This window comes from Bubalus kerabau, chromosome 9, assembly GCF_029407905.1.
Source record: "Bubalus kerabau isolate K-KA32 ecotype Philippines breed swamp buffalo chromosome 9, PCC_UOA_SB_1v2, whole genome shotgun sequence".
In the NCBI taxonomy this organism is placed as follows: Eukaryota; Metazoa; Chordata; class Mammalia; order Artiodactyla; family Bovidae; genus Bubalus; species Bubalus kerabau.
Window position 1 is genome coordinate 36,140,292 of NC_073632.1, and position 144,179 is coordinate 36,284,470.

Below are 144,179 nucleotides of genomic sequence, written 5' to 3' on the forward strand. Positions count from 1 at the left end.
TATGTAGTGTCCTTCTTTGTCTCCTTTCACAGCCTTTGTTTTAAAGTCTATTTTATCTGGTATGAGTATTGCTACTCCTGCTTTATTTTGGTTTTTATTTGTGTGGAATATCTTTTTCCAGCCCTTCACTTTCAGTCTGTATGTGTCCCCTGTTTTGAGGTGGGTCTCTTGTAGACACATATATAGGAGTCTTGTTTTTGTATCCATTCAGCCAGTCTTTGTCTTAAGGTTGGGGCATTCAACCCATTTACGTTTAAGGTAATTATTGATAAGTATGATCCCATTGCCATTTGCTTTATTGTTTTGGGTTTGAGTTTATACACCCTTGTTGTGTTTCCTGTCTAGAGATGATCCTTTAGCATTTGTTGGAGAGCTGGTTTGGTGGTGCTGAGTTCTTTCAGCTTTTGCTTGTTTGTAAGGAGTCCCTTGGACTGCAAGGAGATCCAACCAGTCCATTCTAAAGGAGATCAGCCCTGGGTGTACTTTGGAAGTAATTATGCTAAAGCTGAAACTCTAGAACTTTGGCCACCTTATGCGAAGAGTTGACTCACTAGAAAAGATTCTGATGCTGAAAGGGATTTGGGGCAGGAGGAAAAGGGGATGACAGAGGATGAGATGGCTGGATGGCATCACCAACTCGATGGATGTGAGTTTGAGTGAACTCCGGGAGTTGGTGATGGACAGGGAGGCCTGGCGTGCTGTGATTCATGGGGTCATAAAGAGTTGGACGCGACTGAGCAACTGAACTGAACTGAAAGCTTTTGATTTCTCCTTAATATTTGAGTGAGATCCTTGCTGGGTACAGTAATCTGGGCTGTAGGTTATTTTCTTTCATCATTTTAAGTATGTCCTGCCATTCCCTCCTGGCCTGAAGAGTTTCTATTGAAAGATTAGCTGTTATCCTTATGGGAATCCCCTTGTGTGTTATTTGTTGTTTTTCCCTTGCTGCTTTTAATATTTGTTCTTTGTGTTTGACGTTTGTTAATTTGATTAATATGTGTCTTGGGGTGTTTCACCTTGGGTTTATCCTGTTTGGGACTCTCTGGGTTTCTTGGACTTGGGTGATTATTTCCTTCCCCATTTTAGGGAAGTTTTCAACTATTATCTTCTCAAGTATTTTCTAATGATCTTTCTTTTTGTCTTCTTCTTCTGGGACTCCTATGATTCGAATGTTGGGGAGTTTAACATGGTCCTGGAGGTCTCTGGGATTGTCCTCATTTCTTTTAATTTGTTTTTCTTTTTTCCTCTCTGATTCATTTATTTCTACTATTCTATCTTCTACTTCACTAATCCTGTCTTCTGCCTCTGTTATTCTTCTATTTGTTCCCTCCAGGGTGTTTTTATCTTATTTATTGCATTATTCATTATATACTGACTCTTTTTTATTTCTTCTAGGTCCTCGTTAAACCTTTCTTGCATCTGCTCGATCCTTGTCTCCAGGCTATTTATCTGTGATTCCATTTTGATTTCAAGATTTCGGATCATTTTCACTATCATTATTCGGAATTCTTTATTGGGTAGATTCCCCATCTCTTCCTCTTTTGTTTGGTTTGGTGGGCATTTATTTTGTTCCTTTACCTGCTGAGTATTCCTCTATCTCTTCATCCTGTTTATATTGCTGTGTTTGGGGTGGCCTTTCTGTATTCTGGCAGTTTGTGGAGTTCTCTTTGTTGTGGAGTTTCCTCACTGTGGGTGGGGTTGTACCAGTGGCTTGTCAAGGTTTCCTGGTTAGGGAAGCTTGTGTCGGTGTTCTGGTGGGTGGAGCTGGATTTCTTCTCTCTGGAGTGCAATGAAGTGTCCAGTAATGAGTTATGAGATGTCAGTGGGTTTGGAGTGACTTTGGGCAGCCTGTATATTGAAGCTCAGAGCTGTGTTCCTGTGTTGCTGGAGAATTTGCATGGTATGTCTTGCTCTGGAACTTGTTGGCCCTTGGGTGGTGCTTGGTTTCAGTGTAGATATGGAGGCATATGATGAGCTCCTGTTGATTAATATTCCCTGGAGTCAGGAGTTCTCTGGTGTTCTCAGGATTTGGACTTAAGCCTCCTGATTCTGGTTTTCAGTCTTATTTTTACAGTAGCCTCAAGACTTCTCCATCTATACAGCACTGTTGATAAAACATATAGGTTAAAGATGAAAAGTTTCTCCACAGTAAAGGACACCCAGAGAGGTTCACAGAGTTACATGGAGAAGAGAAGAGGGAGGAGGGAGTTAGAGATGACCCGAATGAAATGAGGTGGAATCAAAAGAAGAGAGAGCAAGCTAGCCAGTAATCACTTCCTTATGTGCACTCCACAGTCTGGACTGGACTCCTCAGAGATGTTCACGGAGTTATACAGAGAAGAGAAGAGGGAGGAAGGAGACAGAGGTGGCCAGGAGGATAAAGGAGGGTGGGGGGGGGGCGGTGGGGGAATCAAAAGCAAAGAGACAGATCCAGCCAGTAATCAGTTCCCTAAGTGTTCTCCACCATCTGGAACACACACAGAGATTCACGGGGTTGGGTACAGAAGAGAAGAGGGAGGGAGGAGATAGAGGTGACCTGGTGGACAAAAAGGAGAGTCCAAAGGGGGAGAGAGCAGTTAAGCCAGTAATCTCGCTCCCAAGTAAAAATGGGTACTGAAGATTGGGTTCTTAAAGGTACAAAATTGATAATACCAAAAAGCAAAGATTAAAAATCTAGAGAAGAGGTTGGATTTTCAAAAGTACAATGTTAAAAAACAGAAAAAAAGAAAAAAGTTGCAAAAATTATTAAATATATATATATATATATATATATATATATATATATGAAGTTTGCTTTAAAAAATAGGGTCTCTCTCTTTTTTTTTGCAAAGTAATAGTAGGTTATAAAAATGAAAAAGGAGTAATATAGGACTTAAAATTTTTTTTAATTTAAAAAAGATGATAGTTAAAATAGTAAAATTGTATCTAGGACTTTCTCTGGTGTTGTGGGCAGTGTCGGGTCAGTTCATCATCAGCTAGTTCCTTGGTCCGGGTTATATTTCTCAAGATCTATAGGCCCCTTCCTATGTAGTCGGTACTAACTACAGGGTTTTAATCTATTGCACTTGTCACTTCCAAGATGGTTCCCTCTTGTTTTAGCTTCTTCTGTTTGCTGGTCTCTTCAGTGTCTGATTTCCGCCCTGACACAAGGGGGCGGTGGTGGACACTTTTTTAGGCTCACTTGTTCAGTCGCACTGTGGGAAGGGAGGAACGCTGCAAACAAGTAACACTCGCGTGTCTCAGCCACACTGGGACTGCCCCCACTCACGGCACGTGTGCCCTCCCTGCCCACACTGCTCAGGCTCTAGGTTGCTCTGCAGGAACCATCCGAGGCTGGCCCTGGGGTGCATGCACCTCCCAGGTCTAAGCCGCTCAGGTTCAGGCACTCATGTAGTCCTCAGAGGTGCAGACTCGGTTGGGCCTCCGTTTTGTGCCCTTCCCAGGTCCGAGCAGCTCAGGTAATGAGGTGTTTGGCGAGCACGGCCACTGCAACTTACAGCCTCCCCTGTTCCTGCTGCTCGATTTTCTGGGTGTACAACTGGCGCGCCTTCTCAGGTGGATGTTGATTGTCCAGAACCCCAAGAAGTCTTAGTTAGCAAAGAAGCCTGCTTGCAGTTTGGTAGATAATGCCTCTCTGGGGCTGCAACTGCCCCCTTCTGGCTCTGTCTGCCTGTCACTGGAGGGGGATGGTCTGCAGCCAGCTATCTGTTCAGTCCCTTGTTCTGTGAGCGGACCTGACGGTGTCTTAGGTTAGGGCTTTTCGCGTGGTAGCTATCCCACAGTCTGGTTTGCTAGCCCAAGTTAGTTCCCTCAGATTGCCCTCGGGGCATTCAGGCCCAGTCCTTACTTTAAGCAATGCAGCCCACGCCTCCCTGCCCAGCCCCCGCTTGCTAGTGGCGGGTGCAGGCATCTGCACTGCTTCTCCGCTGGGGGAGTTACCGTTGGGCTCATAATCTGTGGGTTTTAATTATTTATTTATTTTTCCTCCCAGTTATGTTGCCCTCTGAGGTTCCAAGGCTCGCCACAGACTCAGCAGTGAGAGTGTTTCCTGGTGTTTGGAAACCTCTCTTTTTAAGACTCCCTTCCCGGGATGGAGCTCCGTCCCTACCTCTTTTGTCTCTCTTTTTGTCTTTTATATTTTTTCCTACCTCCTTTCGAAGACAATGGGCTGCTCTTCTGGTTGCCTGATGTCCTCTGCTGGCATTCAGAAGTTGTTTTGTGGAATTTAGTCAGCGTTTAAATGTTCTTTTGATGAAGTTGTGGGGGAGAAAGTGGTCTCCTCGACCTATTCCTCCACCATCTTAGGACTGCCTCTATATATACTTCTTAAAAACTAAATTACACTCATTATTCCAAAGCTTTTATTTTGCCATAGTTAAAAGTTCTTAAAATGGCAATCCTTATACTATTAATATGTAGATATTGTAACAATTTCTCTTTTTACAAAACAAAAAGAAATGCTATATGTTAACAAAAAATTTAAACCATGCTAAACTGAGAAGAAAATACGGGAAATTCTCAGATGATAAATACGAGACATGTGCGTGAACCTGAAGAAAGATTTCTAGGTCTGATGATGGTCACTAATCAGGAATTTTTTGCCATTCCTGTTTCATTTGAAGTTTTGGTTTAGATAATTACTGAGAGTACAGGAGATAAAGCAAGGGAAACATAAGGGGGCTGGAACATTTGAAATATACAACAATAAGAGAAGTCAGGACTACCAAAGACTAAGGTTAGATGCTTGATGGGAGGCAATATTTGATCTCCACCATTCACTGCATATAAACAGTAATTCCACAGAGGTCAAGGATGAAATGTGAGAGGCAACAATGTAAAATACTTTGGAACAAACAGGGAGACATTTTTTCTGAGAAAAAATCATAGCTTAAAAATGTTTTAATATTAGAAAGACTTAAAATTAATAGTTCAGAACCCAAGTAAGAATTCATATTTTTAAAAAAAGAATATCCACAAAATTTAACACAAAGAAAGAAGCAAATGAAAAATAATATAGTAGAGTTAGTGAAATAGGAAGCAAAAATACAATACAGTTTCAACTAAGCTATATAAAGAAGGCATATGGCAATACAAGCAAAAAAATGTATTATTAATATGAGGAATAGGAAGCAGAGGTGAACACAAATGCAGCCTATGTATTCAAAAAACAGAGATAAGTATAAAATGTAGGTAAATAAATTTGAAGAGTTTATTGAAAATGATCAAATTTCTAGAAAAAGAAATACAGAGACAGGCATGCCTCAGAGATATTGTGGGTTGAGTTCCAGACCACTGCAGTAAAGTGAACATCGCAATATAGCCAGTCACACAATTTTTCTGCCTTCTCAGTGCATATAAAAGTTTTGCTTACATTATACCCGTCTATGATGTATGCAACAACATTATGTCTGAAGAACAATGTACATAACCTTAATTAAAATATACTCTATTGTTAAAAAATGCTTACCGTCATCTGAGCCTTCAGTGAGTCATGGTGGTACCATCAAAGATCACTAATCACAGATCACCATAACACATATAATGATCATGAAAACGTTTGAAATAGTGCAAGAATTTCCAAAATGAGACACAGAGATACAAAGTAAGAAAATGCTGTTGGAAAAATGCAGCCAATTGACTTGCTTGAGGCAGGGTTGACTCAAACCTTCAGTTCAGAAAAGAAAACCACAATATCTACAAAGCATAATAAAGCAAACCACAATAAAACGAGATATGCCTGTACAATAGCCTAAATAACTCAACCAGAAAATGAAAATTGCAATAGTCCTTAAATCATTGAGGATATGCTATTAAGAATATAAATATTTACATAAGGAAAATATCAGCCCCAGATAATTTTAACTGTATTTGCCATTCAAAGAAGAGAAAATTTGATCTTGCTCTTGGCAAAAGCTATATTTTTCAAAGAACTACTCATAAGTGATAAAAACTACAGAGAAAATAAAATTAATAATCAACATAATTTGGGATAGCAATCTAAGTGAAATCAGATGACATCATACAGAGATGTGAAGGAAGAGTTAAAACTATTGGTACTGGTCTTAAGCCAAAGTGTAGATATATGGGTACTCCTGTTATTCTGTATATATACTACAAACTTTTAAACTATTAGCAATGTCAAAATGGCTTAAGACAATAACAATTTCTTGCTTTTATTTGATTTTTCAATAAACAATACATGGACAAAGTTCAATTTAAAAAATATAGAAATGTGAAAAGTGCAAATTTCCTTCCCACCCTTGCTGCTGCTACTGCTGCTGCTAAGTCGCTTCAGTCGTGTCCGACTCTGTGCGACCCCATAGATGGCAGCCCACCAGGGTCCCCCATCCCTGGGATTCTCCAGGCAAGAACACTGGAGTGGGTTGCCATTTCCCCCTCCAATGCATGAAAGTGAAAAGTGAAAGTGAAGTCGCTCAGTCGTGTCCGACTCTTAGCGACTCCGTGGACTACAGCCTACCAGGCCCCTCCATCCATGGGATTTTCCAGGCAAGAGTACTGGAGTGGGGTGCCATTGCTTTCTCTGCCCACCCTTGCTGGATCTACCCAATTTCCAACTCCCCCAACAGACAACCAATGCTATTAATTTTTTTATATTCTTCTGCATTTTCTTAATATACAAGCAAATATGTACATTTATTTTATTCCCTTCCCCACTTTTTTTACATTTTTTACATTAAGTAAACACATTCTGTACAGTAGAAGACTGTAATAAACACAGTCGGTACAGGAGAAGACTCTTGAGAATCCCTTGGACTGCAAGATCAAACCCGCAAATCCTAAAGGAGATCAGTCCTGATTATTCATTGGAAGGACTGATGCTGAAGCTGAAACTCCAATACTTTGGCCACCTGATGGGAAGAACTGACTCATTGGAAAAGACCCTGATGCTGGGAAAGATTGGACGTGGGAGAAGGGGATGACAGAGAATGAGATGGTTGGATGGCATCACCGACTCAGTGGACGTGAGTTTGAGTAAACTCCAGGAGCTGGTAATGAACAGGGAAGCCTGGCATGCTGCAGTCCATGGGGTCACAAAGAGTCAGATGCGACTGAGCAACTGAACTGAACTGTACCATATTCTGTACCTTGCTATTTTTCTGAACAATGTATCTTTCTATTTTAGTACAGAAAGTGTTTCCTCAATTTTTTAGGTTTGTATGGTATTCTGGTTTAAGCATTTTGTATTAGATCTGTAGAGTATAGATATAGCACATTTTTTTTCTGTAGATATAGCATGTAGTTTTAGACATTATTTTCTTCCATATTTTGTTCTTGAGAACAATTATCCTATGAACATCCTTGGAAATATATTTAAATATATCCTATGAAATACTTCTCTTGTGCAAGTATGTTTGAAGGATTAAATTCTCAAAAGTGCATTGGCTGAGTCTACATACCTTTCCTTTTGTAGTTTTTAAAGATACTGCCAAATGGTCATCCATCCTAAAAACAATGTGAGGAAGAACTTATTTCTCCATCACCTCCTTGAGAGAGGGTGTGCTATCAGACTGTTCCACTGAATGTTTCTTTCTCTCATTTTGAGCATTGGTACAGGATCTTTTTATATTTTTAGAGATACTATATTTTCTTTTCTGTGAACCATAAGTTTAAATCATATTTCTATTAGGTTTTTCTTTTTCTCATCAATTTCTAGAAACATTTTAATGTATTCGAGAACTTAGCTCTATGTCTGTGATGTGAGCTGAAAAAATTTCCCAATTGTCATTTAGCTTTTGACTTTCAAATGACTTGCATTTGAAATTTATCATAATCTGTGGTATGATGTATGAAGCATGCTGTTTTTCATCACAGTTTTGTTTCCCAAAAAGAAACCATATTTAAATTAAATTACTCTCAACTTAGATTACAATTGCATTATGAGTACTATGGTTTTTTAAGTGCATTATTTTAAGATAGTTTACTCTGTGTAACATTTATGTTACTATTCCCAGTATGGGTCTAATACCATATTTTCACACATTATTTTAAAAAACAAAAGGGAGGGATATATGTATATATTAATATATGGCTTATCCACTTTGCTGCATAATACAAACAAATACAACATTGTAAAGCATCTAAACTCCAATTTAAATTAATTTAAAAAATAAAAGAATGCAGCTTAAAAGTCAACTAAAATGATAATGACCAAGTAACTCCAAAGCCACCATTTTCCAAACTCAACAATAGCAATGCTGAGATAATCTCAGGTAAATTCTGAAACAGAATCTTCTTACTCCCTTTTAGTGAACTGAATTAAATATTTTTGTATACTTAGATTAACCAATTTATTAAGAGCCATAGTTCTCTCCAACTTTCTCTTAAGATTTGAGGAAATCCAATTCATTAAAGATTTTTGTTGTTTAGTCACTAAGTTGTATCTGACTCTTCGGCAGTCCATAAAATTCCTATAGCAAATCCCATGACAAAAGTACATAATAAGGTAACACATTAGGGGAAATGCGTGTGGGAAGCTCTCTCCCAAACAGTCGCACAACTCTCCCACACAGCACAAAGTTGATTGGCAGCCACCATGACAGGAAAAGTCACCAGATTCCTGATCCTTGACTTGCCTTCAATCATTGACAAATGTAGAGAAGATAGTCAAGAGTTAAGCTGAGTAATTGTGGTGAGGTGCTCCCCACGCCATTTTCTTCTTGAAATAAAGAAACACATGCTTCTAAACACAAGGTAGCTGGCTTCGTAGAGTGACTAATGCTATTTTAGTCATAGGCCTGATAAACTTTCATCTTCCTGCAGGACTGGGATTATGCCATATATGCTGATTGCTAAAATCCTTTCAAGGTCTTCCCTTGTGGCTCAGCTGGTAAAAAACTCACCTGCAATGCGGAAGACCTGGGTTCGATCCCTGGGTTCAATTCCTGGGTTGGGAAGAACCCCTGGAGAAGGGAAAGGCCACCCACTCCAGTATTCTGGCCTGGAGAATTCCATGGACTTTACAGTTCATGGGGTCGCAAAGCGTCAGACACAACTGAGTGACTTTCAATGAAGATGGTTTCAAAGACTGGGAATAGTGGATATGTACAGTCTGAATACCAGACCATCTGACCTGCCTCTTGAGAAATCTGTATGCAGGTCAGGAAGCAACAGTTAGAACTGGACATGGAACAACAGACTGGTTCCAAATAGGAAAAGGAGTACGTCAAGACTGTATATTGTCACCCTGCTTATTTAACTTCTATGCAGAGTACATCATGAGAAATGCTGGACTGGAAGAAACACAAGCTGGAATCAAGATTGCCGGGAGAAATATCAATAAATTCAGATATGCAAATGACACCACCCTTATGGCAGAAAGTGAAGAGGAACTAAAAAGCCTCTTGATGAAAGTGAAAGAGAAGAGTGAAAAAGTTGGCTTAAAGCTCAACATTCAGAAAACAAAGATCATGGCATCTGGTCCCATCACTTTATGGGAAATAGATGAGGAAACAGTGGAAACAGTGTTAGACTTTATTTTTTTGGGCTCCAAAATCACTGCAGATGGTGACTGCAGCCATGAAATTAAAAGACGCTTACTCCTTGGAAGAAAAGTTATGACCAACCTAGATAGCATATTGAAAAGCAGAGACGTTACTTTGCCAACAAAGGTCCGTCTAGTCAAGGCTATGGTTTTTCCTGTGGTCATGTATGGATGTGAGAGTTGGACTGTGAAGAAGGCTGAGCACCGAAGGATTGATGCTTTTGAACTGTGCTGTTGGAGAAGACTCTTGAGAGTCCCTTGGACTGCAAGGAGATCCAACCAGTCCATTCTAAAGGAGATCAGGCCTGGGATTTCTTTGGAAGGAATGATGCTAAAGCTGAAACTCCAGTACTTTGACCACCTCATGCAAAGAGTTGACTCATTGGAAAAGACTCTGATGCTGGGAGGGATTGGGGGCAGGAGGAGAAGGGGATGACAGAGGATGAGATGGCTGGATGGCATCACTGACTCGATGGACATGAGTCTGAGTGAACTCCGGGAGTTGGTGATGGACAGGGAGGCCTGGCGTGCCGTGATTCATGGGGTCGCAAAGAGTTGGACACGACTGAGTGACTGAACTGAACTGAACTGAACCGAACAGTCTGTTTCTAATTTTAATATCTCTGAGTATTGTGCTTTTTGCATTTGTAGATGGTTACCCAATATAATACTGGTTGAGAATTCCAAGCACATTAAATGGTATGGAAAAAATGAAACGGGACCATACACAGGCAGAACATAGTTTAATAGAAAAGGGTGGGGAGAACAAGAAAGCAGCAACATTGCTTAAAATCAACAACATTATCTCCAAATTGGTTGAATCTTCATTCTAGTACCAGCATTTCACTTAACTAGTTGTGTGACTTTTAGCAAGACAAACCTTATATAATACTATAAATAATAGTATATTTATAGAAATGCTAATAAAATGAGCAATCTGGATTACTTAATTTCTAAAGGATCTTCCAGTAGTAATATCTATTATTCTCAAAGAAAGCAAAAAGGGAGCCAGTTTTGGGTCATGGTGAGGAGGGCCATGCCTGAGGGATGCGTAATAAGAAAGCTCTTTTTCTTTTTTTTTTTTTTTGCTTTTTTTCCTTGGGTGTTAACAATTCTTTGTCAGTTTTCATTAATCAAATATATTGAATAATTATCAAATATTCTCATCATTGTTCCAAGTTTAAAATTATTTATGCCTACCAATTCTTATATTTTTTTAAAGTCTTGAATTATATCAATAATTTGCTTTATTATTTGTGAGAAAAAATTGTTAAGCCATGTTTATAACATCCATTAAATAGCAAAAGAGCAACTGTGGCAAAATAGGTTTAAAATTCTTTCTACAAGAAAAATGGCTTTCAAATGCCTTTTTGTATGAAATTGTATAAAAGTCACTGTTTTTTTTCTAGAGATTGGCTAAAATCTTTAGTATAGTCAATGAGAGAAATAAATTTACAAAGACTTCAGAAACATATCAGTTCACAATTATAGGCAATAGCAGGATGTTTTATTATAACCATAATAGATTATCTGGGTTTTTCCCATGAATTTAAAGAATCAATTGTTGACCATCTGAAATATCCCTTTATGAAAGTATATGAAAGATGACTCAGTTTTTATTTTAATTAATTAACCTGGCATTCCATCCTGCCCTAATGTAGATACTTTTATTTAGTGATTTGTTTTTCTAAGATGGAAGTCATTTGCTGTTTTTTTTTTTTTTTTATGTTTCATAAGAGAAACTTGTATTTGCTCTCAGCTCCTCCTAGATGAATTATAATCAATATTCATGGTATCCTGTACTCTGTCCAAACTTTCAGACTTTCCCATGACAAGATTCTCTATTTTACAATATGACCCATTTATAAAAAAACAAAACTCACTAAGTTTCACATACCAAGAGGAAGTAATCCTTTTCATGCTACCTAAATTAACACCTCTGGATGGACAATCAGAGCTCCCTTTAACTGTGGTACATAGAAGAAACACACCCAAACCCATCCAGGAAAACTATCGATCTGTGGTTCTCCCTGTGGATAAGGGAAAGTAACCTATTAAATGGAAAAATTAAATTACTCAGTCTATCAGGACTTATTTATCTTTGGTTCTTTAGTCTTCTTTTCTGATGAAAATTCATGCTTATGTTTCACTCATAATAAATTAAAGCAGTATGGAATTTCCCTTAAAAGTGACAAAACTGAGGAGGAGCCGGCACCGCTGAATGATCCTGAAAGGCAGGATGCAAGATGCATTTTCTGTGAGCATGTGCAACCCTGGCAACCACCGCCAGTGCTGAGCAGAAAAGAAGAAACTGAAGAATCCTGATCGCCATCCCCAAACAGCATGGATATAGAAAAATTATATTATATTTTTCCATGAAAAGTAAGGGCCGAGATTAACAAAAGGATATATAATGAGATCTAGCTCATGTTTTTGGTACAAGTATTGTCCTACTTCACAGCTGAGGAAACAAGAGTGCCAGAAAGTGTTAGTTGCTCGGTCGTGTCTGATTTTTTGTGACCCCATAGACTGTAGCCTCCCAGGCTCCTTTGTCCATGGGATTCTCTAGGCAAGAATACTGGAGTGGGTAACCATTCCCTTCTGCAGGGGATCTTCCCGACCCAAAGATCAAACCCGAGTCTCCCATACCCCAGCAGATTCTTTACCATCTGAGCCTCCAGGGAAGCCCAGAGTGTCAGAGATGACACAAATTAAACTAATAAGTCTTCACTGTACTCACACTACTAACTAACAGTATATAATTTTGCTTATCTGCTTTTTGTGTGTCTTCTCCCCTAGAATGAGATCTTTCAGAAGGACACAGGCTTGGTTTTGTTTACTCCTGTACCTCTGGAGCCTAGGACAGTACCTGGGACAGAATAAGTGCTCAATAAATGCTTGTTAACATTAAAAATGAAATAAACTGAAATCATCATCCAGTCCATTCCACTGCTTCAGGGAAGGACTTTATAACTAACACTGGCTTGGAGATATTTTGTCATTCCAGAAGTCACTAAGTTCTTTCTAGTGACTTGTTGTTTATAACAATCTCATAAAATGTATTTGATTGAGTCAACAATAAATTCAAAATGACATTATAATATGCCCACACATTTAAAGTCTTTTTACAAGTATTTTATACTTTCAAATACTAACACCAGCTTCATGTCTCCATGTTTCAATGACAAATGTATTCATAGCTATTTGATATGATATGTCTTCTAAATTTACAGAAATTTAGTTTATGATGAAAAGATTGAAAGGATATATACGCACATTCACATTTCAGAACCTGAAATTTCATTTAGCGACATTTTATTTAACAGAAGTCCATTTGTCCTCAGAAATCAACAAAGGCATGAAACAATCTAGACAGTAAACGAAATAATCTAGACATTAAATGAAACACTGATACTATGGGCTTAAGAATATAATAAAAAGTGACCTACTTTGTAAAATTTCTACGTGCATTAAACAGTGAATGTAATTAATACATTTATCAAAGAACATATTGTTAGGATTAAATCATAAAAATAATTCATGAAAAAATAAAATTGAGTAGAAGACAACACAACATATAGTATCTTTCATACTCTATGTGTACTGAGCTTGAACTCTTTATTTCTGAAGTGGTACTAAACACATTCTTGAAGACTGACAAAAAAGGAGGCCACAGAGGCAAATGGCTTCCACTGCACAGACTGTCAAGGATATAAACACAAGAAAATCCTGCCTTGTTTCTGAGCAGGAGCCATTTAGTGTCTTTTCTATAGAAGATTTTCCAAACTATCCATTAACCCTGAATGCCATATTTTTAAGTAATTGACAAGAAAAATGATCAACACTGAGTATCAGTGCACACAATATCCACCAAAAAGTCACTAAAGACTGGTTGTCTTCTGAAAACACTTTCAAATATCTATACTTTTCAACTTCTGGTTCCTTCTTCAATACCACTTACCAACCTTTTATCTTCAGTGCCTTCTTAACAGAAGTCCTGGTAGAAAACTATTAACCTGTTGGATTGAACTACTGTAATGTAGGAAAAGTTGTAGAGGAAGAAAAGGAATAGCATCGATTTAGTAAGAATAAAAAGATAAACTGCAAAGGATAAAAATCAAAACTTGTCATACCAAGAACCAATATCTAATATATCTGTTTACTAAAACTATGAGGAAATCTGTCAAAATAGTAAAAAAAAAAAGGGGGGGGGGAGATTGTTAAGGACCAAAAATGTGATTGTAAAATTCAGAAAACAGTATCTGCAAGTGAAATACAGAGGTGAAGGGAGAAAGTTGGAAATGCAGTTAGAATGTATAAGCTTGATCAATTCTTGTCATGTGGTGTCAGGATAGTGAAAAATATGAAAAGATACCAAATATAAAACCCAGTTGAGATGAGACTTCTGTTAAGAGGGTTCATAGATGAAGTGGTTGCAATATACAGATTTCTAGATAAGAAGAAGATTTAGAAACATAAAAGAACTTCCTCATTTATCTTATAATTGTTTCAGAGGAAGGATGATCATAATCTATTTCCTTCCTTCTTCTCTTTTCCTTTCCAGTAAAAGTATATATGCATATTCTCTTAATCTTTCTTTCATATTGAACATTCTTCAATTTTTAAAGATTGGAATTAACTAGAACAATCAACTAAGAACAATTTGCTATTGAGTTCAAAATGACTTTTCATCTGAGGTATCTTGTAGTCTCTCTAGGTGTAAATATAAGCCATGAATATTTAGACACAATATTTAATGATCTTGGCTTCCCTGGTGGGTCAGACGGTAAAAGCGTCTGCCTGCAATGTGGGAGACCTGGGTTCGATTCCTGGATTGGGAAGATCCCCTGGAGAAGGAAATGGCAATCCACTCCAGCACTCTTGCCTGGAAAATCCCATGGACAGAGGAGCCTGGTAGGCTATAGTCCATGGGGCTGCAAAAGTCGAACACGACTGAGTGACTTCACTTTCACTTTAGATAAAGCTTCCAAAGATGAAGCTCATACACTGATGTAAAACTTAGGCCCTGGGGTGGTAACCAGATTCGGGAGAAAAGGGAATGTAATTCTTGGTTGATGATTCCACCACCATCAGAGAGGTGAAATTCTCACTTTGATGATGAATTTTTAAAAAAATTCTTATCAATGAAAAAAAGAGCCCTTCTCAAATGTATACTACCAGCTAATATATAACATGCTGAAACAACAAATTAAGATATTCATGCAATCTTCTTGGATTTGCTACTAAATTCCAGGCACTATTCAAGGCACTGGTAATGCAATGGTAAACAAGACAGACAAAAATCCCTGCCTGTGTGGAGTTCATATGCTATTAGAGGAAAATGTAAAGTGACCAAAAATAAATAATCTTTATGGTGTATTAGGAGGTGATAAAAGCTATGGAGAAGAAATAGAGCAGAAAAAAAATGTGAAGAATCAAAGGGTCATGTAGTTTTAAAAAAGGGAAATCCAGAAAGTTCTAAGAAGGTGACATTTGAGCAAAGATCTTAAGAAGATGAGGGAAAAAGTTATGGGGATATCTGGTGGAAAGAGGCAGGAGCAACAGAGAGTGAAAGTTTTGAGGTGGAGGAATGCTTGACAAGTTCCTAGAATTGCAAGGATGACAGAAGATAATAAAGAGTAGATGAAAGCTTAAGAGATGACCTAAGAAAAATCAAGGTCATGGTGAAAGACTACAGTGTCTAGAACTTCAGAAGCAAGAAATTACTTAACAATTATGTTGGCATTGTGCAGGTAATGATGCCAGCCCAATCAGAAAATATGTTCTTCTGCTATATTGGTGCTTACAAACTTTCTATCACTCCTCAAACATCAACGTAAGAACCGTGGTTTTTACTCTTGCAGAGGGTTTTCAGAAGAATGAAATCACCTGAGCTCATCCTTGTTGATATGTTAGAAATTTACTCTAGAGGGCAAGAGCAGAAGCAAGGACATGAGTTTTCAGATTATTATTCCACGTGGAAAGTGAGGTCTTGGAGCAAGGTACTGATGATGAAGTTTAGCGAAGTAGACAGAGTGTGGAAACTATGAGCTAGCAGATTGGATGTGGTTCTGAGATTTAAAAAAAGAGAGAGAGAAAGGATGACTATAAAATTTTAAGCCCTAGAAACTGGAAGGTTAGGACTGACTTAATGAGATGGGAAGGTTATAAAGAGGAAGCAGGTTCGGGATAAAGAAATGTAGTTTCGTCAGTGTTAAATGCGGTATGTCCATTAAACATCCAAATGAAATGTTTAGATATATGGATTCAACAGAAAGGATATTACCAGTCTTCTCCATGAATCCCAGATACAAAGAACATTTAATAATTTTCTAGCAATAAAGTCTTATTATATGTATTTAAAAATTTTTAGGACTTATCAATCAGCATGCAAATATTTCAGTCCTATGCAACTGAGTGAATTGTGTTTTTATGTGTATAACGCAGCATTTTTTCCCCTAAAAGATTACAAAGCATATACAGTTTCCAGAGGATACTTTTATGTTTCCAGTTAGAAAAATGGGAAAAAGAGCATCTGTGTGTGCTAAGTCAACTGAGTCGTGTCCTATGGACTATAGCCCACCAGGCTCCTCTGTCCATTGAATTCTCCTGGCAAGAATACTGAAGTGGGCTGCCATTTCCGCCTCCAGGAGGTCTTTCCTACCCAGGGATTGAACCCATGTCTCCTGCAGCTCCTACACTGCAGGTAGATTCTTTAAGGCTGAGCCCCCGGGGAAGCTAAAGGGGAACAAGAGTATATCTTACCTTCAGAGAAAAGTGATTACTCAGAGATAAGGATTTTGGTGCTGCTACACATCACCGCCCTGCCCATCATGCCCCCATGGCCTCTTATCTTGATATTTAATTCTTGATATCAGAAACTTTTGACATTTTGAAATCATCTTCTGTATTTAGAATTAATGATACGGTTTAATGCACTTTTAGGCAACAAGAAGTACGGCTGTATCTCTGGTTTTTTGAGTATTCTCTGGTTGCCTGGGTTTATTCCCACTCAGAATGCTCCAGTAGCTGCTAGAAAACTTGGGCTTCTCCTGACAGAGCTGGGGAAAGAGGCAACTCTAAGAGACATGATAACCTCAAAAGCTATGCACAGGAAAATCATCTGCATCTGAGCTAAAGTCGTACATCAAATATAAAGGGTTCCAGATGTCTCTTTCCCTCATTAGATGATTTTTCATCCACAGATAGGATAAATGAGGAAACTCACAGAAGATACAACTGTGTATTTATTGAGGAGGCATTTTTTTCTGGTTAAACTGAAAATTTCAATTTACTCAATATTTTGAACCAGAATTATTTTATAGGATTTATTTAAATCAATGTTTTTATAATTAGCTTCTTGTTTAATCCAATAACTTTGCATGAAAATGCTATTTTACTTATTGATCATTCCCACTGCTCCATGAGACTTAAAAGTTAACTTTCTTCTTTCAAGCTCTCCTTTGAAGTCTTGTCTAGAAGTTACAACATACTGAAAATGTAATTTTGATGAAATTGTGTTTTTCCCTTTAACCCCAAACATACAAGTATCAGAAAATTTCAGGTGTCTTAACCAAAATGGCTAACTACAATTTCCCTCAAAATGAAATTATTATTGTCCATTTTTAGATGTCATTTTAGAAATCTCCATTTCACAGATGCAACAGATCCACACTACAAAATTCAACATTTACCATATGAAAAATAAAGGCTTTTTTAAAAGCAGAAATGTATATTTATTCAAAATTATATCATTTATAATATTGTATTATAATAAACAACTCCCTCAAAAGGTCAAAGGTAGTTGAACCAAATAGTAAAGAGTATGCTTAGTAGTATTCTTATTTAATCCGGACAGTTTTGAAAACAAAAACTACTTAGGTTGGAAAGTTTCATTTATCTTTTACAGAAATATGAAAACTGAAAAACTGAATTAGAAACAAGACAAAGCTTTGAACCTCTGTTATATGTAAACCAATTATAATCCATTGCAATTTTTTAATATGGTTTAGGATTTGTTCACTCTTAATTGTTTTGTTAATGTTTATTTTGATTCTCATCTAGGTCCCTCTCATTCACCACAAAAACTAATTTTGACAGAATAAATGCATCAGTATAATTAAGGACAAAAATATATGCATGAAACTTGAAACTAAGTCAAATACTGACCAAACACCATTTAAACGTAACAATGTCCACTATTTATTATAAAAGTGCATTTATTGTATTTAATACCTATACTTGTTTGGTTTCTAAATATATCTTTTTATTTCAACAGTACCATTTGCACTCCTTTAAAAAAATAGTACAACTTGAGTGTTTCAGTCCAGTGAATTACTATTTTATATTTTTTTCCTATGGTACAGGGGAATAAATTTCTACACAGCACAGAATAGATTCCACAGTATTATGTCCATGTGTGGGGCTAACCTATAGATATTTACAAAATAAAAACTTCAATTCATGAAAAAATTTATATTCTTTAAGTTGAGATATAATAATGTTTCAAAGCCAAGCTTTCTTTTATATTGATTATTTTCTCCCTTTCAAATACTAATAGTGCTGGATATGTGTGTGTGTGCTGGGTCATGTCTGACTCTTTGCAACCTCATGGACTATACCCCACCAGGCTCTTCTGTCTGTAGAATTTTGTATTCTGTCTGTAAGAATACTGGTAACACTGCTAACTAGTTCTAATAACATATTAGAAAGCAGTTTTCTCAACTAAAACAAAAATTATTTTTAAAAAATCCTTTTCATTGCTAAAGATAATTACACATGCTACCCACCTAGCCAATCCTCTATATTAATATTTTAGATAATCTGCTGATTCTTACATGATCTAATAGCCTCATAAATTTAAAATGTATCACTGTTTCTTAGACCATATATCTATAATATCTATATAGCACATATAAAATGGAACATTTGCCTATTAGCTGATTGACACAAAAAATATAAATACCAAATCTGAACGTTCACACATCCTACCAGAGCTCTGCTCCATTTATTTTGTGTGTTGAAAATCATTCTGAAATAGCCTCATAACTGAAGGCAATGTTTCAAGTAATCATCAATAAATACCAAATAAGAAGCCAAAGAGATATTATTAACCAACCAAACCAGCCAGACACGTAAATAAAACAACAGAGGACCATACACCCTTTCAGCAGGTTTTCTTGATAGAACTTCTGTAAAGGTATGTCCATATGCTTTTGGGTTATTTGTAGAAGAAAAGGAAGTCTGTTCCTAAAGACACACTGCCATGGCTCAAAGTTTCTTTTCGTGACAAGTCGTAAACGTATTTCTTGATGTCTAAAACAACTCTGCATTTTCTGGATGCCTTAGAGGGCCTCTGTTTCCTCAGGAATATTACAGAAACTTCAAATGTTTAATTTAACAATGTGACCTAGTTAATATTAAAGAGAACCCAGCTGCTTGGCTTTCCTGCTTATGATTGTAAAGAAAACAGGGATTTTACATGGAAACACTTGAGGAATGTCCCTGCTCATACCTACGTAAACCATTATTGAAATAAAAGTAATCATGCATGCCCATTTGAAAAACTTGCTTGCAAAAGTCAATTTAATACTGTATTATTGTTTGTCAATAATGTTTTCAAGTTACTATACTGAACTTACACAATAAAGACAATACTATACAAGAAAGCTCAAAGCAAGACCTCAAATATCCTTCTTCAAATGATATCTGTATTTCACCCTTATAATAGAGATGCATGTGTTTACTTTTTGGGAGAGAGAACAAATAGAATCCATATTCTAGTATCACTGCTTTATTCCATTTTAAAAGAGGCACTTCATATTTCTTAGAGGATATTTTTATGATAATCTCTTCCTTTAAAAATATCAGTCAAAAATGTGTGCAAATACCACTGAAAACATAAGGAAGCTACTTATTTTTAACCAGCTTTGGAAGCAGCTGCCCCTGAAAAATTGGAGAAAAGAAATAATACCAGATGTAGAAGGTAGGGAAGGCTGAGTGAAGGGAGTAAATGAATTACTGGCCTATTCCAAATCAAATGTGATGATTCTTTGATGTCTACAAAGTTTAAGTAACAAGATAACTGGAAAGGAAAAGCACAGCTGTCAAAATAGAGGCAAATCATTAGGGCAACAGTGTCGTGTGTGTGTCTGTGTATGAGTGGGGATGTACTATCTCAAGTAAATCGGAATATAAGGGTGCTTCTTTATTAAATTATGCAACAGTAGACATAACCACATACCACAGGAAATCATGAGGAAAAAGAAAACTCCCAAATGGTGTCAGCTAGCTGGTGCTGAGGGGAAAATTCATCAAGTTGATCATATGTTCTATAAGCGGCTTTAAAAGATTACTCAAAGTTTTTTTTCAGGCTGAAGATATCATAGGCAGACTGAACTAGATACAGCAATTTCAAACACAACATTGTTGTCATTTGTTCAGGCATTTAAAAATAGTTTACACAACCCAGACAACTCTCAGTTGCTCATCTGAAGGAGAGCAGTTGAGCAGCAATGCCAATGCAGGTTCCAAATGTTGGGTAGTGAGAAAGCGTGAATGATACTTATAAATGGGTAGGTATACATATAAATTATGCCTTCCGAGTTATTTTTACATACAACACTAGCATATGACAGGGGAAAAAAGCCCGCTATGCTGGTTGACATCCGAAGCTGGTAGAATTCTGAATTTGGCAATAAATGGTGCATATCAAAGAAACTCATGAAAATGAAAAGTTGACTGGCCTTCCGAACTTAGTTGTTTCATTTTATTCCAATATATCATACTGTCTAACACTTGCTTGTATAGTATATAGAGCCCAAGGCCAAAAAATGTACAATGCCAAGCAGGAAAAAAACATAAGAACACCTTTGGTCAGGGTTCTTAGAAAGATTAGAGTTGCTGTGGCTTTTTTTTCCAGTGCATTCCGATCTCTATAACATTTATGGGTAGAGCAGAAGACCTAACAGTCATTATTCTTCTGCACTTGATTGGAGGTTGGCATTTTAAAGATATCTTTCATTCATAATATCTATGTGTATTTATGTATTTTTACAAATACTAGACAGTTCATTGGTGACACAGCAGAATAATGTACTGATATTAATTTTAAGATTCTGGGCTGCAGAATTATAACTGGACTTTTTAAAGCTTTTGGCTAAAACATATATAAAGGCTGCTACATGCCTTTATTTCTGTTGGTTTCCATAAGTTCCTTGAGATATTTTTCTTTCAAGACAATATTTTAATGGTAAAGTCTCAGTCTCAAAAATTACCACTCTGAAAAGGTGGTAAGAATCTTGCTTTTTCACACTAGAATTTGAAATTTAAAGTTAAATTTTTTTAAATGTGCTATCCTTGCAAAATTTTTGTGAAAAGAAAACTTTAACATAAGGATTCCAAATCTAGATTTAAACTATAACATAGACTCTCAGATGCCCTCAGAAGCTTTCATTATGTCTCCTAGATGCAATATGTTCTTAAAATCTTTTCTGAGAAGAAAATGTGTACTTCCAGGATCATTAGGATAATTAACCTGAATTTGAGAAAAACAGTATTATTCTCTGTCACCTGATACTGCCTATGCTATGTTGAGACCTGTTGTGTTTTTTTTTTTTAATAAAAAATATATTTCACTGAAATGGCACAGATACAAGATTGCATTACAAATTAAATTGAATTCCCTTAAATAAATTCACAGGAAGTCTGTTTCACAATACCTCATTTTCATTAACTTTAGTGGAAGTGGTTTTCCAGAGTTAACATCTCAGACAATAATCTATAACATCTCTAAGACCATTGAATATGCATGATTTATTTTATAAGCCTGTCACATCACAGATTTACCAAAGCTCAGTAAAAATATATGTGTGTGTGTGTGAATATATATATATTTTCAACCAGTCACAAGAATTAGAAATTAGCCCCTTATCAGTACTTGGCAACTTTTCTGCTCAAAATTAGCTGTCAAACACTACTCAAGTATTGGTTCTTTCTCTTGGTCAAAGAGTTTTTCAGGATAAAGTTCTTAAAGTACATCAGACAGGCATATAATGAGATCTTGAGTAAAGGACGCACTGTGAAGACATCCATTTATAAAGAATCCACTCTCTTTCAGAATTCCACATCTTATTTTGGGGAACATATTTTTTCACAAGACTCCAGGAACTAAACAACATAGAAAGTTCAAGTGTTGAGTTTACCAGGTTATTTGCCATTTCTTGCCTCCCAAGTTCAAGGCCAGTGATAGTCACTAGGGTACATTTTCTGTGAACTGAAAATCCCTAGACAGGAAGTACATTTATCATAATAATTTCCAAGAATCACTTAACTCCCTGTGCCCATTAAAGTACATTTGAGTATGACAGAGTTTCAGAGAAAACAATGAAACAATCACTATGATAGCTGAAATATGGCTTCATAGGAAACAGGGCTACATTTAATTAGCTTCGATGGTTTATGTGTCTTTTCTGTTCTTGTTACAGTTCATATCACTGGCATGGACTCAAAAGCCAATCTTCCAATTTAAGTTACTACTAAAATTTACAAACTTGACGTGAAGATTACATTGTATTTACAAAGAACTTGGCACTTACAGAATAAATTATTGACTTTTCTTTAAATCTAGACCAGGGCACCCATGGTTCAGGCAAATCGGAAAGCCTGATGCCTTATTATATATTATGCTACATTAACATGAATAAATAAGTTTCCAGCTGGTAATTCATCCACAGCGCTGGCCCTGGTGCTGAAAACATGTACCTTCCGTTTCTAATCCATGGAGAGGGTAGAGAAGCTATCAGTCCAGAGAGAGCAAAGGTTGCATGTTTTCCTCCTCATTTTTATCCATGCGTTTTAGCACTGTAGGATCCACAACTGATTGGGATCTGGAAATAATAAAGCCAATGTCAGCGTGTTACTGCCAAACAATCACATTCTCTTCTGTCTTTTCTCCTTTATTACTTCTCTCTTGGATGTGGATTAACTTCTACATCAAGGGATTTATGAACTGAGAATCCGCACATTGAGAGAGACGCACACTTATGGTGATTGTTTCAGAAGAAGCAACCCCCTTTGGCCTCTAAATACAATAGTGCACAACAGAGGATTCTAAATACACAATAACAGGCTTAAGTTCTCATCTTTACAGTCAAGAAGAGCCTTTTCTTTGAGACTGAGAACTTCTAGTACAGGACTGACATATTCCAAGAGGACATCACTAAAAAGGGGAAATTATTACGGTGAATTTACCATTATAAGAAATGAAGTAGAAATAATAGGAGCCTTGATTTCTGACTTAAAGGGCTCTATGAAAAAACTTCAACAGGAATGTGAATTTTAACCATCATTTTTTTTAATGTATAATGAGCACATTAGGAGAAAATATTTCAATATGAGTTTTGTTAAATTTTCCACTAGAACATCTGAATAAAATCAATCTTATTCTTGGAAATCTATGAAATGGTTTAAAACTTTAAAACTTTAGAAACCTCTCTTGTTTAGGCAGCAGTACTTTACTATTAGAGAAACAAATAATGTGAAAACCCTTACATATGCTTTTGATAGCAGGTGGGAATTACATCTCAATTCATCACCAGGAAACACGAAACTGAGAAGGAGGAAAGTCAATGAAACGTGCCACTGTGGTGGCAGGAAGCTGCCATCTTAATGGCTACGGCATTAAAGAAGCAGCCGTCCTTTTAAATTTCTCCTCCTTAATGAATTTTTCCCCTGCTGCTGCATTCCAGCCATTTGGCTATTGCTGACACAATATGCGTCTTAGTAGACCTCATTAACTTTCAAAAAGGAAGACTATAAGTGAAAATACAACCACACATGCTAATGAAAATGAACAGCAATGGAAGGAATTATCAAAGCAAAAATAATTACAAGATTAACTGATAAATTGACTCTTTCATTGAAGTAAACTTAAATTCATTTCTAAAGAGAGAATGAAGAGGAAGGTGAGAACAGTTATATCAGGAGGTTTATTTTCTAAGTCATTTTTACTGTTTTATCTCAATAATAGGTATTAGATGCATAAATCAGAATGGAGACTAACCACAGTTGAATATGGTGTGTGTGTGTGTGTGTGTGTGTGTGTGTGTCTGTGCAGGAGAGAGAGAAAGAAAGAGGGAAAGGAGCAATGATAATTTATCTTAGAACACAGTACATGAATAAAATATACTTTAACACAATTGACAATTGCACAAAACACTTAATAATTAGACCTGTAACATTCTTTTTCTTAGACTCAAATAAAATAATTGGTTCCCCAAGATGAATCCATGCTAAAATATGCAGAGGTTCACTTAATGTCCTGCACTAGAGGGTTAACCTGACTACTAGCACCCACTGGACTCTAAGTTCCATAAGCAGGGACTTTATCAGTGTCTCTCCTTGTGACAGACACGATGTGTGTCCCAGAGTCTGTTCACAGTAGGATTTCAATGTCTTAATTCTTATCCAATAAATACTTTCCCAACTGAAAGAAGCTGGATGTCAAGCATTCAAACTGGAGAGTGATGAAGATAAAGCAATTCACCCCGTGAAGAAAAGAAGTCTTTACAGAAAAGTTATTTTAAAATTTTATGAAGTATACAAATGTTGAGGTACATCCTAATAATATTAAGTACACGCTAAAGCTCTTCAGACAGCATAGAGTCTACACATTTAGCATTTGCCACAATGTTCTATTAAAACACACATTGTACACACACACACACACACACACACGTCTTATATATTGTTACTTTCCTCAACTACTTTCGTGGTTCAGATGATAAAGCATCTGCCTGCAATGCGGGAGACCTGGGTTCAATCCCTGGGTCAGGAGGATCCCCTGGAGAAGGCAATGGCAACCCACTCCAGTACTCTTGCCTGGAAAACCCTGTGGACGGAGGAGCCTGATAGGCTACATTCCATGGGGTCGCAAAGAGTCAGACACTACTGAGTGACTTCACTTTCTTTCTTTCTTTCTTTCTTTCATGGCAATTTTAATAAAATATTTTAAATTGTAGTGCACTATTCAACCTGGGATTAAGTTTCTAGTTTGTTTTTATCATGAGCTACAGATGTTAAACTTGTCCGATTATAAACGCTGCTGGCTCCATATGCAGAGAAATTCCTCAATAAAGTAAGACAGAAAGAAACAATTTCTGATTAAGACTTTTTTGGTATTTAATTGTCCCAAGTATACTGTTGTTTTAGTCTAGACTTTCTTTTTGCCCTCTTGTACAAAACAACAGGGTTATTTGTGCATGATTGGTATTGAATTGGTCTTTTTCAACTACAATAGAGGAAGCTATCTGTCATTAACTCAGTACATCTTAGTCTCCAGGCTCTGCTGTCTTTCAATGAATAACTTTTTCCCATGAAAACCTGTAGTTTAACTTTAATTATCCAGGTATCATTTATTCATTTATTTTGCATGTACAATATTGTGCTATACCTTAGTGTTTGAAAGACTAGATTTTGGACAGAAATGGATTCCAATTCCACGTCCTGTGATTTACTAGTTCCGTGACCAACTGGAGGCTATTTGAATGTCCTAAGATTTTGTTCCCTTACTTGTGAAATGGGGAAAATAACATCTACATCATACAGATGTACTAAAGATGAAGTGCAATCAATAATGCATGCATAATCCCCAGCATTAATTCTGGCAAATAGCATATGGTAGCAGTTAAAGAAATGACTTACAGAATTCTGCTGCCTGTGTTCCAATATTAGCATTGTAGCTTTGTAGCTATGGAACATGTAGAAGTTACTTACCTTCTCTGTATCCGGGTTTCCTCATCAATAAGATGGATACAGTATCACCTTATTAGTTGTTTAGAAAAACAAAGGAGTTGATATATACAAAACATTAGATAGGATTTGACAGGTAGTAGAAATGGTATGGACCTAACAGAAGCAGAAGATATTAAGAAGAGATGGCAAGAATACACAGAAGAACTGTACAAAAAAGATCTTTACAATGCAGATAATCATGATGGTGTGATCACTGACCTAGAGCCAGACATCCTGGAATGTGAAGTCAAGTGGGCCTTAGAAAGCATCACTATGAACAAAGCTAGTGGAGGTGATGGAATTCCAGTTGAGCTATTCCAAATCCTGAAGGATGATGCTGTGAAAGTGCTGCACTCAATATGCCAGCAAATTTGGAAAACTCAGCAGTGGCCACAGGACTGGAAAAGGTCAGTTTTCATTCCAATCCCAAAGAAAGGCAATGCCAAAGAATGCTCAAACTACCGCACAATTGCACTCATCTCACACGGTAGTAAAGTAATGCTCAAAATTCTCCAAGCCAGGCTTCAGCAATATGTGAACCGTGAACTTCCTGATGTTCAAGCTGGTTTTAGAAAAAGCAGAGGAATCAGAGATCAAATTGCCAACATCCGCTGGATCATGGAAAAAGCAAGAGAGTTCCAGAAAAACATCTATTTCTGCTTTATTGACTATGCCAAAGCCTTTGACTGTGTGGATCACAATAAACTGGAAAATTCTGAAAGACATGGGAATACCAGACCACCTGATCTGCCTCTTGAGAAATTTGTATGCAGGTCAGGAAGCAACAGTTAGAACTGGACATGGAACAACAGACTGGTTCCAAATAGGGAAATGAGTATGTCAAGGCTGTATATTGTCACCCTGCTTATTTAACTTATATGCAGAGTACATCATGAGAAACGCTGGACTGGAAGAAGCACAAGCTGGAATCAAGATTGGTGGGAGAAATCTCAATAACCTCAGATATGCTGATGATACCACCCTTATGGCAGAAAGTGAAGAGGAACTCAAAAGCCTCTTGATGAAAGTGAAAGAGGAGAGTGAAAAAGTTGGCTTAAAGCTCAACATTCAAAAAACGAAGATCATGGCATCTGGTCCCATCACTTCGTGGGAAATAGATGGGGAAACAGTGGAAACAGTGTCAGACTTTATTTTTTTGGGCTCCAAAATCACTGCAGATGGTGACTGCAGCCATGAAATTAAAAGACGCTTACTCCTTGGAAGGAAAGTTATGACCAACCTAGATAACATATTGAGAAGCAGAGACATTACTTTGCCAACAAAGGTCCATCTAGTCAAGGCTATGGTTTTTCCTGTGGTCATGTATGGATGTGAGAGTTGGACTGTGAAGAAGGCTGAGCGCCGAAGAATTGATGCTTTTGAACTGTGGTGTTGGAGAAGACTCTTGAGAGTCCCTTGGACTGCAAGCAGATCCAACCAGTCCATTCTGAAGATCAGCCCTGGGATTTCTTTGGAAGGAATGATGCTAAAGCTGAAACTCCAGTACTTTGGCCACCTCATGCGAAGAGTTGATTCATTGGAAAAGACCCTGATGCTGGGAGCGATTGGGGGCAGGAGGAGAAGGGGACGACAGAGGATGAGATGGCTGGATGGCATCACTGACTTGATGGACGTGAGTCTGAGTGAACTCTGGGAGTTGGTGATGGACAGGGAGGCCTGGCGTGCTGCGATTCGTGGGGTCGCAGACTTGGACACGACTGAGCGACTGATCTGATCTGATCTGATCTGAACAATGATGCTGAATATTATTTAATAAAGTGGAAGCACATATTACCCATAATCTAATGAGCTTTGTATTTTTTCACTTGATTATGCTATCTCTCCACAAATTTTCACAGAACATAACCTTCTTCCTATCATGCTCAGCCACACAGTCGTGTCCAACTCTTTGAGGCCCCATGGACTGTAGCCCACCAGGCTGCTCTGTCCATGGAATTTTACAGGTGAGAATACTGCAGTGGGTTGCCTCTTCTTCCTATACAAGAAGCTGAATTCACCCAAAGGAATAGTTATCTACAACTCATTTGTGATGGAATGATTTTTCCCCCTCTCAATCTAAAAATGATATAAAACTGGAAAAGAAAATGAAAGAAAGGTGGAATCTAGAAACGATTTTCTCCCATCCTTGATGGGGAACTACAATTCCCTGCCAGAGAGAAGATAAAAATCATGTGAAACCACTCTCTTGATCTCATTCTTCAAGAGTTTTCAAATAGAACCATATAACCTTCACAGGATGCAAAACCTATACCAAAGGTTGTCTGAAATTCCAATCAGCCCAAGTTAGAAGCAAGAAACTCGGGGTTGGGGAAGTCATCATGCTATGAGCCAAGTCTGCAGGGGACAAAATGGCCTAATTAATTGGAAAAGAGAAGCAGGATCCAAAAAGACTTCAAAAGGTGGATCGCCGGAACCAAATCTAACAAGATGATGTCAATCAATTAAAATAATGTGCTTAGAAGAAAGAGCTAAATATAGAAATAGAGAGTTATGAGGATAAAGGTCTAGAAGTAAGGAGACTAGTTTTAAGGGGCTCAATATGAGTCAGCAATGTACCTCGGCGGCCTGAACGACAGACAGCAACAGTGACAACAGTAAACAGAGAAAGCCAATGAGGTCTACGCTGCAGAGCCAGGATTCTGGAACCTCAGCGGAAGCAGTGATAGCATCAGCTGTCACCTCTACCTTTGTAAACACTGCACTTAAAAGGGGCCACTGACAGACAGCAGAGAACTCCTTCATTTGACTGGTACTTCGTGAGCATCCTTTGTGCACCACACTCTACTCCAGGCACTGAAGATTCAGACGAGAACAGGATAGACAAAGCCACTGAAGTCTCCCTGAAGCTTACGTGGCAGGAGGAAAGGGATAAATAATTAAAGCAAATCAATCATTTCACAGGCTAATAATGAGCTATAAAGCAAATAAAGGAGATGATTGATTGGAAGTGGCTAGAAGGCAGAGTAGAGCTTATTAAGACCTGGTGGCTAACCAAAAGACCTTCTGGAGGAGGTGACCTTTGATTGGGGCCAGCCATTGGAAGATAGAGGAAAAGGGCATTCCAACCAGAGGCTGAAGGAGAATAAAGAAAACTTCTGTGTGTGAAACGTGGAGAGAAAAGGGAGATAAACTTAGAGGAAAGAAGTAGGCAGAGTCAGATTATGCCGCATATTGTAAGTCACAATATGAAATTGATTGTATGCCTTGTATAATTACCAGTCATTAAAAATTCAAAGCAGAGAAGTGAAACAACCTGATTTACACTTTAAAAACATTATTTTGATTGACACATGGATAATAAATGTAGAAGGATAAGGGTAGAGGCAAAGACAGCAGGTAAGAAATTCTGGAGGAAGTGCAGGTGATGAGGATACAGCTAAGGATGCAGAGGATACGAGAGAAGTGTGCTCAGAGGAAGGGACCGCCCTAGTTAACAAGTCACAGAAGGAGGGGCTGAAGGAAATAAGCATCACTAGCTGGCAAGGGAAAAAACTGAGGACACCGATGAGAGCTGTCTCTGAATCCTCCTGTAGCTCAGCTCTAGAGGGAGAGCACTCTGTGTCACGCTGTCACAGAAGAGCAGAAAAGAGTTATATCCACAACCTGAAAGACTCTGTACCTCATAGACTGGAATCCTGTTCCATTACATATAGACTATGTGACTTTGGGGATACAAATATCTGTGTAATAGGGTTGCTATGAAACGTAAATAAATTTTACCCCCAAAAAAAGTACCTGGTAAGGGCTTAACTCAGGGCTTCCCTGGTGGCTCAGCTGATAAAGAATCTTCCTGCAATGCAGGAGACCCTGGTTCAATTTCTGGGTCAGGAAGCTCCCCTGGAGAAGGGACAGGCTACCCACTCCAGTATTCTTGGGCTTCCCTGGTGGCTCATATAGTAAAGAATCCACCTGCAATGCAGGAGACCTGGGTTTGATCCCTGGACTGGGAAGATTCCCCTGGAGGAGGGCATGCCAACCCACTCAAGTGTTCTTGCCTGGAGAATTCCTATGGACAGAGAAGCCTGGAGGGCTACAGTTCAGGGGGTTGCAAAGAGTAGGACACGACTGAGCAACTAAGCACAGTACACAAGGGCCTAACTCACGAGAAGTTGGTAATAAATGATAGAGTGTAATAATTATCATTATTAGGATTTTTATTTTTATCAGAAGGAACCTATTCTTAGGCAATGGCTTTTAACCATTTTTCTTAGAAAACTTTGAGAATGTGATGAAATATGCCTTCTCTCCAGAAAAAAAATGCACTATACACACAAACACACACACGTATATGTGTGTGTATATGTTAGCACTCAGTTGTGTCTGGCTATTTGTGAGCCATGGACTGTAGCCTACCAGGCTCCTCTGTCCATGGAATTCTCCAGGCAAGAATACTGGAGTGGGTTGCCATTCCCTTCTCCAGGTGTCTGGCACTGTAGACAGAATCTCTACCCTCTTAGCCACCAGGGAAATATATATATATATATATATAGAGAGAGAGAGTCTATATATATATTATACACACCCATATATATACACCCACACATATACCCACACAGTTTTGAACACAACTTTTAGCACTTAACAGACTCCTTTGAGAGCCCATCAATGAACCCTTTTAGCAGAGCATAAAACTCAAATTAGGAAGACTTGTTTTAAAGGGAAATGAGTTGAGAAGCCCAAACTTCATTTAAACATAATCTTGTCGATTAATGGAGAAATTAAAGCTGGAGATGTCACTAACCTTCCCATTTTGTCCAAGTTGTTGTGGAGCAATCTGGGATGGAAAGGCATCACACACACACACCACACACACACACACCACACACACACGACACACCACACACACACACCACACACACACATACCACACCACACACACACACACACACACACACACACACTAGCATCAGCAACAGCAACAAATAAAAGAGGTCAGTCTAAAATAACAGGGTTGTCACTGCATGAGTCAGTGGTAACTGAAAGACCACAAGATTGTCATCAGAGAAGGATGTAAGACAGTGTTGGGAATGACATGTAAGATGCTCTTGGGTCCTCCCTGAACTAGGTGAAGAAAATTGTAGGAGCTGTGGTTCCTAAGTTTCCAGGATGGGAAATCAACCAAGAAATAACATTTGTTGCCATTACCCAAATGAAGCCTGGGCTGGTACAGCCTGGGGTAGCATGAGAATTAGAAGTCTTCCGGTTTGCTACAGAATGCGAACACAGAGTCAGTTCTGCATTTGCATGTGTCTAGCAACTCCCCTGCCCTCAATCACCAGTAGACTATGGCAAGACATATGTTTTATACACACTGAATCCAAAACATTTAGGAAAGCTTCTATTACAGAGCATGTGTTGAATAAATACACATTGATTGAGAGAAAACAGGCCTAATAACACCATAAGAGTCAAAGCAGAAAATTAGATATTCTCAGGAATGAATTCTATAAAGATTAAAGCCATAGGGAAACAGAAGGTTTTGCTCCAGGAATGGCTAGATAGAAACGTTTAAAGAGAAACCTGGCTGCTGCTGCTGCGTCGCTTCAGTCGTGTCCGACTCTGTGCGACCCCATAGACAGCAGCCCACTAGGCTCCTCTGTCCCTGGGATTCTCCAGGCAAGAGCACTGGAGTGGGTTGCCATTGCCTTCTCCAAGAAACATGGCACAGATACTGAAAAAGGAACAGAAGCTTTGAATGATAATGTTTGAAGTGTGTGTGTATGCATGTGCTTGCTGTGGATCCCTTTCTTCAAATGAAATCTTACACAGAAGTCCAAAAAATTGGTTAGACCATCAGTCTCACGACAGTGGAGAGGGGCACTGTCCTCACGCCACCCCACTTGCCCTGAGGCATTCAACAAGAACCTTAAAACACAGTTTGAAAAGCCACTGGATTGGGTGACTTCTAAGGGGCCAGCTAGACTCTGTGAATCTGGAGCAGAACTCTGAGTTGAGGTTACCTTGAATGACTCTATCTTTGACTCAAAACTCCTAGACATCCAAACACAGGAGCATGAAAGGCTTCAACATCCCACCAAGTATCTGCTTTAGAAAAATACAAAATCTGGAGTTGTATCAAGCGTCCCCAGCCTGGCCCAGCCCACTTCCCAGGTACCCCCAGCTTACCTCTTCATGGACTTGGGGGACAGCTCCTTCTCTACCTCCTTGGCAGGCATGCTGTAGGAGTCCACACTGTATTCACTGTCCTCATCATACTCATGGTCCAGCAGTGTTCTTGCCCAGGTTCCCATGTCATAAGGGGGAAGCATTCCTCCAAACTCAGAGGGCAGAATCTCAGGATGAATTAGTTGGTGTAGGCTGTTCAGGTTGTTACCATGCAAAAATATCTACAGACAAGAAGAGGGTGGGGAAAACCCACAGAGGAGAATGAATGCCATGTGGATGCCAGGGATTGGGGTAGGGTAGGAGGAGGGATTGAGGGTAGAAAGAGCCAGATCAAGAGTTTTCCATGTCTGTTAGCATATTTAAGCCTCTCTTCTACTCTGTGAAACAGGCAGGCTGGTACCATAATCTTAATATTTCATATAAAAATCCTGAGGCCCAGGACTTTAAGTAGCTTCTAGAAGGTCAGATCGTTTTTAAAGAATTGGAACTGAAAATTTAGCGTCCTGCTTCATAGCTGGGAACATGAGCAGAATCTAATGTGCCTACTTCGATCTGCACATTATCCTGGTGTTAGTTGTGCAAAGCTGATGATGTGCATAATGAACGCTATTAAAACAGACTTTTCTCACGAGGGACTCATCAACTGCTGAGCCCATTCAAGTTACTGAACCCCAAAGCTGTCACCAGCATGGCTTTGTCGTTATCATCAATAAAAATAAGAATACTGTAACCACTAAATTACGGCTTTATAATGCAAAGTATGTGATGTAAATAAAAGTAGATTAGCATCATCACAATGAAAGGTTGACCAAAGAGTCACATCCCAAAGGAGTTATGTCCTGCAACGTTGCCAGCATCTTCTCTGCTACAGATTTCCATGCTTATCATTCAAATCGTAAATGGAATGAGTTGAAACTGTAAAGCTGTGTGTATATGTTAATCATTGTTATTACTGTCTACACAGAGCTTTTTGTTAAATTGGAGGATCACTTCAGCTACATAGTCAAGATTTGTTTCTCCCTAAACAGCTACCTCTTTTCTCTTTTATATTAATCTCAAAACTGCAGATCAGTCTTCTCTAATAAAGTACTACTGTCATATTATATAGATTTATATGTTTATTTAAAGATTATAGCTTATAAGTGGCTTAGAAATAATCTCATATTTTAGGTTCAAGATGAAAGAGCTAAGACATTCATCTTGCTTTCCATACTTTTAGAATCCACTTAAGTAAATATTTTGGAAATCAGAGAAAGACTGTGTGTGCATGTGCTTAGTTTCTCAGTCACGTCCAGCTCTGCGACCGCATGGGTGGTAGCCCGCCAGGCTCCTCTGTCCATGGAGATTCTCCAGGTAAGAATACTGGAGTGGGTTGCCATGCCCCCCTCCAGGGGATCTTCCCAACCCAGGGATTAAACCGAGGTCTCCCACACCGCAGGCAGATTCTTTACCATCTGAGCCACCAGGGAAGCCCAAAGAAAGCCAAAGAAAGACTAGTCTATATCAAATAAAATGAGAAGACTGGGAGTCACCAATCAACAAGTAATACTAATAAATTATGGAAGAATATAAAAGCACGTGAGAGCAGGTACTGGCCAAAATGATCACAGCAAGTGGCTGGTGGAATACATAATACTACAGAGGTGGAAGATACCTTCTGACCCAAGTTAAATCAGGTTATTTGCAAATTCTCCACCTTCCCACTCCTTTTACAGAGCACAACAGCCTAGGAAAATATACCCACCCCTATAATTTTCCTGGGAAGATGAAATTCTAGTGCCTGAAATCCCTACTTTATTAGGTATACAACCTTTCTTTCATCAGACATGTTGCTTCACATCAGAAACCTTCTCTTTCAAGTCATGCAAGAGTTATGGTGATAAATCCATAGACAAGTAAATGTAATTCACACTACTTCTTCTCTTTTTGCCAACACCCTGTTACCTCCTCCCTCAACATCGCTCTCAGCTTTGGCCTTGTTTCCTCTTTCCCAGAAAAAAAACAGGACAACCAGATGAGATCCACCCACTAGCATCTGTGTCCATATGCTTTGCCTTTGCTCCCAGCACAATGGAAGAATACAGTTTACAAAGGCCAACCCCTCCACCTGTGCACTAGAATTCATCCTCTCTTCCACTCAGTTATATTTCCCAAGCAATTATCTCTTGTCTCTCTCACATCATCAGATTTCCTCTTTGTTCTGTATGTTTTCCATCAAAGAACATACATACTAACTCTACTCTTGCCTACCCCCCATACAGATGCATTAAACCTATCTTGACCCTACTTCTATTTCCAGTTATTATCCTATTTTCTCCTTCTTCTTACTGCAAAACTCAACAAAGGAATTATCTGTATTCATTGCCCAAGTACATTTGTCCCATTTTTCCTGAATCCAATCCAAATAGGTTTGCCTCCCACCACTACACGGAAATAGCTCTTGTCAAGATCCTTCTCACTGCTAAATTCAGTGTCCAATAATTCTCTATCCTTATTTTTCTTAAACTCTTAGCAGCACTGGGTAGAGTAGATGATTCTCCTCAATGAAAACACTTTCTCCCAGGATCTCTTGGTTTCCTACTATCTGATAGATGCCTTCTTCAGTCCCTTTTGCTGGTTATTCCACTTCTGCAATATCTTAACATCAGAGAGCTTCAGGCTTCAGTTCTTGGATTTATTATCTTCTCTAACTGCACTCAGGTAATTTGGAAATAAACCCCAAATATTCATTGGAAGGACTGATGCTTAACCTGAAGCTCCAATACTTTGGCCACCTGATTCAAAGAGCCAACTCATTGGAAAAGACCCTGACGCTGGGAAAGATTGAAGGCAGGAGGAGAAGACGATGACAGAGGATGAGATGGTTGGATGGCATCACTGACTCAATGGACATCAGTTTGAGCAAACTCTGGGAAACTGAAGGACAGGGAAGGCTCATGTGCTGCCGTTCATGGGGTCGCAAGAGTCGGACACAACTTTGTGACTGAACAAATACAACGTTTAAGTATCGTCCATACACTGAAACCTGGTGGCTCAGACGGTTAAGCGACTGTCTACAATGTGGGAGACCCGGGTTTGATCCCTGGGTCAGGAAGTTCCCTGGAGAAGGAAATGGCAATCCACTCCAGTACTATTGCCTGGAAAATTCCATGGAGGGAGGAGCCTGGTAGGCTACAGTCTATGGGGTCACAAAGAGTCGGACACAACTGAGCGATCTTCACCATATACACTGAAAATGTGTATCCTGAATCCAGACCTCTCTTTTGAACTCCATATTACTATTTTTACTCTCTGTGTCACACCTCCACTTAAATGATCAATGGGCACCTGAGACATGTCATATCCAAAATGGAACTTATAACTTTCTCCCCTAAATCAGATTCTCCCTATTTTCAAGGTTAGCTAATGGTACAAATATGCTTCTAGTTACTCAGGCCAAAACCTTTGACTCATCTTTTACTTCTCTAATAATCTAAGTTGTCAGTAAATTCTTTTGGTACTACCTCCAAAATCTATCCTGAATTCAAACATTTGAACAACTCCGCTGCTACAACCCTAACTCAACTCCTATCATCCTTTCCACTGTGTTACTGAACTAGCCTCCTAACTGCTCTCCCCACTTCCACTCTTGCCACCAGGACGCTACTCTCAACACAGCAGCCAGAGGACCGTGTCAAAACTTGAATCAGTCAGATCATATTAGTCTGCTCACAATCCCCCACTGGCTTCTCCTTTCTCCTTGCTCCAATCCTTTAAGATCCTCTATGAACACCTTCAGTGAACACATCTCCTGCGACTCATCTGCTGGAGCGTCCACGCACACATTTGTCTCATCATTTATTGAGGTTTTACTACATTCTTCCTCTTACATATTTTTCTTCTTCCATTTTACTCAAGAAGTCTGGTTCTTAGGGGCTCTTTTGCCTCAGATTGCCTTACAATTATACTTAGGCTGAATTTTTAAATTAAAAATTAAAAAAATAATTTTTTTCCTAAACTGTGCCATTAAAGAGATTATGGTAGAAGACCATAATTATAGGAAGAGGAGGGTAAAATATTTTTAAGAATTAGCAAGGAGTAGATGAGAAAGTCCGTGATACTGAGGAAGAAGTAGAAGCTTGTGACAACTAGTAGGAAAATCCGTTTCCTGTCAGCTCCTGGGGTGTGGCAGGACCACATCCATGGACCAGCTAAAAAGTTCACTGGGATAGTGGATTGAAACCTAATCATTGGACTCTAACATCAACAAAGATGCTTGGGTTCAAAAAGAGACCTTCATTCAAGGAACTAATACCAGCTTGAACAGTGAAGATGTCAAAAGTGGCCATGATGGATTGTAAGTTAGGCTGTACATGAAATATTCCAGACATTGGTGAAATTTTGAGAAGGGATCTCTGTAACACTTAAGGTTGACATTCCCATCAACCCAGCATGTTGGAAACTCAAAGTCTGCTTTAATTTAAGAAAATGAAGAACTAAATGGCCATTTGTGAAAGATGATTCACAACTTTTCTTTAGGTTTTCTTTTACCAGCTTTTCAGAACATAGATATATAGCATTTGCATTATAAGGTGCTTGAGTAATACTGTAAGGCTGAATCACTTGGGATTCCAGGAAGGAAATATAGCAGTAGCATTGTATTGTGTATTGATTATAAGCAGAAGTTATATAAGCAGAAGTTAAGGGTGTTTTAATTTATAATTATTTTCTCATACAAAAATTCCCAAATCGTGTAGTTGTAATTAAAATGGTAAAATTCAAATACCTCCCTTCCATCTAGAATAGTGCCAGCACTGTCTTTTTTAAGGCATTGTCAAAATCATCAAATTCCACCAAATAACTCCCAAACCTAGAGCTTTCCTCGTTTTATAGATTTGACACTCTTCAGTCTTTTCAACAGAGCAGAATCATGTCAAAATAATGTCACAACAAGTCACCCCTGAACTCAGTCTTTCAAATGCTACTCATTTCACTCCAACTGAAAGCCCAGATCTGATGGCAGTGTGCAAGGCCCTCCAAGAGCTGGCACACCATGTTCCCACCCATCCAAGGCACTACTATCCTCTCCAATAGCTCATTTGGCTCCAACTTTTCTGACCTCTTTGCATGTGTGCTAACTCACTTCAGTTGTGTCCAACTCTTTGGACTCTATGGACTGTAGCCCACCAGGGTCCTCTGTCCATGGGATTCTCCAGGCAAGAATACTGGAGTGGGTTGCCATGCCCTCCTACAGGGGATCTTCCTGACCCAGGGATTGAACTTGTGTCTCTTATGTCTCCTGCATTGGTAGGTGGGTTCTTTACCACTAGTGCCATCTGGGAAGGCCTCCTTGCTATTTGTCAAATATTCCAGGCTTGTTTCTACCCAAGAACCACTACCTTTGCTATTCCCTGTACCTGGAACAGTCTTCCCAGTAAATCCGTATTTTCAGTTCTACTATCTCCTAGCTGAGATTTAGAGCAAATGGTTTCACCTTCCATGCCTCATTTTCCCATCTATAAAAGGAGAAAAATAATAATGCTTACCCTAAAGCCTTGTTGGAAAGACTAAATGAGTTAACATATTGAAAGTACTTAGAACAGCATGTGGTGTAGAATGAATGCTACATTAGCGTTCACAGGTATAATTTGTACTAAAAACCCCAGCAGGTACTTTCGATCACCTGACCATCCCTTCACAAAAGATTGCTTGAAAGTGTTATTTCTGAGGCATGTCAATCCATTGTTTTGAACTATAAATTGTAAATTAACTTGATTTACAAATATTCATTGGAAGGACTGATGCTGAAGCTGAAACTCCAATACTCTGGCTACCCGATACAAAGAGCTGATTCATTGGAAAAGACTCTCTTGCTGGGAAAGATTGAGAGCAGGAGGAGAAGGGGGCAACAGAAGATGAGATGGTTGGATGGCATCATTGACTCAATGGACATGAGTCTGAGCAAACTCCGGGAGATACTGAAGGACAGGGAAGCCTGGCGTGCTGCAGTCCATGGGGTCGCAAAGAGTCAGATGTGACTTAGGACTGAACAACAACAAATTAACTTGAATCTTGGTGATAGACATAATTCCCAATATAAATGATCATTGTCTACAGAATTCTTCCTCCTAAATTACTAAAACATATTCAACAAATTCATAAGCAGAAAACTCTCTGTTCACAAATGTTTGAAACCAACACACACCTAACAATGACTTCACTTTCACACTTACAGTAAGGCTTTTATGGCACTAAAGTACCTGAAGGGCCTTCTCATTCACTGAGAAACATGGAAAATTATCCTCTGTATGGATTTAGAAGTAACTATATTTTTCTGTGGAACTAATCATTTGAAAATTGGTCACAGCACAGTGGTAAAAATATCTCTAAATGCGAAGCTATTTGGATTCAAATGTTAACTCTACAACTTTACAGCTGTGTAAATGAGTAAGCAAGTTATTTATCCATCCTAAAACTTACTTTCCTCAGCTTTGAAATAGAAAATGATGCTACTAATCATACTTTTCAGAGATGTTTGCAGGATAAGATGAAATAATGTATATTAAATGCACTTTAAAACCATTATAATGATTAATGTGTTTGGCATTGTAGTATGGGGGTTCCCCAGGTGGCACACTGGTAAAGAACCCACCTGCCAATGCAGGAGACACAAGAGATGCAGGTTCCATCCCTGGGTCAGGGAGATCCCCTGGAGGAGGAAATGGAAACTTGCTTCATATTCTTGTCCAAAAAAATTCCATGGACAGAGGAGCCTGGTGGGCTACAGTCCATTGGGTCATAAAGAGTTGGACACAACTGAGTGACTGAGCACATGCACTGTGTTAAATGAGTTATATAAATTTTTGTATTCTCAGAAAAATGATTATTTTGGAACATATTTTGAATGTCCTAGTTGTTGGATAAAACTAAATCTTGGAATTCAAGTAACCTGTAATTTAAAGAAATATTAAAATTTCTACATATAAACATTCTGTCTGTAATGTATGATTGCTCATGACAATCACTACAAAATTATATTAAATATTACAAAATTCACCATATATAATGCAATACATATTGTGAAATTACTAACACCCATTTATCAACATATAAAAAACTTCTGTCTAAACGTTACTTGAAATTAAGTATACCAATAACAATACAGTAACATGGCATAATTGTTTTTTTTTTAACTTTTAAACTGAGGCTTTAATATATGATGAATGTGTTAAAATGTTCTCCCCATTTGTGGAAAAGCAAGAGAGTTAGTTTTTAAATATTTCTTTCACAGATACACTGTTCAGAATTAACCACAAGGTTTTAAATTTTGTAAAATATCTTTTATGTTAAATAGTTACATTCAGTATAGAAGCACACTTTTGCTGTAGCAAACGTTATACACACAGTATGCATGATAACTTATTGAATGGGGAGGGAAAGGAAACAAAAAAAAAAATAAAGAAGCAAGCAAATACCCTTTTCCGAGTCTTCTCCTTCAGGAAAGGCCGGATCACGGTGTACAGGGCATGGATGTACCATGGTTGGTTAACAAAATGAATTCCTCCAAATCTTGCTGGGAAACTATCCTAGAGTAACATGGAGGGGGAAAAAATCAAAACATGCTTTAAAACATTGAGAAGGTTAAGGGAAGGCGTTATGGTGAACAACTTTGTTATTTCACACACTTAAATGAGATTATCTGCATAGCAAAGGAGAAAAAGAAAAAAGAACCTTACTGCAATTAACACTGTAAATTTCATATGGAAACTGAAGGAATATGTAATAAAACACATCTTTCTCAAGAACCGGTTGTTGATAGGAATTTCAATGTTTTTAAGAGTGCCACATTTCAAGCTTGCAAATTCCTGATAGTCATTATAAACCAAGAAATATAAATAAAAGACCCGAGAAATTTGTTGCACAATGAATCTATGTTAGATACATATGTATATTAAACTATATTTAAATTAAAATGTTTTATAAATTTTCAATGTAGACATCTATAATGTAAGGACTGTCACATATCAAACACATTTTATTCTATTATCAACTTTTCTATGAACACTCTCCTTATTCCAGCTACCAAAAAAAGGAAATGTGCTTAAGCAAAATAAAAACCTGGAAGTGTAGTGTAAGAAAATTTGCACACACATTTTGTCAAGGTAAATGAAACTCACATGCTCTGTTCTCATCCCACAGGAGGAAAATGGGGCTATCATAAAGCCAGCTTCTCTTTCAGTAAGAACTCTCCTGTGTAAGATTTGCATCTGAAGTGATGCAGAGGTGTTTTCTTCCCATCTGTGACTAAACAAGTGCATCTCAAGTCCACCCCCAAATCTGAATAGAATCCTTAAATTAAACAGATTATGACATTTGACAGTTTTAAGATTCTGCATAAATGCACCTGATGGTTCAAAATTCCATGCTGAGCTGACTACAAAAGTCTCCTTTTAAAAATCCATCCACTAGAAGTCTCTCTTGAGTGGCATTATAATAATTAACATATTTCTGGATACTACATAGAGCATAAATAGGAACAAAAGAACAGAAACTGAAATAATTGTAAATCTATTTTCTTAATTTAAATTTTCTCTTGAATAAGATTCAGAAGATTTGAAAACACTGTTTTGTTTTTAGGGAACACATGAGCATTAAGGGCTTGGTTGGCTCAGACAGTAAAGAATTCGCCTGCAATGCAGGAGACTTGGGTTCGATCCCCAGGTGGGAAAGATCCCCTGGAGAAGAGAATGGCTAGTGACTCCAGTATTCTTGCCTGGAGAATTCCAAGGACAGAAGTGCCTAGCAGGCTACAGTCCATGGGGTTGCAAAGAGTCAGGAATGACTGAATGACTAACGCTTTCATTTTGTGAGCATTAGAAATTAATTAATGATTTTGTACAGTGGCTTTTGAGTCAACAAACATTGTTTTAGCAAAGAAATTTCTATCTCTGAGAATAATATGCTATGAAAACACCATGGTACTTCCAATAATAAATTGGTAAAATGTGTCTTATTCTATGTCAGTGTCTTACTTCTTTTATAAATTTGTGGTTTTCATTCATCAAAAGATTATTACAAAACAGAAATGAATCAGGTAAAAAAGAAGACATAGTTGCTTTTAAATCATGACATTTTTATACATAAAAAGAAGATAAATAATGTATATACAGAAAAAAGAATACTAAAATGTGCCCTCCATTCAGCTTAAGAAATAGAATATGCTGATAACCTTGAAGTTCACTGTATTTTCATATTCTTTCACTTACCCACATTTTAAAATTTAATATTTTATTTCAAACATAAGCATTTCTTTTGCTTATATTTTATATTATAAATATTATTAATATATAATTATTTTATATTTTGCATATTTTATTTATTTTTATATTTTATTATTTTGCTATGTGTGTTAGTTGTTCAGTCATGTCCGAATCTTTGAGAGACCATGAATTGTAGCTCACCAAGCTCACCTCTCAGGCAAGAATACTACATATACAAATATACCAGGCTTCCCCTGGTGACACAGCAGTAAAAACCTGCCTGCAATGCAGGAGCCGCAGGAGATGAGAGTTAGATCCCTGGGTTGGGAAGATTCCCTGGAAGAGAGCATGGTAACCCACTCTAGTATTCTTACTTAGAGAATCCCATGGACAGAGGAGCCTGGAGGGCTACTGTCCACAGGGTCACAAAGAGTCAGATTCAATTGAAGTGACTTAGCAGGCACCACGTAAACCTTAGACAAACGTCATAGTGAATGTCATCACATAATGGTGTCACTGAGGTTTGTTGGATCTGAAATATAAACATTTTGTGCACAGCTTCAGTTCACTGTCGCTATCGTACAGCACACCATTGCATGGTGGTTGTTCAGTCACTCAGTCGTGTCCACCTCTTTGTGACCCCATGGACTGCAGCACTCCAGGCTTTCCTGGCCTTCTCTATCTCCCAGAACTTGATCAAACTCATGTCCATCAAGTTAGTGACACTATATAACCATCTCATCCTCTGCAGCCTCCTTCCAGTCTTGACCTCGGTCTTTCTGAGCATCAAGGTCTTTTCCAATGAGTCGGATCTTCGCATCAGGTGGCCAAAGTATTGGCGCTTCAGCTTCAGTATCAGCATCAGTCCTTCCAGTGAGTATTCAAGGTTGATTTCCTTTAAGATTGACTGGTTTGATCTCCTTGCTGTCCAAGAGACTCTCAGGAGTCTTCTCCAGCACCAGGGTTTGAAAACATCAATTCTTCAGCACTCAGCCTTCTTTATGGTCCAGCTCTCACGTTCATACATGACTACTGGAAAAACCATAGCTTTGACTAGATGGACCTTTGTTGGCAAAGTGATGTCTCTGCTTTTTATTATGCTGTGTAGGTTGGTCATAGCTTTTCTTCCAAGGAGCAAGTGTCTTTTAATTTTGTGGCTATAGTCACCATCTGCAGTGATTTTGGAGCCCAAGAAAATAAAATCAGACACTGTTTCCACTTTTTCCCCATCTATTTGCCATGAAGTGATAGGACTGGATGCCATGATCTTAGTTTTTTGAATGTTGAGTTTTAAGCCAGCTTTTTCACTCTCCTCTTTCACCTTCATCAAGAAGCTCTTTAGTTCCTCTTCAGTTAGAAGAGGTGAGATTAAATTGTACCAATTTATACTCTTCCTTCCACCAGTAATGCAGGAAAGTTCTGGCTATTCCTCATACACTTGGTATTGTCAATCTTCCTGATGCCAATCTAACGGGTATAAAATAGGTTCTCTTGACACTTTAATTTGCTAGTTGCTTGGTCTTTGCTCTTTGTAATTCCATCATTAATAACTTGTTTGATAGTATAACCATTTTACTCAGAGGTATTCTGCTTCCGAGTCCGCGAGGGCTTGTCTCTGCTGACCTTGTTCATGATATCTTGTTTACAATGAGTTTATATTTGGCTACTATTAATCATTGGGAATCCTTAAAGGGCTATCTTGAGGATGCTTCTCTCCAGGCAAGATCTATATCATCTCCTACCAGGTTCTATCAACCTAGTTTGGCTATAATTTAATTTCTCATCTCACAGTTTCTCTGCCTGTAGAAGGTATGTATGTGCAAATGTCAGATACATGAGACAATTATTACTTCAGAGTATCAGGGAAGACTATTATCATCATTATTAATACTAATATTATTATTACTACTATTATTTTTATACCTGAATATGGAAGAGGCGGACTTCCCTGGTGGCTCGGCAATGAGGTGTCTGCAACGCAGGAGAAGCAGGAGATGGGGGTTCGATCCCTGGGTTGGGAAGATCCCCTGGAGAAGAGCACGGCAACCCACTCCAGTATTCTTGCCAGAAAAGTCCCATGGACCGAGAAGCCTGGCAAGCTGTTGTACATGGGGTTGCAAAGAATCGGACACGACTGAAGCAACTGAGCAAGCAGGCATGGGAGAGGCAGACAGGTTTCCTTAAAGGCTTCCTGGCCAGCTGGGATTTTCCCAGCACAACCTTCCCCTAAGGATGTAGCACTTGGAGGAATGCAGGTTCTCATCAGTCACCAACTTGCCCTCAGTGTGTGTAAGGCTCATGCCTGCTCCTGCCAACCCCACAGCCCCAGCAACCATTACTCTCCAAAATCCTAGATTCTTGTGTGTGTGTGTGCACTCAGTTGCATCCAACTCTGCGGCCCCATGGACTGCAGCCCACCAGGTTCCTCTGCCCATGGAATTTTCTAGGCAAGGGTACTGGAGTGGGTTGCCATGCGCTCTTCCAGGAGATCTTTCCAACCCAGGGACTGAACCCTCATCTCTTGTCTCCTGCATTGGCAGGTGGATTCTTTACCACTAGCGCCACCTAGGTTCTTACAGTCAACATTTACCTGCAGAACCATTCAAACTTCACTTAAATTCCTTTTTTCTTTCAAGTAGACTCTGTGTGCTAGTCTCTGTTGGGACTTGTCTTATGTTCATGAGAGTTCAGTAGATCATCTAGACATATTTTCATTGTGATTTTTTCCAAAACTTTGGTGTTTCATGGCAGGGCGTTCTTGAAGAATTTTTAACCTACAGCACTGCCTAAAGCAGGACTACTTGGTACGCTTTTAAAATATACTCCTGAGTGACCCTTTTGATCTCTAGAACAAAACTGAATGAACAACAGTTATCGATTTATTTAACCAAAAGTCTTAGCTCAGAGATTTTTCAACTTTGAGAATCATTTGAAGGTCATGCTTCTTCTATTGTGAAAAAGGAATATGCACACGTAAGCACATAACTTACAAATGATGCCATTAGACACATCTTTAAATACAGAATAACTTGGTCACAGTTAAGATGGTGTAAAAGAGAAAGAAAAGCACCGACTTTGAAATCAAGTAGACTCAGGTTAAAATTCTAACTTAATACCACCTGTGTCCTCTCAGGCATCCAGGTCCACAACAAGGACATAACACTTGAGTCCTTCCTTTCCTCACTGTGACACCACTCATTTCCTCTCTTTTTCTCTCCTGCTTGTGGTGTTACCATTATTCATATGATACATCTTTTGTAGTTGCCCTGCAGTCCTCGGACATTCTGCTCTGCCTTTTTTCCTTTGTTCTCTTTGCATTTCGGTTTTTGAGGTTTCTATTGATATAACCTCAAGCTCAGAGATTCTTCCTTAGCTGTGTCCAGTCTACTAAAAAGTCTATCAAAGGCCTTCCTCATCTTTGTCACAGTGTTTGATCTCTAGCATTTCTTTCTTGGTTCTTTTTTAGACTTTCCACCTCTTGACTTACACTGTCCAGTTTATCTATTAAACGGCTTTCCAAAACCTGCTTTCCAGTTTATCTAATAAAGCCCTTGGCATATTCCTCATAGTTGTTTAAATTCCCAGTTTAATAATTCCAGCACCCCTGCCATGTATCATTCTGATGATTACTCTGTCTCTTCAAATTGTGCTTTCTACCTTTTTTTAGCTATGCATTATAATGTTTTCATGATAGCCAGGCATGACCTACTACGTATAAAGAACTATTGTAAAAAGCCTTCAGTAGTATAATGGTAAGATGTGGGGCAGGGTGAAGCATTCTATAGTGCAGTGGACTAGCTCTCATGCTTTTAATGATCCTGTCTCTGGACTGTGCACTCCCAAGGGTTTGTTTTTTGTTTTATAATTTTTTTCTCCCCTCTTAGGTAGAACAACATGGCTAAAGTACCCAGAGTTGGGTATTTCTCTTCTCCCATGTGGAAGACTAAAATTGGGAATTTTCTTTCCTTAGGTCAGCTGTGGTAGTTTAGTTGCTAAGTCGTGTCCGACTCTTGTGACCCCATGGACAGTAGCCTGCCAGGCTCCTCTGTCCATGGGATTCTCCAAGCAAGAATACTAGAGTGAGTTGTCATTTCCTTCTCCACATAGGTCAGTTATTTTCTAATAATATATTCTAATAACCCAGCCACTTGGGTTCTGGTTACCTGCACCTACCAGGAGATACTAAAATTGTCTCTTAATTTACAAACTGTGAGCTCTTTAAGTGCAGAGGTCGTGTGTTCTCCTGAGAGCAAGCCTTGATGACTAGGGCACAGTGCTCCAGCATATTTAAAAATGGTTCCTTTTCCCCACCCCCAAAGCAAACACAAGGGGATTTTTCTCAAATACTTACTGAGAGAACTTGGGTCAAGATTCCGGAGGTAAATCTCACCAAAGTGTGGATGCCCCCTATACCTGCACCCTCACTGGAGTTTTTCACTCTCAGAATTTTGTACAATGAGCCTCCAGCAATTTGTCAATTATAATTCAGGCTGTCCATCTCCAGCATTGGTTCCCATGTTGGTTTCTGATCAAGAGTTTCTGCCCCACTAAGCCAAGACTGCCTGTATTCACCTGTTTCTCCAGTCTTGGAGTGGATTGCCTTGTATTTTTGTATCATCTTTAAAAATCTAAGAATAGTTGTTAACTTTTCAATCTGTTCCATTTTTTCCTTGTTAGGACAGAGTAGCAACTTCCAAGCTTTTTATATGTGAAACTGAAAACCAGAAATCTGATTCCTTCACTTCTTACCACACCCCAAGTCCTGCAATATTTATACCCAATGCTGTGCAGCTTCATATTTTTATATTCACCTTCCATATGATGCCAATGTGATCCCAGGAAAATCTGAAACCACTATCCCCACTTCTCTGCTTAGTACTATGTCACTTCCCTCCATCCCCTTCACATCTGTTCATATTCATGTGCTGTTTTATTATTTGTTGATTCTATTCCTTTTTTCCCCCTTTTTAAAATAATCTGCTCATACTGAACCCTTAAGAATCAGCTCAGGCAACATCTTCTGCAGGAAGCTTTTTTCCTCCCTTTTCCTCACTTCTCATCCCACTGAAAGAAAGTAAAGTGAAAGTGAAGTCGCTAAGTCATGTCGACTCTGCGATCCCATGGACTGTAGCCTTCCAGGCTCCTCCATCCATGGGATTCTTCAGGCAAGAATACTGGAGTGGGTTGCCATTTCCTTCTCCAGGGAATATTCCTGACCCAGGGATTGAACCCAGGTCTCCTGCTTTGCAGGCAGACTCTTTATCATCTGAGCCACTGGTTGCCTCATTCCACTGCTGCTGCTGCTGCTGCTAAGTCGCTTCAGTCGTGTCCGGCCCTGTGCGACCCCATAAACAGCAGCCCACCAGGCTCCCCCATCGCTGGGATTCTCCAGGCAAGAACACTGGAGTGGGTTGCCATTTCCTTCTCCACTCTCCCATAAAAGCCTACCTCTACCATCACAGTGCTGGAGTCCATCACTGCACCTACCATGAGATACTAAAATTGTCTCTTAATTTATCTGCTTTCATTACTAAACTGTGAGCTCTTTGAGTGCCGAAACCTCTGCACTCAAAGTGTTCCATATGATCTGTTGGTGCTGGGCCTGGCATCCATTTCCACCCACTTCATGCCCACCTAAGAGAGCAGGGCATGGAAGGCTAAACCACAGGAATCTTACCACTAGGGTTCTTAACAGGAGAGATCTATATGAGATCTACTTGAGTAAGATTTAAAGGACTAAAAGGAGGCAGCAGTCACCTTCCTGTGCAATGACAGCTGCTAAGCAAGCACCAGGCTTCCCCAAGGGCTCAGGGGTAATCTGTCTGCCAGTGCAGGAGGTGCAGGTTTGATCCCTGGGTCGGAAGATCCCCTGGAGAAGGAAATGGCAACCTCCTTCAGTGTTCTTGCCTGGGAAATTCTATGGATGGAGGAGCCTAAAGTACATGGAGCCACAAAAGTGTTGGACATGACATAGTGACTAAATAACAACAAAAGCAAGCTCTAGAGGAGCAATCGTTTGCAACAGTATCTGGACGCGATCTTCCACTTTGTAGCTGTCACTTTGGCAGGTAAAAGTCTGCTGGGACATCAGTCAGGAGGAAGGTACAGACATTTGTTTATTGACCTCTGAATCTCATCTGCAGGGTTGTGACCTCAAAACAAGAGAGTAGTCACAGTCCTCCCTAATTCTCATTCTTCCTGCTCTTCCAATGAGGTTTTAGGCACTCACTCTCTGCATTTAAATCCATTTGAACTATCCAGAGATTTTTGTTTTGTGCACTGAATGTTGATCCAGACTGTGTTTGATTCACCGTTATACTCCTAGTGTTTTGAAAATGTGTGTATATATGTGTATGTCCCAGAGCAAAGCTAGATGAATATTTATTAAATGAAATAGATCTTGATATTTATTATTTCAGTTCAGTTCAGTTGCTCAGTCATGTCCTACTCTTTGCGACCCCATGAACCACAGCACGTCAGGCCTCCCTGTCCATCACCAACTCCCGGAGTCCACCCAAACCCATGTCCATCGAGTCGGTGATGCCATCCAACCATCTCATCCTTTGTCATCCCCTTCTCCTCCTGCCTTCAATCCTTTCCAGCATCAGGGTCGTTTCAAATGACTCAGCTCTTCACATCAGGTGGCCAAAGTATTGGAGTTTTAGCTTCAACATCAGTCCTTCCAATGAATACCCAGGACTGATCTCCTTTAGAATGGACTGGTTGGATCTCCTTGCAGTCCAAGGGGCTCTCAAGAGTCTTCTCCAACACCACAGTTCAAAAGCATCAATTCTTTGGTGCTCAGCTTTCTTTATAGTCCAACTCTCACATCCATATATGACCACTGGAAAAACCATAGGCTTGACTAGATGGACCTTTGTTGGCAAAGGAATGTCTCTGCTTTTTAATATGCTGTCTAGGTAAGCCATATTCTCTGAGCTACAATTTCTTGATCTGCAAAATGGGAACAACATTTAATAGGATTGCTATGGCTAACCATTGGTGTTACTCATTCAGCACACCTCCTTGGTACTAAGCTACCAAGTTAACAATGAACTCTCCATTTACACAAGTGGAAATGACCATGGAGGAAATTTTACAATATGGCTTACCGGGCAGTTGCTTGGCCTTAAATAACAAAACAGAGTGCATGCATGGGTGCTAAGTTGCTTCAGTTGTGTCCTACTCTTTGCGACCCTATGGACTGTAGCACACCAGGCTCCTCTGTCCATGGGTTTCTCCAGACAAGAATACTGGAGGGGGTTGTCATTCCCTCCTCCAACACTACAGAGTACAAGACAGTAATAAAAATATCAAGAAAATACGATATGCTAATCATTGGCTCTTCTGGGCACATTGCTGTTCACTGGAGACAATGAAACAAGAAATGCTTTGCAATTAATGAGAGAAGGGCCAAAAAGGGCTGAAGAAAGTTAATAGAATTTCTATCCTCCAAAAGCTTTTGCCAATTCACCTGCTTCCATTCATTTTCCCTTGAGCAGAACATTTGGGCTTAATGCACAAACTATCTTGAATAAATTCTTCAGTTAAATGCAAATGTGACCCACTAAAGCTCTAGTGCAATTCAGCATCTCTCCAAGCCTCTGTAGACCATTCAGTTCAGTTCAGTCACTCAGTCATGTCCAACTCTTTGTGACCCCATGAATTGCAGCACACCAGGCTTCCCTGTCCATCACCAACTCCTGGAGCTTGCTCAAACTCATATCCATTGAGTCAGTGAAGCCATCCAATCATCTCATCCTTTGTCAACCATCAGATCAGTCGCTCAGTCGTGTCCAACTCTTTGCGACCCCATGAATCGCAGCACCCCAGGCCTCCCTGTCCATCACCAACTCCCAGAGTTCACTCAGACTCACGTCCATCAAGTCAGTGATGCCATCCAGCCATCTCATCCTCTGTCATCCCCTTCTCCTCCTGCACCCAATCCCTCCCAGCATCAGAGTCTTTTCCAATGAGTCAACTCTTCACATGAGGTGGCCAAAGTACTGGAGTTTCAGCTTTAGCATCATTCCTTCCAAAGAAATCCCAGGGCTGATCTCCTTTAGAATGGACTGGTTGGATCTCCTTGCAGTCCCAGGGACTCTCAAGAGTCTTCTCCAATACCACAGTTCAAAAGCATCAATTCTTCAGCGCTCAGCTTTCTTCACAATCCAACTCTCACATCCATACATGACCACTGGAAAAACCATAGCCTTGACTAGACGAACCTTTGTTGGCAAAGTAATGTCTCTGCTTTTGAATATGCTGTCTAGGTTGGTCATAACTTTCCTTCCAAGGACTAAGCGTCTTTTAATCTCATGGCTGCAGTCACCATCTGCAGTGATTTTCGAGCCCCAAAAAATAAAGTATGACACTGTTTCCACTGTTTCCCCATTTATTTCCCATGAAGTGATGGGACCAGATGCCATGATCTTTGTTTTCTGAATGTTGAGCTTTAAGCCAACTTTTTTACTCTCCACTTTCACTTTCATCAAGAGGCTTTTTGTCAACCATAAACTTAAATAAATATCATTCTTTGGGAGAAGATGGATTTGGAAGTACTTCTATCCTGTAGTATGTGAGTTTCTTTAAGAGGTGACTGCCTTGACAAACAATTGCAAAACAAGCTCAGTTAAAGCAAAGCCTTGACCATCTCCTCATTGGCACAGAAAAACTATAGACACTACAGACTTTGGCACCATTGGCACTATAATGGAGGAGTTAACATATTTATGGGGCCACCCAGGTGGCTCAGTGGTAAAGAATCTGCCTGCCAAGCAGGAGACAGGGGTTTGATCCCTAGGAGGGAAGATCCCCTGGAGAAGGAAAGAGCAACCCACTTCAGTATTCTTGCCTGGGGAATCTCATGGACAGAGGAGCCTGGCAGTTCACGTGGTTGCAAAAGAGTCAGACATGACTTAATGACTAAACAACAACACAATGACAAACATATTTGTATCTATCAAATATACATAACTGATTATTCACACATTTCTAGCAAAAAAATATGTTTGCTCCAAATATGTAGCCATTCAAGAAAAAAGCTGGAGAATCTATTAGCATATTACTTTAATTTTTTAACCAATCTTGATGAAATATAAAAATTGTGTAATAAGATTACTACTACTATGAATAAACTGTCAGATTTAAGAGCATAAATCAATATAATTTCTAGTGTAAAGTCTGACATCATAAATGTGAGGAAAATGAACTTTCTATTATTAAATCCACAACTTTGGTCTTGTTTCACAAGTAAGACTAGTTAGAATTCCTAAACCACACTGTCCAGGATTCCTAAACTTTTCAACTGTGTTAAGAATTGTCCTCCATGTGAATACAGGCAAAAATTCAACTTGTACTTCACCCATTCAGAATTAAATCTATTCAGCTTTTTAAAATGTTTTTCTTTTTGTCTTTTCTTGCACTTTTCTATAGCACTTATGTGCGATACATACATACATAGCTACTGTATGTGCTATGGCAAAATGCATTTAGTGATAACACACTAGCACCTAGAAATTAGATCTTTAATTCCATAACTCTATCCCTAAAGTTACATTAGAATAAAAAATAATATACTATTCTTTTATGATGCTTTTAGTATAAATATAAAACACGCTTGTTGCAGAAATTTTTAACACAAAATAAGTACAATTTTTAAAAAGTCACTCATAAGTTTACCAACCAGAGACAAAAGCAATACTCTAAGCATCTTAGGATATGCTTCCATTTTTTTTTTCAGTTAAATTTTATATAGATGGCATGAAACTCTATCTAATAGTCAGGAATTATGATAATAGGTTTTTTTTTAATAATGGCATGTATGTATTCAACATATGTAACATCACTCCCTCTAAAAGTATGAGCAGATATAGAAAGTAGAAGGCGATTATTATAGCAACTGATACTACTGGTTCCTTAGGTGGGCTTCCCAGGTGGCTCAGTGGTAAAGAATCTGTCTGCCAATGCAAGAGACATAAGAGACACGAGTTCGATTCCTGGGTCGGGAAGATCCTGAGAAGGAAATGGCAACCCACTCCAGTGCACTTGCCTGGAAAATCCCATGGACAGAGGAGCTCGGTGGGCTTCAGTTCATGGGATCGCAGAGTTGGACATGACTGAGGACCAAGCACACATGCTCATTCCTCAGGTAGGATCATGTGGAATGAAAATATCTCCTGCCACATCAACAAACAAGAAATGTCACAGCCATCAGCGATTTCTGGCCTCCAAATGTGAGTGAGGGCTCCCCAAACCGTGATCCAGCAGATGCTGCCACCCCCCACAGTAACTGCTGAGGAGCTGGGGAATGCAGGAAGCAACACGAACAAGGAAAGAGGATGGGCCCCAGACAGCTGAGGTTCATATGAAAGGACTGAATTCAGTGAGCCCAGAGGCTTGCATCTTCCCGTACAAAGAATGTTAAATTCCTTAACTTGACACCTGATCTTTGATGTTCAGATTGCCTGTTCCCTTTGTTGCAAACTTGTATATAGCCTGACTTCCCTTCCTTCCTTCTTAGAGCAGTTTTCTCAGAGCTACACATTCCCACCAAAAAAAAAAAAATAACTCTATTTCAGGTTGTGACTATATTTTTTAGTCAACAGTCAACATTATTTTCCTTCAGATACGTCAAACTTCTGAAGATTGTTCTGCCATGCTAACCATACCATGTCTTCCTAAGTATGTATATTGAGGATATCCTTTCTAGATGGTAAAATAGTGTCTTACTACCTCATATCCATCTTCTAGAATGTTGTATTAGCTATCTGACTACATGTCATAACCATCTTCAAGAAGGTTAGATTCCTGAATGAAATGTTTGTTCTAGTTCCAAAGCCTAGCTCCCATTCCCTAACACTAGCACCTGGAGCAGTGTCTGGAACCGAAAATTAGTTTTGATCCTGTATGTTCAGTGTCATCAATAGTGGACAGACAGATCCAGGTAAGTCATTCAATTGCATCCACAAGGGAAACAAGAATTTTTACCAAAACATTCGAACTAGTGCCTTCTGCCAAACTGTGAGAAGACACACAGGAAAGTATTTAATTATCATCTAATTGGGATGTCTTTTTCTGTGCCTGTCTCATAACTGGTAATAAGCCATATGTAAATAAATGCAAATAGCATATTGAAAATGAAGGACTTTGACCCTGGTACAGAGATAAGAGTTTACATTGAAATTGCACATGTGCAGGAGGCTGCTTCATCTCCATCCTCTTAACTTCTAAAGTTTAACTTTCGTTAAAACCTCAAGTGACCCAGGTAGGCATACAATAAAAGAATTTGGTTGGAGGCAAAGAATTGTTAAGAAACAAAATTTTACCCCCAAAAAAGCAATTGCTCTGATATGTAGGGAAACAATAATGATTAACACTTTCTAGAATCAGTTTATATAACATTTAGAGTTTGTCATCAGAGAAAAAGGGGAGGAAAAAAGTGAATGGTTGAAAAAATTAGTAAATCCTGTTACAGGAAACAAGTCAGCCTTCAAAGATAGATCACACTGCATTTCGAAATAAGCACTTAGCAAAGCTTTTTATTTGATGAGCAATCTCTGAAACAAAATGCATGTAAATTACAGATTTAAATTTTTATGATTCCTCAGAAAACAGTGTCTTAATTTTAATAAGTATTTTAAGAAACATGGATTAACCATGATGGATCATTTAAAAGAGTGATGAATAGGGTACGTTAATTTCCCATTAATATGTGGCATTCTTTTAGAGTTAAAAATTTTTGAGATATGAAATAATTTGAAATGACTTTGCCCTTCTAAAGGTTAAACTCTTTAATCCAAATATGTGTTAAAATAGAACTTTCTATATTTAAAAAATATAAAATTAAATTTTATATAAGTACAATGTTAAATTTTTTAACTTGTAAATTGATGTTCTTAGATTTTCATTTGCATACTTCATAGTATCTGTTTTAAGACCTCTGGCACAGGTCAGCTATTGTTTAAAGTGTCTATCATGAACACAAGTGTGTCAACATGTATTTCTCTTAAGGGTGACCAATAGGATGTGCTGTACCCAAGGGCAAATGCATATCATTTCTGACATTTCTGTTTAAAAAAATTCCACTTTCCTTCATCCTATATGCATCAATATTTGGCTAAAGAAGACTTTATGACACTATAACTCCTAATAAATCTATCTTTTGCCTTGTCATTCTCCTTTTATAAAATTCAGTTCCCATTATAGAGATGTACTAGCTTTGTTCTTTTTCAGTTTTGTCTGAGGGTGTTTTCTTTTTTTAAGTTAATTAGAAATGATATCCAAGTGCAATGATGTTGCCTGATATTCTCCTTTCTGGGAAACATAAAAGAAAGCTTAGAGGGATCACTGGAGGGCTGTATCTTCTCAATGCAAATAACTAGGAAAATGGCCACAGGATTCTTAGGGATTAAATTATCATGTCCTTTAAACTATGAGTGGACATGTGCTGTAGGGAGAGCAGGTCTCACACCAACATTTTGAAGGCAGAGGTATCTGACTGCATTACTCTGGTGGTTGTTTGCACTGAGAGAGTCTTCCAACTTGCACTCCAAAGGACTAGAAGGAACATCTCTGGGTCACCCTGAAGCCAGTGGTGGCCACGGGCTGCTCCAGCTCACGAAGCTATAGACCTAGAGAAAGGGAAGGAGCGATCCTTTCCTCACCCAAGATGATACATGATTATCACCTGTTCACATGAATATGAGACTTTTGTGATGTTCTTATCATTGTTGTAATCTTAATACTGATCACCACTTCCCAATTTTTAATTTTGTTTTAAGAATCTTAAATACACTTTAGTTGGCTTTCTTAAATCTATGAAGAACTTTAGAGAACTTTATCTCTTCTCTCATCAGTAAATCACTGCTTGTAAATCATGGTTATACACTAATTCCACAGGAAAAAACACAAGTGTTATTCCATTTTTTTCCTATCCTTGTTATGCTTCAAGCACATGTATTAAAGTAATCCATAATACTCTTGACTTCCCGGTTCCAGGGATAAATCCACTTACCTATTAGGTAAATGTGTCTCCATCAGCAAAAGTATCTTTGTCCCTTCCTCCCCAGCCACACAATCAGAATTATTAATATTAAAAAGACCAGAGGGATTATTATGGAGAGAACACCCATGAGAGTATCTTATAACTTTGTGATCAGGGTCTCTGACATTTGTGGGCGAGAACTAATTTTTCTCAAAATCTCAGGTATATTCTAATTCCAGGCAAATCATTATTTTATTATTGTTTTCTTGTGCCTACAATTGATCACCTGATGCTACTGCACTCTGTGATGACTTAGGGGGTGGGCTGGGAGAGGGGAGGGAGGCTCAAGAGAGAGGCCATGTATAATTATGAGTGATTCTCGTTGTTGTACAGCAGAAACCAAGGCAACATTGTAAAGCAATTACCTTCCAATATAAAAGATAATAAATACAAAAGAAAGAAAAAATGACAAAAAAATAAAAATAAAACTTTGCTTCAAATACATCCCTTCCCACCCTGTGAAGAACTCTGGAAGACAATGTTGGTCTATTAGTGTGGCTAAATCACTGCCCCTAGATAAAACTCTGAAACTACACTGATGACGTAGTACCATCAACGTTGCATATGTCTGAGCCTTGAGCACAGTAAAATATAGGTAACATAAAGTGGGCTATTATATAAAATATTCCTCCTCGAAAGAGCTCTATCTAGCTAAAAATATTTCTTAACGTAAAACCAACACTGAAAATGAATTTGTAACACGTTTAGTCATCACATAACTGAATGAGCAAGAAGATCTCTTTTTCGTGAGCAGTTGGTATTCTCCCCAGCTACTTCTGCTGTCAGAGAAGATCTGTGAAACAAATCACAGTCACAGAGCCTTAACACAAAGACACACAGCTTATTTGAATTAGTCGCTGCTGGTGTGTGCCTGGTACATGCAGGGGGATGGGGGCAAGAGAACCTGGAGGACAGGACACAAAGCCATTCTCACACCTCTTCACCATTCATGAAGCACCAATTTCAATCAGATGTAACAGCAGGAGGGAGCCCAAGGTAAAAACTACCGCCGCGGAAAATGCTAGGTTTGTCTATTAAAACAACGCAAAGCAAAGGTAAGAAACAATCAAGCCATTTCTAATTAAAAGAGAAAATATGGCAATTTTCTGTGACCTGTGTCATGAGTCTTGTGGCTTCAACCTATATGCTAGCTGTAGCAAGACAGCTTTACTTTTCCCCCTAGCCAGAAGACCATTCGGAGAAGGCAATGGCACCCCACTCCAGTGCTCTTGCCTGGAAAAATCCCATGGATGGAGGAGCCTTGTGGGCTGTAGTCCATAGGGTCACTAAGAGTCGGACACGACTGAGCGACTTCACTTTCACTTTTCACTTTCATTCATTGGAGAAGGAAATGGCAACCCACTCCAGTGTTCTTGCCTGGAGAATCCCAGGGATGGGGGAGCCTGGTGGGCTGCCGTCTATGGGGTCGCTCAGAGTCGGACACGACTGAAGCGACTTAGCAGCAGCATCAGCAGCAGACCAATAACGAATCAGGTCTCCCACTTGACTTTTAAACTACTTTAGTAACACACATTCAGAAGTGCTGACGTTCTTATATTCATAATTGCCAAAGGGGAATGAAGCAGCAAAACTTCAGCCAGAGGAACTGAGAAGAGCAAATTATAAAAAGAATTAGGCAGAAGTCCTTAAGTGAATATTTCAGGTCACTCCTGCCGACTCCGGCAGGTGAAACGCGCCAAGATTGTCTGTGATGGTGAAATTCAACGCTGTAAGGGTTTGGCAAGACAGGACCTGTCATAGTCTGCCAAGGAAACAGAAACTGGTGAAACATTCTCCCCCCGTATCTCAAAGCATGTAATTTATTTCTCCTAATACCACTTCTGGAAATAAATTCCAAGAAATTATCATTAATTGGAGCAAAAATTTTTGTACAAGAATGTTTTGTACATATTTTGTAATGAGGAAAACACTGGAATCAATTTAAATTTATTTAACAAAAGAGTGAATAAATGAATGATGTATTTGTAATATATAATACTAAAGAGCCATTGAAAAGGTATTTTCAAAGAATTCTTAATGACAGAAAACAATCAAAATATAATATTAGGTAATAAATCAGGAAAAATTTTAATTTAACAAAGAATATAAAAGACTTGGAAATATACATCAAATATTGGCCTGGTTAACCCTGTGTGATAGAATAGATGACTTTTATTTTATTCTTTGTATATTTTATATCTTTCAAATGTTCTGAAATGACCATATACCACACACATACATGCGTGCACACACACACACACACACACACACACACTTAGAGAAATACTATTAAAAAATCAACACAAAGACAATATAGAACTAAGCATTGATTAATTCTAACAAATATTTACTGAAAACTGCTCAAGCCTAGGAAACATCAGGGGAATACGAATGAAGCACAGTCCTTATTTTGAAGAAATATATATTCTGGTAAAGGGAACAAGTAATGTAAAATAAGGAAAGATAATGTCCACAAGATGTTATCAGGTTTAAAGGAGAGAAAGAATGATAGGTTGAACAGAAACTGGAATGATGAAGAAAGAACTTCCCAAAGAGGCAGTATCTGCAGTAAATCTTAGAATGTCCATGAGAATCCGGTCGCTGTGAATGAGGCAACAGAGCCAGGGGAAGAGGGCATCTCAGAGAGGAGCAGTGGGACTAGAGAGGAGACTGGGCCCCTTCAGGATACAGACGCCAGGACTGTTTGTCTGCAGCTGAAGTGAAGTGTGAAGAAGTATTGGCAGCACAAGTGAGAAGCCAGTTTTGCAGTTCACCCGAACTGTCCAAGCTGTCTCACAGCAGAGTTTGTGTGTATCTCGCATTGGGCCTTCAGAGAAGAGTGGCATGTTTCAGTCCTGCTGTGGGAACACTTATCTAGCAGGGCTGTGTAGTTTGTTATGGAAATTTGACATTTTAATATTTACGCTTTAGTGCAACCACTTTGATGTAGAGACATTCTGTCTCAGGTTGAAAATAGAAAACAAGTGTCAGTTTTGTTTTGTTTTTTAAGACACAGACATCCATCCATCAGGTCCTCCCATCACCAGGCAGAGAGTTCAAGACGGTAAGGGTTAGCAATGGGATGGGCCCAAAGGAACTAATGGAGATAAGGGTGGAATGAGGATCCTGGGTGTCCCTGGTGCACATTTCTTAGAATATAAAATAGTGATTTTATGGTTTGACCTACCCAGTTCACTTAATGAAGACTTGAAAAACGTCCCCCTTTACTTGATTTCAAGTAGGGAGAAAGGCAGGAAGGAGGCATGAGGTCAAGGCTATTAGGACTGTGCCAGTAAAAAAACCAAATTCAAGTCATAGGAAGGTGCTACCAATAAAAGGAAAACAAGGTACACTCACAGAAACACGGGGCAGACAGACATTATATAACTGAAATGACTGGATGCAGAGGAAGCATACCAGAGAACGGCTGAAAGCAGGCTGGTACATTTTAATCTTGCTTAGTTGAAAGACCACTACTTGTACTAGAAACTGAAAGAGGGAAAGGATTATATCTGAAGGGAAGTGTGATATGTCGAATTTCAACTGGCAGGAGGCCATGTGGAGCTATCCTCAAGTTTGGATAGCTCAGACTGGAGCAGAGACACAGAAAAGCAGAAACGGAGCAAAAACTGGAGACTCATGAATACACTGAAAAACGTTTTAAAAGGCTACAGGCTCTCATATATTTTTAATGATAATAATACACAGTTGTCTCCCTAACTGAAGTTCTTGACCAATATCACGTGAGTTGCCGGCTTGAGTAAGGAGTTGGAGAGAAGAGGTCACTGAAGCCAGAGTGATGTTTTCCAATCATTCGCCAGAACATTTTTAGCTCTACCAACTCCTTCCAAGACCGTGTGGGGTCCATATGGATAGTGAGGCAGTGGATTATAAAGATAGCTTGAGAGGGTCTAAAGATGTTTAGGCACGTGTCCTTCATAGAAGTACACATGAAGAACAGCACGGCCGAGGCTCAGGGTGGAGAGAGTCCCTTCACCCAACACTGCTAATGAGGAACTCCTATTTGGTCTCTGAGTGTCTCCTGCAAGGCCAAGGGTAAGGAGGATGATGCTTCAGTTTAGCCAACCTGGGACTATCTACTTTTTTTTACCTGGGAGTTTTACAACAGGAAGGAAGCAAGGATATGGCTTGGGTTGATCACTCCCTCTCCAAAATCTGAAAACACGTAATGAATGTACCTCTTAAAAAAAAAGAAATTCTAACTTCGTTTCTCAAAGATTTGACCATGCTTTCCTAGTGTTTATTACAAAAATCAAAGGTACTTATCAATTTGGTTAATTTGAGAAGATGCTAATTAGATCACCAGGAAATTCACATGGCCTGTGTAGGATTATTCTTCCTTTACTTTACCCGCTGTGATTTTATAATAATAATCATCCAAAGTTATTCCCTGGAAGTTTGCCTTCACATTGCTGCAAAGTCCTCTTACAAATAAATCTGTTTGGGAAGTCGTATTCAACAAGTTCGTGCACCACGGTACACATCTCTGGAGAGGAGATGTCACTGATGGGAACTTACTGTCCCCTCATAGTATTCCTGCGCACTGAAGGGCTCCTTCCACTGTTGAATCTTACAGTGGTACTGGAGAGTTCATATTAGTTTTTGGCCTGCCAATGTGCATGAAAAAGATATGCAAACATCTCTATTTGTCCAAGAATTCATATTCAGGCAACCACACATCCTCTTCCCATAATTTCAATCATGGCATATACATAAAAAATAAAATAAAATTCCAGCCCAGCCACATAAAGTTGCATAAAACCCTCAAGAAAGCACAGATTTCCTGAATAAAGAAATGTTATTTCCAACGATTGCTGAATGCATGGATGTATGTGTTTAAAAAAGCTCCTAACCTTCACCTGTTCCTTGCAATTCATGAGCAGAAGAAATTACACCCCTTCACCTGACCTTGAAATCTAAGTGAACACAACACTTCTGAACTAGTAATAAAGCTGGTAGATTTCCATTTTATATAAGGTGTAAATCTGACTGGAGCAATGCATGTCATTTTAAAAATTGAAGTATGCAACATTTTAGGCTGATATTTCAATTTGTGTAATTTTTTAAAACTCACACTAATCTTTTGGGCTTTCTTGGTGGTTCAGATAGTAAAGAATCTGCCTGCAATATAGGAGACCTGAGTTTAGTCCCTGGGTTGGAAAGATCCCCGGGAGAAGGGAATGGCTACCCTCCAGTATTCTTGTCTGGAGAATTCCATGGACAGAGGAGCCTATTGGGCTGCAGTCCGTGAGGTCGCAAAGAGTCAGACACAACGGAGCAACTAACACTTTCTAACCTTTATAATAGTCCATGGCTCAACTGTAACTTACAATTCAGGTAAATTCCAGAGATTTTGGAGACAAAACACCAGGAGCTACACCTTTTCTCTAACTTCAACACTCTCTCTGTCACATTCATATAGATTGTCATTGGATCAGGTCTTGATTGTGTTCCTTTTTTTTTCCTACCATCCCTTCAACATGGGTCTTATCTGTGTTCATGTATGTATATATGTACATATGTGATAGAGAATTCCATATAAAGTTCTGTCTATTAACTTTAAAAAAATAACCCCCAACTTTAGGAAAAGGCATCAAAAATTCCTTTACAAGTAAATATTAAAAATCAATGAGTGAATAGATAGATACAAGTACCTTCCAATTGGTGAAAAAAGTGAAAATATTATAGCCTGAATCTCACCATCAGCATCATGGTATACTTAAAACAAATACTTGTTGAATGAGATAAACACTTTTATTATCACTTTTGTCCAACTCTTTGCAACTCCATGGACTGTAGCCCACCAGGCTCCTCCATCCATGGAATTTTCTAAACAAGAGTACTGGAGTCGGTTGCCATTTCCTTCTCCAGGGGATCTTCCCATCCCAGGGATCAAACCTGCCCACATTGCAGGCAGACACTTTACCATCTGAGCCAGCAGGAAATCCTTTAGGAAAAGGCATCAAAAATTCCTTTACAAGTAAATATTATCACAAGGGTAGATTTTACATTAAAATGTACTGCTTTTATTTCTCTAATAGTCTCTGTCATATAGATCTGATCAAAAACAAAACAGCAAAAAATCTACTTCTTTTAATGATGCAAAATAAAAAATGTTTTCCTGAATGTTATTCTATGGTGTTCTTCAAAAGTGATAATAAACTGTTTGTCTCATTCAACAAGTATTTGTTTTAAGTATACCATGATGCTGATGGTGAGATCCAGGCTATAATATTTTCACTTTTTTCACCAATTGGAAGGTACTTGTATCTATCTATTCACTCACTGATTTTTAAATTTTTAATTATAGACTTGCAGGAAGCCAAAAAACTGAAAGGAAGAGCCTCTGTACCATTCCCCCAGTCTCTCCCAATGGGATACTATTTTACTAGAATAAACCATCAAAATCAAGAAATTGATATTGGTACAACCCACAGAGAATGAGACGGTTGGATGGCATCACTGACTCAAAGGACATGAGTTTGAGCAAACTCTGGGCGATAGTGAAGGACAAGGAAGCCTGGCATGCTGCAGTCCTTGGGGTTGCCAAGAGTCAGACATGACTCAGCAACTGAACAACTGAATGAACTGAGTTCAGCAACTCAGCAACTGAATCCACAGAGCCTATTCAGATGCCATCAGCTTTACAAGCACTCACTGGTGAGTGCGTACACGTGTAACTTCTATGCAGTTTGGATCATCTGTGTAGCTCAGCACATTCAAGATCCAGAAATCATCTGTCACCACAGGGCTCCCAACCCGCTACCTCTTCCAAGTCACATCCAATCTATCTGATGCCAATCCCACACCTCTGGTAGCCACTGATCTGTACTCCATCACTATAATTTGTTATTTTGAGAATTTTATATATAAGTAGAAACAAACAGAATAAAACCTTTTGAGACTGGCTTTTCTCATTTACATAATGTCCTTGATAGACTTGAACACTGTGTGTATCAATAGTCGTTTTTTCCCCATTTTATTACTAAGTAGTTGCTTCCCTGGTAGCTCAGGTGGTAAAGAATCTGCCTGCAATGCAGGAGATCCAGGTTTGATCCCTGGGTCAGGAAGATCCCCTGGAGAAGGAAATGGCAACCCACTCCAGTACTCTTGCCTGGAGAACTCCACGGACAGAGGAGTCTGGCAAGCTATAATCCATGAGGTTACAAAGAGTCAGACAAGACAGAGTGACTAATACACACACATGCCATGGTATGGATATACCAACATTCACTCATTTAAGGATATTTGGGCTGTTTCCAGCTTGGGGCTATTATGTCAAGAGCATCTGTGTGTAGGATTTTGTGTGAACCTAAGTTTTCATTTATCTGCTATAAAGGCTCCAGGGTGAAACTGCTGGGTCACATGGCTGCATGTTTAGTTTTATAGGAAACTACGAATTGTTTTCAGATTACCACAAGGAAGGTATGAGAGATCCAGTTTCTCTGGATCTTTTCCATCATTTAGTATTTTCACTATTTAGCAATTCTGATAAGTATATAGTGATATCCCATTATGCTTGTTTTTTTTTTTTTTCAATTTTATTTATTGTCTGTGCTAAATCTTCATTGCTGCAAGCAGGCTTTTCTCTAGTTGCAGTGAGGGGAGGCTTCGTCTTATTGTGGTGGCTTCTCTTTTGCTGAGCATGGGCTCTAAGAGGTTTGGGCTTCAGTCACTGCAGAACGTGGGCTCAGTAATTGTGGCGCAAGGGGTTGAGCCCATGTCCCCTGCAAAGGCAGGCAGATTCTTTACCACTGGGCCACCAGGAAAGTCCCCACTGTAGTTTTAATTGCCTTTTCCTAAAGGCATAAAATGCCAAATATTGAACATCTTTTCTCATCCTTATTTGTCATCTATATATCCTTCTCAGTGAAATATCTGCTCATTTATTTTGCTCATTTTATTACTGGAGCTTTTTTGAAAATGTTAACTTCTTAAGAGTTGTTTCCTGGACAAAAGTTCCTTTTTTCAATATGTGGTTTGCAAATATTTTCTCTCAGTCTGTGGCTTGTCTTTTCACCCTTTAAACAGTGTTTCACAAAGTAAACATTAATTTTGATGAGGTTCAATTTATTTTTTCTTTTATAGATTGTGTTTTCAATATCAAGTCTAAAAAAGCTTTGCCTATTCTTAGGTCCTAAAGATTTTCTTCAGTTTTTTAGAAGTTACAGTTCTGTTTTTACATTTAATTCCATAATCCATTTTAAGCTAATTTTTGCATAAAGTTTGAAGCTTAAATTGGGATTCATTTTTTGCCTATGGATGTCCAGTTACTTCCTACATCATCTGTTGAAAAGGCTATACTTTCTCTACTGAATAGAAATATAAAATTTCTGCAAAAGATCCAAGCATAATTTTGTAAGTCTATTTCTAGGTGCTCTGCTCTATTTTTCTATGTGTTTACCCTATACCAGTTCAACATTCTAATATTTATATATAATATTACTGTGGCTGTATAAATTTGACACACACACACAAAATCTACTTCTTCTAAAGATGTAAGTTAAAATTATTTTGCAAATATAACTTTATGTAGTTCTCTGAAATATGAATAAAAATTGATTTTTGAGGAAACAATTCCATCCCTAGAAACAGCTGAAAATTAACTTGCCATTTTATACCTTTCAATTTCATGGGCCAAATAGTGTTAGTTCGAAATGTTTCTTTTAAAGCAAAAAAAAAAGATTAATATGCCAGTATGAAAAAGAGAAACCCCAAAATCTCCAATCTGAATAAAAAAATGCATATCTAAAGATTGAAAAAAATTACTAGGAAAAAATATACAACTAAGAAATAATTAAAAAAAAAATATCTGACATAGACAAAGAAGCAACAGACAACAAATAAACTTTTGGTGATTATGATATACAGAATACCCATAGCCTCTTGGATATGTCTCTTGTTACATGATCTTAATTTTATAACCGAAAAAACTGAGGCACAGAAAGTTTAAAGATTTTAAAGGACTAAACTTCTAATCAAGCTGTAGTTAAGGGAAGCATGGACTCTACCATAGTTTCAAGTCTACTTCTTAATCCACTCTTAAAATTTTGTCTATTAGTTAGTAAATGAGAAAGAGACAAAAATTGGAATATTTGAGTTAAGTATCATACTAAGAAAATACACCTTAAGGGTGACACTCCTTCGGTCAGACTACAGTCGACACCCAGCTTCATAATTTTGTTAGTTTAGGCAAAAAAGAACTTCTCATTTTATCGATGACATACATATTCTTTCAAGGAACTTTTGTTAAGCCTCATTTTTTTTTTTTTTTTTTTTTTGCCATTCCCTTAGTGATGGTAAGAAACCATCCCTGCCACTCATAGATTTTGCCATTTAGTTGAAATAAAATTTTATACTCTATGCTTTATCAGAGAGTATTTTGGTGGCTTATCGTGATACATAAAATTATATGAAAGTAGATGAGCATTTTCTGATTTAAAAAGACAGAGCATGTATATGTGTTTTCCTTACTCCTGAGACTTCATTAAAATGTTGAGAAGGAAATATTTTTGAGGAAATGAAACCATGAATAGTGAGAGGAGTGGAGGAAAAAAACATGATCACATAAACCATTTCAAAGCATTTTTAGAATAGGAGAAGGGTACGAAAGTCTAATGAATTAAGCAGAGGCAATACAGGCATGAAAACATGAAGGAAATAGATATTTTAATAAGAAACAATAGATTTAAACCAGAAATTCACTGAAGAACAACCCAACATGATAGTCATGAATCAAAACTAGAAAGCTATTAGACAAATTAGAAGAGAGAGGGTCTGGGCTAAAAGAAAAATGCTTTTTAAAAGAATAAAAATAATTTCATGAGTAAGTATGAAAAGATGACTATAAGATACTGGCAGTAAACACCAGGAAAAAGTCTTTTAATTATAAGCTCTTATATTTTTTATGAAGAAGTAGGTATCTTGATATACTATTTTTGGGGCTTCCCAGGTGGCTGTAGCAGTAAGGAGTCTGCCTGCCAATGCAGGAGACATAAGAGATGCAGATCCCTGGGTCAGGAAGATCTCCTGGAAAAGGAAATGGCAATCCACTCCAGTAACCTTGCCCGGAGAATCCCATGGACAGAGGAGCCTGGTGGGCTACATACAGTCCATGGGGTCACAGAAAGAGTTGGACACAGCTTAGCAACTAAACAGCAAATAATATTTTCAAATAAAAATTAAATATAGAAAGAAGAAAAATAAGACCAAGATTCACAATAATGATAATGCAGTAAGATATATGTAAGTACTTGTGGACTACAGATATATCCCTGGGTGTTTTAGCAGCAGAATTTGAGGATGTAATTCCTGACAATCTTCAGGAAACATTCACTTAAAAGTTCATCAGATTGGTGAACAGATATGTGAGATGGAATTAGGATTAGCATTTGCTTGTGTGAAAACAAGCAGCTTTTAGAGGTGGCCTAAGAGAGACACCTAACACAACATAAATTCATCCTTCCTCTATTCTGTGATGAATTGAATGAAACCTCTCAGGCAGGATTGATTCGCCTTACAGAAGTATTTCAAACCTGCCCTAATGCGTAGAAACAAATTAGCAGTTAAAGCCCTAAGATTTACTCCATGTAGTTTGGCAGAGCAAGTTTTAGTGTAAAAAAGAAAGTACATGCTCTCATTGGGATCTGCACACCTTGGTTCCACCCCAACATTACCTGGACAGCAAGTCCAGTTTGGAGATATAAGAAAAAGACAAAGGGAAGCAGATTTAAAGAAAATGTTACTGAAGATAGGGCTGACCTTTATGCTTAGCCAGCAGAGAGTGAGCCATTCTCCAAGCAGTCATATATGAGTCTGAACAGAATACAGTTTTAAGTGGCATAAAGCTTGATTTCAACATGACTCATTCCTGCTTCTCACTCCCATAGCCCTGAGAACATTTAAACAGAACACGAGATAAGGATTTTGGATACCTAGGACTCCACTGCAGATTAAACTTGACACCAAGATTTCAAGAATCCGGTCTCTTATCTGTCTCTTATAATAGCCCCATAAGACAAGAGATGAGATCAAAGATCAAGCACAGATAGAACTGAACAAGAAAAGACCTAAATTTACACACTTTTATTAACAGCCTATTTAAAAGCCTATTTCAAAGAAGTAAGGAAAAAAATGACATAAAAGGAGATGTTAGGATAGCAAAAGGCAACAGGGTAACGGTGATAAACTCTTAACTTCCTGTCTTTTTCCAGTCAGGGCTGCAGAGCTGGCACAGGGCTTTGACTCGGCTCTCTGTGTGGCTTGGTAAAGGTCCCGTGTGCAGAGGTTATGAGCATTTCACTAAGGAGGGTGAGGCTTCTTCAGGTCCAACAGCATTCTCCATGTAAGATGATGTATGAGAACTATTCTCATGGTGCTTTTAGCAAAAACTGCCTCATCAATCTGTGGTTTCATACACAAGTTCCTTGCTATCTTTGAATTCCATCATCAGTGTTTACTACAAGCAGGGTTGATGATCTGCTTAAGTTAACCAACAGCATGTTGCAAATATTACAATGTTTGTCTCTGTTTAATCCATCCTTTATGACAGGCCCGCTAGATTTTTCTATTAAAATACATTTTTTTCCTGTCAATTCAAACACTTGACTGATCACCCACAGAAAAAACATTAAAACTCTAGTGTAGACCTTTTACTATTAGGAATCAATTAACTTTTGCAACCTTATTTCCTACTTTACTTTTTCATGAATGCTAAGATACAATTAAATTAATCTACTTTCTAATACCCATTACGTACATTATGTACATTTTCATCTCTATTTTTACCCCCAACTGCTCCTCAGCCTATAATGCTTTTAATGATGCATTTCCCTTCTCTCAAAATCTTTGCAGAGCCTTCTAAGAATATCTTTTTTCTTAATCGTTCCTTAAGTAAAATGTAACTGCTCTTTCCATTCTCCTCTCTATGTTATTTGCACTTTTACAGAGTATTTACAATTTTAAGTTAACATCACATTTGGCTATTTAATAACATCTTTTACTCATGATGGACAATATTTGCACACTGATCTAAACATTTGTGGAGTAATTATTTTTTTTATTTGGAGATACAGTGAAAAAATGTTTTGAATTTAGAAGAAGGTAACTAGAAGGATAGACTACTTAGAAACTCTGTCATCAGAGAGAAGGATGGAGGAACAGGCCACAGGTATCTGGAGAAGAAAATCATTAAATAGAAAATACCAGAGAGCTTCAAATGTCCCAGGGAACAGACACTCTATGATTCTGAAATATTGTTATGTAAAGGGCCACCCTACTAAGTGTAGTAGCATTGATACTATCTTCGTGAGTTGGTCTAAGGACCTATGGGTGCAATACCCAGAGGCAGATTTTAGCTGAAGAAAGGGCTTTGTTGCCACTCTTAAAGATGAAAAGTACTCCCTTTTGAGGTGCTGTGCTAGCAGGCTCAGAATGCATATAAACAGAAGCTGTAGAATCATCTCTTAATATTATCACAGAAGTAGTTATTACATATGATCATCTGTGTAACGTCTGTGTTTCCTTCAAATGCTAAGATTCTAGCCACATCTACGCTAAGCTTTTCATGGTAGCATTCAACATAGAATGTGCACCTGTGTCAGGCACCACCTGAAACTAATTTAGATCTATATAAAATGGTCAAGAGCCCAATACAGAATCATATAAAATGCCAAGACATAGCATAGCTACTAGACAAGAAAGATCACACTAGGATGCTCTCTGATATTTTAATAATTGGCTTTCCATTCACTAGTACTTAGTTACTAGTCCAGAAAGTCTACTGGGAAAAGAAGAATCCACTCATGAATATGTAAATGTTACACATTTAATGTTTATAATTTACCAACATTTGATCAGATTTTAGGAGAAAATCAATCCATTAAAAAGTCTTATAAAACAGAATGCACTTCCTTATAAATGTGGGGTTCTTCAATATCATAAATATAATTTATCATCATATTTTGAGCAAATGAAAGTATAAAACTTCTCAAGAAAATCTTTTCCACATAAGGCTTTTCCACGAGTAACAAGTAATTTAATATTTTAAGAGTATCTTTAAATGGCATTCTAATTTAGGTGCCGAACTCTTGCCTTGCCAAAACCTCTGGTTTGTTTCATTTGAGGTAAGCCTGACAAGCTCTGGGTCCAGGGAGCATGCCAGAACCCTTACTTCCTGTCTGTGCAAAGAGACCAATGTGAGCAAAGACATGAGGTGGGGCAGAGGATCTGGTGACCAGATCACGTTTTAGAAACACAACTGTGGTTTCCACATCCATGATGAGGAGGAACTGGACAGGGTACACTTGGAGGCAGGGCCACTGTTTTATCTTCAGAGAGAACAAAGGTGAGAGGAGGTAACAAAGATTTAAAGGAGGATAGGAACAAAAATGCAAATGGGAAGGAAAACAGACCAAAAGTACCCTCTCCTTCTTCTTCATATCAGCTGGCCCGCACAAATGCATGTTTTCAGCATCTCTGGGCTGGGATGCTATAAAAGTCTCCTAAATTCCCACTTTTCCAAGTTCTTTCTTTAAAACTAGTCCCACTCAATAGATACTTGTGGGTTGAAATCATGAACAAAAGAATTATGTCACATTAATTTTTCCATTGGCCATTTTCCAAGATTTATTCTCTGACTGAAAATATTCATTGATTCTCCAGTGATCATAAAATACAGTTTAAATTTAAAATGTATCCCATTTTGACCTTACCCTATCAGATTTCTTCAGCATATCTTTCTTGCCTACCTTACAACAACTCATCACATCAGACTGCCTAGACTTATTACACATCCAAAATGCAATGTATGAATTTTCACCTCTATACTTAGCTCTGCTGTTTCCCTCCCTATGTCTATATACCAACTCTTGTCTTTGAAGATATGTTCAGTCTTCAACTCTTCCATAAAACATTTCTAGCACTTTAGTCCACACACATCAACTCTCTCTTCTGATCAATTAAACAACTTCTGTCTGCAAATTTTATTTTGCCACTAATAGCATTAACTGTAATAATATAAGGATATGACTGACAGACAGAACTAAGATGTACTGTTTAAAAGCATGATTGTCTTTATCTTTTTAAGCCTTTGTTGAATTTGTTGCAACACTGCTTCTGTTTTATGTTTGGAATTTTGGCTGAGAGTCATGTGGAATCCTAGCTCCCTGACCACCAGGGATCAAACCTGCAGCCCACCCCTCACACTGGAAGGTGGTCTTTATCAGTGGACCACAAGGGAAGTCCCATGATTGTCTTTATAAGGTGTAATTTATGTCTACTTTTTGTCTTTTACTTAACTCACCCATGGTTATCATATTCAGATTCGCTTAAAGTGCTTTTAAATAGGGCTTATTAATGGCTATTTAACAATTCCACTTCCTTTTCTCGTACCAAAAACTGTTTAGTACATACAGATATACTAGCATAATATTTGGGGTTATATATAAGTCTGGTAGCTTCATAAAACATGCTTTTTTAAGCATGTCTGATCTTTAACTCCAAAGCATATTTACATTTTCACTGACTGTTTTCCTAGGTCTTGTTGTAAATTTCCTTTGTGCTCCCCAAATGTGACCCATCACAGTTATATGTGTTAGCACTGCATAATTTTCTTAAGATGAGCAGCTGCAGCTGCCTGATTCTATTAATTTTCTCATCAGACTATATCAATATCACTTTAAAATAGAAGCTAATCTTTTAAACATAGCACATTGTATACTTATTTGTTAATTTCCTTTATTTTTTACTGTATATGATGACTGCTTGAAATAAAATGCTTTATGATAAAAATGCAATGCTCCTAATGATAAAATGTATAAAATGCAGAAAGTAGGGGAAAAAAAATTTCATCACAGTCTTAGCACTCCCGTATAATCATTGCTTAGGTTCCAAAGCATCTTCTTCTTCTCTTTAACATATTATTAATGTAAATGTGATCCTATTTTACATTTGTTTCTATCATGCACACCTAAGATTATTAATAACCCCAATGCCCATATTACCATAAATTCTTTGTAACCATTACTCCTCATAGTTGAAAGATCATCCGTCATAGAAATAACTTAGGGTTGCAGAGTCCTTCTTCATGAGGATCTATATTCTCCCTTAGCACATGGATTCTGAGTTTGAAAACTGCCTCAGGTCAGGAAACTAGGCATGTTATTCTAACTTTATATTCAGATAGCTGCCTTCATTCCTTCTCTCTCTCTCTATTCTTTGGCTGAATATTTTAAGCAAAACTTATTGTCTTCCCATCTTTCTTTCCTATAGGAACACCATGTTTAATAACCATATCCATAGCTCCCTATGGTTGGATGAGATGGTTGAATGGCATCACCAACTCATTGGACAGGAGTCTGAGCAAGCTCCAGGAGCTTGCAATGGACAGAGAAGCCTGGCATGCTGCAGTCCATGGGGTCACAAAGAGTCAGACACAACTGAGAAACTGAACTGAACTGAACTGATAGCTCCCTAAGGGCCAGGCCCTTAGGACTGTCATTCCAACCTTGCTCCTCATTATAAAAATTGCACCCAACATACTTCTGTTGTGTAAACGCCATCAACTGCCCAGTAGTATTTCTGAATCCAGTCATCCCCATTGCTCAGAGAATCCTTTCACTGACTTTCTCTAATGTACCAGCTTGCTTTACCACAGTCCTTTTGATTAGTAATTTCCCCAAAGCTCTCAAATGTCCTAGCTACTGCACTCTCCAGTATATGCTCTTCCAAGAGTATCCCATCCTATTTCACCACAAGTGAAAAGTTTTAAGGAATGCAGGTCTTAACACACCTTAGTCCACCCAGAACCAGAGAGATAATCCTCCTTGCCAGACAGTTGGTGAATTATTTAGCTGAACTAAATGTTGTTCTTATTATTGAGGAACTCTTCATCTAGTTAAGTGAGGAGAGATATGTATAATAATCATGTAAATATAAATCTCTTAATTATTTCAACAGAAAATATTTGTGATATTTCCAAGAGGGAAAAGTCCTGTCTTACATCCTAAAAACAAACCAATGAGTTCCACATGTTATAAAACACAATATTTATTACACTTATTATAATCACATTTATCCATTATCTGAGCATCCCAGGTGGCACTAGTGGCAAAGAACCTACCTGCCAATGCAGGTAGATGTTAAAAGGCACAGGTTCGATCCTTGGGTCAGGAAGATCCCCTGGAGGATCTCTGACCTATTCTAAAGTTTGACCATGGCAACGCACTCCAGTATTCATGCCTGGAGAATCCCATGGACAGAAGGAGCCTGGCAGGCTGCAGTCCATAGGGTAGCATAGAATTGGACATGACTGAAGTGACTCAGCACGCAGCCGCACCCATTATGTTACAACTTAGAAGAACAAAGGCAGGGACTATAAATTTCTAAGAGAAAATTATCCACTTAATTTCTTAAAAGGTGGATCATTTGCTGAATATCCAGGTGGGGGAAGAGTTTCTTCCCACCTAACTTTAGTTGGTGAGTTTTGTTATGATCTGCCAAATTAGACTAATTACATTACAGAACAACCATATTTTGTTCTAAAGATGTAATCATCTTATTACATAGTTTACTTAAACTATCTTCTCTGGTACAGGGTAGGGGAAAAGTGCGTGGGCAGGACTGACGGTAACCAAGTGACTTCTCTAACTAGATATCATGCCATTCTCTTTCATATATGTTACCTTATTTAATTCTCACAATAACACCAGATGCAAAGTATTAATTACAATTTTATATGTGATAACAAAGCCTAGGATCAGTTAAGCAGTCCTTCTAAAGTTGAAATCTGGATGTGACCAGGCAAGATTTAAACCCAGGAATACTTGATTCTAAAGCTTCCTATTCTAGCACTTGTCAGGAAGACAGACAATTTTATTTTCAACTATACCCTATATAATTTTTGTCCAAATGACTCTTTATGAAGAAAGCATATAATCAAACCACCACTTTCCTAGCAATTTTCTTGGGTGAAAGAAGACAATCTCTTTCTTCCTTACATGGCCTTATGATGAAACACAAATCACTGTGTCATTTCTCTTACCCTATATCCAACTTTGGAAAGTCTTTTGTGTTTTTAAAATTAGAATATAAATAACTTATGGGAAGATTTCAAGAATAAAGCAAAGAGAGGAGATAGCTCTAATTCCAATGCCAATACATGAGCTTCCAGTAAACAATCCCAAAAAGATAGGAGCTAAATAATAATGGAAAAGAAGACTTAAAAGCAAAACCTTGGACCACATGAAAAATGTAGCTGTGACTCAAACACTGAATCATTGAAACCATGAGACTAAGGAATAATGAAGGAAATCTCTACTTCTGAGGACTGTGACATATTCTAAGAGGTAGAAGGCTTACTTTAGAGACTCTGTGTGTGTGTGTGTGTGTGTGTGTGTGTGTGTGTATGTGTCTGTGTGTGTGTGTTAGTCACTCAGTCATGTCCAACTTTTTGCAACCCCATGGACTGTAGCCTGCCAGGTTCCCCTGTGCATGGAATTCTCCAGGCAAGAATACTAGAGTGGATTGCCATTTCCTTCTCCAGAGAATATTCCTGAACCAGGGATCAAACCCAGGTCCCCTGTATCAGCAGGGAGATTCTTTACTATCTGAGCCACCAGGGAAGCCCTTTAGAGGCAGTGATGGCCAGAGAAAAAACAGAACTGCAAAGTGGAAAAGAGAAACCACAGCATTGGAATTCAAGGAGCTCTCCGTGGTGCTGCTCAATTCAGCCTAAGCCTCCTTTGAGGGTTTCTATGGGCTTTCCTGGCACAGAAGGCAATGGCACCCCACTCTAGTACTCTTGCCTGGAAAATCCCATGGACAGAGGAGCCTGGTGGGCTGCAGTCCATGGGGTTGCTAAGAGTCGGACACGACTGAGTGACTTCACTTTTCACTTTCATGCATTGGAGAAGGAAATGGCAACCCACTTCAGTGTTCTTGCCTGGAGAATCCCAGGGACAGGGGAGCCTGGTGGGCTGCCTTCTATGGGGTCATACAGAATCAGACATGACTGAAGTGACTTAACAGCAGCAGCAGCAGCATAGGCTTTCCTGGAGGCTCAGATGGTAATCTGCCATCTGCCAGCAATGCAGGAATCAAAACCCAGGGTTTGATTCCTGGGTCAGGAAGATCCCCTGGAGAAGAGAATGGCAACCCACTCCAGTATTCTTGCCTGGAGAATTCTATGGACAGAGGACCCTGGTGGGCTATAGTCCACGGGATTGTTGACAGTCCGACACAACTGAGCAACTAACACTATGCAACCATGAAGTCACATGAGTTCTTCTTCGAGTTAATGCATGTTCCAGATCCAAATACTTACGAAGCTAGAAAACAGCCTGTTGTGATTTACAGCCAGTGCTTTTACTCTCCTTTCACTGACTAAATTATATCTCTAAGTTTAGCATGTAGTAGTAACCCACTCTGATGCTGATTATCTACTTCCTACTGAGGCAGCAAGCCTCAAATATCACTAAGTGTAGCTTGCCTACCAGTTCTGTAGTAACCCGGCACTGTCCTATGTGGGACAGAATGTTCTTTTCTTAGCCACTTTAGGAGAGATAATGGGTTGACTGGTAGCATTTCCTTGAGGCCTTCTTTTAAAGCCAAGTGATAAAACTGCCTATCAGCCTGAATTACTTCCTTGTTGGGTTGGTTAGTTGCTCAGTCATGTCCAACTCTTTGTGACCCCATGGACTGCAGCCTGCCAGGCTACTCTGTCCATGGGATTCTCCAGGCAAGCATACTGGAGTGGACTGCCATTTCTTTCTCCAGGGGATCTTCCTGACCCAGGTCTCCTGCATTGCAGGCAGATTCTTTACCATCTGAGCTACAAGGAAGCTCCAAATTACTTCTTACTAGCAAATAAGCCTGGTTTTCTAAGTTTTAGAGTCTTAGTCACAAATAAATCTGGCTTTCTAAGCTTTAGAGTCTTAGTTCTATAATGATTGGCAAAGAATTGTGGATATATCTCTTGGAATTTTGGGGGGAGGGGAAATAAACTTACTCCATATTTCATTCCAGAAATTTAAAGAACATAATAATAATAATACAAGCTATAACTACATAGAATAATAATAATCTATCCCTTAGATCCTTGTCTATAGATAAAAATGATGGCTCATGACCTTCATTTCTATCATCTCATGATCATAAACTAAAAATGGTTGGTTTTAAGGAGTCAAGGAGCTTCCAAGTCAATAAGGCAGACTGAATAAGCACAATTTCCTCACCTTCCCCCACAAACTTAAATGACACTAAATATTACAAACTATAATAAGTTTACAACAGCATCAAAAACTAAATAAGGCAAAGTAACTTTATTAAATCAGATATTGGATTAAATTTTGAAAGGTGAAAAATACATGTTTATAGCTTCCACTTCAAGAAAGATGAAGTAATTATTTTTTTCCCTATTCTTCTCATTAAGTATAACTAAAAAGCCTGGGCACTATACATAAGATAAACATAGTTCAGTTCAGTCACTCAGTTGTGTCCGACTCTTAGCAACCCCATGAAACCGCAGCACGCCAGGCTTCCCTGTCCATCACCAACTCCCGGAGTTTACTCAAACTCACGTCCACTGAGTCGGTGATGCCATCCAAACATCTCATCCTCTGTCATCCCCTTCTCCTCCCACTTTCAGTCTTTCCCAGCACCAGGGTCTTTTCAAATGAGTCAGTTCTTCGCATCAGGTGGCCAAAGTACAGGAGCTTCAGCTTCAACATCAGTCCTTCCAATGAATATTCAGGACTGGTTTCCTTTAGGATGGACTGATTGGATCTCCTTGCTATCCAAACAAATATAAGAGGACTATAAATGGTGTAGAGAAGGAGGCAGACCAGCTGGAGACTCTGGGATCCAAAGAAGAAAATGCTAGCAAATTCCCTGGGTTTGAATTTGCTTCATGTAGTAGGAGTAGTGTTAGTCATTCAGTTGTGTCCAACTCTTTGTGATCCTGTGGGCTGTAGCCCGCCCTCCAGCATCCTCTGTCCACAGGATTTTCCAGGCAACAATACTGCAGTGGGTTTTATCCCAGATTTATAGTTCAGGAAGTTGGCCACTGGAAACTACAATGGACACAGACCAAAAAAAAGCCCTAACTAAAGTTTACTGTCACTGGACAGAGGACCAGGAAAGTTGCCTCGTAGCAATGCATAAAAGTTTTAGGCGATAACTAGTCTACTCCAGCCAAACACTAGAGGAGACAAAAAAAATGTGACCTCACTCCCACCCACACGAGCAAAGGATGAGAGCACCCTCACCAAGCTGTGATGAAGTATCCCAGCCTCAATCAGTGTCATGTAAGAGAAGACAGAGTGGGTAGCCAAGACTCTCATCCCTGTTAGATGGATGTTAATATCCTGGTTGTGAGATTACACAATATTTTTTCAAGATGGTACCACTGAGGAGAACATATATGAGACTTCTCTGTACTGTTTCTTATAACCGCATGTGAATCTAAATCAATTTCAAAATAAAAATGGGATAGTTTAATTAAAAAACATGTGATCCAGAAACATTATGGTACATGGAGGATTAAGTTCACAGATACAATGTCCATACAATAGGAATACCAGAAAGGGATCAGAGAAAAATTGAAAGGAAAGAATCACAAAAATGTTTCTTTTTTAAAGTGAAGGATTCATTAAGGTCTGGTAGACACATAAGAAGATCTGCTCCCAGACGCATTCTTGTAAATGCCAAAGATGAAAAAAGATCCTGAAATCTTTACAGACAAAATACACGGAGCTACAAAGTAAAAAAAAAAAAGTCTGAATCCAGGCTTCTTGTCAGAAATAATGGATGCTTAACAACAATAAAATAATGATTTCAAAGTACTGAGGGAAATTATTTTGAGTCTATACTTCTATGTCTAGACAAAACTATCAACCAATGTGAAAATAAAAACACTTTAGAGAATGCATGTGCTCTGCAACTTTACCTCCCCTGTACTCTTATGGGAGGGAAAAAAAAAAAGGCAGAACTAAGAATTTAAGGACTTGAGGAAAGGAAATCTAAAAAGCAGTGAATATAACATGAGTGAAATTCTCAAATTTTCTAGATTGATAGCTTAATATAGACTTAATAAACAGGAAAAAAATCATAACAGGAAATAAAGAGCTATTAGAATACATTCAAGAGGAAAGTGGATTCCTTATATTAATACAATACAATTCAAAAACTAAGTACTGATAATATAATTTTACTTTGTTAATTTATGTGCTAAAATTATATTGATGTTTTTGCATGTTTTGACTAGATGACTCAACAATAAGTAAAACTTCAACTGGTTTTTAAAGCATTTAATAGATATTGACAAAATGGTAAAAGTTGGTGGACTCTACATCTTAAAGTCTGACACTGATTTTAGTCTTTCAGTCTATATAATAAGACTTTATAGTGAAATCTTCTCAGTGTTTCAACAGCTAATAGTCTTTTCATGGAATTTCTCAAAGTAATCTCAAGTTATTTAAAAAATCATGTTCTCACTTTATGAAAATTAAATCCCCAATTCAGAGGCTTTCTAACTTACAAGGTAAAATAACAAAAGTATCACGATAGTCATCTTACATGCAGTCTTGAGACCCTAGAGGAATGATTTGCCTTTTTTCTCCTTTTAAAATCAGGATCTTAGGGGCACTGAACTGATTGAATCACACCTGTGCTACCTTTGTAACAGGGATACAGCTAAGTGATACAGGTGCATAGAAATTGCCAGCTCCCCTACCTAGGCAAAACTAGCTGGGTACAGAGATTCCAATAAGTGCATAGAATGAATTGTAGGAAAACTGCATTTACTCCTTTGAGCTTGAATGTTGGAATTAAACTTTCTTGAAACACTAATTATCACCTCTTCCTTTCAGAGGACATAAGCAAACATGCTATAAAGAGCTGACAGAAGAGTCATCAAAGCGATTTTAGGGAACCAGCCTTGCAGCGAGGTGTCCACCACCCCTCTTCCTAAGAGGATCTCAAGCTACATTTCTTCACCTCCTTTCGAGTTATGCATGTCAACTTGACCAGGTTTTCTAGCCAATAGACTTCAAATAAAGCAATGTACACTGTTTTCAGCTTTGGCCCATAGAAATGTTATCATATGTGTTTCTCCATGCTTTTTCACTTTATAGGGAAATGTAATTAAACGGAACAAAGTGACCTGAGAAACCACACATAGAAAATGGCAGGGTAACAAGGTGGAAGGAACATGGGTTACTGACTCAGTAGGAAAAGCAACATACATGGATCAAAGACTCTATTTGACTTCACCACGAGATGGCTAAGCCAATGCACACATTTTTGTGTGTTACAGCAGCTATTACTATCTTTTGTAATTACCTCACAGTCACCCACATCTTAAAATTCCAATGATTGAAGCCTTGCAGCTGACTTGAAGTCATAGAAACACACTATAACTCACTGTGCATGAAATATTAGCCCAGGATAAACACAAGGAGACATTCCTCTTATGAGTTTATTGTGACTTCTCCAATTGCAGAAACTGAAGAAAATTAAGACTATTAAAAACAAATCCTCAGAATGGTTATAATGAAGAATAAAATGAAAGTCACTCAGTCATGTCCAATTCTTTGAGATCCCATGGACTGTACAGCCCATGCCATTCTCCAGGCCAGAATACTGGAGTGGGTAGCCTTTTCCTTCCCCAGGGGATCTTCCTAACCCAGGGATCAAGCCCAGGTCTCCCACATTGCCAGCAGATTCTTTACCAGCTTGAGCCACAAGGGAAGCCCAAGAATACTGGAGTGGGTAGCCTATCCCTTCTCCAGGGGATCTTCCCAACCTAGGAATCAAACTCGGGTCTCTTGCATTGCAGGCAGATTCTTTACCAACTGAGCTCTCAGGGAAGCCCTGATGTGAAGAATAAAAGAGTATTTTAATTTCCAGATCAATCTTGAGAATATAACAAGACTGCTATTCATGGATGGAACAGAAGAACTGCTCACCTCCCAAATTCTGGCAACATGGTACTAGAATTTTAAAACCTAAGAAAACAAAAATGACACCTTAATTTGTGATTTTTAAAGGTTTTGATTTAGAATCCAGGAGGTTACATTTATGAAGGGCAAATGACTAAGCATTTGAGAGATAAGCATGTCAATTTTATTAACATCCGTAGGAAATCTGATGACACATGGGTCTTAAACCAATTTTTTTTTTCAGTTTTACTAAGATGATTGACAAAAACTGAATATATTTAAAGCACACAGAATGATGTGGTATGCCACAAACAGGCTAACAAATCAGTCACCTCACATAATAACCTTTCTTTATGTATGTGTGATAAAAAACATTTGAGATCTACTCTCTTAGCAAATTTCAAGTACACAACACTTTATTATTAATTATAGTCACCATGCTACCATTAGGCCTCTGGGATTTATTTATCTTATAACTGAAATGTTGTACCTTTGACCAGTATCTTCCTATTCCCCCCATGTCCTGCTGCTGCTGCTAAGCCGCTTCAGTCGTGTCCGACTCTGTGCGACCCCATAGACGGCAGCTCACCACGGTCCCCCGTCCCTGGGATTCTCCAGGCAAGAACACTGGAGTGGGTTGCCATTTCCTTCTCCAACGCATGAAAGTGAAAAGTGAAAGTGGAGTCACTCAGTCGTGTCCAACTCTTAGCAACCCCATGGACTGCAGCCTACCAGGCTCCTCGGTCCATGGGATTTTCCAGGCAAGAGTACTGGAGTGGGGTGCCATTGCCTTCTCCACCCCACCTCCTAGCCCTTGGTAACCACCATTCTCCTCCCTGTTAACTATGAATTTGACTTTTTAGATCCCACATATAAATGAGATCATGTAGTCCTTGTATTTCTGTACCTGGTTTACTTCACTTAGCATGATGTTCTCAAGGTTCATCCATATTGTTGCAAATGGCAGGATTTCTTTCTTTTTTAAGGTTGCAGCTAAACTATTTTTTTGAAGATACATGAACATTCACATTTTGCCACTTTGCTTTGAAGAGAGTGAAAACAAAAATGTAGTTCTACTGGGAGAGAAGAATATATCAAGATACATTTACATTGCTAATAAAAAGAATAAGAAAGAACTTGCAGTTACTCATCTTCTTTGTTCTTCAGTTAAGGACTTGTCTAAACACAGCCAATAAAATGAAATGCAGAATAACTCATATGACTTGTTCAGTTTTTCTTTCTAGATAATTACTTTCTATCCATTTATCATTATCTCAATGACTCAAACAGAAAGATTATTTGCTTCCTTCCCTTTTGTTGCTTAAATTATTTGACTATTTGAAAAACAATGGTAACTAGTCTCCTTTTCAGTGGCTGAAAGTGTAGAGGTATTAAATTTTATTGATACTTATTGATATTCTCTACTTCAATTCAGTAAGTGTATGTTAAGTAAATTTAGAGCACTCATCTCTTCTTTTGTCAAGGTTGACAGCTACTTCCTATAACTAGACATTTTAAATAGATTTAACTGCTAATATAAAAAAACAGCAGTTTTAATGCAAGGAAAAAATTGTGATATATATGCAGATACACATGTATATAGGGACATAAATGTGATGTGTGTATGTGTATATATGTATACAGAATTAACTTAGCCTGTTAGCAAAGATTATATAATCCTTAGCCTCCTTGCTGAACTAAATATTATATATAGTTTTTACAAGCCTATGGTCAGCTTTTAAAAAGATTTCAACATTCTACTTCTGGGGACTAAACCTCTCAACCAAACCACATTATCACACCATGAAATAAAGTAACTTCAGAGTTTTCACGTATTTGGTTTTAGGTTAAGAAACAACTGAAAGGAAGCACACTTAGCTCAGACAGTGAAGCATGTGATGCACAAAATGTCACTTTTTTTATACACTGCCCTTGTCACTGTTTCTCAATATGGTTCTGCCTGTGCATACAAAATGTGGAAATAAACGCTCCCACCTCCAGGCTGTCTGAATGAATACAGTTCATGAGGCCGTGTGTTCATTTTCAAAAAGATAGCTATTGTTTCAGACCTCTCCCATCAATGCACCATCACGCTGCCTTAAATTTACAAGGCAGCTTGCATGCAAGAGGTTTCTGCTATTGTCCAAAGTTAATAAGCATGAAAACTATTGGCAGGTTAACAACCATTGCAAAAAACAGTTGCAAAGCAGAGGCCTTTTGTTTTATTATGAAAGCCTAATTTACTCAAGATCTCACTGACTTCCTTTTTAATATTCTCTCATAACCGTCCTACATACAGACACACACACACAAACACATACACACGTACAATTTCAAAGCTAGCGGGAATTGTGGGTAAGATCGGGAAGACTAAATAATCCAACGCAAGACTGAAGTTAATGGAGCTCTTCACCCGCTGGCCTTGGATAGGGATATTTCAAGCCATTAGCATGGCCCTGCTTTTGGCAAGATCCCCTAGGTAGGACTGGGCTTCCAAACAGTTAGAGCCAGAATTTGTAGTGGCAGCACTTTCAGCCTTCTACATGAATGACCAGGGCTCTCAGAGCTGGCAGATTGGTGGCTGTTAGTAACACTGGACCCTTGAGTCAAAAGAAAGGGCCAGCACTAAGTGCTGTGAATTGATTACATATTCTTTATTCTTTCACAAGTCCTATTTATTAAGGGTTCTTACAAAATTTGGCACTGATTTAGGCACTTTGTGACAGCCCTACATCTGAGTCTTATGTAGCAATTCAAAGAGCTATTCAGTTCCTTGTTAGAGCCAAACCCCTTGCCAGCAAGCCACGTCCTGACTACATTATGTACTTCTTAGCAGATGGAGTTTGGGGATTCCTGTGAAATTGTGAAAGCAAAAGCACAGAGACTCAGCAGGACAGAGCTAAGGGGGAATAGCAGATAAATGCATCCAAAAAGGCAACAAACAACAGAGTCAGGATATGTTTTTTAAAAATCACAAATGAGAGATTAAGGATTCACAGGAGAGTGAGTCTTTCATTACCAAAGAGTTTTAACAATTATAATATTTTATAAGAAAAAATTAAAACAGAGCAATAGCAACCAAAAAATATTAAAAGCATACCACTTCATTATAAATTCAATTTCAGCTGTTCCAGGTATTTCCAAACATTTCATGTTTTAATTGGCCTCCCAGGCAGATATCTTAGAGTCAACAAGTCACATCCACTTAATCTTCTATTGATTGTTCTAAGATGCTTCTTGTTACTATGACTACCTTAATCAATTAACTTCATGTAAGGTGCAGACAATTTTCTCTTTCTCGTTTCTTTCCCCCCAAAAAAAAGGCTGAATTCTTTATTTCCACAAAACATATCTGATGCTGCCTCTTATCTATCAAGGAGCACTATGTTGGTAAAAAAATGCTTTATGCCTTTTATTTGAAAAAAAATGTTTGAAGAATCTGCAGAAAGAAAGCCTACAGAATTGCCTTGAATCGATATAATGAGTGGCTTACCAATTTGTGGTTGTGAGGATAAAAGTTTTCTTTGGCTATCAGAAAAGTGCCTTGCCCTTGTCCTTCATCACAGGGAACTGGGAGGCTTGTAGTCACTCAAGGAGACCACTCACTGGGAAGAAGAAAATAGTTCTGCCACTTGGTTTCAAAAAAGTGCAAGGTCAGCCATTTGTGACTATTTTAGTACTGTACTATCCCGATAAAGCAATTTCACCTGTACGAAAATGTGAGGGCTTTTGGCATGGGGAGGGAAGTTACCCTAACCCGAGCTGACCCATGTTTTCTTAGGCACAGTCTCGGAAACAACAGAAATATCAACAGGGAATGGGAGGCACAACCCATTGGATGTAAAAGAAGCTCAAGGATGTATTATACAAAACAAGGAATATGTGCAATATTTTATAATAACTGTAAATGGAAAATTGTATAATTTTTTTTTAATGTTTAAACAACAGGAACAACAAGATTCACGGAAGATATTCATTCTTTGGAATCCAGACAACCTGGACTCAAGCCTTGATATCTGTTGAAAAAATTTAGGTAGGTGTCTTAAACTCCCTGAAGTTTCATTATCTGTCCTATAAAATGGGACCAATATAACTACCTCTAGATATGTAAATGACACCACCCTTATGGCAGAAAGTGAAGAGGAACTCAAAAGCCTCTTGATGAAAGTGAAAGAGGAGAGTGAAAAAGTTGGCTTAAAGCTCAACATTCAGAAAACGAAGATCATGGCATCTGGTCCCATCACTTCATGGGAAATAGATGGGGAAACAGTGGAAACAGTGTCAGACTTTATTTTGGGGGGCTCGAAAATCACTGCAGATGGTGACTGCAGCCATGAAATTAAAAGACGCTTACTCTTTGGAAGGAAAGTTATGACCAACCTAGATAGCATATTGAAAAGCAGAGACATTACTTTGCCAACAAAAGTTCGTCTAGTCAAGGCTATGGTTTTTCCAGTGGTCATGTATGGATGTGAGAGTTGGACTGTGAAGAAAACTGAGTGCTGAAGAATTGATGCTTTTGAACTGTGGTGTTGAAGAAGACTCTTGAGAGTCCCTTGGACTGCAAGGAGATCCAACCAGTCCATTCTGAAGGAGATCAGCCCTGGGATTTCTTTGGAAGGAATGATACTAAAGCTGAAACTCCAGTACTTTGGCCACCTCATGCGAAGAGTTGACTCATTGGAAAAGACTCTGATGCTGGGAGGGATTGGGGGCAGGAGGAGAAGGGGACGACAGAGGATGAGATGGCTGGATGGCATCACCGACTCGATGGACATGAGTCTGAGTGAACTCTGGGAGTTGGTGATGGACAGGGAGGCCTGGCGTGCCGCGATTCATGGGGTCGCAAAGAGTCGGACATGACTGAGCGACTGAACTGAACTGAGGGTAGCTTGGGGGTTCTCTATATCTAACCCTTCCTCCTTTGATCCCGGTCATTTCTTCTACTCGCCAGATCTTTCCAAAGCAGAAGGATGACCAGGTCACTTTTCTATCCCGAATGTCCCCATGTCTGGAGAACACAGGTCAAACCACAAAACATGCCTTCCTCCAGTCCAAAGAGCCAGGTCTCAGCCTGTCTTTTTCAGATCATCTCTGGTCACTCATTTCATTTCTCACTCTAGCTACATCAAATCAGACTTACCACATACTTTCAATCCTTTATAACTGCTGTTGCTGTTGTTTAGTTGCTAAGTCATGTTTGACTCTTTTGCAACCCCCATGGCTTGTACCCCACCAGGCTCCTCTGTCCATGGGATTCCCCGGGCAAGAATACTGGAGTGGGTTGCCATTTCTTTGTCCAAGGAATCATCCTGACCCAAGGATCAAACCTGCGTCTCCTGCATTAGCAGGAGAATTCTTTATAGCTGAGCCACGAGGTAAGCCCTGGTGGCTCAGACGGTAAAGCGTCTGTCTACAATGTGGGAGACCAGGGTTCGAGCCCTGGGTTGGGAAGATCCCCTGGAGAAGGAAATGGCAATCCACTCCAGTACTATTGCCTGGAAAATCCCATGGACAGAGGAGCCTGGTAGGCTACAGTCTATGGGGTCACAAAGAGTTTTGGACACGACTGAGTGACTTCACTTTCATTTTGTTCAAATTACCTCCCTAAAGTTTCCTTGTCCAAACTGTTCTTCCTGCCCTTACCCACTTAGCAAACTCTTGTTCATCCCTTAAGGCCAAAATTATCTCTACAATCACCACCATTCCAACTGTGCTGGAGCTTCTGGCTAAAGAAACAAAGATTAATTTTTACCAGGTGAAAAAAACCTCATTTTTTGCCTGGCTTTCAACAAGAAAAAATATATTATTTGGCACCTGCTATGAAAATATCTAGATGCTATTTAACCACAAAGTGAAGCGATTTTTAAAAAATGTAATCTGAGCATCTATAATCTGAGCATTTAAGACAAAGTATGATATTTTTCAGATTCCCAAAGTCAATCATCTTTAAGTCTTCACAGTCAAGGTAGTCACTGAATTGTGAGAAAATCAGCACACATCCAGAAAGAAATGCCACTTGAAAAATGAGCTTATCCACATCAATTACTTTGATCATTAATATCACCTGCTAGGTGCAAGATGTATCACTTCTAATTTAATACTTTAAAATTAGTATAAATGAATAGACTGACATCCAAACAAGTTAAGTAATTTGCTCAAATATTTGATATGTGGCAGGGCTGCCATCCAAATCCAGGTCTGTCTGCCTCTATAGCCTTGTACTGTGAACAGGGGTGGATATTATAGCAATAACCTATATATTTTATCCAAAGTATAAGGTGCTATCTCCAGTTGAGTCACTCAAAATACTTGAGAAAAAAGGGGATTGGTGAGGGTAGACAGGTTACATAGTCCCCTCAAAATGATGAGAGATAGGCCCTCTTCAAAACATAGCAACATCTCATTAATAATATACATCATTAAAACAAGTTTCCTCCCTGGAATTAGAGCCACTGGTAGCTTTTCTTACTTTGGGTTCAATTCCCTAGGATGTATTTTATGCCTGATAAAGTAGGTGTCCCAGGTGGTCCCACCTGTAATGCAGGAGACATTTGATCCCTGTTTCAGGAAATTCCCCTGGAGAAGAAAATGGCAACTCACTCCAGTATTCTTGCCTGGGAAACCCATGAACAGAGGAGCCTGGTGGGCTACAGTCCATGGGGGTCACAAAAGAGTTGGACATGACTTAGCAACTAAACAACAACAAGTAAAAGTAACAACATTATAGCAGGATGATAGCATGATATAAATGATCACTGAGTTATTAAAAATATTTTTACTTCTTCATTTCTCCGATTGGGTTAATCGGAAGGGGTTTATTATTGTAGTGGTGGTGATGATCTTTGTGATAGTGATAATTGTGTTTAACGATCAAAAATTGTGTATATGTATCTTTACTTCAAATATTTTATGATCTTACGTTATCTCAGAAGTTTATTCAAGCTCTGCAAGAAACATGTCTCATTATACAATAGTATTTCTCACATAGTAAATGTAAAATAAAAGAGTCTTAATTAGAAAAGTCAGAAAATGTTACTTTCATATGTAAAACTGAATACGAAAGCGCACATGTCACAATGGAACATTTTTAGCACATCTTACATTCCTATTCAGAATCACCATTGTTTACAGATACCAGTATAGACACAGACACAGATATAGATATGGAGCATTTAAAATCAATCTGAGGAGAAGCTACCACAGTGAAGAATAGCCCCCGGCTCACCACAAGTAGTGAAAGCCCGCATGCAGCAATGAAGACCCAGCGCAGCCAAAAAAAAAGATTAAATTAAAAAGAAATTAATTTGAACCAAGGAAAAACTGAGTTTAAAAGTAGTAACACGTCAAATTTATTCCCATGGAGGAGTTCCCTTCTTTTAAGTGGCTTCCCAATCAGCAACCAGGAGGAATCAAGCCTGCTTATGCAGTCTGGGTCCTGGTAGCAGGGAAAGGGAATTGGGAGAGTGATGGTGGATAGAAACAAGGAAGTTCAGTAGAGATCCCTGTGGGGAGAGGGGACCATTTCCCTCTCTAACACAAGCACAGACGTTGAATCTGACTATAGCTCTTGCTGTGCTGACTCTCAGCACTTAAAAAGTCCTAATTGGGGCCATGAGTCATGGGAAGCTCCCAAATATGTACAAGCTCCCAAGCATGTTTTTTCCTCCAGTGATGACTTATTACTATTAAATGACTCCGTAAAGTGTGTAAATTAGTAAATAGCAAGATACTAGGCTTATCCTTGAGGTGGTTTTTTTCAATCTTTTGGAAATAATATGAGTTCTCCAGTTCTTCATGTGCTGAAGGCCTAGCCTGTGCTTCTTGCCAGCGAAACTGGAATCACAATAATCAAGGGCTAAGTTACCATTCTGTGTTAAGCAATATGCTGGCGGTAACTAGTTTTCTCTGTGAAGAACACTTTACATGCTGCTGGCAATAGGGCAGAATTAGGACTGATTCTACCTGATATACACATTTCCAAGTGTTGCCCTCTCTCCAACCCATATTAACTATCTCTATGGAGTTAAAAAGAAAATGTTGTTCAAGATAAGGTAGCAGCAAGGCTGACTCACCAGGAGCAAGTCAAGAAGCCTGCATCAGGAAAAACATATTCATGTAAAAAAATCAGTTTTTTATTCACTCCAGAGGCAAAACCCAAACTGTGAATTCAATTTGGTTAGGATGGCCTGCTGCTTGGAAAAGTGACCCTATTTTAGGGGGTCATCATCCATCAATTTAGGTGCCTTTAGACACAGTCAGAAATTATTATGAAGAATGAAGGAGGAGAAGGGGATGACAGAGGATGCGATGGCTAGATGGTATCACCAACTCAATGGACATGAGTTTAAGTAAACTCCAGGAGTTGGTGATGGACAGGGAGGCCTGGTGTGCTGCAGTCCATGGGGTCGCAAAGAGTTGGACACGACTGAGCAACTGAATTGAACTAAACTGAGAGCTCTAGACCGGAGAAGGCAATGGCACCCCACTCCAGTACTCTTGCCTGGAAAATCACATGGACGGAGGAGCCTGGTAGGCTGCAGTCCATGGGGTCGCTAAGAGTCAGACACGACTGAGTGACTTCACTTTCACTTTTCACTTTCATGCACTGGAGAAGGAAATGGCAACCCATTCCAGTGTTCTTGCTTTGAGAACGCCAGGGACGGGTGGGCTGCCGTCTCTGGGGTCGCACAGAGTCGGACACAACTGAAGCGACTTAGCAGCAGCAGCAGAGAGCTCTAGATAATTTTAGTTATTTGACTTAAAGAGAACTAACATCCTGGCCTAATGAATGACAAAGATAAAATTAGTTATTTTATGATATTTTCATTGGTAAAAGTTACAAAAATTTAACTGCTGCAAAATTCTAAAATGCACGTTGAACACACTAAGAATAAATATTGAATAACATCACTTAAGAATTAATTTGCAAATCTTTTTAAGAATTTAAATTTTATTCCAAAAATATTATATATAAAGTAGCAGACAGCATAGAGTAGAAGAAGGACATCCTAAAAGCTAAAAAGAAATTTTCAATATTAGGTTTATAACATGCCACTAAATAATAATTGATTTTCTATTTCATAATCTGCAACCAGGTAAATGTCATTCACTGGAAGACGCACCATTCCTATGTCAATTCCACATGATGGCCTCTCCACAAAAAAAGAGTAACAAAAATCCAAATTAAGTCTAAAGAAGTAATTCAAAACAGTGATTCCACATCTTAGGCATGAAAATACATATTGATTGACTGGCTTTCCAACAGTTGTCGGACCACATGAAGATATTGCTAATCATCCCCCAAATTCACCAGGTTAAACGTAATAATGAAGCAAACATTTAGCTAATTAACAACTATACACAGAAAAAGAAAGGGAAACAAAAACCTAAATAGCTAATAATTAAAATCCAGATTTCGTTCTGATGAGCAAGATAAAAATCTCAGCTCATCATCCACTTAACGTTTAGACATAGTGAAGGCTTTGCCAAGTACCACAAAATTCCCATCATTGAAAGGCCCACATCTTCTAGCTTTTCTTCTATGATCCTTTATCTTGTTAGTGTTTCAGTGTTTGTGCTTAAAAACTGTTTTTTAATTATTATTATTATTTAAGTAAGACATCCTGTTACTCTACTAGAGATAAGCCAAACATGGGAGACTGAGAAACTCGGCAATCTGTAAATCATTACCTGAAGGCCTTCAATAGCCAAGCGCAGCATGCTTGGTGTCAGTTTAGAAGCTTGCTTGAAGGTGAAGTTACTCCAGTCTATGATCAAAACAAATCCATTCACCTGAAGCTCAGGATCTTCAATCATGGCTTCTAAAGAAAGTAAGATGGCACGCAAAATATCCACCAGCGTGTACCTATCAGCAACAGAAAAGTACTGCATTAAATCTGACAACCACCATTTGTAGAAACTATGGAATGTCTTTAGCATACTAAAAATTGCCTTTAAAATACCTCAGAAAGCTTAAGGAAAATATTTTGTTTACAAATCTTCTAAGATGAAGTTTACTTTATTCACTATACTCAGGGGACATATTAGAACTTAACATGCATTCTACCAAAACAAATCCCAATGCTTTTGAAAATTCTACAGTTTGTTTCATATTTTATAATCATTTCTTTTCCTTACAGGCCTTCTTATAACCTTACAAAATCTCATTTTCAGCAAATGCACTATTCCCTAAAAACTAGGCGTGGTACTTTTAAATAGTTCAGGAATGCTTTTAAAAGTACTGACATTTCATATTTTCACATGTGGGAAATTTGAGAATGAGATTTGAAGGAGTTTCATCAATAAACAACACCATGTGTAAACAGTTGTGGTTGAAAGTGTCAACCGATTTTAATTACTTGGACTGAGTTTATATCATAAAGATAAAAGAAAAGAAAAAAGGAAAGGCGGGATGGATAGAAAGAAAGGAAAATCAGTCAAATCAATGAAAATAAAAGGGAAAATGTATCTGCCTATTATTACACAGGCCACCCACACTCAGGAGTTGAATCTTTATCTTTTTCTACCTTGCAGCTTGGCACAGTCCCTGACACACTGTAAAAATCCAATAAATGCTCTTCCTTTCTTGTAAAACAGAGCTTGAGTGCAAAGACACTAATTGTACACAAAGGCACTGTCTCAACAAAGGCAGTGGAAGTAAGAAGAAAAGAAGCCAAATTTGAGAAGTATGTTTGAAGTAAACTTGTTAAAATTTAATACTTAATTAGATGTGGGGGCTAAGATTGAGGGAAAAGTAAAAGATGACACGCAGATTCTAGCTTCAGATCCTTGCTCTTGACAGTACCAGTAAGCTATCTAAAGTAAATGGTACTTTCATCAAAATCATAAATGCAAAAAAAAGGATGCAGTTAAGGATGGCTGGAAATGTAGAATTTGGAATAGAATAGATTGTACTTGAGAAACGGGTAGTATACCCAGGAAGATATATCAAGTAAACATCTGAGAAAGTAAATTTCAAACTCAGGAGAAAGCTCAATATTGAAAATTCCAGAACCAAGAGCATATCAATCCCATGTTCATAGAAGTGAAGGAGGTAATGCAATCAGAGCTGAGAGGAAAACGAGGTAATTGTTCTAAGAGGGAATCCCCGCATTTCAAGAGAAATTAGTACATTTATGGAAGATATTAACAATTTTCCTTTTTTAGCACCCTGCTTTCAAGTTTACTTTTTTGCTCATTCAGGCGCAGGTGTCCAGGAAAAACTAGAGAAAGAGATCCTGATATCAGGGGAGAGGTGGGATGGGGAGGGTGGTGGATTAGGAGTTGAAATCATTGGGATTTAGAGGAAGTGATGGGCTCACCAGGAAGACGTCTAAGACAATGAGCACATGTGAGGGAGTAGTTCTATTTTTACTTCTAAAAACATTTGGAGGAGAAGGGAGAAAGCGTAGTAGTTCAGAAAGGAAGGAAAAATTAACAGTGAAACCTCAGGCAATTTCTCACTTTTTCTGGGCCTCATTTCCTCATCTGTAATATCAGTAGTTTGGAATAGAATCTCTTTAGGGTCCCAGCATTAATCAAGCAAAGGGCCTGGTGTCAGAAGACTTCAAGATGGAATCTCTTCATTGTTCCTCATTAGCTGTGTGGCCCTGGACAAGTCAATGATTTATCATTCTGAGGCTGAGTTCCTTAAATGAGAGTGTCTATGACTATCTCACAGCAACTCACTGGCAGTGGCCAGGTGAGAGGAGGGGGAATGGGAAGGGAAGTCAAAGATATGATTCATGTGAGAGCATGTGAGTAATGCTAAGTATACAGTGTGTTCAAGAAGGGTTTGCTGGAATGCACACACAGCACACTCTTCACTATAGTGGTCACCACACTCACAGTGCACTAGGCAGGGTGTAATCAGAACTAAAGAATATTTGTTTGTAAATTTTACTTAAAAAGTAAAGACAATCTTTAGAGAGCTTACTGCTACTGTTAAAGGCAAAGATCAAGAGACTATTTTTAAATCTCTGGAAAGTATCACATCAGATCAGATCAGTTGCTCAGTTGTGTCCGACTCTTTGCGACCCCATGAATTGCAGCACGCCAGGCCTCCCTGTCCATCACCATCTCCTGGAGTTCACTGAGACTCACGTCCATCGAGTCAGTGATGCCATCCAGCCATCTCATCCTCTGTTGTCCCCTTCTCCTCTTGCCCCCAATCCCTCCCAGGATCACAGTCTTTTCCAATGAGTCAACTCTTCGCATGAGGTGGCCAAAGTACTGGAGTTTCAGCTTTTAGCATCATTCCTTCCAAAGAAATCTCAGGGCTGATCTCCTTCAGAATGGACTGGTTGGATCTCCTTGCAGTCTAAGGGACTCTCAAGAGTATACAGGCTATGTATTTCATGCATTGGTGAAGGCAATGGCAACCCACTCCAGCACTCTTGCCTGGAAAATCCCATGGACAGAGGAGCCTGGTAGGCTGCAGTCCATGAGGTCGCTAGGAGTCGGACACGACTGAGCGACTTCACTTTCGCTTTTTACTTTCATGCATTGGAGAAGGAAATGGCAACCCACTCCAGTGTTCTTGCCTGGAGAATCCCAGGGACGGGGGAGCCTGGTGGGCTTCCGTCTCTGGGGTCGCACAGAGTCGGACACGACTGAAGCAACTTAGCAGTAGCAAGGATATGGCATTCCCCAAATACTATGTAAGTCTATAAGATAAAACTTTTTGTAGAGCTCTGCCACTTATCTGTCTTTAAAACTGTAAAATATGAATGACTGAACACCTTTATCAGTCACTTCATGGCCGGCTCATCTCCTTTTTAAATATAATGGCCTAACACAGTACTGTGACCAGAACCCCTATGAACTTACACAGACTGAAAAGTTTGGAGCAGAAAGACTGTATTTCTGGTTAAAATTTAAAGTGAAAAGTGTTAGTTGCTCAGTCATGTCTGACTCTATGCAACCTCACAGACTTTAGCCCACCAGGTTCCTCTGTCCCTGAAATTCTCTAGGCAAGAATACTAGAGTGGGTTGCCATTCCCTTCTCCAGGAGATCTTCCCAACCCAGGGACTAAACCTGTGTCTCGTGTAATGCAGGCACATTCTTTACCATCTGAGCCACCGAGGAAGCTCGGTTAAAACTTAGAGCCCCCTCTAAAAAAATACTCACTTTAATTTTTGAAATTCATAATAATAATGGCTGAAAAAATTAAAAATTAGAACAATCCAACTTAGAACTTCCTCCCATTATGATCATTCTTAGATTTTCCTGTAAGAATACCAAATAGCATTAAGTAAAACTTGAATTTGAAATCAGCTTTGAAAGAATGATGCACTGTATAGAATAAGAATAAACCATGACACCAGTAAAGGCTGAAAATAAGAGGCAATTTATTTTAAATAACACATTTTAAGTATGGTTTTCCAAAACTGTGTCAAAGCAAGAGAAAAACTTACATGCATATCATTATTCCAAAGGAAATAAGGTAAATCCCAGGATCATCAATACAGTAAATTTAACCAATTTTTTTTAATTTAATATCTTCTTCCAAAAAGAGAATTAAATGACCTTTATATAAATTATATTAATATGTGTGTGTGTGTGTGCGCATGTGCCCTCAATCACACAGTCATGTCCAACTCTTTGCGACCCCATGGACCTTAGCCCTCCAGGCTCTTCTGTTCATGAGATTTTTCAGGCAAGTATATTGGAGTGGGTTGCCATTTCCTCCTCCAGAGGATCTTCCCAACTCAGGGATCAAATCCTCATCTCTTGCATCTACTGCATTGGCAGGTGGATTCTTTTCTGACCTGCCCTTTGAATGCAGTTAGCTTGGGGTGTTTTTATATTTCTTTTATTAGAAGTATACGTTATATACTATACATTTAATAGAAGAAATATAAAAAACACTCTAGCTATTAATAACGGCATTCAAAGGGCAGGTCAAAACCACTCTTGATGTTCCAATCCTTTGTTGTCAAACATGTCACATTACTACCATTAGCAGCTCAGCAGGTTATTCCTAAGCAGAACATTATTACATGCCAAAGTCCATAAAATATCTTCTGAAGAAATGGAGTATTTTATGAATTTTCTGTTTTCATGAATCTGACTTTCATTATCCTTGTTAAAACTATTTTCTAACTGCTGTACTTCACAAATTAGATGTTACTACAGTAAGTATTTCTAAAGCTCATGTTTGAGGCTTACACCCCAATTATAGTAGATCCACCATTGCTATTCTTCCTTTCTATGTTGAAAGAAAGCCATAAACAATAAACCAACATGTTAATGGAGCTCTTGACTCCTAACTGAGCTTCCCAAAGCAGCATCGGGTAAAGTCTGCATCCGAAATTGACTTGGAGATGATGAAATAATGACACCAGTAAGGGATTTTACAACTTGGGACTATGTAAACCATTGCTCTTAAATCAAAGTTGCTACAATATGTAAAAAAAAAAAAGAAAAATTGTCCTTTTTTTTTAACTATCTGGGTGATCAAGAGCAGGGAAGCCTCTTCTGCCTGTGACCTTGCAAGGTTTTGGGGAGTTGGCTGGCCTGTGCTTCTCTCCTGGGGTTCACAAGGTCTCATCCCCTACTAGAGCTGACCATGAGTGCAAAGAGCAACACAAATCACAAACAGGTCATTTCCTTCCTACTCTCCAGCCCTTTCTTTAGCCTGACATGGAAAAACTGGCATCTTGGCATCACATTGAGCAGCACAACAGCAAGCAGCTTGCCTTGGTCATTAAATCAATCAGCCATTATTAAATTCTTCATTAAGGCTGCCCCCAACCCTCAGATTCATTAAGCCACATTTCCCAATGTCTAAAGCACTTGTGTTAGAAAGGTGCTACAGGGAGAGACAAAGGAGCAGAATTACCTTCATTAATGCCTTGGGGTATCATTGGTGCTAAAGTTGATGAATCCATCAAGGTGCTTTATATTACTGAGTGGTAATAATAATATCTCTATCTGTGTAACCATTTAAGATTTCCAAAGCAATTTCAAAAGCATTATCTTAATCTCAAAATAAGCCCAAAGTCTCTGTGCATGGCTTAGCTCCTATTATTTTGAAGATAAAGACACAGAGGAGGTCTCAGAGAATTTAGTTTTTCTGAAATCACTGTAAGAGTAAAACTGGAAGCCTAGATGAGAAGCTAGGTTTTTCTGACACCACAGAGCTCTCCACTCCTTACGGTGCCAAGACCTAGAACAGAGTTTGATGAATAGCTGTTCTGTGTTTTTATGTGTCAGTGGCATAATGTACATCAGAAGGATCAGAAAGTCGATACCAACATGGCACCAGGACAGGTATCAGGGCAGCTCCAGCCTGGTCCCAGCAAGGGGCTTTGGCGGAAGGAAAACATCAAGACATCTTGAGTCAGAATGGGAAGACGCTAAGTCTACAAACCTTTGAGGCAATATGAAATCCCAAATCATCACATCATCACTAGGCATATGAAGCTGTCTCAGCCTTGCTGAGTGTTTTCCAGAATTTTACTGCTATGGAAACATAGGTGAGTGAGAACAAGAAAATAATTGGAAATGAAACATCCAGAGGAAAAATGTCTTTATTTGGGAAAAAAAAAAAAGTTTAAAAATGTGCACCTACTACCACCAAAATGAAATAAAACAGAATGAAGTCGTGTTGGAAAAAAAATACAAACATTGGAAAGGCAACTCTTCCTCAGGGCAGAATACTCTGTTTACTTAGCTGCTTAGTACAGTCTTTGGCTTAAGAATATTTATTCTACCAACTTAACTTTCTGTGCCTAATTGTCTACATTCTGATGTTTAATCAAGATTTTCTAAACCATAGATGGATTTTTTTAATTATCAGAGCTTGCTTTTTTTGATATATTTGTTTTTTTTCCCAGATTTATGTTGGTTCACTATCTGTACACACAAAATAAGTTTGACCAATTCACTTACTCATTGTACAGTTCTGGGTGAAATACTTAGCTGCTCTGTGCCTCGGTTTCCTTATCAGCAAAATGTGGATATTAACAGGGTCTATCTCATGATTGTGAAGAAGATTTAATAAATGAATGTTTATAAAGTGCTTAGAATAGTGCCTGGCACATATAAAATATATATGTGTATATAAAATATATCACATGCATATATATATGTGTCTGTATATATATATAAAATATTGTATATAATATAAAACATGACATATGCTACAATATAGCATACTGTATAAAAGTGTTTTAAAATGGATGGATTAATTAAAATGAAAAAGTAAAAGGTTGAATTACATTGCCCAAACAAGTGGTATTCTTTCCACACAACACAGAGCAGGCTGCTACCACCTCTGCCCAGACTTCTCAGCACTAGCAAGCTGTATCCTCATTAAACACTCACTATCTCTCTGATAGTCATTTAGCTTTTCATGTTTTTCTTCCCAGAGAGGCTGTAAGTTCCTTGATGGTAGGACAAATGTGTTATGTGTCTTTTTTTTTGCCCCTAGCACCTATTAAAATTCTAAGTATGTAGCAAATGCTGGGGAAAAGTGTACTTTTTAAAACTCTGATTTGAATTAAGTACTATTCACTCAGTTTACTTGATGTAAAGATCCAGCCAACGTACAAGGACATCTTTTCCCTCACATCAAGAGCGCCACTGACTACGTTAATAACTATATTAACTATGTTAATATATACACACACATATATACCCGCCTTCAGTGGTGTAAAAGAGCTCAATCTTTTTCTCAGAATGGAGGAAATATAGTAATTTATTAAGGATAATTTGTTAATTTACTAACTGTTGGCTCATGTTTTAAAGTATCTTTAAAGATTTCTTTTGAAGCATCCATTCAGAGCACAATAGTAACACCAAATCCATTGCTTCTTTTCAACTTTGTTTAAAGGTGCATATTTGAAACATGAAAATGGCCTGGTTTGGGCCAGACCCAATCAAGGTCCTAGTGAAGTTTGGCGCTCCTGGTCATTGCTGTTATTTCAGGATTATTTCTCTAATTACTGCATAACTGTCCTAGTTTTTAGAGACTGTCCTATTTTGTTCAGAGATTTGTTCCAGTATTTGATAACATTTCTCAGGACAATAATTTTTCTCTTTCATTTTTCATGGTATGAACCAAGGGCATATTTTGAAATAAGCTGCAGTTCCCAGAATATTTGTTTAAAGAGCATCCCTATAAGGAAACAATACAGAAGCTCTGCTGAGACAGAAACCTCACGGAATCCATACTTGCCATTTCTAGGATTGACCTAATCTTAAAATCAGGCTTCCCAGGTGGCTCAGTGGTAAAAAAAATCCACTTGCCAATACAGGAGATGCAGGAGATGTGGATTCAAATCCCTGGGTTGAGAAGATTCCCTGGAACAGGAAATGGAAAATCACTCCAGTGTTCCTGCCTGGAGTATCCAATGAACAGAGGAGCCTGGTGGGTCACAACCCATGGGTTTACAAAAGAGTCACGCACAACTGAGTTACTGAGCACAATCTTAAAATCAACTGTAATACAGCACAGCAGTGCCTCTAGGATTTTGAAGTTAAGGAATCCTGACCCTACCATGAAACAAAAAGTTGAGAAATATTTAAATACTTTAGTAAACAGAGCCAGGAAGACTTGAAAAATCAGTCCAAAAAATTAAACCTCTTTTTTGGCTTGCTTTTTGCAAATTACCAAGTAAAAGTGTTTCTCTGTAATTATCTAGTTAATTGCTCTTGTCTATTTTAATCTATTTCTAGTTATTTTATTTTATTTTATTGCACTTTTACAGAATAGTAAAGCTTTGGTGGCTGAGAATAAAACAAATATGTATAGTCTATGGCTATTTTTTTAAAAAATTAAAGCTACCATCATCATAATCTTCTTTCATTTTGAAGGTTGGCCAAATAATTTTCTTTGGGATTCCATGGACTGTAGCCCACCAGGCTCCTCTGTCCATGGGGATTCTCCAGGCAAGAATACTAGAGTGGGCTGCCACGCCCTCCTCCAGGGGATCTTCCCAATGCAGGAATCGAACCCAGGTCTCCTGCATTGCAGAGAGATTCTTTACTGTCTGAGACACCAGGGAAGCCAAATAAATTACAATATAATCGTAATTCAAACTAAAGCTTCAAACAGCTGGCCATTTGTGTATTTTCTTTTGTATGAAAAAGCCATATTGTGGGAACAAACAGAATGACAATAGCACATTTTTCAGGCAAATTCCAGGACAGGTTAGAGGATCTTAGCATGGTCTCACCAATCAGTCTTCCAGCCCTTTCAAACTTTCAGTACTAAAAGTGATAATCAATGTCCATTATGACAAGCCAAACATGCTGCAAGACGGTCAGTGCTTTCTGAATTGCCGCTATATTAGAATCATTAACTTCACTGTACTTAATTGTTTTCTAGTGGTTGTTAATCTGATTCCAAATCAATGGTCATCTGTTGGATTAAATATGGCATCACCAACTCAATGGACATAAGTTTGAGCAAACTCAGGGAGAGAGTGAAGGACAGGGAAGCCTGGTGCACTGCAGTTCATGGGGTTGGAATGAGTCAGACATGACTTAGCAACTAAACCACAGCAACAAACGTGACATACCACTTGCAGGCTAACTGACAAATTACAGGCCAATTATCAGAATATATGTTATTATCAGAATATTATGTTTTGGGTGAGACAATTTACTCATGAACTTTCCCAATCACTACATGCCAGTGAATTTCAAGCTCTCAGATACCTGCTCGCACGCTCTAGGGTCTAGAGTACAATCTACTTTCATTCCAAACTTCCTTTCTTAAGGTAGTGTAATCTGCTCTAGCTTCTTGGTACATTATCATCACATTCTGTTGATGAAATCAGGTGGGAAATGCGAAGGTATTGCTGAGTCGTGAAGCAGGGTACCGTCACTCAGGAAAGCAAGACACCATGTAATGCATGGAGGACTACCGCATCATCATGCTGCAGGGAATCAGTTCAATGGGTTTTAATCTTGTGGAATCTACTTTTGCTTTCAGAAATTATGTTGGACAATTTGAAAGAAAGAAGATAAGATTATGTGAATCTTTTCCAAGGATAGCCTGCTCAATAAATGTAATAAATCATCTGAACCTGTTCTATGTTTTTTTAAAAAGAACCACAAACCACACTGAAAGTCATTTTGACATTTCAGCATTTTGATTATTTTTTTATTTTTATTAGGTGGGCACACTGTAAATATTATACCTTCGTCTTACCGACGATTCCTTATTTCTTGTAAAGGCTTTGGAAATGGTCCAGTTATTTGCAATAACCTGAAACTGACCTGCACTATATTGCAGAAGGAAGAGACACTATTTTATTTATAGTCACCATCTCACATGTATTTACTGTCTCCAGTCTCCTGAGAAGCACCGAAAACTGTCCTAAAAATTTAATATAGGAGAAAGTATATATCAGATAACTTCCTACTTAGAAACCTTTTTTTAAAAAAAATGCATAATTCAATTCAACTCAACAAACATTTGCTGAACATTAACTCTAGTTTAGGTGCTGTTATAATACAAAGCTTAGTTTTGTTTTTGCTTTTTGTTATACAGATCAATTATTTCATGGGTCTTTACAAAGTTTTTCAAAATTCACAAAGAATATTTTGCTTATCCCCTTTGAGAAGTTGGAAATAAAAGGGGAGGGTGCATTTTCTTCTACCTCATTTCTAGAATTTCCCTATGTAACCCTGATCAATTCCCACCTATTCTTTCTTTAAAACAATTCTGTTTCTTCTAAAACTGTTTTTTTTTTTTCTTAAGTTACCGAAAGCCAGACAACTCACTGAACAACTCAAGGAAGATGGCTAGAATTATGTTGAGATGTGCTGTCTTCTCCAGGGACCCAGGTTGTTTGGGCTGGAGGGATCAGAGCAGGAAGGGGAGAACACCTGACTCACAGAACAGGGGAGGGATGGGGAGCAAGAGACTCCGGCACATGGCATATCCAGCTAACAGAACAATCACAAGGTAAACATCGAGGGAAGGTGGCAGAAACTTCTGTCAGAGTCAGGTCAGATAAGCCCTGAAGATGTATGGTGGAGGAAGGAAGAGGATCCAGGCAGAAGGCAGGAAAAGGGCTGGTGACACCCTGGTACTGTCAGAAAGGCAGCTGTCCTGCTGGTTTCAGAGCAGGGCAGAGACAGTCTTTATGCACATGTCCCCATGATAAAGCTTCACAGAAGATACTATGAGGATGGAGCTGTTTATCCACTGCTGCTGCTAAGTCACTTCAGTCATGTCCAACTCTCTGTGACCCTTTGTATGTAGCCCTCCAGGCTCCTCTGTCCATGGGATTCTCTAGGCAACAATACTGGAGTGAATTGCCATGCCTTCCTCCAGGGGATCTTCCTGACCCAGGGATTGAACCCATGTCTCTTATGTCTTCTGCATTGGCAGGTAGGTTCTTTACCACTAGCTCCATATATACATATACTTAGATCTGGGATGGGGGTGGCAGGAGGCAAGGAGAAGGAAGGGGAACTTTTTTAAAAGAATATAGGAAGAGGAAACTCAACTGAATTTTAGACAAGCTCTAAATACCGTGTATACATTTTGATCTTGAAGTACTATTACTTGATCATACCTATTCATTTAAACATTAGAAATAGAATTCACAATTATTAGTCTATAGATCCTGTAAGGTATTTGTACAGGACATAGCTTTTCATTTTAATGTCCCATATACATTAATGTCACATATGTTGATTTAAAGAAATAATTCTATATATCAATTAATAAGTCCCCTCCCATTGTAGATTTCTAGGGAGATATATTTGATTACTAGCAACTTATACTTTATATGAAAGCATGAGATAGACAACTAAAACACAGTTTCATTAGTAAATCCAGAATAATCACCTTCTCATATAGGTGAGAACTACAAGTGATTTTCAACTTAATTAGGTTTATAAATCAATGTGAATATTAGATCACTTATAAAAATAAAGGAAAATAGGTCTGATGTAGATTTATGTCTCTAAGGGCTATCTGCCTCCCTAAGGATATCTTTAACAGACTCTGACACATATTTAAACATACCATTTCCACAGCTCCCACTCCATGGTAGCTCAATAAACTAAGTTCCTGCCTAACTGACATATGAAATATTAGATTCTTTCTTGAATAAATTTCTTCAACTTTGATCTACACAATAACTGGTTTGCATAAATCTTCAATGTACTCCTTAGATGAAATAAAAACTTTTTAAAGAGAAATTGTGGTCAAAGATGGCATTTCATGAGACTTTCAACTTTGCTACCTGATAAAAAGCAGAGTAAAATCTCTATAAATAACCAAAGTAACAAACAGAAAGAGAACTTCATTTCACCTCAACAGCTAACTCCTTCAATGAGTGTCTTAGCTTTATGATTCTTCAGGTTGTAATTTATCTTTTTATTTACCTAAAAAGGAGTTAGAGTAGTTCTCAACCTAAAATTAAAGAGAATAGGAGACCAATCGAAGAGTTAAACACCTGTTCAAAATATTAATTTGCATTGTAAGATCCCAAGACTCTGAGAAGCCATAGGAGATCTATAAGATCTATAAGGTTTCCCAGTAACTATAAAGTCTTTTAAAATTGCTTCAGAGATGGTTTAAACTAACCAGATGCATCAAAAATCACGGTTCACAGAACTAAAAATACACTGGCGTTTTAACAACAGGCTTCCTGTTATTCATAATTCTGGTAACATTTTTAAGTTTCATGAAATTTATTTAACTTTGAACTTAATTGAAACTACCTTCCAACAAGAGTCTTTTATAATTTCTTATATCTTTCAATCTAAGAAAATAATTCCCCCGATTGAGGAAGGAGAAGTCATTGTCTGTTATTTTCTATTGTCATGTAGATGAAACAAGAATATTAGTTCTCCTCTATTAAAAAGACAGAGAGCTCAAAAAAGTCTACCAACTGACAGATCTGAATATTTTTCACTTCCTTCCAAAAGATGAAAAATCACATCAGACAGGAAACACATTCTTTAGATTAGTGACAGGTGTAGAACAACCACACCAGTCAGCCTTCATATTCGGTGTCGGCAGTACGCACAGCAACAGAGGGGACAACTCTTCCTCTTTATTGAAGTGACACACGTCATATTACTCCTTCATCTACACATCACCAAGCAGAAAAGTTCCCAAGCAATAAAGCTACTTGATATTGGTTGAATGCCAGGCTCTTCTTTTTTAAAAAAATAAAATTGCAGTGCTAGAGAGAGAGAGAGATGCAAAGGAGGAGGAGGACATGGAGGGGAAGGAGGGTGGTGATGATGAATCTAGCTTAAGAATTTCTTTAGGGAAAAAAAAACAAACCAAGAATTTCTTTAGGGAGGAAAGAGGGAAAGTTGTCTCTATTCTCAAACTCATTTCTCCACAAAACAGTAAACTTATTCAGGAGCTGAAAAATGTAGCAGCTTTATTTAGAAGCCAAATGATTTAGATTACACAGCACAATAATAAGGTTCAGGATATACTTAAATCTCCAGTAGAAAAAGGGTGCTAGTGAAGTAAGAGTTTCAACTGTAAAAATAAAAAGCCCCCACCACCCCTCAAGGCAGCCACCAAAAACTCTCGCCTTAGCTCAGGTTTCTCTTTTTCTCAAGAGCCAAATAAACAGTACCCTCAAAGCAGTAAAACGGTGACACGGCTCAGGATACATTCTGGAAAATGGGAGAGTAAAAGAAGACCCAGCACAAGACTGCACTTAGGACTTACCTGCTCTGATCCCAGTTGGCCGCGAAAAGGACTAGAATCTTCCTGCCATAGTGGTCCAGATTGGCCAGGCCCCCAGGGAAACCATCCTTCAGTGCCTGCTTGATGCCAGGGTCGGTGGCCTTGAAGCTTTTGAACATGTCCAGGTTCTGCTGCCGGTACTCAAAGTATTGGGCCAGGAGGCGGAAGGCCTCAAAGTGATGAAACTTCCTAGCCCGCAAGAAGCGTAAGATGAAGGCATCATCTGTGCGGAGAAAGCCAATGTCCGGCCTAGTGATGACCATGTCCCTCACCTCCTGGATGTCCTGGTGCAGTGTGTCCGGATTCTCGTTGAGCTCCAGGCGGGCTTTCTCCAGGGTCTCAGGAGAGAGACCCGCTTGTAAATGAGTCATTGTCCTGCGTGTTCCTGAGCCTTGCCTCTCTCTTGCTGACTGTCCCACCACCAAGCTGGCCCTGGCCACCACCACACTCCAGCCTCCAGACCTCCCTTCTGCCTGCTTCCTCTTCTTTACAGGAAATGATTTGTCTTGGTGTCCAATCAACTACCCTGTTGCTCCTGCTTTCCTGCACCTTTTCTCTGAAAGATAGGAACTTCTTTCCCCACCCCTCCTTAAAAACAACGTCCTGCTCTGGTTCCCTCTTCCTTTTCCTCCAAAGGGATGCGGCCCTCCGGTGGCCCAGGACCCCTCTTCTTGTCCTCTCTCTCTCCTAACAAAACACCCCTAATTGCACCCAGCACAGGGGGTGCTGATCTTGGTACCGTCCTCTTCTCTTCCGAGATGGAACAAAAACAACCCCCACGCACATCTCAGCCCCAGCACTCTGATGCTTCTGCGGTCCCTACTGAACGATGCTCCTGCCAGGGATAACGATGGAAATTCTGATTAATAATAAGGTGGCTCTTCAGCGCGCTGAGCTCGGGGCGGGGGAGAGTGAGTGTCTTTGCCAGAAGGAAAAAAGAGAGAAAGAGAAAGAGAGGGGAACGAAGCTTATTTCTCCTACTTATTCAGAGATGCTATTTCCAAGACATTTGTGGGATTCCGTTGAAAACGATTAGGATCCAATTAGGTGGCGACTGCAGAGAGCGCACCTTCCCTCTTCCCCTCCTGGAAACACCGTGATCTCTTAAGACACCAGAAGGGTTTTTGGTGGCGTTAGCACCCGCGTGGGCTCCCCCCCAACCCCACCCCCACCAACTTCTGCCTGCCTCTAGCCCTTTATTTCAACGGACTTGGTGCGGAGGGGGGCGGGTGGGGGGAGGGATATCTCTCCGGAAAGGTACATTTCAAAAGCGAGGCTGGGGGGAAGAGAGAGTGGGAAAGAGGAGTGGAAGATAAAATTAAAATATCTCTACCGTTTCTACAATGCCCCAAAGCATGAGAGAAGAAAGAGCAGCCGGCTCCTACCAGCAAACCCGGAGGCGGGGACGCTAAGCAATGCGGCACTCCCTGGCATCCATCAGCCGCGGCTTCGGAGGCGGCGGCGGCGGCGGCGATCGCAGCATCAACTCCTCTCGGTGGGATGGAGCGAGCAGAGAAGAGGGACGGCAGCGGGGACCCGGGCAGAAGACGCACTGGGGAGCAGCCCTGACCACATCGTCGGCAAGCAGCCGCTTCCTCTCCCCGCGGGAGCGGTGGGGGGAGGGGGGTTGGGGGGAGACCAGAGCTAGGGTCACCGCTGTCCCGGGTCCTCGCCCGGCCCTGCCATTCTCGCCTGCCGGAGAAGAGAAGGAAGGGAGCAAGAATCGAACGCCTGGATGGAGGAGGCCACGCGGGCAGCCGCCGCCTTTGTGAGCTCGGAGCCGCTGGGGCCGAGGGCGCGGCTGCTGCGGGCCCCGGGCCCTCACCCTGTGCGCGCCCGGGCGGCCGAAGTCAGACGCGCCCCTCCGAGCTGCCGCCGCGGCCGCTGCTGCTGCTGCTGCGGCTCCGGCTGCCGCTGCTAAAAGAGGACTCGGCTCAGCCCAACTCCTCTCTAATTATCCCAGCACAGATCTCGCTGCGACGTAAGCACTCACTCAGCTCGCGCACGCACTCCGCTCCTCTCGCCCTGACTCGCTTGGATAGGACCGCAATTTCCGTGGCATTCAAATATCCCGAGCCCCAAGTTTAGCCCGCTCCTGGTCCCCCAGCTCCCGGGCCGGCTACTTGGGACGGGCATCGCGGGGCCAGGCGGGGTAGCGACGCCCCGCAGCCTCCCCACGACCCTCTCTCACCCTTTGTGTGCAAGACCCTTGAGCTGCCCGGCGGCGAGTGGCTGTGGTAGATGGTAATTCAGCGACACATTTTCTAGTTCCTGTAGGAGGTAATTTTGATGTGAAAGAAGTAGGGAAACATTTTGTACTTTCCGTATTTGTTGTTGACAGAAATGTTGGATTTAGAAAAGACCAGAGTGGTTCCACAGCATTGGGCTGATGATTAAGCCTCCGGAGGAACTTATATGAATAGTATTTCAAACTCTGGCTGCTAAATTCCTATTGAAGAGGATGAAAATGAGCCGGGGTTGGAGTGGGGGGACCCGTTTTCAGAAGAAGGAAAAACAGGCACTCCTTGACTTACATTTCATAATAAAACATGTTTCTGGAGATGCATTTGATAGTTCCCTCAGTTTGATACATCTGTATACTAGAATCATCATGATTGAACCGAAGTCTTTGAGGTTAAGATGACTAAGGGTTTGAGAAAAATGAATGCCTTGTATTTTCAAAGCACAGCATGTATTACTGAGCCTGTCACTTTATAAACTTTTGGCTTACAGAGTGTCGAATGGGGTCCTGAATTCAGATTAATTCAATGCAACAAATATCTACTGAGCTCCACTGGGTGTGACCATGATGGCTACTCCATTTCTCCATGAACTTCCAGATGTTCAAGCTGGTTTTAGAAAAGGCAGAGGAACCAGAGATCAAATTGCCAATATCCAATGAATCATCGAAAAAGCAAGAGAGTTCCAGAAAAACATCTATTTCTGCTTTATTGACTATGCCAAAGCCTTTGACTGTGTGGATCACAACAGACTGTGGAAAATTCTGAAAGACATGGGAATACCAGACCACCTGACCTGCCTCTTGAGAAACCTGTATGCAGGTCAGGAAGCAACAGTTAGACCTGGACATGGAACAACAGACTTGTTCCAAATAGGAAAAGGAGTATGTCAAGGCTGTATATTGTCACCCTGCTTATTTAATTTATATGCAGAGTACATCATGAGAAACGCTGGGCTGGAAGAAGCACAAGCTGGAATCAAGATTGCTGGGAGAAATATCAATAACCTCAGATATGCAGATGACACCACCCTTATGGCACAAAGTGAAGAGGAACTAAAAAGCCTCTTGATGAAAGTGAAAGAGAAGAGTGAAAAAGTTAGCTTAAAGCTCAACATTCAGAAAACGAAGATCATGGCATCCGATCCCATCACTTCATGGGAAATAGATGGGGAAACAGTGTCAGACTTTATCTTTTGGGGCTCCCAAATCACTGCAGATGGTGATTGCAGCCATGAAATTAAAAGACGCTTACTTCTTGGAAGAAAAGTTATGACCAACCTAGATAGCATATTGAAAAGCAGAGACATTACTTTGTCAACAAAGGTTCGTCTAGTCAAGGCTATGGTTTTTCCAGTGGTCATGTGTGGATGTGAGAGTTGGACTGTGAAGAAGGCTGAGCACCGAAGAATTGATGCTTTTGAACCGTGGTGTTGGAGAAGACTCTTGAGAGTCCCTTGGACTGCAAGGAGATCCAACCAGTCCATTCTAAAGGAGATCAGTCCTGGGTGTTCTTTGGAAGGAATGATGCTGAAGCTGAAACTCCAGTACTTTGGCCACCTCATGCGAAGAGTTGACTCATTGGAAAAGACTCTGATGCTGGGAGGGATTGGGGGCAGGAGGAGAAGGGGATGACAGAAGATGAGATGGCTGGATGGCATCACCGACTCAATGGACATGAGTTTGAGTGAACTCTGGGAGATGGTGAAGGACAGGGAGGCCTGGCGTGTTGCAATTCATGAGGTTGCAAAGAGTCAGACACGACTGAGCGACTGAACTGAACTGCGTGTGAGCCATTGTCCTAGAGTCTATGGATGGGTGGTCTTGAAGATAAGAAAACATTGTTGTATTTGATGACTATTAGAATCTTCAGATTAATAAACAGGCTTTCTGTTATTGCTCTCAAGGTGATGGTGCTGACAAAGAGAAAGAGGGGTGGCAGACCTGTATCAGTTCAATTCAGTCACTCAGTCGTGTCCAACTCTTTGCGACCCCATGAACCGCAGCACGCCAGGCCTCCCTGTACATCACCAACTCCCGGAGTTTACTCAAAGTCATGTCCATTGAGTCAGTGATGCCATCCAGCCATCTCATCCTCTGTCGTCCCCTTCTCTTCCTGCCCCCAATCCCTCCCAGCATCAGAGTCTTTTCCAATGAGTTAACTCTTTGCATGAGGTGGCCAAAGTACTGGAGTTTCAGCTTTAGCATCATTTATATAAACATGCACATCTATATGTGTGTATATATATGAGCTTCCCAGGTGATGGTAGTGGTAAAAAAAAAAATCACCTGCCAATGCAGGAGACTTAAGAGAGAGGGTTAGATCCCTGGGTGAGAAGATCCCCTGGAGGAGGGCTTGGCAATCCACTCCAGTATTCTTGCCTGGAGAATCCCATGGACAGAGAAGCCTGGCAGACTATAGTCCATAAGGTCGCAAAGAATAGGATACCACTGAAATGACTTAGCACTACATATTTTATATATATGCACTATATATATATATACATATACTACATATGTATAGTGTATAGTGTAGTATATACATATACTACAAATATATAGTGCATACATATAAAAAATATGTAGTATAGAGAAGGAATATATATATATATATATATATATATGGAGAAGGAAATGGCAACCCAGTCCAGTACCTTTGCCCAGAAAATCCCATGGACAGAGGAGCCTGGTAAGCTACAGTCCATGGGGTCGCAAAGAGTTGGACATGACTGAACGACTTCACTTCACTTCATACATATATATATATATCCATATATATATATATGCACTATATATATATATGCACTATATATATTCAAAGTCCTTCTAGGACTTTATGTCTTTATGACTCTCAAAAGCATTCTGAGTGCAACATGAATTGTTAAAATATTTGGGTTCCTATTTCCAAAAAAATTGAAAAATTCAGTGTAGGACAGTAGTCAGCTTTCAATTTCTAACTGAGGGAAATGATTCATATCAAATGCATAGAGAGGTTTTAACTATCACCAATAAGGAGACACAGTTCTCCATGGGTCTCATGTTTCTTCATGTCTTATGATCAAGGCACTAACTATCCTTTTTTCGAGACCATCTTTTCAAGGCTGTGCACATAATGAGCAGCTTTGGAAGAGCCTTAGAAGCTGCAGATGGTACTTCCATCTGAAGGAAGGACTGGTTTGCTTAGGGCTTTAGAGGAAGAAGATACTGTCTCCCTCCTGAACAAAGCAGATTTATTTGGTTTCCTTCAACTCAAGAGTTACTCTCCTGTAAGGCCACCCACTGGGCATGCAAATATTACTCTTCTCTTAGGCTTGTGGGAATTGAGCTCAGAAAACCAGCCCCAAATATGCTGATGTTCAGACTGCTTGCTGAGTCTGAGTCTTTCATCTGTAACCCAGGAGTTTTGCATCCATGAAACTGTGGCCATCTAACTTGTTGACTTGCAGGAAGGGTTAAATCTCAAATCCTTCAAGGTACTTGCCGCTGCTGCTAAGTCGCTTCAGTCGTGTCCAACTCTGTGCGACCCCATAGACGGCAGCCCACCAGGCTCCCCTGTCCCTGGGATTCTCCAGGCAAGAACACTGGAGTGGCTTTCCATTTCCTTCTTCAATGCATGAAAGGGAAAAGTGAAAGTGAAGTCGCTCAGTCGTGTCCGACTCTTAGTGACCCCATGGACTGCAGCCAACCAGGCTCCTCCGTCCATGGATTCTCCAGGCAAGAGTACTGGAGTGGGGTGCCATTGCCTTCACTGCTTAATTTTGTTCCCTGAGATGGAAATATTAAACTATAATTTTAGAGGAGAATTTATATAAATAAAACCTGTTGGTCATTGAAATGGTATAGCCCATGTTCAGTGATGATATTTTCATTATATATCAATAATACAGTTGCCTCAAAGAGGTTCATTTCAACATATCAGTATATGATACAGATCACTTCTGTCATGTAGTAGCGTTGTTGGAGTTGGCCAGTTAGTTGTATTTACAAATTGCTAAGTCCTTCAATGATTATACTTTTATTCTGTCCCCCTTGTACACTTGAAATCAGTTCTGAAGCCAAAATAAATATGTAAAGCCTTCTAAGAATGAAACAAGATGTTTATCCAGATGACACCAGAGCATTTCATTCTCATTCAAAATTAACTTAACTCACTTTGACAAATTAATGGAAAGTAATGTAAAAACTGTTGTTGTTCAGTCACTAATTCATGTCCGACTCTGCCATCCCATGGACTACAGCAATGTAGAAACTAGAATATGAAAATAAATTAACTAAGCAACAGGAATAATTAAGTCATAATTAGAAAATGATTAAATTAAGGACTTCAGGTGTCTTCAAGCAACCAAAAAGACAGTTTGCTTTACTGCTGTATTAAAATGGAGAGAGTGGTTTTTGTTTTAAAGCATTTTATCCCATTTGTTGTCCAATAAAATATATGTACCATAAGAGGCACAAAACGAGATGTATAATTCAGTGACATATTATAAAGTAAACACCTACCCAGGTTAAGGAGTAGAACATTGCAGGTACCAAAAAAGCCCCCTTATCCTTCCCTCATAACTACTGGCTTTTCTTCCCCAAAAATGAAACCATTCTATCTTCATTTTGGAAATGATCACTTCAAATCACTTGTCTTTCTTTAAATTTTGCAAACTAAGTAACTATGCCCTACAAATTAGTATTTTTTCTTTGACTTAAATAAATATAATCATTCATATGTGATTTTGTGATTGGTTGCTTTCTTTCAATATTATAGGATTCACCTAACTGGTTGCATGTAGTTAGTTCAACCATAATCAGTGATGACGCATAGAATTCCATTTTACAAATGACATTCTTATCCATTCTCCTGTTCATGAAAATTGTGTTGTTTTCTCTTTGGGACTATTAGGAGTCATGATGTATGAACATTCTGGTACAAGTCTCTTAGTGCATGTGGACATAACCTAGGAATGAAATTGCTAGGTCGCATGGAATATGCATTTTCAAATTCAGTTGTTATCATTGTTGTTTAGTTACTCGGTTGTGTCCAGCTCTTTCTCAACCTCATGGACTGTAGCCCTTCAGGCTCCTCTGTCCATGGAATTTCCCAGGCAAGAATACTGGAGCAGGTTGCCATCAACCCAGGGATGGGCCCCATGTCTCCTGCATTGGCAGGTGGATTCTTTACCGCTGAGCTGCCAGAGAACACCATCAAATTCAGTAAACAATGCCAAACTATTTATATCCTAATGACTGTGTCATTTCACCCTGCTTCTAACAGTATGTAAGGTTTTTCACTGTACCACAGTTCTCATAAGTTTTTACTATTGTCTATCAGATATGCAGATGACACCACCCTTATGGCAGAAAGTAAAGAGGAACTCAAAAGCCTCTTGATGAAGGTGAAAGAGGAGAGTGAATAAGTTGGCTTAAAGCTCAACATTCAGAAAACGAAGATCATGGCATCTGGTCCCATCACTTCATGGGAAATAGATGGGGAAACAGTGGAAACAGTGTCAGACTTTATTTTTCGGGGCTCCAAAATCACTGCAGATGGTGACTGCAGCCATGAAATTAAAAGATGCTTACTCCTTGGAAGGAAAGTTATGACCAACTTGGATGGCATATTCAAAAGCAGAGACATTACTTTGCCAACAAAGGTTTGTCTGGTCAAGGCTATGGTTTTTCCAGTGGTCATGTATGGATGTGAGAGTTGGACTGTGAAGAAGGCTGAGCGCTGAAGAATTGATGCTTTTGAAGTGTGGTGTTGGAGAAGACTCTTGAGAGTCCCTTGGACTGCAAGGAGATCCAACCAGTCCATTCTAAAGGAGATCAGTCCTGGGTGTTCTTTGGAAGGAATGATGCTGAAGCTGAAACTCCAGTACTTTGGCCACCTCATGCGAAGAGTTGACTCATTGGAAAAGACTCTGATGCTGGGAGGGATTGGGGGCAAGAGGAGAAGGAGATGACAGAGGATGAGATGGCTGGATGGCATCACTGACTCGATGGACATGAGTCTGAGTGAACTCTGGGAGATGGTGATGGACAGGGAGGCCTGGCGTGCTGCAATTCATGGGGTCGCAAAGAGTCGGACATGACTGAGTGATCTGATCTGATCATTTTCACTATATTTTAATTAAAACTATGTTTTGATTTTAAACAGGAGAATTTCATAGTGGTTTTCATATATATTTCCATGATTGCTAATGAGGTTATGAAGTTTCCATACATTTGACCATTTGCATAACCTTTTTTGTGAAGTATCATTTTGAGAATTTTGCCCCCTTTTAGAGTGGATTGTTTATTATAGTTATAGTTCTTTATAGATTCAGAATATGAATCCCTTGTCAGTTATATATGTTACAACTATCTTCTTCCAGTCTGTGACTTGTTTTTTTTTTACTCTTTTTAATAGTGTCTTTTGATTAACCTAATTTAAAATTTTAACGTAGCTTAATGTTTTCCTACTTGTAGCATTTTTGTGTCCTGTTCAAGAATGTTTTAGGTCACTGAAATATTCTGTGATATTACCTTTTAGTTGTTTTATTCTTTTGCCTTTCACATTTGGACCTCCTGTGGTCCACCTGAGACTGAGTTTAGTGCAGGGTGTGGGAAAGATCAAGCACTGGTTTTTTTCCCTATGTGAATATGCAATTGATTCAGCACCATTTACTGAGACTGTTTATTGAAAAGACTATGTTTTTCCTAATGAGCAGAAGAGCTACCATTGTCACAAAATAACTGTTCGTATATACATTGATTTTAACTATATACAAATTTTAAGCCCCACAAGACATCATTGTTTTACAACCAATATTTCTCAGTGTTTCTCAAAGTGGGTACCCCAGGTCAGTACCATCACCTGGGAAGTTGTTAGAAATGTAACTTCCCAACCCTGACATACTGAATCAGAAATCCTGGTGAGGGATCTCAAACTGTCATCCGGACAGCCTTTCAGGCTTTAATAATTTACATTAAAGTTTGACAATTGTTGTTCTAGATTTATATACATATTTATCCTTTTCATTATTCTTCATTCCAAATTATCATTTGTAGTCTCTATTGTGATAGTCAATAGGCAAGATTCTTCTATCCAGAGGTTTATTTTGTTTTTTTATCCCTCTCTATTTTTTTCCTATATAGGTAGTACTACAGATAAGGGTATGGCCTTTAATGGTATTACATAGATGAGGTATTGCAGAAGTAGTTGACAAATTCTCATTTCATCTTAGTATTGTATTACTGGTAATATCACACCTTCACAGAAATCAGTAATGGGAAATTGATCCAGCTATCCCCTTGATGAACAAATGCTTCCCAGAGACCCTATTTCGTGCAGTCTAGGTGATTGAACTGCTCTCTCCCTTCTTTCAGAGAAGTAAATGTACTCAAGGAGGTGATTACGTTAAATTAGTAGCCTGACAGTTTTTGTTAAATTTATAATACATATTATATATAACTATTTTATTATTATCTCGTACCACAGATCTATATTAAATCAATTTCTTAGTTATTTTATTTTACTTTGCAAAGTTGTTTCCTACTTTTAAATGAGACTTTACTAAAAAGATTTGCCTGGATCACTTCATTCTACATGTCAATAGTTCCACTATATCTGTGCAGATGAAACTAGATTAAAATAATCATTAAGGACCACCTCAAGGAAAAAGATTCCATAAATGGTTTAAGAGTGGTGTGTGTGTGTGTGTGTGTGAAGGTCTGGATGGATGTATATGAACCTCAGCTATTTTTAACACAATCACCAACTGAATGCTCACTCCCTGGGCAGAAGTTTTTTATAAGCAACACTAGCCCCCAGATGAGTCCCCCCAAATACAATACTAAAGAGTCTGTCAAACAGAAGATACTTCAAGAGAAAAACAAGTAGAAAACTAACATCATGCTGAATTTCCCAGACTTGTCACTCTGTAAATAAAGGCAGCATATCCAGGCTTGTCCACGGCAGTGAATTTGCTTGTGACTAAATGTCATCCTGTTGATGATGTCTCATTAGTAGATAAGAACAATTTCAGTTCTGCTTCATTGCTCTTACTTTGAGGCATATAATTTCAGTTATAACATATTTTCATACCAACTGCTCAAACTTGAATCTCTTTCATTTTTATTCTCCAAAATATTGAGAATCCTGTTATTGCATCATATCTGTTAACAATCAGTTAATAGGACCTAGGATTGTTCTAATGGAACATAATTAGCTAAACTTCATGAAAGTTTGAAGTAAATTTTGTACAAAAAGCGCATGGAAGTCATACATATATTTGCCCTGCTTATAGCCCCAGTGTTCAGCACACATTAAATGTGCAAAAAGGCCACCACTAAAAACAAGTGGAAGAAAAGTAAAACTTGTGGAGTTAAAAAAATCCCTACGTGTTCCAACTATAAGTGGGCATTTTTAAGTAGAAATAGACCACATAATATACCAGTGAAATATTTTAGATTCTTGAAAGCAATTGTTTTTGACATTTGCTGTATGTTATAAGTTGGTTTTCTAGGATTTCTTTTCCAGTTCAGTTAAATCATCCTTTGAAAGTGCCTTCCATTGGTTCACTTCCTTTTAGGCTACAGTTACAAACATTCAAGTGCCTTTCCCAAACTGTTTATCTTCTGGCTTACTAGAGAGGATTATGTAGTAGAAGAAAGTCTTGAAACTGTCCAGCTGGATCTGTGTTGACAGATTATTAAGATGACACTCTTACTGAAGCAAAGAGTACTTTAAATATCATTCTAAGAAGTCATGGACAATCCTCAGATGAAGTTTGAAAACAACAAAATGTTTTTTAAAGACGGGAATGCAGTTTCAGTTCTCTGAAAATTCGTTTATTCTTTCACCAAATATTTATTGAAAACCAATGTAGACCCTGTGCTAGGCAACTTTTGCTTCCTTTTAAGCTAACCACTGTATAGTATACTGTAGCTAAATTATCTGAACTATTAGAGGATTAATTTGCAAAAGCCTCATTTTTAGGGTTGTTTTGCTAAGATCATGTTTTTTGGTTTCAGATTGGCACAGGTCTATAAATTCAAACAGAATCCTTTGGGATAGTGACCATTACAGGTGATACTATGGCTTTTCAAATTGTAACCTAAAGGATATCCTTTAGCATCTCTTTAGGAGCATCTAAATTTTATCCAAAACAGGTTTCCTCAACCTATTTAAGATATCGTCCAATGACCTCATAGGTAAGATAGACCTTTGGGTGTTGTGCAGTCTCTGGAAAGCTCGCTTATCTAGTTTTCTTCCACTCAAATAAGTATAGAATACAACCTGGAGTCCTTATAAAATGTGTCTGTTCAGTTCAGTTCTGTCACTCAGTCATGTCTGACTCTTTGCAACCCCATGGACTGCAGCATGCCACACTTCCCTGTCCATCACCAACACCTGGAGCTTGCTCAAACTCATGTCCATTGAGTTGGTGATGCCATCCAACTATTTAATTCTTGGTTGTCTCCTTCTCCTGCCTTCAATCTTTCCCAGCATCAGTGTCTTTTCCAATGAGTCAGTTCTTCGCATCAGGTAGCCAAAGTATTGGAGTTTCAGCTTCAGCATCAGTCCTTCCAATGAATATTCAGGACTGATTTCCTTTAGGATGGACTGGTTTGCTTTCCTGCAGTCCAAGGGACTCTCAAGAGTCTTCAACACCATAGTTCAAAAGCATCAATTCTTCGGCACTCAGCTTTCTTTATAGTCCAACTCTCACATCCATACATGACTACTGGAAAAGCCATAGCTTTGACTAGATGGATCTTTGTCAGCATCAGAACAAGACCCAGTTTTCTCCACAGTCAGTCTCTCCCATCAGGAAGCTTCCATAAGCCTCTTATCCTTATCCATCTGAGGGTGGGCAGAATGAAAACCACAGTCACAGAAAACTAATCAAACTGATCACATGGACCACAGCCTTGCCTAACTCAATGAAACTATGAGCCATGCTGTGTAGGGCCACCCAAGACAGAGTTCTGACAAAACATGGCCCACTGGAGAAGGGAACGGCAAACCACTTCAGTATTCTTGCCTTGAGAACTCCATGAACAGCATGAAACGGCAAAAAGATGTGTCTGTTGGTTCCCTGTAATTAAGAGCAACTGGCCTTGTTTTCATCAATTGACATGAAGTTTAGCTAGTTTCTATGTCAGAGTAACCAGACGTCTTTTATAGTACTTCTAATGACAGTTTTCCCTTTAGCAATGTCAGCAGCTACTTTACCTTTTCTACCTCTGGTTGATCCAGCTTCTCACAGCTGGATCCAATCTGCGTCTGAAGATTCCAGCCTTTCTCAGCTTTACAGGTCAACCAAAACAAAAGTAAGGTGTCCACCAGAGTTTCCAGATTCAGATGGCATTAGGGACCCAGCAGCTGGGTATCTTAAAATGTGAAACAGCCTGTGTAAGGCCACAGGGAGTGTTGGTAACTGTGACAAATGTGAAAGCATATTTAACTTTCAGATCTTCTGATTTCTTTCCACACCATGTGTATGTGTGTGTGTTTGTCACTCAGTTGTGTCTGACTCTTTGTGACCCCCTGAACTGTAGCCCACCAGGCTCCTCTGTCCCTGGGATTCTCCAGGCAAGAATACTGGAGTCGATAACCATTACTAAGCCCCCAAAACATCTGCTGGGCTGTCAGTTTCCATCCTTTAATGTAAGCTGGTATTTTCTGCCTAAGCTTCTTCTCTATCGTGCTTCAAACCTGAGACTTTGTGAGCCACTGTCCCTGCAGCTTCCAGATGTTCAAGTTGATTGTGATGCCCCACTGACCTCTCCCACCCCTCAGCTTTATCTGCCAAGCTCCCTGGGACACGGTGTGCCAGAAGTTCATTCCCATATGATCTGTGAGTCACAGCACCTCAGAACTCCTTTACATCTGACATACAAGTGGGCTCATTCTGCAGGATTGAGCTATGAAGCCTGCCTCAGACACTTCCATGCTGAACAGCCATCTGTTATTCTGCTTTGCTGGTTCTGGTTGCTTTCTGTGTGGCCAGAATATTGCCTTGTGTCTGAAACCAGGCATCAGTCCTCAATAGAAAATTTCTCCAGAAGTTGACCAAGAACTCTGTGACTTGTGAATGTTCTCCCACCAGTCTGAGCACTGGAGGCTGCAGCATCACTTTCTGTCCAGGCTGCCAGAGTCATGGTCAAGGGCACGTCTCTCCTACAATCCTGTGTGGGAAAGATATAGCCCTTCTGGGGAATAGAGCCCAGCAGCATCTCAGAGATAGATTTTCTGGCTCCACATTTCTTCTTTACCCAGCCAACAACTGTCCTGAGTCTACCAAAATTACAATTCAAGGCAGAATATACCTTGAATTGGCCAGAATATGCCTTCTGTTTTCCACTCAGTGGATTATGCAAGTTTCTCCTCACATTTCAAGAAACTGATGAGGAGTTTGATGTTGGCCACCAGATGTAAAGCTGTTCGTAACATATAGGCCAGGGGACGCTGCCCTGTAAAATTTGCATTTGGCTCAGTCAACCTGCTAGCTGTCCATTTTCATACTACTTGATTCCAAAGGGTGAAAGACTTATTTACTATAAATACTTCCCTACACCTCAGCAACTTTGCAGCAGGTGCCTGTCAAATTACTGTGGAAAAGTTACTATGGAAAAAGATCTGAAGGACTCTCACAAAGAAGCAAAATATAATTTAAAAATAACATTGTAATGAAAAACAGAAGCCATTTCTCCAATTAGTAGCAATTTTCTCCAATTAGAAGTTAGTTTCAAATTGTCTATTTCTCATTCGCTCAGTCATGTCTGACTCTTCGCAACCCAGTGGACAGTAGCCTGCCAGGCTCCTCTGCCCATAAAATTTTTCAGGCAAGAATACTGGAGCAGATTGCCATTTTCTTCTCCAGGGGATCTTCTTGACCCAGGGATTGAACCTGTGTCTCCTGCATTGGCAGGCAGATTCTTTACTACTGTGCCACAAACATTAATCACTAGAAAATAACATCCTATTTCTATCTTTTGATCTTACAACCCTCAAGAAGCTACAAAACAAGACTTTAAAGATAGTTGACATTTTCTGGGATCCAAGTTACAAAAGAATTTTGTAATAGTTTGATGTATATTCATTATGGAGTAGAAGAAATAAAAAACAGGTGTCATGATTCCAAAAATAATTGAACAAAAAGTGACTTCATATGACTGTAAGAATTCCTAAAATATAAAATAACTGATAGAAAAAAATGTATGGCCCAGTTCTTCAAAATACCCCATGCTTCATATAAATGGATTTACTCACTATTCCCCATTATCATCTTATACTTTCTTCCAGAACTACCCTTTGCTCACTGCTCACAGCTTCAGAGCAGAGCTCAAGTCAAAAATGGGGTCTGGCTTCCCAGTAGAGGGTGCTACAAACTTGAATGAGCTCGGCTATCATCCAGGGGCCAAAAGTACAGTGATCTTCCGGGGTCTGGGCTACCAGAAGCTAGTTGAAATTATGATTGCCTGATTCAGAAAAAAAGAGAACAAAATTGCCCAACTCAGAAAAAAAAATGATTTTCAAATAACAAATAAAATTTTACCATGAATATGCCCCATGAAATATCTGAGATATATTTATACTAAAAAAAAAAAATTAAATCTAAATCTAATCTGGAAAGCCCACTGTTTTATCTGGTGTGCTGTGCTTAGTCGCTCAGTTGTGTCCGACTCTTTGCGACCTCATGGACTATAGCCCTCCAGGTTCCTCTGTGCATGGGGATTCTCCAGGCAAAAATACTGGAGTCGGTTGCCATGCCCTTCTCCAGGAGATCTTCCCTACCCAGCAATCGAACCTGGGTCTCCCGCATTGCAGGTGGATCCTTTACTGTGTGACCACACCAGGGTAGCCTTAGTTGAAAAGCCTGTTGCCCACAGAAGGGAAGAAAGAAACTTTAACAGTAAAAGACAGGTCCTGTTTAATCAACACCAGAAATGGAAGCAGGAAAGATATAGGCAAGGAGCTGGTGAATAAGACCAGGTGCATACCAATGGCACTGAACCTGACAGCTAGGAGCTTAGACTGCGGGTCTGTGGGGTAGCCATGACGGAGAATAGGAGCAGTGGATCCGGGAGGCACTTCCACTGGAATTCACCACGGGTTTATGTAGTCTGGGAAGACTACATTTGATTTATCTGGTCATTTGATTTACCTGGTCCATCTTACATGATTGCATCGACCCTTGTAGGAAGGGCAGAGGCTCCAGGACACTGCTTTGTCTCATGCAAGGGAATAGCTGGAGAGTTACAAATTCAGAGAAACTCAATGGATGTTTGAGTTACACGTGTCTTTTGAGATAATCCCTGCCTTTGAAGTGTGCTTGGTTTAAAGGACCCAGAAACAGCAGGCACAGTGGGGTCTGCTTGCATCCTCAAGGAAATACTTGGGCTTTCTTCTGGAAATTTGTATTGACTTCCCAACACCTGATGCAATCGTGTCTCAAAGGAGCTGTTGTGGATGTTTGTGTTAATGTTTTGTGATTATGAGACTGAAACTTCTTTTTCTCCAAAGACAAAACATGGAACTTTCAGAGCCTCAAGAACTGTATGTTTGTTTCAGAAATGATCAATGAATCAAAATGTAATTGAGACTTTCATAAAGAGGGGAAAAAGTAATATGGTAAAAAATAATTGCATCTCTTTATTGCTGTAAAACTGAAATATTTCACTGTGAATACTAAAACGATTGAAGCTAAATCTGTGCAAGACCAAGTACTCCTGTCTTACAGAAAATGGTTAGCAATCCTCCAGTGACAGAGGGGTTTTAACGTGAGCAGGATTTAAGTTATTGGATAAGCAAGGAGTACCACGCGGACTTTATTAATATCTGGTGATGTGCTTCTGGACTTATGTCCCATCTTCTCCCCTTCTCATCTCACATCAACTAGCCCAGTGTCTGGACTTGCCCTGCTCACCTGTATAAACAGCACAGCATTTCTACCAAATGAACTGTAACATTCACAAGGAAGACTGGTATTTCAGCCTAAGAGGCTTAACCCTGGAAAAAAATCATTCTGAGCACAAAATACCATATTAAACACCATGAGAATAAGGAAATGGCATGAAATTAGGAACACCAGTCAAAGCAAGAGCTTTAGTTTAGCTCATAAGCTTTATCTTATATTATAATGCCCAGACTGTCTGGTTTATATGAGAATTTACTTATCCTGCAGGGCTTAAGCCATCTTCTAAAGTTCATTTTCCTGTTTGTATAAAAATATGTTTTAAACATTTTCAAAATTGAGAATTTCTCATAGTGTCAAATAATAAATCAACATTATACTAATCCTGATTAGTGGTCATTTTACTTTCAGGAAAATGATGCAGTGAGAATGTATTCCTAGTTTATCTCCTGAGGAGCTGTCACCAAATTCATAATGCTGGTAACTGTTCAGGTGAAGGCAGGGAGATAAAATCAAAGAGGGGCGCCTTGGGGCTTTAAGCAATTTGACATTATCTTATTTTATAGTATATAACTGGGTGTAAGGGTCACCTCATAATATACTTTCTATGTCTATGTCTTACATGTGTCACAATAAGCTTTTAAGAAAGAAGAAACCAGAGTTGCTTCAATAATATACATGCTTCAGTGACTCAAATATACAAATTAAAGTAAGTGATACACATTTACTTAGTATGATTTTTGTCTTTCAGTACACAATTATCCTTCCTGTTTGATGTCTCTATATTCATCCAATTACAAGTCAAAGAAAAATATTTTGATGAGTTCTCAAAATGATTTTGTATTTTTTAAAAATGTTGTTGTTTATGGGGTTCTTCAACCTCACAAACCTCTCTGACTCCCACCCTACCCCTCTCCTCCCCACTCATCTCTTTTAAACCTTTTCAAAAGGCTATTTAAAGTCTTTGGCACCAAGACAAATTTGGCACCAAGGTAGAAGAAACAGAAGCAGATCCTGTAAACTGTGTAAGGAAATTAGACTCTATCCTAAGGAGAATGGAAAACCAATGCAAATCAGGAAGTCACCTAGCAAGATGACTACCCTGACCACAGAGGTGCTGGTCCCTGCCCTCAGACCGCAGTGAACTTTGTATCTGCTACTTAAACCCCTTCACCAGATCTCTATTCCCTCAGTTTAAAGTCCAATTATTATTGAACCTTGCATACCTCTTGACTCATTTCTCTTGTCATTCACTCAGCTTCAATAAAATCAACCTCCTGGCATATCCTTGAAAGTATAAGTACTGCACAGTCTCACTTCTGAGCCTTTCCACACTCTGCTTCATACTCTGCTCCCTAATCCTGGAACATACTGTGCTGTAGTGGAAACAACTATTAATCACTCAGGGCTCAGTTTGAAACCAACCTCATTACACAACCTCAGGCTAAGATTGCTCTGAGCTTCTACTCTACTCATAATGCTCTATGATAACCGTACTGTATCACACATCACGCTCCAGTGTAATTGCCTGCCTTCTCCTGTTTTTCCTGTCCCTTAGTGTGCATGGGCTTCCCTGATAACTCAGTTGGTAAAGAATCCACCTGCAATGCAGGAGACCCCGGTTTGATTCCTGGGTCAGGAAGATCTCCTGGAGAGGGGAAAGGCTACCCATTCCAGTATTCTGGCCTTGAGAATTCATGGACTGTATAGTCCATGAGGTCACAAAGAGTCAGACATGACTGAGTGACTTTCACTTTAAAGTTATGGCTTTGTCTTGTAGGGATGTGATAAATATATGTTGAATTAATGAGTAACACCATTTGTCTTTCTAGCTTAAGGAATATGCCAGGTTTCTCAGTGGATTTGAAAATTCAAATAAATATATTAAATGATATATGATAGCAGTAATTTAAAACAGATAAGAAAAAGCTTTATGAATTACATGGTAGAAATTATGTGAGTAGGAGTCAAGAGACCCAATATTAATTATGTCTTTCTTACTTGCTGCACTTTAGGTTAAGTTATTTAAGATCTCTTAACCAGTTTTTCTTCACTTACGAAGGTGTTCAGTTAGACACTTCCCAATATTTCTTTCAAATTTAAAGTTCTTTATTCAGATAATAGCATCAAATGTAGGCAGCATCTATGTAAAGTATGAATGTTTCCCAGAGTATTTAACTAGGAATAGGGCTTCTCTGGTGACTTGCTGGTAAAGAATTCACCTGCCAATGTAGGAGACACAAGAGACGTGGGTTTGATCCCTGGGTTGGGAAATCACCTGGAGAAGCAAATGGCAACTCACTCCAGTAATCTTGCCTGGAAATTTTCATGGACAGAGGAACCTGGTGGGCTACAGTTCATGGAGTCACAAAGAGTCAGACATGACTGAGTGCACATGCACACACATGATGGTTTGTTTACTTCTATTCAGTTGTGTAAAATGGGTGTAAATGAAATAATATATGTATATTTATTAGTCATTATTATTTGATTAAATATCTTTCACACTCTTTATAAATCAGTTTGTTTTTGTGATTTGGCTATAGAATGAAAAACTTAATTCTTAACTAAAATTGAAGTGGAAAACAAGTTTGTCTCAATTCTAAATGGTGTCTTGAAACCCACTCAAGTCTACTTTTAGTAATTCAATTTTAATTACTAGGATTCAATCTCAGATAGAAATTCACTTTTCAATTAAATGGTCTTTTTTTCCTCTGACTCTGTGTCTTTTATTAGTACCTTTTTATGCATCCTTCTTTGATTAGCACAATATGGAAGCCGGCATGGATAATTCAAAATGTTAGCATTATTCTCTTTCAAATGAGTATGATTTAATGTCAGTGTGTTGCTATGAGGCCATAGAATTAGAATTTCCAGTTTTCAATGAATAAGGTAATATCACCTTTGAGAATCCACCACAAATTGCCAGGGCAAAATTAAAAGCAATTCATCAAAGAGCATACTGGCTGTCTTAGTAGAATGGACATTGATGATGTTCCAATTAAAGCAAACATGACTCATTCTGAATGGAAATCAATTGACTCTATCTGTATGATAAGCATGATCCTCCCTTCGCTGTCTAAGACAATGGCACTATGAAGATGGCTGGGGAGAGAGAAATGTTTCATCCTTGTGTCACATAGCAAAGTTCAGGAAGGCTGAGGATGGTCCCAAGGAACGTGAGGCCAAGGGAAAGACAAACACAGTGCACCATTTATGTCTCCCCAGTCCAGCTGACCTGAGGAGGGTACTGGAGACAGAACGCTGTGCAGTGCTGGCCCCAGGGAGATCCAGGTCTTCTCCGTGGAAGAAGCTTGCACTTACGGGAATAGCTGGGTGAAAGGCAAAAGAGGCCCCTTACTCCATTATGGCCAGGGTTTCCCTGGTGGTTCAGATGGTAAAGCTTCTGCCTACAATGCGGGAGACCCGGGTTCGATCCCTGGGTCGGGAAGATCCCTTGGAGAAAGAAATGGCAACCCATTCCAGTACTCTTGCCTGGAGAATTCCATGAATGGAGGAGTCTGGCAGGCTACATACAGTCCATGGGGTCGCAAAGAATCGGATACGACTGAGCGACTTCACTTTTTTTCTTTCTTCCATTATAGCCAGCGGGTATGAATTAGGAGGACAGAAGCATAAAGTATGGGCCTTTAAAGAGTTGGGTGTCGATATCCCTCCGAAGCCCTCACAGCGGTAGAAATTCCACAACACATCTTCCCTTTGCGGCTATGTACAACATGTTCAAAGACTCCGCCCACAGTATTTTTAAAATGGAAAAAAAAAAATCTCTGTTACATAGTCCTAGAGTGGTGAGAGCTACAGTCTTAAAATCTCGTCAACTCCATTTGTTAGACACTGTAAACCTTTTGTGGCTTCTACATACAGTTGAGTATAGTAGGGTGATGAGACTAGAGCAACCACCACGGTGACAGAGTAAGTCAGCCCTCTGGGTTGTGTGAATTCAGTAAAGCCCACACAAATCACAAGAGCAGCTGCTTTGACTAAAAAGCTTCCTGTAATTCTATGCCATTTCCCCCACAAAAACTATTTAATTCTGCAATGTTATTTCCAGGTGGTGCTAGTGGTAAAACACCTGCCTACCAAAGCAGGAGACATAAGAGACACGAGTTCAATCCCTGGGTCAGGAAGAGTGGCAACCCACTCCAGTATTCTTGTCTGGAGAATCCCATGGACAAAGGAGCCTGGCAGGCTAAAGTCCATGGGGTCCCAGAGAGTCGGACACAACTAAAGTGACTTAGCATGGCACAGCATACAGCACATTTAGAAAAACTGCTGATTAAAGTTCTTTCTAGAACTTTCTGTCTAGAAGCAGACCTTTATTTTAGCATGTTTTTCTCTATGACACATTTGTAAGCTCTTAAAAGGCAGTGCCCATGGCTGTTTTATCTTAGCATCTTTCACAACCACAAAATATGATACTCTCCAAAGAGACAAAATTTCAGTATTTTCGTGTCTAATTGAACATGGTTTAATTTCAAAATATTCTTATTTTTTAAAAAAAATAGGGGAGAACATAATTTCTTGCAAAAATTATGTTGCTGAAGTTGCCATAAGCAGCTAGTAATCAACAAGAATTCATGTGAGAAGATTCATTTTGTCACCATGTTAGGCAACAAAAATGCCCAAACACACAGGTTGCAGATCTGACACTTAATATAAGCAGTGAAGTGAAGTGAAGTCGCTCAGTCATGTCTGACTCTTTGCGACCCCATGGACTGTAGCCCACCAGGCTCCTACCTCCATGGGATTCTCCAGGCAAGAATACTGGAATGGGCTGCATGTCCTTCTCCAAATATAAGCAGTAGTATGCAAAATATAGCATTTTTCTTGCTATTACTACATAATAGTAAAGCCTCTAAATGAAGAATGAAAATATCTGTCCATTATATGGTGTTTTATTGGCAAAAGACTAAAAGTCAAATAATCTCAAGGTGTATACACTTTATATACACCATATGGTGGTGGTTGTTTAGTCACAAAGTTGTGTACGACTCTTGCAACCCCACAGACTGTAGCCCACCAGGCTCTTCTGTCCATGGAATTTCCCAGGCAGGAGTATTGGAGTGGATTGTCATTCCCTACACCACGGGATCTTCCTGATCCAGGGTCGAACCCGTGTCTCCTGCATTGGCAGGTGTGCTTTTTACCAACTAAGCTAACAAGGAAGCCCATAAATGCTATATATTCAATCACTGTGACTAAATAGCTACCTGCTCAACATCAGTTGAGCAAAACATTTGGTGAAGTGATTTAACTTTATCTGACATTGTACAGATAATATCTTTAATTCATTTTTTATATACTTGTTCTTCCATTTAACACATACTTGGTGCTTTTATGCTAAGTTTCTATTAAAGTTGCTGTTGTATTTGAGATTAACAGAGTATGTATGTATGTATATATACATCTTTGTATGTATGTATACATTCTTTCGAAGAAGGCAATGGCATCCCACTCCTGTACTCTTGCCTGGAGAACCCCACGGACAGGGGAGCCTGGTGGGCTGCCGTCTATGGGGTCGCACAGAGTCCGACACGACTGACGCGACTTAGCAGCAGCAGCAGCAGCATACATTCTTTGTTGGAGAAGGAAATGGCACCCCACTCCAATATACTTGCCTGGGAAATCCCATGGACAGAGGAGCCTGGTGAGCCACAGTCCATGGGGTTACAGAGTCAGACATGACTTAGTGACTAAACAACAGCAACATATATTCTTTGTATGTATTCATTGTAACAACACAGCATTTGTCTCTGAGGTAAAAGACATTTCAAATTTTCCACTTTAGAAAAGAGAACTGAGGACATGGAGGGAAAGGTGCATGACTGAAATCTCATTAATATGTGCCTGAGTCAGGATTGTCACTCAAGGGAACTAGAAGCTTGCCAAGGCTCCTTTTCACTCTCTACTACTTGAACATATCTAGAGATGTCAGAGGAAGCACACTGACTGAAACCACCCACCCTGGCCAGGCACCATAGTAACCATTTGCATGAGCTGTTTTACTACAGGAGATCCTGTAAGGAACACGCAACTAATAACCCACTACCAACCGGAAGAGTTCGGGAAAGTTCAGAAGGAGACACCACATGTCCAACCACCTCCCAGAATCCTTCTCGCTGGCATCCATCTTGGCTGAACAGGGCGTGCACCACCAGGAAGGACTCTGAGTCCAAATGATTGGGTGAAAACAACCCAGAAACTAGTCCCTTCACCATGAAACCTGAGACTGCGAGCCACGTGCAGAGCAGCTCTCCTGGGATCCCTTACCCTACTGCTCTCTGCCCGGGTGCCCTTTCCCAATAAAATCTCTTGCTTTGTCAGCACGTATGTCTCCTTGGACAATTCATCTCAGCATATTCAAGAGCCCAATTCCGAGCCCTGGAAGGGGTCCCCCTTCCTGCAACAGAGGGATAACTGTGATTTTCGTATTGATTTGAATGTTTTCCTTGCACAATTCTTACTCTTTAACAAGAGCTCAATGCAAACAATATTATTTTACTTATAAGTGAAATGACATGATGTCTGGGATCTACTTTAAAGCACGTTAGGAAAAAAAAATTGAGAGTAGTGGAAAGTTTAAAAATAATTGGGATAATGTTGATAATTGTTGAAGCTGGGTTATGGATATAAGTGACTTTGCTCTGCTAGTCTCACTAATTTTGTGTATTTTGAAAATCCCCCTAATGAAAAGTTAAAGGAAATAAAGAGGATTTTGAAATGCACACTTGGGAGCATAGATGGTAAATTATTCAAGTAAATGGTTCCTTTTGATACTGACAAGAGTATAATTTTGGAGAAAGTCCAAGATTACAATTTTTAGATTTTAGACATGGATAGTCTACTTAATTTCATCTCCTTTCAATAGACAGAGCTTTCACTTTCCAAAATGTTCACTGATGATTCAAGTTATTCCATGGACTAACCAAACAGTCAAAGAGAAAACTATGCATTAAAAAAAAAAATTAAAATCCCTTCTCAGAACAATGGGTAAAAAGAACTATGTGGAAAAGGGAAATTACTGTATAAGAAAATACAATATATAATATTATTTTCAAATTCTATTATACTATGACTTGGCACACTCAAATTTAAGACTTTAATGAAACTTAGAATATATTGCTTTAAATAATTCAAGAATAAAACTAAGAATATATGCAAATTTAATATAGTGTTGAGAAGAAAAATGAAGAGTTTGACTTTGAAAACCATGATGCCATACAACTACTTTATTCTGAGACCCTTACATGGTAATTCAGAGAAAGAGTGACACAGGAAAATGACTACAGATCCTCTGTGATGGCAACACAGTGTATTTGTGACAGCCCTTAGCATGTCACCTGTGAAAGTGAAGGAATATAAACTAAAAACGGAGATGAAAGTCATCAGGCTTGTGCCCATTCTTCATGACACAAAAGTAATACTTAGCCCAAGAGATTAAATGTCTCCTGGAGAATCAGCTAGTACTGGTCAAGCAAGACAATTTTTCCAGTTTGTTGTATAGAGCTACAGAGCTGAACTTTCTAGGGAGAGTAGCTAATTACTTTAAATGATTTATGGTTACCTCTTAGAATATTTAATTGTACTTTGTGTCTATCAAGGTAGGCAGAAATTAAGAGTGCAAATATTAGTTCTCTAATTGTTTTTGCATTATCTAAGGACAATAGAATTCACATTTTTTTTCTGTCAGGAAGTCAAGAGAATACCACATTTAAACAGTGAAGAAGGGTGTATGGTAGTGTCACATCAAGAGAGACAAAATATTATTAATGCTTTTAGTTCCTCCTTTTATCTTCAAGTGATCACACATCACACAAGATGCTGTGAATCAATGTTAATATTTTTGTTGCTTTTGAGCTGCTATAGTGATTTTGTCAATCATGTAAGGCAGGCTAACTCTAACATACATTTTTTCATAACAGAGCCCTCTTCGGAGTTTTCTCTCATGTGTTTCAAAAGAATGGGCTCTACAATTACGCTACTTGTGTTTGAATTCTTTTTCTACACTTTACTTACCTGAAGCAAATTGCCTTAACTTTCTGCTCTTAATTTTCATGTCAGTAAATAGATATAACTGTACTTACTTTATTTTTTTATTTTTTTAAATTTAAATTTATTTATTTTAATTGGAGGCTAATTACTTTACAATATTGTATTGGTTTTGCCATACATCAACATGAATCCGCCACGGGTGTACACATGCTCCCCATCCTGATCCCCCCTCCCACCTCCCTCTCCTGTACATACTTTAATAAAATTGTTGTGAGGGTTAACTTAGGTAACACATATAAAGAGCTTAAATAAGTGTTTGACATATACTTAAACAGTAATTAATAATATTATGCTCATACAATATACATTCCTTTTACCTAAAGTAAATTTTCTATTTTAAATGAAAACTAGTAGATCACAGGCCAACACGTCATAGCCACTGATGCTGAAATATAGTTTTGATCCCTCAAGAATCAAAAATGCTGTTTTAATAGAATAGATTGTTTGCTTACCCAGAATCTAACTCTGTTCTTCCTTTTTAACAGAACTCAATTTTTCAATTTGTTTTTATTGTGGTAAAAAATAAATTGTGAAATTCCTCTTAACAAATTTTGAAGTGTACAGTACAGTATTGTTAACCATATGCACATTGTTATACAGCAAATCACTAGAATTTTTTCATCTTGCATGAATGAAACTGTGCCCACTTAACAGCAACTCCCCATCTCACCCTCCACCAGCCTCAGATAACCACCAATTTGTTTCCTGCTTCTATGAATTTGATTACTTTAGATGAAAGAATAATACAGTGATTATCCTTTGACTGTCATATTCCACTTAGCATAATGCCCTCAAGCTTCATCCATACTGTAGCATATGACAGCGTTTTCTTATTTTTAAGAATCAATAATATTCTGCTGCCTGTGCATACCACGTTTTCTTTATCCACTCATCTATCAGTGAATATTTAGTTTGTTTCCACATCTTGGCCACTGTGAATAATGCTGCAATGAACACAAGAAGGCAAATATCTTTTTCAGATCCTGTTTTTTATTTCTTTGGGGCTATACCCAGAAATGGGATATGGGACTGAATCATATGGCAATTTTATTTTTAATTTTTTTGAAGAAACTTCATACTGTTTTCCATAGTGGCTACACCATTTTACATTCTGACTATCAGTGCACAAGAGTTTCAATTTCTCCCCATCATGGCTTGTTATTTTGGTTTTATTTTTATTGACCATCCTAACAGATATGAGGTGGTATCTCCTTATGGTTTTGACTTGTATTTTCCTGATGATTAGTGTTATTGAGCATTTTTCCATATCTTTTGGCCATTTGTATGTCCTCTTTGGAGAAATGTCTATACAAGTCATTTATCAAATTTTTAGTTGGGTTATTTGTTTTTGTATCATTGAGTTGTAGGAGTTTCTCATATCGATATATTTTGGATTTAACCTCTTATCAAATATATAGTTTTCAAATATTTTCTCCCATTCAATTGTTACCTTTTCACTCTGTTGTTTATAGTTTGAAATCGCACTACTTGTTTATTTTTGCTTTTGTTGCCTGTACTTTGAGTGTCATGTCCAAGAAGTCATTGCCAAGACCGATGTTGTGAAGCTTTACCATAATGTTTCCTTTTAAGAGTTTTATAGTTTCAGGCCTTACTTTTAACTCTTTTATCCATGTTGAGTTGATTTTTGTGTGTGGTGTAAGGTGAGTCCAATTCTATTCTTTTGTATGTGGATATCCAGCTTTCCCAACTGCCTTTGTTAAAGAGATTTTTTTTTTTTCCCATTGTGTAGTGAAGGACAGGGAAGCCTGGCATGCTGCAGTTCATGGAGTTGCAGAGTCAGACTGGAGTTGGCGCCTGAACAACAACAGTCTTAGCACCCTTGTCAACTATTATTTGATTGCATTTCCCTAATGTTGGGAAAGATTGAGGGCAGAAGGAGAAGAGGGCATCAGAGAATGAGATGGCTAGATGGCATCACTGATGCATTGGACATGAACTTGGGCAAACTCCAGGAGATGGTGAGGGACAGGGAGGCCTGGTGTGCTGCAGTCCGTGTGGTCACAAAGAGTCAGACATGACTGGGTGAGAGAAGGACAACAACAACCTAAATTTATTTCAAGTCCCTCCATTCTATTCCATTAGCCTATATGACTGTCTTTATGCCAGTACTATACTGTTTTGAGTACTGCAGTTTTGTAATATGTTTTGAAATCAGAAAGTATGAGGCCTCCAGCTTTAGTCCTCTTTAATAAGATCCTTTTGGCTTTTCAAGATCCTTTCTCATTCCATATGAATTTGAGGCTTGTTTTTTCTCCTTCTATATAACATGATGCTAGAATTGTGATAGGAATTGCATTGAATATATAGATTACTTTGTATAGCATGAAAATTTTAGTAATATTAATTCTTTCAATCTGTGAACATGGATGTCTTTCCATTTATTTGTCTTTAATTTATTTTACAATATTTTGAAGTTTTCAGTGTATGAATCTTTCACCTCCTGGTTAAGTCTATTCCTAGCAATTTTGTGGTTTTAGATGCTATTATAAATATAATTGTTTTCTTAGTTTCCCTTTGGGATTATTCATTTTTATCGATTAGAAATGCAATTGAATTTTATGTGTTGATTTTATATCTTGCAAATTTACTGGATGTACTTGGGCTAACAGGTTTTGTTGCTGTTGTTGAATCCTTGATAACCTATTTAGCTCAAATCAATCAACACTGGAGCCCACCCTTAGCTCTGAATTTCATGCAATGTGAATTCTTAATGTGTAAGTTTGAATAAAAAATTCTAATAGTTGTAGACCAAAGTATAGTGGGATGAATTGAAGAATTTTGTTAATATCCCTAAAGCTCAGCTCTCTGATCTATAAAGTTCTTGTCATGGTTAAAAGTGATAATTTTTTTAAAACTTCTATCAGTATCATGCACATTCAGTTCTCAGTATGTATTAGTTCCCTCTTCTTTCTTGTATACTGAGACTCAACATTTCTTTCTCCACATACTCTTAGACTTATTAAGGAAAGTGTTTTCTGTCTCTTGTTTCCTCAGGTAAAAACAAATAAATTTCACATGGTTCCCAGAAGAAAAGAGTACAATTCCTCCATCAGAAAAATGTTTTTTGTCTTTTGTTCCAAGTAACAAGATCAGTACAAATCCCTTGTCAATTTCCACCCTCATGCCTCAGCCACAGTTTTTCTACAAAATTTAAAATTCTTATACCTGAGAGAATTGTTGTTTATTTTGTAATAAAAATTGGAATATAGGAACAAAGGATCCAAAGCTGGTAGTTGATGTTCGAAGTCTAAGGGCACAAAGAGTGTCCCTTTCCCAAAGTCTATACACTAGGCAGTAATTTTTTTTTTCTTTTGCTTAAAAGCAAAAGAGAAAATCTACTAGCCTTGTGGACACTGGAAGAGTCCAGTGGGTTTTACTCAGTGAAAAATACACAAATACATATGCCAAAGGAGTGGGATACCTAAGGTCCTCATGCTACCATTTGTAGTTCAAGAAATCAATTGGTTCAGCAACTTCTTTCTGTAATTGTGATCATGTAAATGTCCATCTTTTTTTCCCAGACACATTGGAGTATCAATCATATGAACACTATGCCTTGTAACAAGCTAAAACATATTTAAGCTGATATAATAAAAGCTTAGTATTTTGTGTTCCCTTGTGGAATATTTGTGCATTTATAAACTGTGTCATTTATATGGTTTGTGTAGTCATTAGATAAGTGACACTGATTCAAATAGTGTCCATGGGACAACATAGAGATTTTTAATTTTGTGTGTTACCAGGTGATGTTTGCTGCTGCTGCTGCTAAGTCGCTTCGGTCGTGTCCGACTCTGTGCGACCCCATAGACGGCAGCCCACCAGGCTCCCCCGTCCCTGGGATTCTCCAGGCAAGAACACTGGAGCGGGTTGCCATTTCCTTCTCCAATGCATGCTCTGATAAGCCTCGTAGGTTTGTCGACCACTTATAGCCTCGCTCATCTGCATATCCAATTAGTCAGCAGTCCTGAAGATTCTACCTCCTCAATATATCTCACCCCTATCCCCGTCTTTCCAGCCCTATTCTCCTGCTCTGCCTTCATTCTTTGAGATCTCTGGCCTGCACCACTGCCATCAGTCTTCTTCCATTCTTGCTCTCCCCAATTAATTTCTTCATATTTCTGCCAGAGTGCTCTTTGTTTTTGTTTGTTTGTTTATTTTTAATTTTACTTTAAAAAAATCACACAAGTAATGCACATTTACTGGTTTAAAAAAAATTAAGATATACACCAGAAAAAATAAGAAAAAAATCACCAATAACTCTACTATCCAGAGATAACCTTTCAGTATATGACCTTCCAAATTTTTTTCTATGCAGTTTACTTTGATGCTTAAACATTTTTTTTTTTAATTTACAAAATTGGAATGCTCTATATACTCTGCAGGACTCTGCTTTTTCACTAATGTTTATAATGAACATCTTTCCTTGTCAATAAATATACATCAATAGAATAATTTTAACTGCTGTGTGGTATTCCACTGTGTGGCTGTAACATGATTTATTTCACAGTCTCTCACTAGAACATTTAACGTGTCTTCAATTATTCCACTATTAGAAACAATGCTGTGATAAACATCCTTGTACAAACATCTTGATGAAGGTTATTTTATTATTCCCATGGAATAACTCCCTAGATATGGAATTGGGAGGCCAAAGAGGATGTACATTTGTTAAGTTTCTGATTTGTAAGATAAATTGCTATACCTCTCTCACCTACCCCATTTTTTCATTTTATATTACCAACCAGTGGTTTCTGAATGTCTTACTCACGTCTTTTCCAACACTGGGCATTATTATTCATTTTATTCTTTGCCCATCTGATAGGTAAAAAATTGTATTTGGTTGTTTTATTGCATTTCTTTGATTCTTAGGGAAGCTAAGTTTTCATAATTTATTGGCCATTTGCATCTCTTCTGTGAATTAATTCATGACTTCTGCCCATCTTTCTTCTGGGGTACAGAGCAATCTTTTTAAAATACAGATCTGATCATACTACTCTCATTCAATGTCGGCCCCAAATTCTCAGGCCCTTCATGATTTGGTCCTTACCTACCTCTTTAAACTGTCTCTATTACACGGATCATGATGAAAAGCACCAACCACACTGAGCTACTTGTATTCTTGAGAAGTGTTTCATGCCTCTGTGTGTTCATACATGCTCTTCTTGGTCTCTGGAATGCCCTTCCCTTTCTTCTTCATTTAGCTAATTCCTACTCTGATTCAGCTCAGTTTCTCTAGCCAGCTCCCCTATTCTACTCCTACCCAAGCCCCAGAAAATCCTGTGGTTTCCTATCACAGCACTTTTCATGTTATGCGGTGATCAGTTCAGTTCAGTTGCTCAGTCGTGTCCGACTCTTCGCGACCCCATAGCTAGAGACAAATTACAATTGAAGAGACTGCTGCTGCTGCTGCTAAGTCACTTCGGTCGTGTCCGACTCTGTGCGACCCCATAGACGGCAGCCCACCAGGCTCCCCCGTCCCTGGGATTCTCCAGGCAAGAACACTGGAGGGGGTTGCCATTTCCTTCTCCAATGCATGAAAGTGAAAAGTCAAAGTGAAGTCGCTCAGTCGTGTCCGACTCCTAGAGACCCCATGGACTGCAGCCTACCAGGCTCCTCCGTCCATGGGATTTAGCTCTAAAATAACTACTACAGATTTTTGCTTTCAGAACACATTATCATTTTTTTTTTTTTTCAAACTTAAAACACATCAGTGCCCTTCACTTGTGGATTTAGCTTCCTCTAAGTTGCTATCACTTCTCTCACTTACATTTTCTTTTTAAACAAGAGTTACACTTCTTCAGTGAAGCTGCTTATAGTTTGGAACTACATGGTTTCAAGCGATATTGGCCATGTTACTTTTTAATCCATCAATGTCCATAGCTTTTAAAATGGAAAACCCCTGTAGAAAAGAAGCATATAAAACTAACACAGAAAGTTCTGATTCAATAGTACCTCAAGCTAGCTACCCGCTATATGTAACTATCTGCTGCTAATAGGGTACTTTAAGAAGTTCATTAACTCTGGGAGACTGCTTAATAACAACTCACAGAGGACAGCATATTTATCCTGCACACATATAATTGTTCCAGCAATAAGTTACTGATTTATACTTGAATCATTTATTTTATTCAATTTCATATTTTTCTTCTAAATCTCTGACATAAGCCTTCAATTTAAGAGCAACTGGTTATAAAGGTCAGTGGGTTATGAATTACTATAACTCAAACAATTTTATGCAAGCTCAAGTATTTATTAAACACTTAAGCACCAGGCTAAATTGAGAACTAAATAATAAAGAAATTATAAGGCTTAGTTTCTATTTTAGAATTTCATTGAGAAAAGAGAATAAAAGTTGTGGAGACATGCATATTTTTTAATACCCCACTTATATGTATCAGAGTTTTTAATATATACACATATATGTATGAGTTATGGAGAGCTAAAATTATATATTACTATTGTTGTTGTTGCTGTTCAGTCACCCAATCATGTCTGACTCTTTGCAACCCTATGAACTGCAGCAGTCCAGGCCTCCCTGTTGTTTATATAATGTTATACAGTGTATACAATTGTATAGCATATAGAGTTGTGCTATTAAATAATATTTATATATTATATAATGTACTTATGCATCTAATATACATGAAATTAATATATCTACAATGCACATTTTATTTGTATGAATATACATTACATTTATACATTAATATATATACAGTGAATATTATAAAATATACATTATGTGGTCTATGATAATATAATTATATGATAAAGTATCAAAATTGAGGCTTTTTTCATTCATTCAACAAACATCAGTGGAGTAGAAGGGAGGTTGGCAAACTCTTTTGTAATGAGTCAGATAATATATATTTTAGGCTTTGCAATCCTTATAGTCTGTTGGGACCAGTCTACTCTGCAGTTCTGCGATGCACAAGTGAATGGATGTGTCTGTGGTCCAATAAAGCAGAAGTTTTTTCTATTTTCTACATGACCTATCCTCCTGTTTGCTCACTGTCATCATTCAACCCTTGCTTGCTCACAGACACAAGGACTCCTTGTCTGTGGCCTTCACCACAAGACTTAGTATTTTTTTTTTTTCTATCTGGAATTCCCTTTCCTCAGGTATCTGTATAACTTGCTTCATCACCCCTTCAAGTCTTTGCTCAAATACCACTTCCTAATAAAGACTTTCTTACTGTCATTTACTGCATGGTATATAATATTGTCCCAAAACATCCTATAGCCTTTTCCAAAACTCTGCATTTTGCTCCATGGCACTGATTTAACCCTGTGGTTGGGAAGAGCATAGACTCTGGAGCAAAAATGTTTGAGTTGAATTCTGGCTGTTTCACTTACTGTGTAACTCCAGGCTAATTATTTTCTCTCTCTAGGGCTCATTTTCCTTTACACATAAAATTAACATACTAGTAGCGTATAACTCATGGAACTGTTTGAAAGAATTAGCTAATATATAATGCATTTTATATACATAAAATGCCAAATTAATGTTGAGCTGAATGAAATTTCTAAAAATAATATAAGAATAAAAAGAAATAATCCAGCAGGAGGCAGGAAAGAAGAAAAATAGGAAAAGAAAACATATATATATATATAAAGTAAAAAATACAAGACAAGTTGCAAGAGTAAACACATGCTGTTAACCATTAATTATAATCATTAGCTCCAATATATGTAAATGGATTAAATCCAATTATTGAAAAAAACAGATTGTTAGGTTAGATTTTTTTTTTAATAGAAATCCAGCTTTATGTTGCTGATAAGAAAAACATCCAAAACACTCTTACACACACACACACAACACATGTACATATACACACACATATGTATTGAACTTAAAATGCTGCTGCTGCTGCTGCTGCTGCTAAGTCACTTCAGTTGTGTCCAACTCTGTGTGACCCCATGGACTGAAGCCTACCAGGCTCCTCCAACCATGGGATTTTCCAGGCAAGAGTACTGGAATGGGTTGCCATTTTCTTCCCCTTAAAATGATGAAAGGAGATTTATTTGGCAAAAACTAATCAAAAGAAAACCAAGGTAGCGTATTAATTTTAGATAAACTATGTTATGGCAAAATTCATTATATGATAAAAAGACAGATAAAAATAAAAATACAATTGTATTCAAGATATGATGAACTTGTATGTTCCTATCAGTCTGTTATCATAGTGTGGGTGGCATATGAACAACAAACATTTATTTCTCACAGTTCTAGAAGCTGAAAGTCTGAGATCAGGGTGCCAGTGTGATTGGATGAGAGCCTTCTTTCAGGTTACAGACTTCTTGTTGTATCTTTCCATGGCAGATGGAGCTAGGGAGCTCAGTAGGACTTATTTCATAAGGACACTAATTTAATTCAAACAGGCTCCACCCTCATGAGTGAAACACTTTGCAAAGTTCCCACCTCCTAATATGGTTACACTGGGTGTTAGGATTTCAACATTTGTATCCTTTGCGGTGGGAGCAGAGACAAAAATTCAGATCACAGCAGTACCTAAAATACATATGCAAGGATTTTTTCTTGTGGCACTATTTATAACAGCAAAAAAATTATGTTGTTAAAAATCATGATTAAAAATTCAAATTATAAATATATTATATATGCTATGTTTGTAAAATATGTATATAAACTTATATTTGCATAGAAAAGAAATTTAAAAGATATCAAACACTTACCAGCAGTTGTTATTTCTAGATGTTAGAATTGTAGGTGTTAATTTTTAAATTTCTTTCTTAAAAATGTCTTCTTATTTAATACAATGTACATCAATATGCATAATCTTTAAAAGCAGGAAAATAAATAATTTTACTTCAAAGTTTTACTAGTAAACCACAGAATGCATCATGAAATCAACATTAACTTAATTTTTAAAAAGGAACTTCTCACAGAGTGCTTATTAAACAGCTATTTCCAACTGAATATTGAACACATTCAGATATTTCAATTCTTTGTTGCCTCAAAGCTGAGTTCAGCACTCCAATTTTAACCTATATCCATCGTAGAAGTTCTTCACATATTTATTGAGAACATAAATATTTATTAGCATATCTTATTTTCCTCCAGGGTAACCTCAATCTCTATCAACACTCCAAACTCTCAGTTTCCTCACTTCAGTTTTGCAGGGATGAGGGTATATTATTTATGTTTTCACACACGTACATTCTAAACATTTGAGATATGAAAATCCCCTGCTCACATTATCACTCATTTAAATCATTTTGGGCAATGCCACAGGAGAAATGGTAAGAAGAAATAAAATGGACTTCAGTTGTTACATTTCATGATCTAAACAGAAAGGTCTGGACAAGGAGCTTGGTCGGCTACAGTCCATGGGGTTGCAAAAGAGTCAGGCACGATTTTACAAATAAGCAGCAACATTTTAAAGGAGGTTTTCTGCATTCATGGGTGTTTCTCTCTTAAATCTGCACTTGACCTCAGGTGCTGCCTAGCTGTCCTCTCTCTCTCTCTGATTCTCCTTTCCGTCCCTGATCTTAAGCCTTGGGTTAGGCTTGAGTTAAGAAAACGAGAGAAGCCTTGAATTGTAAGTAAAATTAGAATTTTACATTAAATTCCATTCTTCAAATATTTGAAAATGACTGAAAATTATGAAATCTTTCCAAAATGCTGAGAAGAAAGGATAAGAAAGATTGATCCTGGAGATTATGTTTGAGTGGTGGTGTTGAACCCTACTGAGTTGGATCCATGTAAAGAACCAATTACAATTCATTCCTCTGGGAGTTCAAACCCGGTGCCCTGTGACAACAAAGAGGGGAGGAATAGGGTGGGAGGTAGGAGGGTGGTTCCAGAGGGTGGAGACATATGTATACTTATGGCTGATTCATGTTGATGTATGGTAGAAATCAACACAATACTGTAAAGCAATCATTCTCTAATTAAAAATTTAAAAATTTTTAAAAATTCATTCTTATTATCAGTCCATTCCATGTCATGCTTACTGTACTTCTCATGGGTTGTTGTTTTACCAGAGTTTCCAAGTTGATATGCACTCTGAAGATCTTTCCTGCAGTCTTAAAGTATTTAATCTCCTCTCTATCTTCATCATAGGAGCTGCACGACACTATATATATATAACTTTTTTCTTCAGTGCAGCTGTCCTTCATATATTGTGAATTTGTTTACAATAATCACATTGAAAAACTAGATATATGCTTCTAAAGTGAAGTGAAAGTGTAAGTCACTCAGTCATATTCAACTCCTTGCGACCACGTGGACTGTAGCCTGCCAGGCTCCTCCGTCCATGGGATTTTCCAGGCAAGCACACTGGAGTGGGTGTCCATTCCCTTCTCCAGGGGATCTTCCCAACCCAGGGATCTAAACCAGGTCTCCTGCATTGCAGGCAGATTCTTTACCATCTGAGCCACCATGGAAGTCCCATACGCTTCTAAGTGCATTCTTAAATCAGTCATCAATACATAACAAGTGCAACACTCTAATTTATGTTTGACTAATTCCTTTGGCCAATATTATAAAAGACTTCAAGTTGCAGTCAAAATGACATTAGATGTTTTTGAGAAGGAAGAAAGATATGAAGTATAACAATTATAACAACTTTCTCTCTCTGAAGGCTTTATTGTGTAGAGATTGGCTGTAATTTGTATCTGGATCTTGAAAAACACAGAAAGACATATATACTCCTATGCCTAAAAACAGAGAATGTATGTATCCGATGTATATGTATATTTATATCTATATATATATGTATATGTATATACATACATATCTATATGTACATTTAGATTTATATACAAGTCATTTTTGGTATAATAAATCTCTTCAGAATTAAGATGTTAAGTTGCTGATTACTGTTTTAAATGTGTCTGGGCTAGAGCTTCTGAGTGTCTGCCCAGACAAAACAAGGGGCCCTGGAAAGATTCTCAAAAATATTCTTCTCATTTATGCCAATTAAGGGTTATTGAGTTTTCAAGATCTCTCTTTGAATCATTAATCATTCACATCTAAACATGAACTAATCAGCTAATTTTGAAATCTTACAGATTAGCAGATTTAATAGATGAGTAATATAAGTAAACTAGACATACTTTGGGGAAAGAAAGGCCTGAACAGAATCTCAGAGTAGACAATGTGAGAGCAGCGACCAGTTTGGGTTTAGAGAAAATAGGAAAAAATAGCTACAAAGAATAGAAAAGAGAAAGAGAACTAAATGAACACACAACACAAATTCAGCATCTATGCAATTTTGACAGTGGCAAATCTGGATGATGTCCCCAAGATCCACCCCTGAACTCAACATCCGAGCTGTCATATGTTGTTGGTCCTTGCATGTATCTTTCTCCACTCTGCCTGAATTAGTCTTGTCAGCTGAGGAATAATGGCTTTATAAAGTCAATATCTCTGTATAGAAACAGAACCATTAAAGTTCCCCTCAATCCTTTTGTCAATTCAGAAATGAGAAAACACATCATCTGCCTGTTAGTAGTAAATAATGAGACAAGTAGACTTTAGTATAAATGCAGTTGGGACTGGAGGAGATATCACGTCTATATCTGAAACAATATCCTGCAATAAAAAAGTAATAATAGGAGTAAATTTAAAAGATCATGAAAATTTTAAATATGATTACAAAAATAAAAATTCAGCTGAGAATTAAGTGATAAAATGAAGATCACCTCTCAGAAATCACAACAATTTAAAAGAGGTGAAAATGTAAGAGCAAAGATAAAAAAAGAGAAAAAAAATAAAACTTAGAAGACCAGTTCATGACATCTTCATCCAACATGCAATTAAAAGAATTTCCAGGAACAGAATGAAAAAGAGAAGTGGGAGGAAATCGTCATTTGATCGATAAAACTAAATATCCCAGAATTGAAGTAGATCATAAAACCCTAGATTCAAAGGTGAATGGCACTGAATGAAAAAACAAAACACAACATTACATTAAGAAACTGTAGCACACCAAGAATAAGGAGTATATCCTAAAAACCCTCAGAGGATTAAGCTGATCACCTAAAAAGGCCTGTTTGGAAATTCTCATCACTGGATCCTGGTTGACATGGAGAAATTCCTTTAAAGTCCTGAGGAAACAGTTTTTTCCATTCTGAGAGTCCGAAAGTAGGCAATTACCTGTCTTTTGGGAGATAAAATTGAGACATTTTCACATATACAGGGACCACCACAACCTACCTCTGTGCGCTTCTTAGGATACTCTTTATGGCAGTGTGGCTCAGAACAGTGTGGTCTCGGTCCAAAAAAAATAGTATTTCAATAGCCAATCTTTCCATTTTTCTGCTTTTGGGATTGGGAAGGGACTGGATAGTTGTCTCTCTTTCTCCCAGATGGTCTTGGAATGGTAATCCTAGCTCCTACCTTATAGGTAAATTTTGATTATTTAAGCCAATCATACTAATTTCATTTTCTTTGCCAACATTTTGTTTAGGAGTGAGACAAGAGCAGATACCTGCATAGGCTTCTAGGTTAAGTCTTCCTCACCTTGAAGTAGAGAAATAAAAAAGAGATGATATTTTCATGCCTATGTGTGATCCTTAGAATTGTGACTTCCATGTCGCCATCCTGACAGCAGCAAGACAGTTGGACAAAGAAGATAACTCTCAGGCTGGCAAAGCAGAAAAAATGGAAAGTAATTACATCCTTGCTTCCATTTAGTTATTGAATTAAACAGCCCTAGAGTCACTCCATCTCAGGCCTTCTTTTGTGTGAGGTGATTATTTTTGTAATTACTTAGGTCATCTTGGTGTAGTTGTGTTCCTTGTAGTCCAAACTATTCTACTGATACAAAGAAAAAGATGTGCAATTCAGGAAATTGGAGGATAAAATATGAAAAACAGAGAAAGTCTCCAGATGATAGTTATGTAAAAGGTCCAGATGGCAAACAAAACCAGAAAAAATTCATAAGACAGCCTCTAGAGAAAAAGTCAAGCTAATAGAATGCTTGATTGGTAGATTAAAAAACAAAAGTATGATAAACCAAATAGTACAGGGAAAAGAAAGAAACAAGGGAAATGAGGAAAACTAAAAAACTGTACACAAAAGAAAAAAAATTATGGCAAACCATTGGTTCTGTAAAGAGCAGGATTTTACTACTCACAGTAATGTAAACACTGTTTTCGTTTGAATTTTTAGAATGAACTTATGGAAAATTGAACAGCTTAGCTTGGGTTATAGAACATAAAATAGAGTTGTTAGCATTAACAATTCCAAAGTTTAGATGACAAAACTGTAAAAGGGAAAAGATGGAAAGGAGGTTTTAAAACAATGAAATCCTTATCTTATATACTGCAAAAATGAAGATATGCTAATAGAAATGGAGCAAAAGCAATTTCTTAAGTATGCAAATGTGTCAAAATTTATGTAAAATGTAATTACTATCATAATGGAAAAATTTTCAATTGTAGGGTCTTTGCTTTTGCTTTTTTTTTACATCTTGGATGTACAGCCCAGATTTCCATAAAAGGAATCCCTTTATCCCAGTCCTAGCTCAAGATCTCTTTCCAAGCAAGACTTCCCTGACTCTATGTAAAGCTGTATGTGGTTCCACCCACATTTTCCCTTAATATTGCCATGCTTTATTGCCTTCATTTCACTCCATTAACATTTGAATTTTCTCATTAATTTATTTACATATTTATCTCTCTCCTCATATAACCATATGCTCTTTGAGAGCATGGACCTTATCTGCTTCATTAATTGTTGTATCCCCACGACCTGGCACATAGTGACTATATTTTAAATGAATAAATGAGGAAGGGAATGAGAAAAGCACAGTAAGCCAGCATAACATGAAATCAAAATATAAGGCATAAAATCAATAACATAATACATTTCAATGTGAGGATATTATAAAGAGATATAAAGACAACCAGAGAAGAAATAGTAAAAAGATTTAAAAGTGGTTAAGTTACCTTTTGGAAGGCATTGTCAAGTATGAACTTTCTATATATTGTGTTTCAGACTCTATTTATAATATCCTATGTTTTTTTTTGTGATGACATTTAATATCCTTAATTCATTTTTTTAACCACTTGCACATGTCTTCCTAGTCCTCCCGTGCTGGGACTGAAGATCATAAATTGAGGAAGATGGTGCAGCAACTTCATTTCTTAGACAAATGAGTATAATACTTGGATAAATCATTATCCTGCAGGCAGTGCTCTCATAAAATGCTTTATGCCTCTAAAGTGTCTGAAACAGACTCATCTACTGGAACATTGACCTACCCTTTCACAGCCAACTGACAGTTTGATCTTGACTATAAACTTATTACAGAAAACAGGAAATTTAAAGAGAAAGACATTTGTCTCTAAGTGTACCAGTGTCCCTCACCTATCCATGTGCTCAGTCGCTCAATCATGTCTGACTCTTTGCAGCCCCACAAATTGTGGCCTGCCAGGCTCCTCTGTCCATGGAATTTTCCCAGTAAGAATACTAGAGTAGGTTGCCATGCCCTCCTCCAGGGGTTCTTCCCAACCCAGGGATACTCCCGCATCTCTTGCATTAGCAGGTGGATTCTTTACTTGTAGCACCACCTGGAAAGTCCTACTATCTATAGAGAAATAATTTATTTTGTAGATTTCATAATGAAAAGATAATTGTTTTGTCTGAATTTAATATTCCTGGGAGAAGTAACAAGGATTCACTTGGTGTTTAAAGATAAGAGCTGAAGGAAATATTATTTATTTTTAATAAAAAATAATTATTGAAGGATGCTGAAACAAAATTGAAATTCCCTGGGGTTTTAATTTCATCCTAGACCTCAAAGAAATATAACAGAAAAATTTTCCTTTTTATTCTGTATTACAGGCAGAGTTAAGACATTTCTCAGCATATCATTACTGTCTGTTTATTCCTAATGTCTTTTATATTGCAACTCCTGCTGTTATGAGGTCAATAGAGTCTCCTATCAAATTGGGTAATCTGCACCCTATCATTAAGTGTTTGGTATGAATTCTTTGATTTGACTCTGAATAGAGTAAATGACTCATGGAACAAAATTCTTTGATGAACTGTGTATACTCTGATTTGCTATTTTTAATAATACTGTTTACTTTCACCAACAAGGATGAAAAACAACTTTTCCCCTATAAGACGACAGTAGATCTGATGGAGAGAAGTATGGAATATGACTGTACACAAAAGAGAAACATAAATGAAATCATTTAATGCTTTTTAAACTTCCAGAAAAATCTTTATAGATAATTCCAAGTTGTCCGAGTCCTCTGTGTACTTACTGATATTTGAAAGTTTGGTATTAAAGTTTTCTATTATTGTTTTGCTGTCTGTTTCTCCCTTCAGTCCTGACAATGTGTGCGTCATATATTTGGGTGCTTTGATGTTGGGTGCACGCGTATTTATAATCGTTATATCTTTCTGATAAAGTGACCCATTTATTATTATACAATGACCTTCATTGTAGAGTTGATTTATAATGTTGTGCTAGTTTCTTCTGTGCAGCAAAGTGAATCATTTATACATAAACATATATCCCCTCTCTTTTAGATTCTTTTCCCATATAGATCATTATGGAGTATTGAGTAAAGTTCCCAGTGCTATACAGTAGGTCCCCCTTAGTTATTTATTTTATATATAGTAGTGTGTACATGTCAATCCCAACCTCCCAATTTACCCCTCCCCCACCTCCCCCCGGTAACCATAAGATTGTTTCCTACATCTGTGATTCTATTTCTGCTTTTAAAATAAATTTATTTGTATCATTCTTTTAGATTCCACATACAAGAGATATCATATGATATTTGTCTTTGTCTGACTTAAATCACAATTTTGAGTCATCTTGTCTGATTTTTATTTCCTTTTTATTTTTTATTATAGTTGACATACAATATTATATTAGTTACAGGAGTAAACCTAGTAATTTGAAATTTAAATTCATTGTGAATTGATCACCATGATAAGTCTAGCAAGCATCTGTCACCATACAAAGCTGTTAAAATTATTGACTAAATCATTTATTTAGAACTTGAAATGTGAACCTCTTAATCCCCTTCACCTAGTTTGCCTGACTCTCTGCCACCCCCTCCTCTGGTGACCACCAGCTTGCTCTCTGTATCTATGAATCTGTTTCTGTTCTATTTGTTCGTCTCCTTGTTTTCTTCTTTTCAGTGCATAGATTCTCATCCGCTCACCTATCAGTGGACACTTAGGTTGTGTCTGTATCTTGACCACTACACAGGTCTGGCCCCTGGCATGACTGGCTGTGAGACCTAGCTGCAACTATTCTGGGTACACTGGTGTGTGTGGCTGGCCCCCAGAGTGAGAGCCTCTTTGGAGGGGCTCTTGTGCTGGCCAAGGCCACCATCTAGGCTTGGAAGGACTGGGCTCCCCTCCCCCAGATCAGGAACCACATTGAAGGGGTTCAGGGATGTTCACCATGTGTGATGGGACAGGAACTCCTTTGGAGGTGGCAGCCAAGCCCTGTAGGTGACATGAGGCAGATCCTCAAGGGAACCAGGGTGCACCGTGTTAGCGAGGTTGATGGAGAGTGACAAAAATGGCACCCTCCGACACTGAACCTGATAGTAGGAGCTTGACACTTGGTGCCTACCAGCATTTCTGCCTCCGGAGAAAGTTCCACCAGAATCCTGCCCTTCTGGCACACATTCTAAAACTAGTCAATGACCGCCTATGGCTCAAGCTGCTGCCTTTCCTGAGACTCAGAGTAAGTAAGATTGCGTGAGAGTGTTTCAAGAGGAGAGCCTCAGTCTCCTGCAACCCTTTGGCTCTCCAAGATACAAGCCCTGCTGGTTTTCAAAGCCAGACATTGTGGGTGTTCTTTTTCCCAGTGCAGTTCCCCCAGGATGGGGAGACTAACCTGGGGCTTGAATCCCAGATTCTTCAGGACGAAACTGCAGTTGTGACATCCATTTGTGGGTTCCCACACTGGAGGTGTGGGTTCTGACATCTCTGCACCCCTTACCTGTCTCAGCGTGGCCTTTTCTTTATGTCCTTAATTGTAGAAAATCTGGTCTGCTAGTCTTCTGGTCATTCTCAGAGACAGTTGTTCTCAATGTAGTTGTTAATTGTAATTTGGGTGTGTTCATGGGAGGAGTGAGTTCAGGATCTTCCTACTCTGCCCTCTTGATCTAGAGCTGCAGCTATGCTGCCGCTGCTGCTAAGTCGTTTCAGTCGTGTCCGACTCTGTGCGACCCCATAGACGGCAGCCCACCAGGCTCCCCCATCCCTGGGATTCTCCAGGCAAGAACATTGGAGTGCAGCTATACGCATCCTTAAATTGAAAATGAGTCTCCTATAGACAGCTTTGTTTTTTTGTTTTAATTTAATTTTATTTTTTAAACTTTACATAATTGTATTAGTTTTGCCAAATATCAAAATGAATCCACCACATGTGTTCCCCATCCTGCACCCTCCTCCCTCCTCCCTCCCCATACCATTCCTCTGGGTCGTCCCAGTGCACTAGCCCCAAGCATCCAGTATCGTGCATCGAACCTGGGCTGGCAACTCGTTTCATACATGATATTTTACATGTTTCAATGCCATTCTCCCAAATCTTCCCACCCTCTCCCTCTCCCACAGAGTCCAAAAGACTGTTCTATACATCAGTGTCTCTTTTGCTGTCTCGTACACAGGGTTATTGTTACCATCTTTCTAAATTCCATATATATGCATTAGTATACTGTATTGGTGTTTTTCTTTCTGGCTTACTTCACTCTGTATAATAGGATCCAGTTTCATCCACCTCATTAGAACTGATTCAAATGTATTCTTTTTAATGGCTGAGTAATACTCCACTGTGTATATGTACCACAGCTTTCTGATCCATTCATCTGCTGATGGACATCTAGGTTGCTTCCATGTCCTGGCTATTGTAAACAGTGCTGCGATGAACATTGGGGTACACGTGTCTCTTTCAATTCTGGTTTCCTCAGTGTGTATGCCCAGCAGTGGGATTGCTGGATCATAAGGCAGTTCTATTTCCAGTTTTTTAAGGAATCTCCACACTGTTCTCCATAGAGGCTGTACTAGTTTGCATTCCCACCAACAGTGTAAGAGGGTTCCCTTTTCTCCACACCCTCTCCAGCATTTATTGCTTGTAGACTTTTGGATAGCAGCCATTCTGACTGGTGTGAAATGGTACCTCATAGTGGTTTTGATTTGCATTTCTCTGATAATGAGTGATGTTGAGCATCTTTTCATGCATTTGTTAGCCATCTGTATGTCTTCCTTGGAGAAATGTCTATTTAGTTCTTTGGCCCATTTTTTGATTGGGTCATTTATTTTTCTGGAGTTGAGCTGTAGGAGTTGCTTGTATATTTTTGAGATTAGTTGTTTGTCAGTTGCTTCATTTGCTATTATTTTCTCCCATTCTGAAGGCTGTCTTTTCACCTTGCTAATAGTTTCCTTTGATGTGCAGAAGCTTTTAAGGTTAATTAGGTCCCATTTGTTTATTTTTGCTTTTATTTCCAATATTCTGGGAGGTGGGTCATAGAGGATCCTGCTGTGATGTATGTCAGAGAGTGTTTTGCCTATGTTCTCCTCTAAGAGTTTTATAGTTTCTGGTCTTACATTTAGATCTTTAATCCATTTTGAGTTTATTTTTGTGTATGGTGTTAGAAAGTGTTCTAATTTCATTCTTTTACAAGTGGTTGACCAGATTTCCCAGCACCACTTGTTAAAGAGATTGTCTTTAATCCATTGTATATTCTTGCCTCCTTTGTCAAAGATAAGGTGTCCATATGTGCGTGCATTTATCTCTGGGCTTTCTATTTTGTTCCATTGATCTATATTTCTGTCTTTGTGCCAGTACCATACTGTCTTGATAACTGTGGCTTTGTAGTAGAGCCTGAAGTCAGGTAGGTTGATTCCTCCAGTTCCATTCTTCTTTCTCAAGATCGCTTTGGCTATTCGAGGTTTTTTGTATTTCCATACAAATTGTGAAATTATTTGTTCTAGCTCTGTGAAGAATACTGTTGGTAGCTTGATAGGGATTGCATTGAATCTATAAATTGCTTTGGGTAGTATACTCATTTTCACTATATTGATTCTTCCAATCCATGAACATGGTATATTTCTCCATCTATTAGTGTCCTCTTTGATTTCTTTCACCAGTGTTTTATAGTTTTCTATATATAGGTCTTTAGGTAGATATATTCCTAAGTATTTTATTCTTTCCGTTGCAATGGTGAATGGAATTGTTTCCTTAATTTCTCTTTCTGTTTTCTCATTATTAGTGTATAGGAATGCAAGGGATTTCTGTGTGTTGATTTTATATCCTGCAACTTTACTATAGTCATTGATTAGTTCTAGTAATTTTCTGGTGGAGTCTTTAGGGTTTTCTATGTAGAGGATCATGTCATCTGCAAACAGTGACAGTTTTACTTCTTCTTTTCCAATTTGGATTCCTTTTATTTCTTTTTCTGCTCTGATTGCTGTGGCCAAAACTTCCAAAACTATGTTGAATAGTAATGGTGAAAGTGGGCACCCTTGTGTTGTTCCTGACTTTAGAGGAAATGCTTTCAATTTTTCACCATTGAGGATAATGTTTGCCGGGTTTGTCATACATAGCTTTTATTATGTTGAGGTATGTTCCTTCTATTCCTGCTTTCTGGAGAGTTTTGATCATAAATGGATGTTGAATTTTGTCAAAGGCTTTCTCTGCATCTATTGAGATAATCATATGGTTTTTATTTTTCAATTTGTTAATGTGGTGTATTACATTGATTGATTTGCGGATATTGAAGAATCCTTGCATCCCTGGGATAAAGCCCACTTGGTCATGGTGTATGATCTTTTTAATGTGTTGTTGGATTCTGATTGCTAGAATTTTGTTAAGGATTTTTGCATCTATGTTCATCAGTAATATTGGCCTGTAGTTTTCTTTTTTTGTGGGATCTTTGTCAGGTTTTGGTATTAGGGTGATGGTGGCCTCATAGAATGAGTTTGGAAGTTTACCTTCCTCTGCAATTTTCTGGAAGAGTTTGAGCAGGATAGGTGTTAGCTCTTCTCTAAATTTTTGGTAGAATTCAGCTGTGAAGCCGTCTGGACCTGGGCTTTTGTTTGCTGGGAGATTTTTGATTACAGTTTCAATTTCAGTGCTTGTGATGGGTCTGTTAAGATTTCCTATTTCTTCCTGGTCGAGTTTTGGAAAGTTGTACTTTTCTAAGAAGTTGTCCATTTCTTCCACGTTGTACATTTTATTGGCATATAATTGTTGATAGTAGTCTCTTATGATCCTTTGTATTTCTGTGTTGTCTGTTGTGATCTCTCCATTTTCATTTCTAATTTTATTGATTTGATTTTTCTCCCTTTGTTTCTTGATGAGTCTGGCTAATGGTTTGTCAATTTTATTTATCCTTTCAAAGAACCAGCTTTTGGTTTTGTTGATTTTTGCTATGGTCTCGTCTTTCTCTCTCTCTCTCTTTTTTTTTTTTAAGTCTTTTCAGCCCCCCTATGCTCTTTACTTAGGAGTTTAATCCATCTACTTTTCTACTTTTAATATAGTTAAAGACAGTAAGTTGTCATCGTCTCAATTTTTTTTTCTATTCTGTAGTTCTTTCGTCACTCTTTACTTCTTTTGCTGGCTTTGTGATGTATTG

General features: G+C 38.6%; 1 protein-coding gene and 1 long non-coding RNA gene across 2 annotated transcripts; both read right to left on the reverse strand.

Moving 5' to 3' along the window:
* Positions 1-21,569: 21,569 nt before the first annotated feature.
* On the reverse strand, positions 21,570-99,742 carry CLVS2 (clavesin 2). Its single transcript, XM_055535022.1, has 5 exons — positions 99,354-99,742; positions 86,377-86,551; positions 38,896-39,006; positions 31,442-31,662; positions 21,570-22,389 (listed from the first exon to the last, which is right to left on the reverse strand). Exons 1-5 carry the CDS (start codon positions 99,740-99,742, stop codon positions 22,302-22,304), a joined length of 984 nt encoding a protein of 327 aa, XP_055390997.1. The 3' UTR covers positions 21,570-22,301.
* A 30,843-nt stretch (positions 99,743-130,585) lies between these two features.
* LOC129659987 (uncharacterized) lies at positions 130,586-135,931 on the reverse strand. The gene is made up of 3 exons (XR_008718282.1): positions 135,778-135,931; positions 132,291-132,394; positions 130,586-131,596 (listed from the first exon to the last, which is right to left on the reverse strand). It is a non-coding gene; the product is annotated as an uncharacterized LOC129659987 (long non-coding RNA).
* Between the last annotated feature and the right edge of the window lie 8,248 nt (positions 135,932-144,179).

Bases quoted from the DNA above. Each gene is read 5' to 3' on its own strand.
- CLVS2 (XM_055535022.1), bottom strand. From the start codon at position 99,742: ATGACTCATTTACAAGCGGGTCTCTCTCCTGAGACCCTGGAGAAAGCC. The intron at 39,007-86,376 runs GTAATGATTTAC...ATGTTACTCTAG, and splicing joins TGGCTATTGAAGGCCTTCAG to GATAGTTTCCCAGCAAGATT. The intron at 22,390-31,441 runs GTAAGCTGGGGG...TATTATTTCCAG, and splicing joins TCCCCCAAGTCCATGAAGAG to ATCCCAATCAGTTGTGGATC.